Below are 130,571 nucleotides of genomic sequence, written 5' to 3'. Positions count from 1 at the left end.
GCATGTCGGTGCTCAAAAAGGTTTAGATTTTAGGATTGGGTACTCAACCTGTACTTGCTTCTTTTATATATAAACGATAAGAATTTTGTGAGCAGTAGGAGACCTGAGACTTGAGCTGGCTCTGGAAGGGTGACTTTGATTCACATACAGAGAAGAGTTGGGTTCACAGGAAAAGGCAAGGATGAGTGTGCCAAGAGGTGAGGAGAGTTGTTTTGCAACAATATCTAGGGAATTATTTGAGACTGTGATGTGTATGCCATTGTTTCCTGCCTACTGTGAAGAAAACTTTACTGCCATGATTCAAAGGGATGAACACTGGCTCTTATGGAAAGAACCAAGCTAGCCAAGGGGTCACAGGTATTACAAAGTTTAATCAGGGAAGAGGTAAAGAAGTAGTTGTCATCATGAAAACAAATATGAGTCATCCTGAAGGCAGCTAGCAAACAGGAAACACACAGCAAGAGACACGGCAATAGTTGTAATTATCTGTCACTGCAGGTGTTTCTGCCACCTCAAAATTGTTAGAGCAGCACTGTTCTGCCACCCGGGTTTACTTCAAAAGGAGTTGTACAAAATCAGCATGTAAAGTTTCAGGTTTTTAGAAGGGATTCTGAAAACAAATGTCTCCTAGGTACTCACTGAACAATTAAGTATAAAGACTATAGCAGCTGCTGAGGAGATACCTACAGGGTTTCCACATGTACACGGAAATAGACACTAAGGTTTCGAAACTCTGCTATTATGAAAGAGATTGAAGATTTCAAGTGGCTCCTAAAGTCCAGGCATTTAGAGAAAGCATGACTAAAAGGAACAATTTAAACCCAAAGGAAGTTGGGAGGTGGGGGGAACTGGGGCCATATAGCTACATCATAAGATTCAAATGGAGGGGCCCAGAGAGCCTTACTCTATTATCCTAGCAGCAGAATGTCAAATTGGTGATTATTTCATTAGGAAAATATTTGCTACACCTATAATCTGGAAGTGATAAACAACATACCAGAGCAGAACATTAGTATCCAGGATTAAATACCAAACAGAATAACAAAGGGTTGAGCCAGCTACTGGGTATTAAGATGAAGCCTTGTCCAGTTACCACATCAAAGACCCTTTAAGCAAGCCATAGGCAGAAAAAGGAAGAATAAATTAGGACACTGGTTTGGAGAGGCTTTATATGACCAAGAGAACAAAAATGCAAATGGATTAAACTCAAGCTGGCTGATTCCTTTATTTGGTTCATTTAGTTTTTCTGTGATTTGCCCATCACTTGGTTAATCAAAAGATGTTCAGCAAATTAAAGTGGCACCTACCTTGGGCTATGTCAGTTTCAACACCTAATAAAAACTGGGCCCAGTTCAAGGAAGATGATGATGGGGAATGTCCGGGTCACTAAATGCATTTTCCAATTAGCTGGCTGATTACTTTGTGAATCACTGACATAATGAACACATAAGCTAGGTAGCTCAGAATGTGATCTGAGTAGGTGGGGGAAAGTGAAAAGAGGAAATGAAATGATGTCATGTGGATGTACACAGATTTTTAGTCTACCAAGGTAGAGAAAACGCAAAATCTGTCTTGACAATATGAAGTGTGAGCTGTGCTAGTGTTAAAAAAAGTGTGCTACCCCCTGGGATGGAAAGCAGAATGCAAACATGGCACACACACACACACACACACACACACACACACACACACACAGATGAAATCGTACTTTTGCACAATCATAAGTCATGGGAGACAAGGTTAGGAATGCATTTATTTGGAGAATTTAAATGAAAGTACTCTCTTAATGAACATGTTTTTGGAGCTAATCTCTGTACTAGGTTACCTGTATCTTCTTTTCTCAGGCTGTTGGGAAATATGTGTTTTCTGTTCGTGGTTTTCGTTTGATAGACTTTATTTTTGAGAGTTTTGAATTCACAGCAAAATTTTGCAGAAAGTACAAGATTTCCCATATATTCTCTCCCACTATCAACATCCTGCCCTAGAGTGGTGCATTTGTTACACTTGAATCTACACTGACACATCATCATTACCCAAAGCCCATCGTTTACATTAGGTTTCACTCTTGGTGTGGTACATTCTATGGGTTTGGACAAATGTATGATGACACGTGTCCACCATTACAGTCTCATACAGAGTAGTTTCACTGCCCTAAAAATCCTCTGTTGGGGTTTTATTTTTTAACTTAAAATTTTTATTATGGAAAATTTTAAAGATTTCTAAAAGTCAAGAGAATAGTAAAATAAACTCCTTCTATGTATCCATTACCTGGCCTTCAGAAATGACTAACCATGGCCAATCATGATGAGACGACTTTTGTTAAGGCTATGGGAATTATAGCTATTGACAGACTGGTATTACTTTGTGGAAAAGGGGTCTCTTCTCAGTCATTTTTAAATGAGTGATTGAATTGTTTTGGGGTGGCAAGATATTAGTTAGTATTAAGCACTAACTATGCTAGGCACTTTGCAAATGTTATTTAGACCCTTGGTGTTCCAAGTGTGGACTGTGGCCCAGCAGCAAGGGCGTCCACCTGGGAGATTACCGGCAATGGAGAGCCTCAGGCTCCACCCCAGACCAAGTGAATCAGGGTCTGCAGTTTAACAAGATCCCCAGATTGTATTAAAAGTTAAGAAGTACTGACTGCCTGGAATAGGGTAGACACTGACTAGCCTCCTAACAATCTTGCAACAATACTACAGGGCAGGTTGCACCATGCCCACTTTATAGATAACTGCAGCAGAGACATATTATTTGGCTTTTCAAATATTCCACAGCTAATAAACTTAGGTCTGTCTGGCTTCAGTCTATGATTTATAGCATGCTTCCTTCCGGTTAGGGAGTTAACTTTTGGGGCAACTCAGTAAAAAAAAGAAACTAACATTGTATGTGCATACACAACACCAAAACAACCAGTCATCTCAGCAACAACAGCAGAAAACCAAATTGTTTGCTACCATGCAAGCAATCAATTGCTTCACTTAAAGGCCTTTTCACTTTTCAACCAGTTATTATGGCATCATGTGGACAGCTAAATATTTCAGAGCAATCAGCAAAAAAAATTGAGCAATTATCAAAGTTACTCCCTCTTGACAGTAACTGTTGACCCAAATATGAACCAAATTGCAAACCACAAGCTCTCCCTGAACAAAGAGAAGATTTGCTATAGACCGAAATAACTGGTAAATGCATTTAAAGAAATCAGTTAGACCAGTTTGACATCATATAGGCAGGAAGGCAGGTAGATGACTGCTATTTCACTTTCCAACCTAGTGGTAAGCCTTAGTCTGTAGCTCTGCATGAGTACTGAATTGCTTACACCAAGAAGGGAGCCTTAAATGCTTGAGCACTGCTGGGCAATATAATAGGCCCTTTTGTTTTCTGGGTAGCTTTTTGAAAGGAATATTACTGGAAAAGGTAGAAAAAGCATAATTCCTGGAGCACACCCCCCAGTTTAGCAGGAACTCATTAGATCTCAGGAACTTCTCCCCTCTAATCCTGGGAGGGGATTAGACCATTTCCTTCTCTTTTGCTGCCCTAATGACTCTGGGGACCTGCATTAATGGATCAGCATGGCTACTTGGTTTAGCAATGAGCTGATTTGATGATTAATTAGCCTCTAGCAGGAATCTGATGAAGTTCTCAGCTCAAAGCCCCAGGGATCCAGTTCAGGGCAATCTGCCCTCTCAGAAAAAGACCAAGTGAAGAGTTTCGCAAACTGGCCTGGTGATAGGCCACCACAGGGGTTATGACTGATTTTCTACTTTATGACCAAATGACCAGACACAACTTGCTGTTGTGAAATAGTAATCCTACTAAAAAGTAATAAACCTACTGGCTCAACAAAGCTAATTGTCTTTATGCATGAAATAAAATTCTTAGTGTATTATCTGGATCACTTTATCCCACATTCTAATGTATTTAATAATATATATATATATACACACAGAGTCTCACTCTGTTGCCTGGGCTAGAGTGCCGTGGCATCAGCCTAGCCCACAGCAACCTCAAACTCCTGGGCTCAAGCAATCCTCCTGCCTCAGCCTCCCGAGTAGCTGGGACTACAGGCATGCACTACCATGCTTGGCTAATTTTTTCTATATATTTTTAGTTGTCCAGCTAATTTCTATTTTTAGTAGAGACAGGGTCTTGCTCTTGCTCAGGCTCGTTTCGAATTCCTGACATTGAATGATCCACTCATCTCGGCCTCCCAGAGTGGTAGGATTACAGGCGTGAGCCACCTCGCACGGCCTATTTAATAATATTTTATGGCCAACCTTGCCCTCGTACTGAAAAGTGTAATGAACAATACTAGGAATTGAGTTAAAATAAGCAAAAAACAAAAACAAAAAAAAATCTAAGGTAAAATATTATAGATAAGGCTTTAAGAGTTATTTTAAGAATGTTTTACTTTCTTTTGTTCCCCTCCGCTCCCCAAGAATGTTTTTCTAAACATGGAAGAACAATTTAAAACAGAGTACTTTTAGTAGGTTTTTCTGGGTTTTTTTGTTTGTTTGTTTGTTTGTTTTTTTGAGACAGAGTCTCACTCTGTTGCCGGGGCTAGAGTGTGGTGGCATCAGCCTAGCTCACAGCAACCTCAAACTCCTGGGCTCAAGCAATCCTGCTGCCTCAGCCTCCCAAGTAGCTGGGACTACAGGCATGCACCACCATGCCTGGCTAATTTTTTTAATATAAATATATTTTTTAGTTGTCCAGCTAATTTCTTTCTAGTTTTTTAGTAGAGACGGGGTCTTGCTTTTGCTCAGGCTGGTCTCGAACTCCTGAGCTCAAATGATCCTCCCGCCTCAGCCTCCCAGAGTGCTAGGATTACAGGTGTGAGCCACCACGCCTGGCCCTAGTAGTCTTTTAATAATGTATTCATTACTGTATTTTCCCTACAAAGACTTTTCTAAGCCTTCTTTTTATCTCAATGACCAGCACTGTGAGATCAGAAGGGCAGTTATTGTTTATCCCTCTTTTCCAGCTGAGGAAGCTGAGGCTCTGAAAGATGAAGTCACTGGCCCTCTCCAAGAAGGCCTCCCAGCGAGTCAGAGGAGAGTCAACAGCAGCATTCAGACCACGCACTAGCCCTGTGTTCTTTCCACTTCACATAGGTTGAAAAAAGTGGTCACAAAAATGAGCCCTTAAAAAAACCCAAAGCAGCTGAGTACAAGATTATCAAGATTATTAAATTAGTTGGAAGTATCTTTCACTTTGGATATTACACTGGAAGTTACACTGATGGGTTGTTTGGTGAGGAGGAAAACCTTGAGGCACAAGAAGTTGCATTCATCATGCATATTGAGGGCCTTTGGTTGTAGGCTGTGAAGTGGACTCAGAGCAATGGCACTTGGGGGGCACAGAGCCAGCTGCATTCTCTCCTCCTTCCTTCCCTCACTGTTCCTATTCTCCTCTCCTCATGGAAAGCAGGGGTCCCTATTCAGAAAGCAGGGAACTGTGGCCCTATTTCCCAGACTGCAGTGTCTCCTGGCTCAGAGGCAGATGCCTGATCCCACCTCTACCTATGGGGTGGCTGTGGAGGGAGCCATTATTTTGAAGTCACTTCTTCTAAAGGGCAACATCCTAATAGGTCTGAGCCTGGTTTTGTAAATGTGCTCCTGTCCAGCTGAGGGAGAGCACGGTGCTCTTTGTGAAATGAAGAGCAAGTGAAGCTCGTGGAAAGTGGAAAGATGTCAAGAGTCCAGGGGAGAGAGAACGGGGGATCCAAATTGACTGTAGCCATGACATGCCCATGGCTTCACTTCTGCTAGCCCCTCCCAGTCTTAGCATGACTGTGAGTCATTACTTTTTGATGGTATGACATGGGCTACAGAGTGCCCAGGAAAGCTCTCCTATCCACAAAGGAGTCCTGGGGAGTTGGGCTCCAATTTGGATGATCTCATGGAATGAGCCTTGTAGACATCACATAGATAACCCATTCATAATCAACCCAGAAACTAAATTCCACACATGAACCACTTTCATTTGAAAGGCCCCAATTGCTAGAGGATAGACTATGAATCTGTAGTTATGAAGGGATTTCTGGAATTTTCTGTGAGCCTTCCAGACACATGCATTGTACCTATGTCAAATTTTCTGGCCTTTATATTGTACTATAATTATGTGAGATGTAATCATTGGGGAGACTGGGTGAAGGGCAACTTCCTGTGAATCTATAACTATATGAAAATAAAAAGTTTAAAAAAAACCCTCAAGCATTATCCTGCATTTCTTTTAAGGGCCCTACAAAACCCTTTGTTTATCTGATTTTTCTTTCCAGAGAAGCCTATCCCACTCCTACCCCATACACCATATCTCCTTGACTCATGAGAACTAGAACAACAGACTTAGGAACAAACTCTTCCTTATCTTAACTTCTCCACTGGGGGGAAAAACTCAAAGAATACAAGAATGCAAGTGCGTTTCTTTTATTTTATCTATGGGATCCGATGTTTCAGATGGAGCGAGTCCGTTGGTAGTGGCTTGAGCAGACTGAGAAGCTTCTATATCTGACTAAGCCAGCTCTTCTCCCTGCCACAGAAGAAAAGCAGAAACATGTTAAATTCTTTTCACCCCTTTGATGTGAATAGAAGCATAAAGATAGGAAGTGGGGAGGGGCAGGCCAGGAGGGTGTGGGGTCCTATAGTTCTGAAATGAGAGGCACTTCTCAGTTCAGAGGGAGAGGTGCTTTGGGGGTTGAGACAGATGGAGAAATTGGCCCAGGAGGTCAGACACTCTAAAGAATAACAGGTCAGCTAGTCTCAGAGAGGGTGCAGTTTGAGTTGAATGTAGAAATCTGAACCAGTTTCCCCTCCTCCCCTCCCCATGTACACCAGAAGAAGTTGTAGACAAAGCCTGAGCCCTTCACTGGGAACAGGTGGTTGTGACGGTCAGGTTATAAAGGGATTTGGGATTGGGAGCACTGGTGCAGGCTGTCAGATTCCTGATACATCCTGTCTCCCAGAGGCCACATCTTGGCCTTCATACTTTCCATGCATCTCCCTAAAACGTCTTCAGTATGTCTCATCTGGCCCATGTAACCTAGCACTTGACTATCAGTTGTCTTAACAGTATTCTCTTATTTTGAGTTATAGGGGCCTGGGTTTGAATCCCAGTTCTACTACTTACTAGATACATGATCTTGGACAAGTTTTCTAAACCTCTCTGCCCCTCAGCTTGCTCATCTGCTAAACTGGGGGGTAAAACCTGCCTTACAAGGTTTGTAAAGTGTCTGGCACCTAACAGATGCTTAGCAGATATTATCCTTCTCCTTGCTCTGCTCACTGTTTGCCATGTCGATGGCACATCACTCACTAGACTGGAAGCTCCTTGAGAGATCTTTTCTCTTCTTTCTCCCCCTCTAGTACCTAGCCTAGGTCTGGGCACACAGTAGCATGTTAATGAGTCTTTGTTGGCTAGGCTAAACGGAGCTTCTCTGGCTGCCTCAGTGATGCTGATAGGGACCCAAAATGGGCATAAGGGAATTTCATCATTTCATTTTAAAGATATGAAAGTAACATGCCAAATTCTTTACTTCCTTGATACATTGTTATAGCAAAGTTCTTCCTGTGATAACACCTGCCTTTAGTGCAGACATAATTTTAGACAAATGTTATGCAGCTCAAGTAAAATTAGAAGCCAGTGGTTTAAGTATCTTGACAAAATAGCTGCTTTTTTTTTTTTTTTTTTGAGACAGTCTCACTCTGTTGCCCCGGCTAGAGTGCTGTGGCGTCAGCCTAGCTCACAGCAACCTGAAACTCCTGGGATCAAGCAATCCTACTGCCTCAGCCTCCTGAGTACCGTGTTTCCCCCAAAATAAGACTTACCCATAAAATAAGCCCTAGCAGGATTTCTAAGCATTTGCGCAATATAAGGCCTACCCCGAAAATAAGACCTAGTGATGGGTATGGCTACGCAGCGTATCTGCACAACCCATGCATTTCGTCGCGGATTGGTAAAGAAGACGAGCAGCCCTTCTCATCTGCCCTATGAGAGCTCTATTGCTCGACATGAGAGATTGGAGCCAATGGTTCTAAAGGAAATAGAGTTGCAAGAAATATAGGATGGAATTTGGGGTTTGGAGAATTATGATGATGTTCCAGAAGAAGATGACTTAAATAACACATCCCCTGAAAATAAGCCCTAGAGTGTCTTCTTGAGGAAAAATAAATATAAGACCCTGTCTTATTTTCGGTGAAACATGATAGTAAAGATGGGGTCTCCCTCTTGCTCAGGCTGGTCTCGAACTCCTTAGCTGAAAGGATCTGCCCACTTGGGCCTTCCAGAATGCTAGATTACAGGCGTGAACCACTGCGCCCAGCCTAAAATAGCTTCTTGATCAGTTTATCAGGTGTGGAGCAGGAACAAGAAGCAATTACAGACAGACATGCCTATTGCCACAGAATTCAGAAGGTCTATAACCCAATCATTGTCTTGGGACCACACCTCAGTCTACAGTTATTTGTGAGGTACAGTGAAAAGAGTAATGAAGACCAGAGCTGTAGTCCCAGATTTAGTCATTCATTCACTTATTCAGCCAACAAATAATTAGAGTGCCTATCATAGGGCTAAGGCTCTATGTATCACAGACATGATCCTGCCTTGCATGGAATGTACTAAGTTAGTAGCTGTGTGACATGTGGAAGTAACTTTGCCTCTCTTGGTCTCATGCTTCCCATCTGTCGAATGCTGAAAAATATATTTATATCATAAAGCAATTATTAGAATTACATGAGGGAATGCAGGAACCAGAGCTCTCTACACTGTGGTTCCTCTTTATTATTGTCCTCTATGTAATGGTTACATGAATAGCTTGTGATCACTAGAAAATTATGTCCTAAGTCTATTTCAAGAGGGCTGAGCATGTTTTGCCTATCTTATTTTCCTTCCTTACATGTTGGCAAGCCAACGAAAACCAAAGTGAGCAGGAGAGATCGAGAGCTCTGCTATAATGAGCTAAGCATTATACAGAATAGCATTCCACTTTGTGTTCTCAAGTGAGTTGGATTTCAGATATGGTCCCTGTTATGGATTGAATCATGTCCCTCTAAAAGATATGTTGAAGTCCTAACCTCTGGAATCTGTGAATGTGACCTCGTTTCCAAATAGGGTCTTTGCAGATGTAATCAAGTTAAGATAAGGTCATTAGGGTGGGCCCTAACCCAATATGACTTGTGTCCTTATAAGAAGAGGTTAAGTTTGAACAAAGACACACACACACAGAGGAAAATGCCATGCAAAGACACAGACAGACACAGAGGGAAGAGGGCCATGTGAAGATGGGGGCAGATATTGGAGTTGTGCAGCCACAAGTCAAGGAATGCCTGGAGCTACCAGAAGCTGGAAGAGACGAGGAATGATCCACTCCCACCCCCCACAAGCTCTGGTGGGAGTACAGCCCTGCTAACACCTTGATTTCAAACTCCTAGCTTCTGGAACTGTGAGAAAATAGATTTCTGTTGTTGTAAGCTACCCAGTTTGTGGTATTGTGTTAGGGCAGCCCCAGGAAACTAATACAGTCCCTAAACAGAAATAGCCCTGCTGTGCATTTCACTCTGCTCTCCAGGAAGTCATCGTGCCCTTTCCTTTTCTGTACATGAATCCACATGAAAATGATGCCTTGATCCAAGTGCCTCAAAATGTGGGTCTCCAGAGTGGCAGAAGAGCTTGTGTGAAATTCCAAATTATATTTCATATTTTCAAATAAGTCAAAATGAAAGGCAAGAGTGCTCCCTTGACTCTCCCTGCTCTCAAGTTTGATGGAAAATAGCAGGGGCAGGCAGGCATGGGACCCACAGGGACTCACAGGCTGCTGTTAGCCCTCAGCATGGAGACTATCTTAGGAAAGCCATGGAGTCCATCTGGGCCCTGATAAAGGCAGGGTGACTTGCAGGAGACCCAGCCTCATCTAAGGTTTCTAAGAGCTATAAAATATCATGTGCTTCAGAGCCAGGTTGCCAGCTTATCTTTACCTAGAGACTATTCCACCCCTTGAGCCAACCAGAGGCTACTGTCCTTGCAAAGGAGGCAACCCTTCTGTAGCACAGATAGGTGATTCATTTAATCAGTGCATAAGTATTACTTTTTTTCCCAATAAGCCTTTTAAAAGCATGACATATGTATTGCTTAGAAAAGTACATATGGGCCGGGCACGGTGGCTCACGCCTGTAATCCTAGCTCTCTGGGAGGCCGAGGCGGGCGGATTGCTCGAGGTCGGGAGTTCGAAACCAGCCTGAGCAAGAGCGAGACCCCGTCTCTACTATAAATAGAAAGAAACTAATTGGCCAACTAATATATATATATAGAAAAAATTAGCCGGGCATGGTGGCTCATGCCTGTAGTCCCAGCTACTTGGGAGGCTGAGACAGAAGGACCGCTTGAGCCCAGGAGTTTGAGGTTGCTGTGAGCTAGGCTGACGCCACGGCACTCACTCTAGCCTAGGCAACAAAGCAAGACTCTGTCTCAAAAAAAAAAAAAAAAAAAAAAAAGAAAAGTACATATGAAAATTGTATTTTAGAAATTACTATTACTATTACTTAGAAAAATTACTATTTGGCAATGTCCAAAGTAATAACCGATTCAGGAAAGAGTCAATGGATCCTAAAACTAGCAAGTGAAATTTTTATGAGAATATAATCTTTACATAGTCTCAAAGTACCTCCCCATATGTTAGTAATTAAATACAAAAAGAAAATAGTATCTTTACAGTGGAAAAACCTAGCAGACATCGCCTTGACCAAGTAATCAACATTAACATCACCAACAACCATCATGTGACCTTGATGTTTCACTCCTGCCAAAAACGTGTATTGCAACTTTCATCATGAGGACATATCAAGCAAACCCAAATTTATGGATATTCTACAAAATACTTGGTCTGTATTCTTCTAAAATGTCGATGTCATGAAAGACAAAGAAAGGTTGAAGACTGTTCCAGATTTAAGGAGACTCAAGAGAATTAAGAGACATGACAACCAAATACAATGTGTGATTCTAGACTGGATCATGGATTTTAAAAAAAAAGCTATGCAAGACATTATTGGGACAATTAAAATTTGAATATGAACAGTAGATTATACAATAGTGTACTATATTAATGTTATTTTTTTCTGAATTCAATAACTCTACTCTGTTTATATAACAGAATGTTTTTGTTCTTAGGAGACACACTTTAAAGTATTCAAGGGCCAAGAAACATGGTGTCTGCAACTTTTTCTCAAGTATTTCAGGAAAAAAATGTGTGTGTGTTTGCATGTATGTGTATGTGTAGAGAGAGAATGACAAAGCAATCGTACGTAACAAGATATTCAAAAAAGATGAATCTTGATAAAGGGCATGTGAAAATTCTTTTTACTATTTTTGCATACAATTTTCTGTAAGTTGAAAGTATTTTAAATTAAAATTTAAAAAATATATTATTTTTCCTTCACGCACAAAAGTAGAAAAAAAAAGAAAAGAAAGAAAAAATATATTATTTTGAACATTTCACTGTGTGTCCAATGCTGTGCTGGGTGTGAGGTATTCAAGGGAGGATAGGACATGGTCTCTATCTTTAGCACACCTTCGAGGGCAAGGGACAAATAGTCAAGTTCGATTCCAGGTGACAAAGCATGCTGTGAGCGCACAGAGGAGGTATGCTAAACCCAGACTTCCTGGGGAAGGGGGTCGGAGGGGCTCTCTACAGAGGAGGGAAAGAGGGGGCTTACAGTTGGGAAAACTTATTCAGTTTGGCGTGCCAGTGAGACACGCAAGCAGAGGTGGCTGACAGACTGCGGGACACAGTGAGGAAGCCTGGGCCTGTAAGCAGCAAGAGGAAGCCACCTGCCTCCTGAGGACAGACAACAAGGCACGGATTAGCAGGTGTCGTGGGACAGGCTGAGGTTGCTATAGCCTCTGAGGTAACATAAGAAGGACAGACATGAGCAAAACAGCTTGAGGCTGAAAGGTTGAACACAAGTGTGCTTACCGATGACCTTTGCGGTGATGTATACTGAATGTCCGAGAGACATCAGCCCCCAGATGGATGAATACAAGTAACCTGGATAAGGGCATGGCCCCACATTAGTTAGGATAGCTAATAATAGACTGCAGGGCAGGAAGAGAATGTCAAGTGATCATAAGAAACTCAAGAAGTGATTTTTTGAGAACAGGATGAGCTTTACCAACAATAGGGATAAGGTAGTAGCCAATTAACACACAACAGGACAGGGAGAGATCGTCGTTAATAGGAAAAATCCCAAGAACAGTACTGGGTCCCATAATAAAGGGAAGTCGGCAAGGTAGCACTGCTGTTTCAGAAGTCGATGTGAGAATGGGAATTTCCACTCAATTATGAGATACAATAGCCAGGATGAGAAAGTACACCAATGTTCTTTGCAAAGGCCTAGTGGGAGTTTTTTTTGTGTGTGTGTCTTTCTAAACTTTTGTGTTATGAAAAATTTACAAAAGTAGTGAGAACAGCATTAGTTTAAACCACATGAAATTGCTGAAATTTGACCATTTTTGATCTATAAAAATGGCAATTTCATGTTTTAAATGAAAATGAACCTCCATATACACTCATCACCCAGCTTCAGTGATTATTGGCATATGACTGATTTCATTTCATCCAAATCCCCACCCATTACCCCAGCAAGCTGACTGGTATGAAGTAAATCTCCAGTGGAGATTTTTGTTGCACTTTTGTTTTAGTGATATAATATCCATAAAAGAGATTCAAATTATATATATTATGTTTTTAGTTAATTATTTTCTCAGTAAGTAGTATATACACATGTCTCACAATTCAAAAGGTACCAAAAGAATGACAAATTAAAAGTCTCCTTCCAACTCCTGCTCACTTGCCAACAGCTCTCCCTCCTTGGAGGAAACCAATATGAACAGTTTTTTGCCTGGGCACGGTGGCTCACACCTGTAATCGTAGCACTCTGGGAGGCCGAGGCAGGTGGATTGCTCAAGGTCAGGAGTTCGAAACCAGCCTGAGCAAGAGTGAGACCCATCTCTGCTATAAATAGAAAGAAATTAATTGGCCAACTAATATATATAGAAAAAATGAGCCTGGCATGGTGGCGCATGCCTGTAGTCCCAGCTACTCAGGAGGCTGAGGCAGCAGGATTGCTTGAGCCCAGGAGTTTGAGGTTGCTGTGAGCTAGGCTGATGCCACAGTACTCTAGCCCAGGCAACAGAGTGAGACTCTGTCTCAAAAAAAAAAAAAAAAAAAAAAAAAAAAAAAGAAAGAAAGAAAGGCAATGTGCATTTGTAATTATGATAGATATTGCCAAGTGGCCCTCCATCAGGTAAGAGTTATTTGAATGCTATCTACATCCTTATTTGAATGCTATCTACATCCTTTTATTATGCAGTTTCGTTGCTGCTCCTTCCCACTTACTCCAGGGTCCCATGCGGGACTACTTCAACATCTCAAACTCAGAAACAGCACTCCCACCTCAGCCTCCTCAGTCCCCCTCTGCCACTGTTAGGGCCCCAGAGCTACCAGCCTGTCCCTCCTCTCCTCTCCTTTCCCACAGACCATCAGTAGCCTCCTGGCTTCCCTTTCTCCTTCTAAGTCGGCCCGCCATCAGCCATTTTAGCTCTGCTAGCATTGATTGCCTGGACCTATTCTCCTCGTGACCTTCGGCAGCACCTGCTCTGCCAATCCCCAGCCCTGTGAGAACCCCACCATGCATTCTCTCTGTCGCCCGCTCCGGAGCTGCTACCTTTTGCTAGGGAAGGTCATGAATTTGGCACTGCTACAAAGCCAAGCCAGCCAGCCTCAGCTGGGCCCCAGGGGCTGCAAGGCAGGCCTTTTATATATCTGTATCAAATTTCTCTTAGCGATTATTCCAAATTCTCTCCCTTTCCTTACATCCTCCCTACTCTTGCCCCAGACCCCCTCAGTAGAGAATTTGGCTTTGGATTTTAAGGACAGGATCTAGGTGATCAAGCAAGAACTCCCTCAATCTTCCCCTCTCTCCCTCACCTTCCCCATGTCTCTGCATAAGAGCCCATGCCTGGCCATCCTCAGGACAAGGACATACATCCTCCCCCAGGATCCTCCTCCCACTTGTGGCCTTAGCAATAGTTTCTCTTGCCTTCTCCTGTACTTGGCCCCAGGGGCCATCTTCTTGCCCTTTGGGCAAGCTTTCCCTCCCCACTAGTTTTTTTCTCTCAGCCTAAAAACACTTCCCTCATATCTGTGTCATCATTCCACATTACCACTAGACTTTGTTTTCTTTTGAGACAAGAGTCTCACTTTGTTGCGGGGGCTAGAGTGCCGTGGCGTCAGCCTAGCTCACAGCAACCTCAAACTCCTGGGCTCAAGCAATCCTGCTGCCTCAGCTTCCCAGGTAGCAGGGACTCATCTTTTTTGTTTTTTACAAAATTGGATAACAGTATACATACTGTTTTGTTATAATATGTTTCGGATATCTTAGCTTTGCTACGTATTTATTGTCAGACCCTGATTAAGTAAATTAATTTCTTTGAGTAAGTCCATTTCCTCTTCCGTAAAATATTATAGCAACTAGCTCAAGGGTTGTTAGAGGATTAAATGAGATAAAAATATATAAAAACACTTATCACAGCACCTGACACATAGCAAGCTGAATTAATGTTAGCTATTATGGTCATCCCACGTCAATAAATATAGCTCTACATAATAATTTAATGAGTTCTGTCACTGCAGTGTCTAATAGGAGTGACTAAAGCACTGCAGTGACTCACCAACACACATTTGTTTGGCAAATGAACAAGTATCTCTGTGGGATAAACTCCCAAAAGCAGAGTTTCTGGATCAAAGGCTATGTGGATTTATAATTTTGATATAAATAGCAAAACTTCCCTCCATCAAGTGCAAGTTGCCATGATTTCTTTAACTTGTAAAATATCGATGGATATTGAGGCTGTTTCACATTTTTACTGATACAAACCCAGATTGTGAAGAACATTCTTATAACTAGATCTTTGCATAGATCCATGATTATTTATCCAGGTCAGAGGAAAGAGTATGAGTAAAAGGCACAGAGATGGGGGCTCAAATGGTGTGCATGACAGACTGCTAGTATGGTTGACACGGAGGAGAGAATGGCGAGAGGTGAGGCTGGGAAACAGAATGGGACCAGATGATGAAAGACTGTGAATGCTACAGTCATTCATTCAGTTGGTCACCAAATATTTATTGACCACCTTCTGCAGACCAGGTACTGATTTATTTATTTATTTATTTGAGACAGAGTCTCACTCTGTTGTCCAGACTACAGTGCCATGGCGTCAGCCTAGCTCACAGCAACCTCAAACTCCTGGGCTTAAGCAATCCTTCTGCCTCAGCCTCCTGAGTAGCTGGGACTACAGGCATGCGCCACCATGCCCGGCTAATTTTTTCTATATATATTTTTTAGTTGTCCAGATAATTTCTTTCTATTTTTAGTAGAGACTGGGTCTCACCCTTGCTCAGGCTGGTCTCAAACTCCTGACCTTGAGTGATCCTCTTGCCTCAGCCTCCCAGAGGCTAGGATTACAGGCGTGAGCCACCACACCCGGCCTAGGCACTGTTTTATTAATAGATACTTTATTCACTTACTGAACAATAACAAAAGAAGATTCCTGTCCTGGGGAAGTTTATATTTTAGGAAAGAGAGGCAAACAATAAAAATAACAACTATATGGTATGTTAGAAGGTGCTAAGTCCTATAGAAAAAAAACAAAAAATAGAACAGGTCACAGGGGGTCAGGAGTGCTGGGAGTAGGGAAAGGCAGGTGTAATAGGACATAGAGTGGACACCCTAGGTATGGGCTTTGAACTTATTGTACAATAAGGCATCACTTACATTTATCACGACTTTGCCATATCCACATACTACCTCATACCTGATACCTAATGATTTTATTTATATCAACTTACCTTCCCTACTTAAATGTATTTTAAAGGAAAGTCCATAACACTAGCATTAATGGAAACCCAGTATTGCATGCCATAAAGGTCTAGAAAGGAAAACCAAGGATACCTAGCACCGGTCCCTTCCCTTCCTTTTGGAGATCGGTTTGTAACTACAAACAACAAGAAGCACTTTCTAAATTGTGTACTTATTATTTTCCAGGCAGCTTAGTGTTTTATGTCTAGCAGATAATTTCATCCTCACAATAACCCTATGAGGTAGGTACCATTATTGACTCCACTGGTTTAGGAGGAAACTTGGGTAAAGTGATTAACCTTTCCAAACTTCAGTTTCCTTCTAAATATATGGGGAAAATAATGGGTATATAGGAGAGAAGGGCCCACTGGCTTCTACCCACTCCATGTCATGCTTGAGGGAGACTTACAGAGGGGACAGAAGCTCCCAGCTACAGCATTTCCTGACCCCCTTCAATGCCAACGATTAATATTAAAACTAAATTACTGCTTTAAAATACAAACACCTCTCCCCAGAGTTAAATTTATTGGTTACTTTAATTTCCTATGAGAACTTTAATCAGAATGTTCAAATTGATTTCAGACTTGCCAGGAAGGGGGTTTTGATTAGAAGAGGGGAAGATGATGTGCTTTGGGAGCACAGGCCCCTTTTGGAAGAGAGCAGACCAGGTAGATACCAATGGGGGGGGGTGGCGCACTCGAGGGAAAGACCCAGCAGAAAGCAAGGTGGAGAGAAACTAAAGATAAACCCTATGAACTTCAGTTGTTCCTAATTCAAGTCCTTTTGTGAAAGAAGCAGAATAAACCTAACAATAAATAATACATCAGTAGAGAGACAATGCCTAATCCTGTTAACCTGCTTAGACTCTCAAGGCTATCCAACTTCCTGAGAAGTCAGCTTTGTATCTAAAACAAAACCCCCAAAGCCATTTTCATTCCTAGGAAATAATGCTGGACTCTTCCCTTCTCAGTCAAAGACTTTAAACCAAGATATGTCTTTCCCTGGTTTCAGTTATCATTGAATACTGAAAATTCCACAAAGTCACACAGATGAACCCAAGTACTCTGAAAGGTTTACAACCAAGAAAAATTCAATATAATGTAGTCATCCTGAATGTGAGCATCAGGGCAGTCCTTCAATATTTGGTTTATAAAGGGAAGATGAACCCTTGTGTAGAGTAAATATTTTTAATGGCCTAGAGGAAATTGGAGACCAATGAAAAGTTTCTCATGGTAACAAAAAAGCTAAGAGCAAAAGGGGTTAATTAGACCTCTGGTGCAGAACAGACATTGCCTAATGACACCAGATAGCCCACAGATGGGATGTGATATGTGGGTCCTATGCCACAAAGAAAAACAATGTTGTATCTGTTTGGTTCTCACCATATATGATGGGATGGCAAGCACAATATGCCTGATTTCTCAGTGTAGGAAAGAAGATACCAAATTCCTTTAGCTGATAGACTGGTGAATGTGGGGCTACATTATCTCATACACAAATGGCTTCCTTCTCTTGCCCACATTTGGGGAGTCCCAGACAAAACTCAGACAACCCTGATACTTATGCTGGAGTTCCGATCTGCTAAAGCGGCCTTAGCAAAAATGCTTGTTGCTTGCTTGCTAAAATGGGCCCTTATAAACCCTTAGATTTTTTTTTTTTAGACAGAGTCCCACTCTGTTGCCCCGGCTAGAGTGCCATGGCGTCAACCTAGCTCACAGCAACCTCAAACTCCTGGGCTCAAGCAATCCTCCTGCCTCAGCTCCCGAGTAGCTGGGACTAGAGGCATGCACCACCATGCCCGGCTAATTTTTTCTATATATTTTTAGTTGTCCAATTAATTTATTTCTATTTTTAGTAGAGACGGGGTCTCGCTTTTGCTCAGTTTGGTCTTGAACTCCTGACCTTGAGCGATCCTCCTGCCTTGGCTTTCCAGAGTGCTAGGATTACAGGCGTGAGCCACCACGCCCGAATGGTAAAATAGACCAAGTACATCTACTATTCTATTTCACTTTGTTTTTTTTTATTCCATTCTTGTCACCAAGATCCAAAAGGTGATACTATGCTTTATAGCTTTCCAGATACCCATAGACCCTAACCAACAGGATACTGGCAAGTATCTGTGAAGTCAGATTCTTCTCCTGCCAGTAAGTGAGGGAGTTAAGGAGGCCACATACATGTCTAGTATGTCACTGGGACACAGGCAAGTCATAGCTTCTCTTTAACTGAATATGATTTATCTTAAATTTCTAAGTTAACCAAAAGAAGTGGGAAGTCATATGGAGCTATTCCTAAGAATTTCAGGAGCCTCTAGAGGAAGTCAGGTCATTTTCTAAATTAAATTGGATTTTCTATTGAAGGAAGTATGCCCTTTAGTTGATCCTTTAAAACAGTGATGAATAATTGCATTTGGGCAAATACCAAAACCCAAGATATATGAGTTAAGTTCTTCGAAAACATAATAATCTGATCAACATTTCTGATAAAACAAATATATTTAAACATATTCCCTCACCCTCATTGATGGCTTTCTTTTCTCAAAAAACACTTAACACAACAAATGCTTTTGAAAAGTAGGATCTCAAAATCAAAACATTGTTTAAATGAGCTATATATATGAACTACATAAATGAGCATGCACTACTGGTAGGAACATAAAATAGTAAAAACACTTTGGAAAACAGGCTGGCAATTTCTTATAAAGTTAAACATGCATTCATCATATAATATTGCAATTCTACTAGGTATTTATTCGAGAGAAATTGAAATATACATTCACACAAAGGCTTAAACATAAATGTTGATAGCATCTTTATTAGTAATAGCCCTCAAATGGGAACAACCTAAACCATGTCCATCAATACATGAAAGGATAAACAAACTGTACCATACACATACAATGAAATATGATTCAGAAATAAAAAGTAATGAGCTGCTGATAAAGGAAGCAACACAGATGGATTTCAAAGACATTATTTCAAGCGAAAATAACCAGACACAAAAGAGGGCATACTGTATGATTACTTGTATATGAAATTCTATAAAAAGAAAATCTAATCTACAATAGTGAAAAGGAGAGCAGAACCAGTGGTGGGAGGGGGGGGGGAAGTGGACATTTTCTGTGATCATAGAAATGGCCTATATCTTTTTTTTTTTTTTTTTAAGATAGAGTCTCACTTTGTTGCCCAGGCTAGAGTGAGTGCCGTGGCATCGGCCTAGCTCACAGCAACCTCAATCTCCTGGGCTCAAGTGATCCTTCTGCCTGAGCCTCCTGAGTAGCTGGGACTACAGGCATGTGCCACTATGCTTGGCTAATTTTTTGTATATATATTTTAAGTTGGTCGATTAATTTCTTTCTATTTTTAGTAGAGACGGGGTCTCGCTCAGACTGGTTTCGAACTCCTGACCTCAAGCAATCCACCCGCCTCAGCCTACCAGAGTGCTAGGATTACAGGCGTGAGCCACTGTGCCTGGCTAATGGCCTATATCTTGACTGTAAGCTTAAATTTGGTATAATTTGTAAAATGTAAATCATGTCTCAATAAAATTGATTTTGAAAGCTGAATAAATGGAAAACTCCCCAGAAGTTGAAGATTTAAAGTTATTTCTCCTTAGCAAGTATTAAATATTAAGCATCCTGTATAAACTGTATACCCAGATGCAGTACCTACCTACTATTAAGCAATTACTCTTTTAAACAAACTATGCACACAGGCACATATGCATGGCAGAAATCACTGGGGTCAGTGTTATTTGGAGCTGGTATATATAGTTTATCAGGCTCTATTAAAAAGTGACTTTTAAGGCATCTGTTGCAGGAAAAAAAACAATAAAAGTACCTACTATGTGGGAGGAATGACAAAAATAGTCAAAAGCAAAGGACTCATTAGGCTGGAAAGAAGAACAATGTGTACCATGGATTGGGCAAGAGAGCTGGGAGCTGATCAAGGACAAGAAATGATATTCTACACATCACCATGAACCCTGGCCTGTCACCTTGTGGAGTTCCTCTCAATTGAGAGGCCAATCAAGCTGCATGTGGCTTGACCTTATCTAACTCAGCTCTGATACTGATCAACAGTTAGAAAAGCTGGCACCAATGACTGGGACAAAGAGTCGAAAATGGTATAGGACAAGAGGTTCTCCAAATTTGTCGGCCTAGGCTGCACGACCTCCTTGCCCTCCCCATTGGTATGGAAACTCTCTCACTTTCCTTTCAGTATTTGGTGAAAAAGTTCTACTAACATTTTTTAAAATGCAGGAGACTGGATGAGGAATCGATCTGGAATGTTTTATCCATCTATATAGCCTTAGAAATTAAAACATGGGGGAAATAGATAATTGAATGTCTCTCTTATAATCTTAGGATAGGATTCAGAGCACAGTCATACTGAACTGGGAAGTATTCTGAAATTACTTTTTTAATCAGGGGACTCTAGTAATACCACAATTTCATAGGAACTGATAATGAGATGTGAAAAAAAGTGTGGAGCGTTATGGTCATTTCTGGGAGCCACACTTTAAGAATATTGATAAACTACAAAATGTTCAGAAGCCAACAGCCAGGATGGTAACAAGTTCTGGAAACCATCTCAGAGAAAAAAGACTAGAATGGAAACTCTAGAAGAGAAAAAATTTGTGGGGACATGGTAGCCATTGCGAAATATTTTAAAGTCCATCTATGGGAGAGAAGATAGGTTTTGTTTATTTTATGGCATTCCCTGATTTTAGTTCAATATCAGGAAGAATTTTTAAATAAGTAGAACTTTCCAACAGTTGAAAGGCTCTCCTTCAATAAAAGTTCAAATAGAGGTAAAGGAGTCCTCATCTTCTCTCTCCCACCCTCACATAATTAATAACTGCATATGAATTTCTAAAATGTATTTATTTTAACTTCTATTATTTCTTGATGACACAAGTGATAGATAGTCCATGTGGAAAAATCTGAAAATACAGACAAGCTAAGAGAAAAGCAAATCAAAATAAAAATCATCTGTCTTCCCCTCTCCCAGTAACTTAAACATTTTGGCATATAACCCACAGACTTTTTTCTGTTATATATCCATATAAAATATATACATATACTTTTTAAAGACAAAAATGAGATCCCATTAATCACACTGCTTTTTAACTTTATAATATAGTGTAAACATCTTTCCACATCAAGTGATATATGACCATGTCATCATTCTTAATGGGTGCCAAGATTTCCATGGAAAGAATGTACTGCAATTTGTTTAACCCAATGTTTCCCAAAGGGTATTCTACATCACATCAATCCCACAAGATGTCCCTCACAAGAGAATGTAGTTATGTAGGTTAAACAGTTTGAAAATACTTCATATCATATCCCCTGTCTTGGGCTTTCAGAATGTTAAAGAAATGAGTCTGAGTTTCCCAAACTTACTTAACCACAGACTCTCCCTTCTTTAATTCTTCAGGACACATACTGATTCACATTTTATAAAACACCCTGAGAAATACTGGCTTAATTGATCTTAGTCTAATCAGACATTAGGTTTTTATTGTTGTTGTTTACATAAAACTTACCATTTTAAGCATTTTTTTTTTTTTTATTTTTTTCATGTGATCTAAAACATTTGTATATTTTAAGCATTTTTAAGTATACAATTCAGTGGCATTCATTACTCTCACAACATTGTGCAATTATCACTACTGTCTAGTTTCAAAACTTTTTTTTTATCACCTCAAACAGAAACTTTGTACCTATTAAGAATAACTCCCCACTCCTCCCTCCCCCCAGCCCTGGTAACCAGTCTTTCTGTCTTTATGAATTTGTCTATTCTACACATTTCATATAAGTGAGATAATATTTGTCCTTTTAGTGTCTGGCTTCTTTCACTTAGCATAATGTTTCATGATTCATCCATGCTGTGTCAGGACTTCATTTCTTTTTTTGGCCCAACTTCATTATTTTGCATGTGGCTATTCAGTTGCCCCAGCACCATTTGTTGAAGACAGTAGGTTTTTCATAATTAATTTTTTCACATTTACAAATAACGCTATAATAAATATCTTTCAACCTGTCCCATATTTTTCCCTAAGAAAAATTCCCATAAGAATTGCTGTCCCAAAAGAGGTGCAACTCTTAAGGCTTTTGATATACATTATCTAACTTCCTCTTGAAAGGACATTAGTAATCCACCACAGCACATTCAAATATCCATTTCCCCATACTCTTGACAGCCTTGTATATTATAAAATTTTTTTAAATCTTTACTAATCAATGTGGCATGGGAATGTATTCCAAATCAAGTTGAAGGGAGTTTCAGCTGAACTTCCCTTGACAGCCCTGACATTCTGGCTTCAGTACCTTCACCACTCTTATGGAAAGATCATCCAAGAATAATAGGACTTGCTGTAAACCCCTGTAGAGTTTCATATAAGTCTAGTTAAGGAAGCAAACTAAATCCTTTCTTTCAGAAGAACAAGGCTAGAAATGGAAAGTATAATTAGGTTCTTCTGCTGGATAATATAATTTTAAAGTATTTCCTTTCTCAGCACAAAGTCACAAGCCAGATGCTTGTGACTTTTTAAGAGTGTCCTTTTTCATTTGTGTTCAATGGAGAGTTACCAAACACAAAAGCTATGCCAAGAAATAAACTAAATTGACATTGGAGGAATTTTCTTATATCCATATAATAATTATCAAGGAAAAAATAAAAGCTCTTTTGCTGGTAGTCTGCTTTTTAGTTTAAGTTGAGCACTTTCAAATTTGAATTGGGGCAGTGTTTTCACAGTTCATGTAGCTTTTGGCCATGTCTCCCTTGCTCCTCTGAAACAAACATACCAAGTATATCTTTATTTTGTTTTGTCTCAAGCTGTTGTTATGGTATAAAGAAAATTTTATGGTGAATGTTTTGTCAGTGGGAACTTGTTATTAATACAGAAATCCTGAGAAGATCATTTATTCACACAAAACAAAAAACCAGGGGGAAATTAGCTTTCCACATTTCATCATAAATCATGCATAATTCAGAGAAGAGAGGAAACTATTGATGAGGCTGAACAAAATGAGTTTCTTGCTGCCAGAAAGAATAAAAATATTAGGTATAATGCTCTCTAATTTCCTAAATATTTTCTCAAAATGTTCTGAAGTTTAATGCCACTATGACTTTCACTGTCATGCAATGTTTTCACAGAATCAATAACATTTAAAGAGGCAGAAGGAACCTTATAAATGTCTGATCCAACTCTATTTTACAGATTGGGCACCTGAAGCCCAGAGAGGTGAAGTGACCTGCTCAAAGCTACATAGAGCTAGTGGCAGAGCTAGAGCTACAAGTCATGTCTCCTCATACCTTTACTTGCTAAGAATGTAGTCTGTTCACTTCCCCAAAGGGTTGACATGAGCAATTATGTGATCAATTTACTTTGCTGTCAGTAAAGCCACAGAGATCTCCAACTGCATATAAGTAGCTATTGGTCAGTTTATAGGATTCAGTTAATAAATGCATTCACTTAATGCATTTCTTCTGAGAGACTGTGGTCACTAAGTCTCCCACATTTAAGGGGGTTGAGCGAGTTTCCAAGATTCCTATATAACGTATGATTATCCCTACCTATACATTGCAGACACTTTGAAAATCAATCCTCTTTACCTTGGGTTAGGAACCACATTGTAAGAAATCTGTGAGATATTATGGAATTTCAGGGAAACAAAGCTACCTGTTTGCCAGAGAACTTATGGTTCCCTAGCCTTTTCTAAAAGCACAATTTCAACTATCTGACAGTGAAGTCTACCTATATGACAGATTTTTCAAGCTCAACTTTTAAGATCTAAAATATTTAAAAACACTTTAGGCAAATTGTAATTAGTTTTCCCCATAGATATCCAAAGTACCATACATGCATTTTCACCATGGATATTTATATATAGTTGCTTCTAGGTAAATTTTAAAAATTCATTTAGGAGATGAGATTAAATATATCCTGTAGTGGGAGTACTAATAATTGACGGAGCAGGGACAAAGATTAATGCAGAATTAGAATCTTAACTCATGTGCTTTTAATAGCTTGTCTGATTTGCCTCAACTCTAAAGAGCCAATGAAACAGACCATCTAAATACAAACTGTATACCCATCCCCCCTTTTTCATGTAAGAGATTTCTAATTGTGAGAGTTGTCCAACAATAGAACGAACTGTCTTGCAAAGAAGTGAGTTCATTCCCATAAGATTTCAAAGGCTAAAAAAATAATCTGTCTGGAATTCTTAAAAGGGTTCCTACATTGAGAGGTAGGTTAAGACTTCTAAAATCCTTTAATTCTAGGATTCTATGATTCCAATACTATCTTTCTATCCTGCTTTTAAAGTACAGGGGCCCTTTCATATGTGTATCTATAGTCATTATCATAGACTGCCTTTTATCATTATTATTTTTGTACTTATGTTATCCTGCTTGAAGATACATATGGTAACTCACTCATCCTTGTATATCCTACAATTTTTAGTGTAGTTTCCTGTACACAGATAGTATTCATTAGATATTTATTGAATATACTTGAAATGACAAGTTTTATCAGTTGACTCAGAAAATTTTAAAAACCATATCTTTTTTTCCTGATCTGAAAACCCAACTCATTACTATAGTGACTTTTCATGTTGAATCTCAGTGAATCATTAGGGTAAATTTGGAGCACTGCTCTTTTATAAGGTTGTAAGTAAAATAGGAATACTTGATTGAATGCAGATTTAAGGCTTAAGATGATGCTTTATAGTCACCTCTTGTGCTTATATTTTTAAGATGAGATATAGAATAGATAATTTTAAAAACTAATTTAAGAAAAATGAAACAAGCAAAATCAAAATTCCCAAATTATATTGTTGTGGGTTGAATTGTGTCCCCCAAAATACATGTTGAACTTCTAGCCCCTAGGACCTGTAAATTTGACCTTATCTGAAAATAAGGTCTTTGCAGATATAATCAAGTTAAGATGAGGTCATACTGGATTGAGGTGGACCTTAAAGCCAATGACTGGCATCTTTATAAGAAGGTCATATGAAGACACAGGAACACAGACTCCTATATGATGACAGAGACAGAAATTGAAGCAATGCATTTGCAAGCCAAGGATTGCCAGCAACCACCAGAAGCTAGGAGAGAGGTATGGAACAGATTATCCCTCAGAATCCTCCAAGAGGAACCAACCCTACCAATACCTGGATCTTGGACTTCTAGCTTCCAGGACTGGGAGAGAATAAATTTCCATTGTTTTAGGCCACCCGGTTTATGGTACTTTGTCATGGCAGCACTAGGAAACTAACATATGTCCTTCACTATGAAAAACTGATATGACAATTCCTTACATGTTTAGGAGGACAAAATACAGCCTTGCCACAATTGTTTAAAATCAACCACAAAACATCATGTAAAAGTTACAAATGCTTTGGTATGAAAATCAATAAATGGAAAATCATTTAAGAAATGGATCCTCCCAATACACAAGCTCAAAAGGCAACAGAATGGAGAACCACCTACAGAATCCTTGATTCTGAGATTACAATGAGTTGCAGACTCTTAGGGTACAGCTGAAATAATAAAAACTAGCTGAATAGAGTGAAAGGTATTGTCTGAGTTAAGAAAAGCATATTGCGATAGTTAAGATTACCAAGACTTCCCGATAAAAGTTCCTTATAGGCCGGGCGCTGTGGCTCACGCCTGTAATCCTAGCTCTCTGGGAGGCCGAGGCGGGCGGATTGCTCAAGGTCAGGAGTTCAAAACCAGCCTGAGCAAGAGCGAGACCCCGTCTCTACTATAAATAGAAAGAAATTAATTGGCCAACTGATATATATATAAAAAAAATTAGCCGGGCATGGTGGCGCATGCCTGTAGTCCCAGCTACCCGGGAGGCTGAGGCAGAAGGATCACTCGAGCCCAGGAGTTTGAGGTTGCTGTGAGCTAGGCTGACGCCACGGCACTCACTCTAGCCTGGGCAACAAAGCGAGACTCTGTCTCAAAAAAAAAAAAAAAAAAAAAAAAAAGTTCCTTATACAACTGAGTAGTAGTCTCACCTCTATTGTTTACTTTCTTCATCCTCATTCTTTGTATTTGAACATCCTGCAAAACTTTTTGTCTGTCAATGATCTATAATCTCATCAAGAAACATCACTGCAAGCGTACCTCATTCCATGAGGGCCCCCTTATATGTTCACGATTGGCCTACTAAAGGTCTAACAAGTAAAGAAGCTGAGTAACAAGGCAATACTTATAGTTCACTTGTTCTTAGCCAATTTACAGAATCCTGTCCTAGTTTCAGGAGACCTTCATGATCCTAGTCATCTTATAAATATTCAGTTTCATCTATTCATAACTGAATAGACTGTTTGCCCATATATATACCCATTCTGATCAATTCCATCAGGGCCACTGTCAAAAAATTCTTATTGTCACAGTCTTTTTCCCATGTGGGAGCATACCTATATTAGATTTCCATCATTCTGATTATTTCCAACAACAAGAAAAAAACATTTTATAAATATTTTAGATAACTGTTCCTGTTTCATTAGCTGAGGCAATTTAAACCATTCTCAACTTCATTTCATGAGGATACATTTCTATTTTTCACAATGCTAATACTACCCCCAATTACTTAAAGCACTTTATTTAAATTTAAAATTTTAATACATGATTTTTCCTATTAAAAAAAAACCCTTAAGACTTTTGAATAGAAAATTGGGGTTTAAATAAACATTTATAGACCTGAGGGAACAATTGGAAGCACATGATTCTTGCAGAAAAGCCCTAATGTATTAAGCCTGTATTTAATCAAATCAGTAGTCATGATAATGAATAAAAGATAATTCATAAAAATGTAAAAGACCACAATTTATCAACATTGTCTTTTTTCCACACTTAATTAGAATACAGAATTGATCAGGGTTAATCAGGTTGAGTACAAACTGAGTGAAGCCCCAATTACACATTATTTTCTTTCTATTCAATTATCTTTTATTGGTCTTGCTCTTTCCCTACCTACTCCTTTCCAATAAATTAAACGTCCAAGGATTCATGTGCAAAATAGGCAATCCTTGGATCAGAATGGTATAACTAGCTCAGTGTTAAAAACTACTTTTGATAGGTGACTTTTCTTTACCAAGTGGAAACTTGCAATTGCTGAACATATTGTTAAAAGCTAGCATGACATTAAATACATAATTTTTTAAAAATCATTTTACCTTGTTGGTTAATTGAACAATTATAGTTCATCAGAATTATTTTCATCCTATTATTTTAAAAAGTGAAAATGCAGCATTTTCTAGACATTAGCAGTTTAGAGATATACAATTGTATCTTCCGCATAGCTCTTATTTGGACAACATCTTTGAAAATATTACTACATTGAATTTAAGGGCATATACAAGAATTAGACATACAAGTTCTATAGATAAACAGAATTTTAGGAAATTGAAGAAAAAAAGATAAATGGGAAATAGATCTAAATTATACCGCACAATTCTTTTATTGTTCTAACTTGGTTTGTTTTTGGGTGTGCATGTGTGTTTTTCTGTTGGTGAAAAAATCTTGGGATGGGTAAATCATTTAGTTGAAAGCTCATCTACTATTATAAATGGAGAACCAGTATCAGAAGGTGACACAGGAGAGTTTGTGACAGTGCTGATTTAATCTGGTAAATCATCAGACGATCCAGCACCGCTATTGTTTCTGTGAAGAGTGTCTGAGGATAGACTAGAAGAGAATGCCACTCATTGATAACAGAATTCAAGAGATCTGTCTGTACACTCTGCTTTGTGTACATATGAAAGCAAAACACATGACGCAAACAACTGACCCTAGTCACAAAAGCGGTTTCACAAGAGCTATACAACAAAACCAACAGCAACAATAAATAGAAATCCATTCCTATTTCCCATTTTTATTATTAACACTAGTATGCTTTCTTAGGCATACTTTTCAATAATACTCTCAACCTGACAAAATAGACAAAAATCCAAGGTAGAAAAGTTGGGTAGAAGATAACTTTTTCCAGGGATGCATTTTTAGGTATTCCTCTAATACTTCTTAATCTAATACCAAAACCTCACAAAATGTGTCCACCATATATTGTCATGCACATGTTAGAGAAAAGAACTAAACTTGATAGTATCCATTTGGGACATTAGTTTTATAACTTCTAAAGATATTTAATGATGTACCATACTTCTGAATATATACACTAGCCAAAGTAGACTTAAAAACCAAGTGAAAATGGCCAGTAAATGTCTAAAACCTCATGTTAATACTCACCACATATTTTTTTCTGACAATTGGAAAGTATCAGAAGAAAGCATGTTGGTTGTGCCTTGGAAAAACCTCTTTGGCTGATATTCAAGTGCCATTTCACCTATGACAAAATAGCAGAGTCAAGGTAGATATGTTTTATTTAACATGTTTATTAGGCTTTTAATTACAAAAGTAATACTTATTCTTTGCAATGAATTTATAAAATATGGACAAACAAAGAAAAATATTTTAAGTCACTGTTATCCAGAGATAACCATTGTTTAGTAATTCACATGTGTGTGTATATACATAATTGTTTTTTAAACAAAATTGGGTTTGTACTGGATATAATGATATTTAATCTATTTTTTGTTTTTAATGATTATCATTTTCTTAAATTATTAACTAAATTCTACAACATGATTTTACATAGCTATATAGTGCAGCTGTTTAATGACTTTAATCTCATTTCTTATTTAAAACCTGTAGGTTGTTACTATCTTATTTTGCTAACCATACACAATGAACTAAATAGATAAATTCTTTTATAGTACACAATGAACAAAATAAATCTATTTTAGAGATTAAGGAGAAATATCTCTCAAAAAACTGCATTCCTATAATTTTTGCCTTGAAGTGAATGTTAAAATCTCTACAATGTTTCACATTCATGTGATAACTATATCTGGACGTGAGAAAAACTGATGTTCAAGCCCATAACTTCTAGGGTAGAATATTTTTTTAATAATAAAATGCTAAGGTCACCATTACAAAGTATCCCTAAAGATAGATATTCCATAGATCTTCCTTAGGAATGTAATCACGGCTCATAAAGCTCAAAAGCAGTCTAGTAGTCTGTCCCTTGCCAGATCATACTTATGACACTATGGAAAAACTACCCATCTCTCCTTTTTGGTTTAAATTGAAAACATGACAAATCAAAACAAATTCCTCATAAAAGAAAATTAAGTTTGTCTGTGCTAAAACCAGCATTACTTGTAAAATGATGTTTACAGCTGCCCAATGTCTCCAGATTTCTTAGAATTCCCACGTGAAGTCTCATTTGCTCTTGCTTATTCCTAATGGAAGTAACTGTTCCTTATCACTATAAAATATGCCTTCATACACTGGGGACTGTAAGCTTGATCTCATAATCTCCTCCACTTTACTGAGTCCTCATTCTCTTTAGCTTTTCCGCCCTCAAGATCTCTATTTTATTATTATACCATCTTTCCCCTACATTTCATTTGTATTAATGGAATCCAAATAGACTATAGTTTGTTGTTCCCCAAATATGAATATTCATATTTCAAAATATTTAAATAAAATTAGGTTTCTGTTTATCTGTTATTACATTTGGCTAGATGAACGTTCACCAAATTTGTATAGGGTATGCTTGGAAGGGTATGACTTAAAATATAGACTATGTGGTATACACAGAATTCACTTTGGAATTCCCTCAGGCACGCCTCAAAGAAATAAGGTGGTTGTCCTCCAGAGCAGCTGAAAACCAGGTACAAGAGGCTTGTGTGAGACATGACACATCTACTAAGATATGGGGCAGAAACCATGTCTATTATGTCAAAATTGAACTGTAAAAACAATTTTTTAAATCATAAATTCTAAGAAAAATCTAGATGCTTTCAATATAATAAAATATTTTATATATAAATATCTTAAAAGGAAAACTATTTTAATTTGGTAAAACACTATCTTCAATTTAAGCACACTTTATTTTAAATGACTCCAACTTCTCAACAGCTGATAGAGTTAAATATTTTCTCAACACTAGCCTAAACTTCACAGCACAGGCAAAACACCCTTAAGCTTAGTCACTGATGCGTTTTCATAAAACAATGTGCTCAGTTTGGAAAAGAGTAGGCCTGGCATGGTGGCTCACGCCTGTAATCCTAGCACTCTGGGAGGCCAAAGCAGGCGGATGGCTCAAGGTCAGGAGTTCGAAACCAGCCTGAGCAAGAGCAAGATCCTGTCTCTACTAAAATAGAAAGGAATTAATTGGAACAACTAAAAATATATAGAAAAAACTAGTTGGGCTTGGTGGTGCATGCTTGTAGTCCCAGCTACTTGGGAGGCTGAGGCAGAAGGCTTGCTTGAGCCCAGGAGTTTGAGGTTGCTGTGAGCTAGGCTGATACCACGGCACTCTAGCCCGGACAACAGAATGAGACTCTGTCTCCAAAAAAAAAGTAAAAGAAAAAGAGTGTTTTCCAGAATTTATCTAGTCTTAGTCTTAGAATACAAAAGGTACATGCTAAGTTAGGTATGTTGTTAGGAAGATGCCATTAATCAATTCAAAATACATAGAACATTGAAGTATATTTCAGTTTTTTTCCCTATAGTTTTGCTCTTCTTCTTCCTCTTCCCCTCCATGTTAATGGATTTTCACAAGCATACATTTTTAAGTTCAATCTCCTTTCCTATTTACCCATCCCTCTCTCCTCACTGCAGCTAAACTTTGTACTAAATATGTAATTCAATAGTGGTCTTTCAAAAGGAAGAAGAGAATAGCTTAATAAGGTAGCATTGAGAAATGGGATGCAGAACTGTAGGGATTAAAAAAAAAAAAACACTTCTCTTCTTTCCACTGCTGTTTTATTACTGAAAAATACCACTTCTGTTCTTTCCACTGCAATTTATTACTGAGTAGGTTGGTCACTTTCCATTTATTCAACCAAAAATAACCTCCATAAAGAAGCTAAACAAAGAACATACACCTTCGTATATATTTTTAGTGTTATAGGCAGATCTAATTTGTATCAACCTATTCACCTGGTATCTGCGTGTGTGTGTGTGTGTGTGTGTGTGTTTCAGGTGGTGGGGCAGAGGTTGAAATTCAGCAAAATACTTGATGACTAACTCTATTTATTTGTTCATTCATTCATTTCCTATCTTGTTTCAGAAAGTATTTAAGATAGCTTGGTAAACTATATAATGAAAATCATAATAGCCAACTAACTGGAATTAAATTTCTCAATTCACATTTATATAGCACTTTATGGTTTTAAAATATCTTCATACATATTTCCATATGGGTAAAATGAAAGGTCTCTAGTAACTTATCAAATATATTTTAAATAAATAAATCCTTTAAAATGACTTTTTGTATAACACTTGATTTTAGATATTATATAAAGGTAATTTAAAGTTATATTTATTTCTGCTGATAGATAAAAGTACCTTTTCTTTTTCCAAGGATACTTGGTCTAAGACTGTTGGTAGGGCTTTGACTTCTTCTAAAATAAAATCATCATGATCATTATAAGAAGAAATTTTCAAAAAAAATCAGTAATAATTCCTTATAACAGATCTAAGGACATATACAAAAAGAAGACTCTGTAAAGGACACAATATCACATTGTTTTACTGCTTTTCTCTATATACGGGTAAAAACAGGAATACCTCAGGAACAAACTGTTTTCTAATTCATAAGGATTCAGGATTTTGAATCCTATAGTCTAGAAGGACCCACATTCCTGGCTGGGACTTGCCTTGAATCAAGATGACTGTCATGGATGAAGCTGTTTTAAGTTCTAGAGACAGCTCTGATCCTTACCAACAAACTTGGTCAAAGGAAGATTATGTTCAAGTAGGGTTAAGGAATTACTGAATTCTTCATATGTTCTCACAAGTTCTTATTTACTTGGTTTTATAAATATACAAAATGATAAACCCAAACAATGAAATTTTAATTTCACCAAAAATAAATCACTTCTTTGGTTGTCACAGAACCTGCAGCTATAATTTCTTTTTAAGTTTCTAAAATCCTTATTTTATCAGCAATTTGGTATTTTCATACAACATAAACTTACATTGTAAATTGTCGTGAAGGACTGGGAATAGGACTTGGAGGCAAACCGGTGCAACTCACACAAGTTTGTAAAGATGGAGAAAAACATTGCTAAAACCAAATTGGAACAGACGTTTTAAAACTGCAACTTCTTTCAGAAAGCAGATCATTGCTTTCCTAGGGTGGGGCAGGAGTAGTGGGGAGAGAGATCGAGGTGCAAAAGATCACAAGAAAATTGTTTAGAGTATGGGTACTGTTCTATAGCTTGATTAGGATTGTACACAATTACCAAAATTATTAATAATCTAACTGTATACTTCAAAGTTGGTGAATTTTGTTAAATGTAAATATTTTAAGAAATGAAAAAGGGGGAAAACTATCACTTAGAATCAGATACGCTATTGCAAAATATATCCCCCAAAAGATTTGGGTGGGTGACCACTAATGTTTTCTAAATATTTCAAGGGACGTAGACTTTTAGGCACTCCTTTCTTACCTTCCCAGTCCCTCTGGTGGGAGAAGCCGCTGGGGATACCGGAATTGAATCAACGCACTCTAGGGAGGATGATCCCTCTAGATCATTGTCATTCTGTGTAAGCAGAAAGCAGTGTACAATTGTGGCAGCAATTGCTTACTAATCAAGTACTTAGGGAGATAGCTGTTGCATGGGGAAGAGAGTCCTTAGTGCTGAATCACTGGCCATACCTTGGCGAGGCCCTCTCACTATCCCAAATCAAGAAGGGAACCCAAGATTCACTTCAATAAGGAAAGGAACAATTTGTGTTTTGGGGAAGAGAGCTATATGGAAATTGAGGGGCTTCCCAGGACCCCAGAAAGATCCAGAATGTGAGAACTCAATATTGAGCAATACATACGATATATACAAACCCTAAATATGGACTTTTAAATTGGCTCTTTTCTTCTCCAAAACACAAGCTAAGTTAAACTTGTATGTTACATGTTCCTCTCCTCCTCCTAACAACTCACAGATTCTCTTACTGACTAATATCAACAGCTACAGTAATTAGAATTGGGCCAGTTAAGAGACTCCAACAGCATCTGTTAATTGTATTAGCACCAAAACATGAAAAGTGACAGGCTCCAGAGGTTATCTACTCATTCTTTAGGACCTACTCCAAAATCAGGGATAGCTGCCCATCTAAAGGCACTGAAGACTCAAAGGAAAATAAAATGTCATTGTTTCTACTAATGACCCATTTCCTTATCTAATAACTCCCAAATCTGGAAATTGACATTAACCAGGATCTCTCCTACTCAAATTTCAGCTCAATTCTTGTTTTTTCATCATTATCTGAGATGTCCATGGAACAGAACACCAAACATAATTCAACTACCACAACTAAGTAACCACAATGTATACAGACATTAAAAAATATTAACAAGAGATGTAACTAAATTCTAAATATGTTTAAATTAAAGTTTGTATATTAAAATGTTAGTGGGGATATATATGTTACAGGAATAAAAATGCATTATTTTTCCAGTAAACCCTTGTCTGTGGTTTAAAACTCTAATATATAGTTAATAAATTATGTAGAAGGGTATGAAATCATTTATTGTTGTCATCTAAGCATTTTAACCAGCACAGCTGAACTTTTTTTAGGCCTACTAGGACAGACAGTAAGCTGGTCCACAACAGCCGTGGTTTTGTATCAGACAACTATTTACTTTGAATCTTACTTTCAAACAATGATAGTTATTTTTATGAGTAAATCATAAACTATTTAAGAGCAATAAAAAATTATTTATGCATCAGATACAATTTTAGTTTCTAATAGAGCTTAGATTTACAGAAATGACAACAAAACTAGGTATGGCAACACTAAAAGTCAGTAAAAATTTTAAATTTTCTATAAAATTGAAGTGTTAATACCATACCAGGTTCAAACTTTCGTCCCAAGATTGACTTATCTGTAGTGCAGCTTGTACCTCCCTATGAAAGAAAGGAAATCAGTCCCGCAGTTTGCTATTTGAAAGAAAAGATATAACTGAATATACAAATTGTCAGAATAGTAATTCAAAGTACAGTACTCACCGTTCATGCATTGTTTCTCTATTTATCAAATCCATGCCTTCTTCCTGTAAAGGTGGGAAAATGAGAATAAACTAAAAACCCAGTTCCTATAGTTTTGTAACGTTTGATTTAATTTGTATGTATCATTATTTTTATTCATTGTGCTATAAAAGAGTAAAGAATAAACAAATCTTTAAACAAGTGTCTGGCTCTCTACCCTTTATTGCTGTACAAATTACCACACCAAAGATCTATCACTTATGCATTCCAGTACATTAGATATGCAGGAACTGATTAGATGAAAAACTTTGTACCTTTCTTCATTCAAAAGAAGAAAACATCAGCCATTTAAAATTATATGATTTCCCTACCATTAATACCATGATATTAATAAATATTATAGTCTACAACAAATTATCAGTATGAGTTTGCTTAAGTAAATGATGAAACAAATATAACTTAAATCTAGTCACTGACATCAAAAAACATGGATTACATATTAAGTGGAAGAAAAACAGATCCCATTTATATAAAATTGTAATAGAGGTATTCAGAAGGATGTTTACCAAAAAATTAACAGTGGCTATCAAGGAATAGTAAGATTTGGAGCAAATTGTTCTTTCTTTCTTTGTACTTTACTATATTATTTGACTTTTTATAATATTCAAGTATCACTTTCACATAAGTAGTTATTTTTAAAAATAACCCACATATGGAAAGACATCCTAAATGTTATATTAAGATGATAATTCTACCCAAAGTGATCTACAGATACAATGCAACCCCTACCAAAAACTCCAGGGGCACTGTTTTGCAGAGATAGAAGAATTTTAGGATGGTCTAAAATTCATATGGAATATCAAGGGACCCTGAGTAGCCAAAACAATCTTGAAAAAGAAGAACAAAGTTGGAGGACTCACACTTCCTAATTTCAAAACTTCTTATAAAGCTATAGTAATCAAAACAGTGTGGTGCTGGCATAAGAACAGACATATAGACCAATGAAGTAGAATAGAGAGCTCAGATATAAACCCTCACATATATGGTCAAATGATTTGCAACAAGAATGCCAAGAGCCCAAGACCATACAATGGGGAAAGAACAGTTTTTCAACAAATAATATTGAGAAAACTGGACGTTTACAGATATTAAGAATGAAGTTGAACCCTTTCCTTATTTCATATGCAAAAATTAACTCAATATGGATAAAAGATTTTAACTTAAAAGGTAAAACTATAAAACTCTTAGAAGAAAACATAGGATTAAACATTCATGACATTGGATTTGACAATGATTTCTTGGATATGATACCAAAAGCACAGGCAACAAGATAAAAATAGATAAACTGGTTTTCATCAAAATTAAAGAACTTTTGTGCATCAAAAGACACTATCAAAAGAGTGAAATGACAACCTGAGAATTGGAGAAGAAATGTGTAAATCATGCATCTGGTAAGGGATTAATATCCAGAATAAAGAACTCCTACAACTCAACAACAACAACAAACCAAACAAACTGGTTAAAGTATGAGCAATGGGCTTAAATAAACGTTTCTCCTAAGATGACATACAAATGGCCAAAAAGCACATGAAAAATGCTCAACATCATTAGTCATTAGGGAAATACAAACCCAAACCACCATAAGACACCACTTCACATCTATTACAATAGCGATTATTTTTAAATGATGGAAAATAACAAAGGTTGGTGAGAATGGGGAGAAATTGGAACCCTTAGATATTAGTAGGAATAAAAAATGGTGTAGACTCTGTGGAAAATAGTTTGGCAGTTCCTCAAAAAGTTAAACATAGGATTACCAAAGGATCCAGCAATTTTATTTCTAGGTATACACTAAAAAGAACTGAAAGCAAGGATTTCAAACAGATTCTTGTACACTAATGTTCATAGCAGCATTATTCACAATAGCTAATGGCTATTACATTATTTGCAATAGCCATTATTCGCAATAGCTAAACCCAAGTGTCCATCAACAGATTAATGGATTAAAAATGTGGTATAAATTAGGCATAGTGACGCATGCTTATAGTCCCAGCTACTTGGGAGGCTGAGGCAGGTGGATCAATTGAGCCCAGGAGTTTGAAACCAGCATGGACAACAGAGCAAGACCCCATGTTAAAAAAATTGTGGTACATCCCTATGATGAAATATTGTTTAGCCATAAAAAGAAATGATGTTCTGACACATGTTACAACATGGATGAATCTTTAAAATATGTTAAGTAAAATAAGCCAGACTCAAAAGAACAAATATTGTACAATTCTACTCATATGAGGTACCAAGAATGATCAAATCTGTAGAGATAGAAAGTAGAATAGAGGTTATGGGGGGTAGTAGTAAGAATGGGGAGTTACTATTTAACGAGTACAAAGTTTCTGTTTGGGATGATGAAAATGTTCTGGAAATACAGAGTGGTAATGGTTGCCCAACATTGTAAATGTACTAATATCACTAATTGTACTTTTAAAAATGGTTAAAATGCAAAGAAATTAAAGTACCTAGGAATATACTTAACCAAGGACGTAAAAGACCTCTACGGGGAGAGCTATGAAACACTGAGGAAGGAAATAGCAGAGGATGTAAACAGATGGAAATCCATACCATGCTCATGGGTCGGCAGACTCAACATCATTAAAATATCTATACTACCCAAACTGATCTACAGATTCAATGCAATACCTATTAAAATCCCATCAGCATTCTTCACAGATATAGAAAAAATAATTTTACGCTTCGTATGGAACCAAAGAAGACCCCGAATATCAAAAGCAATTCTTGGCAACGAAAACCAAATGGGAGGTATTAATATGCCAGATATCAAACTATACTACAAAGCTGTAGTAATTAAAACAATCTGGTATTGGCACAAAAATAGGAATATTGACCAGTGGAACAGATCTGAGAATCCTGATATAAAACCATTCTCATATAGCCATCTAATCTTTGACAAAGCAGACAAAAACATACACTGGGGAAAAGAATCCCTTTTCAATAAATAGTGCTGGGAAAACTGGATAGCCATTTGTAGAAGGCTAAAGCAGGACCCACACCTTTCACCTCTCACAAAAATCAACTCACGCTGGATAACAGACTTAAACCTAAGGTATGAAACTATTAGAATTCTAGAGGAAAATGTTGGAAACACTCTCCTAGACATCAGCCTAGGCAAAGAGTTTATGAAGAAAGTCCCCAAAGGCAATCATAGCAACAACAACAATAAATAAATGGGACATGATGAAACTAAAAAGCTTCTGCACAGCCAAAGAAACAGTCATGAAAATAAACAGATAACCTACAGAATGGGAGAAAATGTTTGCATCCTACGCATCTGATAAGGGGCTGATAACTAGAATATACTTAGAACTCACGAAAATCAGAAGAAAAAATCAAATAACCCTATTAAAAAGTGGGCAAAGGACTTGAACAGAAACTTTTCTAAAGAAGACAGAAGAATGGCCAACAAACATATGAAAAAATGCTCAACATCTCTAATCATCAGGGAAATGCAAATCAAAACCACAATGAGATATCACTTAACTCCAGTGAGAATGGCCTTTATCAAAGAGACTCCAAACAATAAATCTTGGCATGTATGCGGAGAGAAAGGAACACTCTTACACTGCTGGTGGGACTGCAAACTAGTTCAACCTCTGTGGAAAGCAATATGGAGATACCTTAAAGGGATACAAGTGGATCTACCATTTGATCCAGCAATCCCATTACTGGGCATCTACCCAAAAGATCCAATGACACTCTACAAAAAGACACCTGCACTCGAGTGTTTATAGCAGCACAATTCATAATTGCAAGGCTGTGGAAACAGCCCAAGTGCCCATCAAGCTAAGAATGGATTAACAAAATGTGGTATATGTATACCATGGAGTACTATTCAGCTCTAAGAAACAATGGTGATATAGCACATCTTATATTTTCCTGGTTAGAGCTGGAACTCATACTACTAAGTGAAGTATCCCAAAAATGGAAAAACAAGCACCACATATACTCACCAGCAAACTGGTATTAACTGAGCAGCACCTAAGTGGACACATAGATACTACAGTAATAGGGTATAGGGCAGGTGGGAGGGGGTGGGTATATACATACATAATGAGTGAGATGTGCACCATCTGGGGGATGGTCATGCTGGAAACTTAGACTTGTGGGGGGAGGGGGAAAAGGGCATTTATTGAAACCTTAAAATTTGTACCCCCATAATATGTCGAAATAAAAAAATATAAATAAAAAATAAATAAATAAAAATGGTTAAAATGATAAAAAAATCAAATCAAAAAGAATAACCACAGTCCACATTCATTCTGGCATTCTTAAGAATATATTCCATACATAATAAAGTATGTAGGGTAGTATATGGCAAATATGGTGTTAAATATTGTGGGAAACATGAAATAAGCAGATGAGTCTTCCCTAAAGAGGCCTAGAATCATACTTGAAAGCCATACTTTATATACCATGAAGTCAGTGCTCTCCAAAGTATGCATGAACATAGCCTAGGGGGTACACACACGATGATCCACTGAGAAACAGAAAGGAAAAATAGAAACACACATATTCTCTCTCTCTCTATAAACACACACACACACATATATGTGTCTAAGACAGTAAGAAATGAAGACTTACTGATATTAGATATACAGATTGACACAGGTGCCCTCACTTGGCCCATAGGTTCCAAAGATCTTGTAAGGGAAGAACATTTGGTCAGGGGACGCTTGATCTGATTACAACTAATAGCAGTTTACCCGTACCAAGTTAGGTAGATTTACGGATATATTATCTAGTTTTAACTAAAACAATCTCCACAAAATGGACAAGTGCCTTAACAAGATTCCTACAAGGAAACCTGAGACAGAAGATGCTAGTAATGCAAGTTGAAGCAAATATCAGGAAAAAGGCAAAGGTGAAACTTGTGCTACTCCTAGCACAGCTCATCATCTGCCACTTTACTGCGAAAACACAATTCTGAGCTACTCTGACCTCTCAAGGAGCTAACTAAAATAATTTTAAATCTTCAAGACTATTGGAAATATGAATTCATATTCACTCTCAATAATGATCTATAGTTAGTAAAATGTTAAATTTTATAGAAACACCATTTCATCTTTATCTCATCCTGTGTATATTTCTATTTTATATATATTCTGATTCATATAATAGCACAGTGGGATCTATCCAAAATGTATAAATAAATAAAGTATATGTATATTGGAGGCATGTGTTCAAACATTTTTTTACTGATATGTAATAAAAAGCATTTAAAGATTGTAGTTTATAATATAAACAATAAATGTTTGGGGTAGTACATAACAGAAGAGTGGTGTGAGTTATGTGAAAGAATTAAAATTTGACCTAGGCCTTCAAAGATGTTTAGAATCTGGACAAGCAGTGGGTGGAGGGAAGGGTATTTCAAGCAGAAGAAACCATATGAACAAAATTAGCCTAAATTTAGCCAAACAGAACTGAGTCAAATCCCATCTCTATAACTTACTACCTGTGCAACCTTAGGCAAGTGACATAACCTGAGCCTCAGTTTCTTCATCTCTGTGAAGATTATAATAATAATGATAATGAGGGGGTTATACAGTTCTCATCATAGTGCCTGGCACATAGTAAGTGCTCAACACATAGCAGCTATTCTTCTTATTACTCAATAGGTAATGGGAAGCCATCATAATGTTTTGTGCAGGAGAGAAAAAGGTGAAAATAATGTTTCAGAAAAGTTACATTGGTGTTGACTGTAGAAGTTAGATTAAATTGAGAGAAAGAGGAAATCTATTAGGATACTATTTCAGTAATCTGGACCGCGGGACAGAAGAAAGAAGTGGCAGTAACCAAGAAGATGTTGTCAAGGAAGAATTTTTATTTTATTTTATTTTTTTGAGACAGAGTCTCACTTTGTTGCCCAGGCTAGTGTGAGTGCCATGGCGTCAGCCTAGCTCACAGCAACCTCAAACTCCTGGGCTCAAGCAATCCCTGACTCAGCCTCCCAAGTAGCTGGGACTACAGGCATGTGCCACCATGCCCAGCTAATTTTTTCTATATATATTAGTTGGCCAATTAATTTCTTTCAATTTATAGTAGAGACAGGGCCTCGCTCTTGCTCAGGCTGGTTTTGAACTCCTGAACTTGAGCAATCCGCCCGCCTCGGCCTCCCAGAGAGCTAGGATTACAGGCATGAGCCACTGTGCCCAGCCTTCAAGGAAGAATTAATAGGATTGGAAGCCTAATTGGATACAGTAGAAAAAAATAGGAGGAACTGAAGATGAACCTAGAGCTTTGAGTCTTAAAAATTGTGTGACAATGGCTATTTTGATACCATTACAGAAAATAAGGGAAATTGAGAAAGGTAATTTAAGAAGATAATCAGTCTTTTAAAACAATAGAATAACAGTTGATCTTTCAGCAAAATGTAATTGTTAATATAGTTCTTCCATTTAGTATTTATGTAGCTGTTTCCCTCTAGTGAGAAGTTTGAAATATTTTGTAATTCATTCAATCAACAAGAACAAATTTTCCTGGAAATAACACAGAATTTTGCTTACTATTTCTCCAATCGAATTGGGAGAAATATTAAGCCTCAATAGCCAACATCAGCTATTGAGGGTTGTTAGTAAAAAGGTATTGACTGTTTTTCATTTATGTCTCACCTATTTCCAAAATGAATTTGAGATAACTTATAACAAAATAAGATTGCTAAAATAAAGATAAAAGATCAAGAGCCTTGTAAGTGCCAGGAGCAAAGAGTATCACATACTAGAAACCTAAAGAGAGTTACTGCACTTGAACATTAAAGTTAGCTTTCACTTTTATAGTATGCAGGTAGAAATGGATACAGTAAGTTATCAGCTTTTGTTCTCTGAAAGAGACTATGCCTGAAAGATTTGAGTTGCCAAGAGAGGACCTGCACAGTACTCAATAAATGCTTTTTGAAAGAATGAAAACATTTTGTACACTAAGATCAAATTAAATTTCTTTTATAACAAGGTAGTTTTTTCCCTTAAAGAACTTGTCTTCATAAAAGAGACTAGGTACTTATTAGGTTCCAAAGAAAATTCAAAAACATATCACAAAAATCTAATTTCAGGGATGTACTAGACTAGAAAATGGGGATAAAGTCTGTACAATAGTCTGTGAAACCTGGCCAGCAGAAGAAAAAAGCTCATAGACACAGATGATATTTAAATTGTACCTATCATGAGCATGACCTGTACTCCAGCTGGTGTAATCTGTTTTAAATGGTTCCATGTCATAAAGTTCCCTTACATTTGTATCTAATCTCAATTTAATTTGTACAAACTAGGTAAGATAAAATGAAACCTGTAATGCGTGTTGCTACAGTTTACGTTTGTATGGCTGGACGCTGTGGCTCACGCCTATAATCCTAGCACTCTGGGAGGCCGAGGCTGGAGGATTGCTCAAGGTCAGGAGTTCCAAACCAGCCTGAGCAAGAGTGAGACCCCGTCTCTACTAAAAATAGAAAGAAATTAATTGGCCCCAGCTACTCAGGAGGCTGAGGCAGAAGGATTGCTTGAGCCCAGGAGTTTGAGGTTGCTCTGAGCTAGGCTGATGCCACGACACTCTAACCTGGGTGACAGAGCGAGACTCTGTCTAAAAAAAAAAAAAAAAAAAAAAAATGAAGTTTACATTTGTAAAAATACAAATACAAGGAATGCTAGAAATGCAGAGGTAGTACATAAGAAGAGAAACTTTTAATTGATTTTACTTAAGATACTTATTGGGTACCAATGATTTTATACCCTGTTTAGCAAATCAGGAAATAAATGTAAAGTTATGTAACAAAATATGTGAGCAAACTGTTATGGGTTGAGTTGTGTCCCTGAAAATTCATATGTTGCAGTCCTAACCCCCAGTGATCTCTCAGAATGTGACTTTATTTGGAGATAGGGTCTTTGCAGAGGTAATCACATTAGGTTGAGGTAATTAGAGTGCACCCTAATCCAACTTATAAAAAAGGGAGATTTGGAAACAGACACTACGCGGGGAAAACACCACATGCATGTGAAGACGGCCATGAACAAACTAAGGGGAGAGGCCTGGAACACATCCTTCCCTCACAGCCCTCAGAAGGACCAATGCTGCTGACACCTTGATCTCAGACTTCTAGTCCCCAGAGCTCTGAGACAATATATTTCTGTTGTTTAAGCCACCCTGTTTGTGATACTTTGTTACAGCAGCCGGAGAAAACTGTACAGACTATTCTGTAGGGCACTTATTTTTGTTTAGAGCTTTGGGGAGATCGGGAACTATAGACTGAATGCTTTCAAATCTCTTGAAATACAAGCTCAATTGTTATTAGGAAAGGAAAATTACACAAAAAGAATACTTCCTGAATATTTAGGAAGAATTACTATGCATTTAGAAAATTAACTTCCACCTTGATGTTCTCAAGCTCTGTAATACCTACAAAATAGCTAACAACCACAGTTGAGAAGAAATTTTCCATTAACTGCTTAATAGGAAAGGTACAAAATGAGCCACATACTGACTTAAATGTTGACCCAGAACTTAACATTGACTTAGGGCTGTGGTGCTTCTTTAAAAATAAAAGCAAATTTCATCAAATTAGTGTACAAGAAATACAGAGAATAAAAGAACATATTAACACCACATGGAAGCAAAATCAGAATGTGGGGACAAATGGCCCGGTTTCTTCAATAAATAAATGGAATGGAACAAAAACGGCAAGAGAAGGCTGTTTTAAATGAAAGAGCTCTAAGAGATATATCAACCAAATATCATGTCTGTATCATGTTTGAATCAGTTAAAAAGGCATTTTTGAGAATTTGGAAAAATTTAACATGACTTAAATGACATTAAGCATTGTGATTATGTTTAGAAAAAAGTCCTTCTCATGCCCATAAACTCAGGTGAAAAGATATGTCAGGGATTTACTTTAAAGCACCCTCCCTTCACTTCCCACTAGAAAAAGATAGATGAAAAATGATGTACACAATGTGGATAATTGTTAAAGGTGGATATTTGGTACATGAAGGTCCTATTTTGTATATGTTTTAAATTTTTCTTTTAAAAAGATTTTTAGGCCGGGCTTGGTGGCTCACGCCTGTAATCCTAGCTCTCTGGGAGGCCGAGGCGGGCGGATTGCTCGAGGTCAGGAGTTCGAAACCAGCCTGAACAAGAGCGAGACCCCGTCTCTACTATAAATAGAAAGAAACTAATTGGCCAACTAATATATATAGAAAAAATTAGCCAGGCATGGTGGCACATGCCTGTAGTCCCAGCTACTTGGGAGGCTGAGACAGAAGGATCGCTTGAGCCCAGGAGTTTGAGGTTGCTGTGAGCTAGGCTGACGCCACGGCACTCACTCTAGCCTGGGCAACAAAGCGAGACTCTGTCTCAAAAAAAAAAAAAAAAAAAGATTTTTAATGGAGTGTGCCAAGCACTATGCATATATTACAGTCATCCCTTGGTATATATGGGGAATTGGTTCTAGGCCCGCCTACGTATACTGAAATCTGTACATACTGAAGCCCCAAAGTCAAGGACATAAAAAGTTGACCCTTGGGATAGGAGGGTTTCACATTCTAGGATACTATATTTTTGATTCACATTATCCACATATAAATGGACCAGTGCAGTTCAATCCATGTTGTTCAAGGGTCAACTGTAATTCCCTTCATCCTTACAATAATCCTATGAGATAGCCACTATTATTTCTCCAATTTTAATGAAATTAATGCCCTTATTAATACTGTTAAAGTGAAAGCAAAATGTAATGGGGAGAGAATCAGACATTTCTGTTTTGCACTTAAAAGGTTAAGTTCAATAGCAAAAAAAGAAGTCATGGTTTAAGAATGCATAGAAAGTAATATGCAACTTAAGATATATATTCAGACCATTAAACTGCTGAAAATAAGTCTTAATTTTCCATTCAATCAGTACTCAGATTGAAAGTTCATGTTATTTCTATTTTCCCATTACATTCATTTCCTACTTGTGGGTTTTTGTTTTGTTTTGTTTTTTGAGACAAGGGTCTTGCTCTGTTACCCAGGCTAGAGTACAGTGATGCCATCATAGTTCACTGCAACTTCAAACTCCTGGGCTCAAGCGATCCTCTTGCCTCAGCCTCTCAAGTAGCTGGGACTACCAATGCGCACCACCACACCTGGCTATTTTTTATTTTTATTTTTATTTTTTGTAGAGAAGAGGTCTCCAAGCAAGAGTTGGAGGACTAACAACTAAGATTACGGGACACTATTATAGGCTTTGTGCTGGTCTCAGACTCCTGGCCTCAAGTGACCCTCCCACCTCCATTTCCCAAAGTGCTAGGATTACAGGCCTGAGCTACCACGCCTGGCCTGTGTTTCATCTTAAATGTTTAAAATATATGTTCTATCACTATGGAAATAAGCCACTTTCCAACTTATATTACTAACCATTAAATTAGTCTTTATTTTAAGCTTCATGATCAAATAGCAATGTGTAACCAATTTTCAAATATTTGGTTTAATTTAGGGGAAACAATGAAACAAATTGCACAGATAAACCAGTGGTCACTTTAACTACTGGTTTGAAGTTCTTTCATTCTTTAAGAATTTCTAAAGTAGCTACATATTCACAAAGTTAAGCAGTAAAAGAAAGTTTTATCTACTAAAAAGTAAAAGAATGTTTTGAACATGCTTTTGTGCTAGTTGATAAGCTGACCTTAGAGAAGGCTGGTGTGGGGATGAAAAGGAGAGAGGGAAAGGAAGCAAGAGGTGGAAGACTCATAACTAGGGTTACAAAACACTATTATGGGATTTGCGCCACTAAAACAGGGAAAGGGGAACTGGAAAAGAATCCAGTAATTTGGAGCTAAATCTAGGCTCTGACATTCACTAACTCTGGACATTGGGTAAATTGCTAAATTTCTCCCCTCTTTAGTTTCTGACCGTCTCAAATTGTTGCGAGATTAAATGAGACCACAGATGTAAATGACCTATTACAGTGCTAAGTGAATAAGTGCTACCTAACAGTTAAGCCTCCCTTGAAAAAAATGTTTGCTTGTAGCTGCATCAAAAAAATCCTACCACCTGTGGTACTGTGGTAATTTGATCTTTTGAGTTCTGCGGCTAATCCTTGGATAATTAAAAGGTTTAATTCTGTATTGGGCTTGTGCTATTAAGCATGTTGCATACGCACGCACACACACATGCGCACATGCACAAATCATAAACCAGTGACGGAGGTACAATGTGTTCCTGAACTCAGATAACTAAGGAGCGAACACAAAACAATAGCAAAAAAGGTCATTTTATCTGTCAAAAAAATTCTTCATCTGAGGGTAAAAAAAAATCATAACTATGGTTATTATGAACCTGAAAATTAATTTTTACATATAGCATTCTTCTTTGAGATCCCTGGAAGAAAGAAGATAGATTCAAGGTATAATAGTATGCAGTATTTCTAGAAACAATCAATTTATTAAAATAGTTAATAACCCAAATAGAAAAAGAGAGGGCTCCTTAGTTATTGTTTTTAAGAAACCATCCCTGGAATTAAATTTTCAATTATATGTGACCTTGCTTATAATTACTGAAATATAGGTATTTTTTTAAAAAATAAAATTTACTTTTTTTAATGAACATCTGTCAGCTTTGAAATTCTTCTTACCTGTTTGATTTGATGAAGGCGGCTGATGGAAGTACGAATGGGAGAAGGTGGCAATAACTGAAATTTAAAATATACAAATCAAGCTTGCTTTAATTCTGATTATTTTTAAACATTAAGTCAATGTTGAATTGTCTAAAATATTTACTGAGTGTCTAATGCATACTAGCAACAGTATCAGTTAAGTTCAAAGCTAAAAAAAATCCAGTTGAATCTTGACTAAAAATTATACTAATCAAGCCTATACATTTCAAAACAGAACAAAATAACTGTTAACATAAGAAATATGGGACAGAACATCAATAGAAAATTTTATCTCTACCTTTCCTCTCCTATGGCACTAGATCTTAAAATCACCTCATTTTCCTTGCCAGTTTTAACCCAACATTAAAGCTTAGCAAGAGGCATTACCCAGAGCAAAAAGCTGAAACAGTCATTAAATCAGCAGCTAACTTGCCAAGCATACAAAAGAAATACAAACTTAACAACACCATCAAGTATCTTGGAATCTAGCTGGGGAAACCAGACTTTCATAATATGGAATGACTTTAAGGCATTCACTTTCAAGTATTCTAGTACATTTTACTCTCCGTTGCTAAGATACTTGTCTAGGTCCATTCTCTTTTTCAGAACACTTTCTCTTTTTCAATTTTTTCTCAAAGCTTATGGAGATCCACACAAGAGAGGAATGAAAAAGAATGGAGGGATTTAAAGCTAAGTGTGAAAATAAGGCTTGAAAATTATGTTCAGAATTCATTTATCCACTTTGTCTATATGCTGGTTATTTCTCAAAATGCCAGATAATGAATTTAGTGTATCTTACTTTCACATTATATCTTAAGAGCACACTAAGTTGTATGTTCAAAAATATTGAATGAGCACCTACTGTGTGCTAACGCACTGAACTAGGCCCTAGGGATCCAAAGATAAATAAGACATTTTCCTGTCCTTGAGGAAGTCAAAGCCAGTTAGGGGAAACTAGGCTTCAGTTAAGTGCCAAATAGTTATGATTTGTGGGAACTGATAGAGAACTCGGCCTGGGGTCTTGGAGAAGGCTTCATTGGCAGAGGTAGCAATTAATTAGATGGAAGAGAGGAAGGAGGGCATTTCAAGGAGTGGTAAGAAATACTCAGGCAGAGACATATGTTTAGGAAACAGAGGTTCAGGGTGGTTGAAACTTGGTACCTGACAGGGAGTGGCAGGAAACAAATTTGGGGAAATGTGGCTGAGATCTGATTACAGGTTTTGGACTTTAGCCTTTGAGCACAATAGGAAACCAGAAGCATAGGATCCTCTGAGTTCTTAAACCCCAAAGGTCTTTTAAACAAGAAGATCCTATCTGCTTTAGAAAGGTAACCCCAGCAGCATTATGAAGAACACACTGAGGGTGGAAGGAAGAGGGACTAGAAGGAAAGTCACCGGCCAGATTGAAAAGGGTGAGGGTCTGAATGAAAAAGCGAAGGGTGAAGAGGAGGAGGCCGATTGCAGAAATGCTCAGAAAGAGGGAAAAGAGTTAGATTGCCTTAGGTTCCTAGGGGGATGGTGGCCAGAAAAGGAAGAAGAGTGCGTTCATGAGTGGGGAGATTACGTGTGCTCAAAAAGTGTGTATTGGATAAATAAATGTTTTTATGAAGCAGATAGTCTGAATTTTTGTTGGGTTTTAAAATGTATCATATTGGGCCAGGCGAGGTGGCTCACACCTGTAATCCTAGCACTCTGGGAGGCCAAGGAGGGCGGATTGCTCAAGGTCAGGAGTTTGAAACCAGCATGAGCAAGAGCAAGAGCGAGACCCGTCTCTACTAAAAATAGAAATAAATTGGCCAACTAAAAATATATAGAAAAAAAATTAGCTGGGCATGTTGGCGCATGCCTGTAGTCCCAGCTACTCGGGAGGCTGAGGCAGGAGGATTGCTTGAGCCCAGGAGTCTGAGGTTGCTATGAGCAAGGCTGACACCATGGCACTGTAGTCCGGGCAACAGAGTGAGACTCTATCTCAAAAAAATATATAAATAAATAAAATGTATCATGACTTTTAAAGGAACATATTACCTCACTAACTATATTTTGTGTAAAGTATTAAAATCAGTTTGTCAGCCGGGCACAGTGGCTCACACCTGTAATCCTAGCACTCTGGGAGGCCGAGGCGGGAGGATCACTCAAGATCAAGAGTTCGAAACCAGCCTGAGCGAGACCCCGTCTCTACTAAAAATACAAAGAAATTAATTGATCAACTAAAAATATATATACAAAAAATTAGCCGGGCATGGTGGCGCATGCCTGTAGTCCCAGCTACTTCGGAGGCTGAGGCAGTAAGATCGCTTGAGCCCAGGAGTTTGAGGTTGCTGTGAGCTAGGCTGATGCCATGGCACTCACTCTAGCCTGAGCAACAAAGTGAGACTCTGTCTCAAAAACAAATAAATAAATAAATAAAATCAGTTTGTTTTGTCCAATCATTTGCTAGAAAGTAGAAGAAACAGCCAAGTTTATAAAAATAACAATAGAAAATATCTACGGAGGTAACTGAAAATTCACGACATATATATTTGACAATTAACAACAACTATTTCACCATAATAATTCCCCATTATAAAAATATGGCTAACTCTTTAAGCATTTCAATATTTTTTGAGTCCCTATTATCTTGAAGGGTCTATTTTTCTGCTCAGAGAGGAAGGAGAGTTTTAAAAAACAAAATCAACTAATAAGCCATAGTTATTGCCCTCAGAGACCTTACAGTCCACTGAGGAAACCAGTCATGGAAGCAAATATTACATGAGACAAGGAAATGAGTGTTAAATGGAGGCAAAGTGGGGTAGGAATGAAAAGCAAAGATTAAGTAGATGTGCATAGGTGGTGGGAGACAGATAAGAATTGGGCCTTGTAGGATGAGGAGTTTGACAACATAAGCAACAGAAAAGTGAAAGGGCTTGGCATGTTTTAGGAAAGGTTATTGGCCCTGTGTGAGTGGAATTCCAGAAGTCCATGGAGAGAGAAAGAGGGCTCTGAGACCAAAGGGTGAAGACGCTGGGAAGCTTTAAATGCCACACTCAAAAAGACTGAACTGTGGGAAAACTATCTACTCTGGTATATATAGGAGAAGAGCAGGTTATATCTAATAGCACCATCTGTTTAACTTTGGAATGGACACAGTCAGATATTCGTCAGTCCTGAGCTAGTTCAGTTGCTATCCAGAGGGTGGGTATAAAGAAGGAGGTGTCTGACAGCTGTGAACTATTCACTGGTCAGTAACTCAGAATGGCCCACAGTTATCATGTTCCAGGGCTAATATTGCAAGGAAATTTCTAATTCAAATCAATAATGCCACCATCTGACCCTTCTAGAAAGTCAGAAAATGTTTCTGGATAAATCTTACATACAAAGGGATTCCTTGGATACATGATTTATTGCTATAGAAAACAGTGTTATGACAATGTACCAGAGCTTCCCTTTCAAGTATCCACTCATATAAAAATGTGATAATGGGGAAAATACATGTAATATGCTTAGCACAGCACCTGGTTTCAAACTCCTGACCTCGAGCAATCCGCCCACCTCAGCCTCCCAGAGTGCTAGGATTACATGCGTGAGCCACCGTGCCCAGCATCACCTGGTACATAGTATGTGCGCAATAAATGATTATTGATTATTATTACTACCACCATTATCACCACCATCATTGAACACTCTAGATTCATCATTTAATTATCTATAAATAATAACTTGGATTATATGCAGTAGATTTATAAAACTAGGCTAGAGTCAAGTTACAGCTAATGTCTCCTGCTACCCAGCATTCTTCCATCTTTTTCCTATTTGATCTTTTATTTCTTTTTACTTTTAATAGACTTTATTTTTTTAGAACAGTTTTAGATTCACAGCGGAATTGTAGAAGGTACAGAGAGTTCCCATGCACCTGCTGCCCCCACGTACACACAGCCTTCTCCACTATCAACATCCTCCACCAGAGTGATACATTTGTTGTAGTCGATGAACCTACACTGAAATATCATTATCACTCAAAATCTGTTTGCCCTAAGGTTCATTCACTCCTGTACATTCTATGGCTTTGGACAAATGTATGACATGTATCCACAGAGTAGTTTCACCATCCTAAAATTCCTCTGTGCTCTGACTGTTCATCCTGATCTTTTTTTTTAAACATAAATTGACTCACTTTTTTTCTCATTATAAAGCAATACATGTTTGGTATAAAACATAATTAATGGGGAAAAAACCAGCATCACTCACTATCCAGAGATAACCATGGTAAATATTTCAATGTTTATTTTTCTAGACCTGGATCTTATCACACATACCATTTTATAGTTTGAGTTTTTAGAAAATTATATGTGTGTGTGTGTGTATAACTTAATACATTCTGAGATCCTTCCATGTTAAAATTAATCTGCAACACCATTTTAAAGGCTGAATATTATACTATATGGATGTATCATAATAATAAGCAGCACTTATTATGATCCAAATATGTTTTATCTCACTCAATTCTCACTTGATGATGTAAGCATTATCATTGTTCCCATTTTAAAGATTAGAAAACTGAGGGCCAGGGAGATTAAGCAATTTGCCCAAGGGATCATACAGTCATTGCTAGAACTGGAATTCAAAGAGAGGTACTGAAGGCTCTTTCATGTAACCTATTCCTTATTGTAGGACAGTCAGAATGTTGCCACATTTTTTGCTAGCTCTTATAAGTAATGCTGTGATAATATCCTTTAAACTTTCCCTTTCCCTTCTTAAATTTTTTTTCTTTTTTACTAACCACTATATGATCATGGCAGCACATACCCTTAATTAATTCTTTAAGATACATTCATAAAGTTAGAATTTCTGGGTTGCAAGGTTGTTGATACACAATGCCAAATTGCCCTCCAGAAAGCTTACACAAATTTACTTCCCAGCAGGGTATTATAATATCAGTTTCCTTGTACCCTTCCAATATTACATATTGCTAATTTAGGAAAAAGTTTATATGCCCATTCTTAAGGCATACTATAAAAAAACGAAGTAGGCAAAAAATATTGTGGTTTACACACAGTTTTGGATATTCTTCCCTAATGTTCCCCTTTAGTTAGCACTAAATTTAGTAGCACATCATTGAAAAGTTATGCAGTGGCATGAACCAAATGTGAAAAATTTAGGTTTCCCTGAAAACAAAATCTCCTATCTATATCTATCTATCTATATATATGGATACATACATTTGAATAAACAGCATTTTAATAAGTTTAATTCATGCTACTGATGTTCATATCTTCATCATTCAAATGCCCCCAAAATTCACAATATATAATGTGAAAAACTGGTTTATAAGGTTTATAATCCAATTGAAAAGACATGCCAACCTAGAGAACTTAAATATATACATATACTATATATTAATAGAAATTATGATTTTAGTTGTATTAAAATTTCACGTTATTTTAAAAAAGAGAGAATTGCATGTTGTGGCAAACTATTCTAAACTAATTATGAAAGACTTCCTGGAAGACATTATTTTTAATTGCTACCTAAGGGATGGGAAGGAATCAGTTTGGGTTTAGGCAAAGGCTTAGAATTTCCTAATGGAAAACTTTACCCAAGAAATTATTAGTACCTGCTGATTTTCTTCAGGAAAAAAAAAAAAAAAAAAAAAGAAATTATTAGAAGATTGCCTGACTGAAATTGATGACATCAGCAGGGATATAGTGTGAGATGTCTGGGGTAGGTAGGATTTGAACTTGAACTACAGAATCATAAGCCACAGGAAGGTTTTTTAATTGGATAAAATATGGGTCAAGTATTGTATTGGCTGATTCTTTGAGTAACAATGTGGGAAATTAATTGGACAAAACAAGGCTTCTGGAAGAGAATTCTCCCCAAATTAAGTACTACAGGTGGTTTCTGCAAGGGAATTACCTTAGATAATTTTTCTACATGAAACAAAGTATTAAAATAGAAATAATGAGTTTCCTGAGATGTCAATAAACCTCACTGGTGTCTTTTGTGTAAATTTCCCACTGAGCCTTTCTCTCTCACACTCTAGGAAAAAAAAAGTCCTTGGGGGTAAGAAAGAGAACCAGCACAAAGGAATGATGTCATGGTGTGTGCAGGGGGGAAGGGCGAAATGGGGGAGTGCTGGGTGAAGCTGATTCCCAAGACTTATCTCCAGTGAAGGAACTAAGGTGAAGCTTAGTTCCATTTAAAAGAGAGACCACAGAAAGCTAATAATATAAAGACATTAAGGCTGGGCATGGTGGCTCACATCTGTAATCCTAGCACTCTGGGAGGCCTAGGCTGGTGGATCGCTCAAGGTCAGGAGTTCAAAATCAGCCTGAGCAAGAGTGAGACCCTGTCTCTACTAAAAAAAAAATAGAAAGAAATTAATTAGCCAACTAAAAATATATAGAAAAAAATTAGCTAGGCATGGTGGTGCATGCCTGTAGTCCCAGCTACTCGGGAGGCTGAGGCAGAAGGATTGCTTAAGCCCAGGAGTTTGAGGTTGCTGTGAGGTAGGCTGATGCCAGGGCACTCTAGCCCGGGCAACAGAGTGAGACTCTGTCTCAAAAAAAAAAAACGAAGTGATGCTTTGACACAATAAAAACATATTTATAGTGGTGTTACAGCAAGCTAAACCAATAAGCCGTGAAATTCCCATCATTCAATAAGTTAAAATTGTTAGGTTCGCCTGTGTGGTGGATGGTCCCTGGTCCCCCCAGTTCCTGGTGTCAAGAATGAGTACTGGTACTGAATCGAGCTGATAACAGAGTGATCATAAACACAGAGAAATTTTATGCAAACAGTTTATCACATAAAAGAAAGAAGGAAGCTACTCAAAGTGAAAATATGTTCCAGAGAGAATGGAACGGGTCGACCTCCACTAGTGGAGAAAGACCTCAAAGTCTGAGCACATGCTGCCTTTCATAAGCTCGATAGTTTGTCCTGCTTTTTCCCTGGCAAGATTGGTTGCTGTTTCCTGCCTTTGGGGGTGATTGACAGGTTGTAGTTATATAACAGATCAGAAGGCAGGTTACATAACAGGGTAGGTTATGTAACAGTTTCCCTTTTTGTGCATACACCTTACCCAGAATCCTTCTTGAAGCTCCACCCATGTTATGCTAATTAGATGGTAATGAGCTCTAGGTCAGTTAAAGGTTACTACTGCTAGGAACTTTTTACTATGTATGTTCCCACCAGGGAACAGTTCCTAGCTACAATTTGTTCCAGCACTCCACCCTTAGCTGCTTCCTTGCCACCTGTTTACCCTCCATCAGACCTAACAAAATGACTTCAATTCTGGCAACCCCAATCTGTTATATAAGACGGCTCATTTTAAATACGCATTATATTAAACCGAACCTTATGCAAATTAAGAGCCTAGAATTCCTAAGGAATATTAGGCATTAAAAAAATGCCAGGTACATGGCTGCTGCCTACATGTACTATTACTAATAAAAACATCTAATATTTATTGAGCATTTAGTATGTGCCAGAGCTGTGCTGAGTGCTTTACAATGATTAATGTAATCGCAACAAACCTATAATGCATATACTATTACATTCTCATTTCACAGATCAGGAAATTAAGGCATAGAAAGGGCAACTTGCCCCCAAATAAGTGAGCTTGGATGTGCAGTGCCATAGGTCTTCAGCTCTCAGTCATTCTTCAACCCAGTTCAGTCTAGCTTCATCTCATCCATCCTTCTCTCAACTGAAATTGCTTACAAATATAAGAAATTCATGAATAACTTGTTTCAGTAACTCAAAGGATACTTTTCAATCTATCTGTTTAACTGCTTGACAGCATATGACTTGTCACTTTCCCTTGGTTATTCATAGTACTACTCTCTTCTGAGACACTTCCCACCTCTCTGACCATTCTGTCTTAGTCTTTGGACTCTTCTGACTGATGTTTAAGTGCTGGTGATCCTTAAAGCTTTGTCCTACAGCCTCTTCTCTACTCCTTCTATACTCTCTCCATGGGACACACCATTCACTCCCACGGCTTTAAATAATGATCTACTGATGATTCCTAAATAGGTATTTTTAGCCCAGATCTCATTCCTGAGCTTCAAACTAGTATATCCAACATCTCCACTTGAAGATCCCAGAGAACCTCAAATGTAACATGTCCAAAGCTAAACTCATCTTCCTTTCTAAATCTACTCTTCTTCTTCCAATGGTCCCTTCTTATTCTGTGGCACCACCATGCCATCAGTTTCCCAAGCCAGAGACCTAGGAGTCATTTTTGCCTCCAGTGTTTCCCACTCTTCATTGTATCTATCATCATTGATTTCACCTTTGAAATTTCTCATGAATCTATCACTTTCCTCCATTCCTTCTCACTATCATCACAGTAGTCCAAGCTACCATCTGCTCTTAGCCAGGGTTATTGCAGTAGCTTCCTATCTGATTTTCTTGCATCTGCTTTTGCCCTGTTCCAATCCACCTTCCACTCTGTAGCCAGAGCGATCTTTTAAAAACGCAAATCTGATCATGTCAGTAATTGACTTAGAACTCTTCAATGGCTTCTATTAACCTTTGGATAAAGTACAAAATCTTTAGCATAACTTCAAGGCCCTACACGATCTTGCAATAGTCTGCTTCTACAACCACATCTCTTACTTTGTCTTTACTTCCACTCTAGCTATAATGCACTTCTTTCAAACCTCCTTTCTGTACACACTCTACACACCATACTACCTTTCACTTCCATGCCTTCATGCATGCTGCTTTCTACTGGGAATATTGTTTGCCCTTGCCACCAATATCCTAAACTGGGTAACTCCTACACATCAGTAAGATCTCAATTAAGATGTTATCTCCCCCCTAAAGTACCCAAACTAGGTTAGATCTCCCTGGCAACTAGATCAGGGCCTAAGACATAGTAAATCCTAAAAATATTTGTTGACTTAGCTGAGTAGAAAAGAAGACTGGATAGGTATGGAAGGCTTTGATAGGCAAGCAGATGCTCAATAAATATTGTTGAATGAATGAGTAAATGAGTGGAAAGAAGAAAGACTTGTTTAATGAATGATTCTAATTTTTCCTATCATAACATTGATGCATTTTTAAAAATCATTGAGTATCATTCTAGGAAGAGTAAAATGTCCAGTTTTAAGATTAGGAGGCAATATTTTAAAATTGGTTCCAAGCTATAATATTTCACTAAAATATGTTCTATAAATTTTATAATATTTTAAAATATTATATTACAAGAGAAGTCCATGAAGAATTATATGCCAACAAATTAGAAAATCTCAGTGAAATGGACAAATTCCTAGAAACATACAAATTACCAAACTGATTCAAGAAGAAATAGAAAATCTTGACAGACAAGAGAGAATCTATAATCAAAAACCTCCCAACAAAGAAATGTCCAGGACAAGGTGGCTTCATTGGTGAACTCTATCAAACATTTAAACAAGAATCAACATAATCCTACTCAAACTATTCCAAAAATAGAAGAGGAGGGAGCACTTCCTAATACATTCTATGAGGCCAGCATTACCCTGATACCAAAGCCAGCAAAGATACCACAAGAAAACTATAGATTAAGGTCTATAGATGCAAAAAGATTTATCTCAGGAATACAAGGGTGGTTCAACGTAAGAAAATCAATGTAATACATCATATTAATACAACAAAGGAGAAAAACACATGATCATCCCAAGAGATGCAGAAAAAGCACTGAAACAATTCAATGCCCTTTCATGATAAAAAAAATACTTAGCAAGTAGTAGTAGAAGAGAACTTCGTAAACATGATAAGGGAACAAGACAAGGTTGTACACTTTTTGAGACTATAATGTTGTGGTTGAACAACATTGTGAATACACTAAATGCCACTAAATTACACCTTAAAATAGTTAATTGAATGCTATGTGAATTTCACAATAGAAAATCATATAATCATTTATTCACTTTGGCTTACTGCTCTGCAAATATATTCCCTATGTTTACAGGATAATTAGTAGGAAAGAATTATCATTTAGAAATTGTATTATAAAACCATGAAAAGCAAATTTTATTTACAATTCAAGATAAATGTGAGATAAAAATCTAACTAAAAGCCTGAAAAGCACTTTTAGGAGAGTCCGCAAATTTTCCTCTCAAAATTAGAATGTTCTTTTAAAAATTGGAAGCCAGATGGTCTTATACATAAAATCTCAATGTTAACTCCATATGGGATTTCAAAATTAATTCTGTTGCAGCTGCAGCAAAGCAATCATAACTGTAGTCAATGTGTTTATTTTTCCTTCAGTAATGTTTAGAGTAGTGTTTCTCAAAGTGGGAACTTGTTAGAAATGCAAATTTTCAAGCTTTACCCCAGATCTACTGAATCAGAAACTCTGAGAGTGAGACCCAGTCAGCCATCTGTGTTTTAATAAGCCCTCCATGTGCGCGCCGAAGTTTGAGAACCACCTGGTTAAGACCAATAAGCACAAGTCTTAGACAGAGAGGCTGCTATAAGCATTTTCTTACCAGACACTGTTGACTTATAAATGTTGTACTGTTTCTTCTAATTCTTAATGTGTCAGTTTGGAACACCTGTGAGTTGTCACTAAGAAGAAAAAGAAAACACTTATTATATGAAATCCATTACAAAATTTAAAGAAATAAGATTTCAAATACTTAACGCCACTAATGTAAATAGTTTTTCGGTGAAGACAGCTGTACAGATGTAGAAATTCCAACACACACATACAGAGCCCTAATCAGCTGAGCATAAACTTCCACGTAAGGCAAGGAATTCATAAGCATGCCACTTTACCTCTAATCATGCTACTGAGAGTAAGTATAATCTACTGTGACCTTGGAAATACATCATGTTCAGTGTAAACCTGTAACTGGTTTAAATTTATGGTTGAAGCTACAATATATAAGCACTAATTCCCTCTCAACTTCCAAACTTTCACATGAATAAGAGGGATAACTAACATCAGGGGTCGATAGAACTGAGATTTTTCACAGATGTTTTGTTTGGCTTACACGGTGTGAAAAATGTTTTTGAATTCGTTGTGCACACTGAGATTTCACATAAAAATCCAGATTCCAGACTTCTGGCCTCTATTGAAAATTTGCAACATTTTGCAACACTAGGCCACATTCCCACATAGCAATGAGGGAATGAAGCTGTGTTGCTACCGCCCGCTGAAGACGATATCTGTGTCCTTTGACAGTTGCCCACCCAGGTGGCCTCAGTCCTTTTGAGCTTGTAACCCTGAAGAAGTCTCCTTTTCCTTTTTTGCTGATCTTTTTTTCGTGACCAGGTCTTGCTATGTTGCCAAGGATGGATGTGCAGTTGCTATTCACGGGCGCAATCATAGCATGCTGCAACCTTGAACTCCTGGCTCAAGTAATCCTCCCGCCTCAGTCTCCTGAGTAGCTGGGACTACAAGCATACACCAACATACCTGGTATCTTTTCCTTTTTATGTTTCCTTTTTATTATAACTTCTCGTTTTGAAATAGTTTAAGGCAAGAAATTGCAAAAAGAATATAGATGGTTCCTATGTACTCTTCATCCAGGTTCCTCCTATGATAAGAAATCATCTTTAACACTTTCTTTTTTTTGCTGCCTATATATGCAGTCAGGTGCCAGCCTTTTAGGTTTCACTTCTATACTCCCTCTTGTATCTGCCTTATTCTTTTTAGGCTCCTTGCCCAAAACCAACTCAAAACCTTTTTTCCTTTTCCATGGACACTGCAATAGTCTAATCGTACTTCTCGCCTCCCTTCTTTCCCTTTCACAAGCTCTCTAACAGACTACCAAGGGGCACCTTCCTAAAGAACAGCTTGCTCTCCTGCTCACAATTCTCAGTGACCCTCTTCATTGCCTGCCAAATTCAGTTACATTCTTTACTATGACATTCAAAACTCTCTACAATTTGGCTCCAGACTTATGGACTTCATGGACATGTAAAATTTCAAAAAAAAAAAAATCTAGGAACAAATATACCATTGCTATCTTTTTCTTATGCCAAGTAAAGTCATTTTTTAAAAATCCCACCATTGAAAAACATCATTTCATTTGTAAAAGGATATTTTGCTATTAAAAACAAAAGGTACAGGACTAAAAATTTCAGGGTACAGTACAGTCCTGCCCAGCAAGGACAATTAACAACTATGTAGCAATCTATTTAAGTATGCTGTACTTAACTTTTTTAAAAAAGCAGGGGTTGGTGAAAACTTTACCTGGGATCAGCACTCACCAGGAGATGAACATTAGGAAGCCAGTGGTTCAGGTAAAGTTGACCATTCAGCTCTCTGGAATACACCTATGCTTTTCTGCCTCCCAGCCTGTTCTATATACTTGGCAATGCTGTCCCAGCCATCAGGCCCCTTACCTTCCAGTGTGTATACTATCAATCCACTAAGGCCCATCTCAAATGCCACCTTCTCCATGAACCTTTTCCTTAACCCTTACCAATCCCGCTGTAATTTCTCTCTCTTTTCTTTGAATTCCCCTAGCACTTTCTTTACCTCTCTAAGCACTTTTAAGATAACATTTAAGTCCTTTGAATATTTATCTTCCCTATTCAATTAAAAACTTAGTGAGCCTTGAGATACATCTTTGCAGCATGCTAATTTGCATGTAATAGGCAGTAACTCAATATTTTATCAATGAGAGGATATATAGATGACCTAATTTTTACTTCCTTTCCTAGTCCTTTTCCCTGTGAGAACAGGAGTATGTTCTGGCAGTGACTTACCAGGAAATTGGAGGGACACTAATAGGTTACATATTTCCACTATCTTTTGTGTATTCTTCTGTAACTTTTTGTCTATTTTAATAAGACTGTAACTGAAAGAAATTGAGGTAGCATATACCTTAACTGATATCACTCATTCAACATGAATTTATAAAACCCTAGGTGATATCTAGAACTGTCACTTCTAACTTGGAAAAAGTGAAGGTCATATAACCGGATGGATGTTCAATGCCCCACATAAAATGATCAGTAAGCAGCTCTGTCTACACTACAATAGATTTGCGTCAGTTATATTCCCAAAGATATATTTTTTCATGGCCACAATTATTCAGGTTTGTAAGAATTCAACAACCAGATGGAGTGGAAACTTTTTATGCAAAGGGGCCAGATAGTGTATACTTTAGGCTTGATCTTCTGTTGCAGCTACTCAGTACTGCCATTGTAGTGAGAAAGTAGTCATGGATGATAAGTAAACAAATGGGCATGGTTATAGTCCAGTAAAATTTTATTTACAAAACCAAGTGACAAAAAAAAAAAAGTGGCAGGCTGGACTTGGCCCTCAGGCCATAGTTTGCCTTTCAAATAGAATTGAGGCAATAATAGTTAAAATGCAGGGTCAGGCTAGAGGATTTTAAAGGTGGGAGGCACTGGCAGGAATCCAAGAACCTAATCTCTAATTCTTTTAATAAGGGTCAGAGAAAGAGAAGAAAAAAACTACTACCTTTAAATATAGTTATTAACACCAGTAATAAAGTCAGACAACTATAGGGATAAAGGGGATAAAGAACCAAGAAGTTCAAAATGTTTTGACATTGGTACTTTTATTTATACAAGATCTATACAAAACAGTTCAGGAACTTCTTTAAAACAATAATATTGTATTCAAGAGTTAACATTTAAGGAATAAGTTTAAGGAATTTAATTCTGCAAATGCTGGTGCAAGAGGGGGATCTTTATATACAAGAAACATCAAGTAAAATTAGAAAATTACTTGAAAGAGGTGCAACAATATTTAGCAAGCTGTCAATAGAATGCTTTGCTGCAAGGTATAGTTTAGAAAGAGGCAGGACAAGAAGTATTTTAGGCCCAAGGAAGTAAAAGCGAGAAAAATGAGCTATGTATATATGCGCAGGTGAAAATGAATTCGACTAAGGCTCAGTGTAATTCTACTCTAAATTTGTCTTGCTTGAGAATAACTTCTCTAACTACATCCTAAACTCGCTATGACAGCACAAAATATGCCCTTGGATCATTTGGGCAAGTTCCCTGACCTCAGGCATGTCAAATATCACTCCTATGTTACTTCTTTTTGATGGACTAGAGTCCCCAGACTTGGTCCACTTTATAGTTTCTATATCTTTAACTCCTACTAGATAAATATGTTAGTAACACCTTTCTGTACAAATTTTACTTCATGTATCAGGATCTTAAGCTGTGGAATTCAACACTATAACTATGTTCTAATATGATTAAGAACAAAACAAAACAAAAACAAAACCTCAAATCTTTTGCAGAATAAAGCAAGGTATGAAGGGATAACTGAGATCTCTTTGCTTCTAGGACTTGGGGGATTAAGGAAGGGGGCCTGGTCCATCCCCTTGTATTTTCAACCTGTTTCTTCTTTTTATAATGCCTTCCAATAAAACCAACATTCTCCTCACCTCTCTCTTCTACCAAAAGAGTAGGTCCCATAACAGTTCCTTTATTCTCACAAGAGGATTACAGCAAAATCCCGAGTTTATAAAATGTTCTTTTTCTCAGCACAGCATGCAGGGTCCCCCACCTTTATCTTTCTACCTGCCTAGTTTGAAAAGGTAATGTATTTTTTTTTTTTTGGTTAATTTGCTTTTCACTTTGTGACAATATATTCTCTCCTATCTCAAATGATCCAAAGGCTGCATTTGTTTAAGAATTTAGCAGCTTAGATATTGATTAGGGGTGGACAGAATATTAGTTTAGGATAATCAAGAGACACAGGGTCCTAGTGCTGGCTCTGCCACTAATCATGTCATTTTGAAGATTTATGGGCCTCAGTTTCCTCATATGTTAAACAAGGAAGGTAGATCTGGTCTCTGGCTTCCTTTCTAACATTCTATGATGTGAATTACATGATGCCACAAAAGGTGAGGAGCAAAGTTAACATATATAGTGAATGAATTTTTCAGACATTTTTACAATATCTAGAAAACCTTATGATATAGATCTAAGATCTCCTATTAAAATTCTAACTTAAGATATAATAAGGCCTTGGATACCCGAATTACCCTGATTTAATTCACATTGTATGCCTGTATCAACACATCACATGTACCCTATAAAGATATGCAACTATTATGTACTCATAACTTAAAATACATTTAAAAAAGAAATAATAAGATTTAGTAATGCCAGACTTTCAGATAGGTGCAGGAAATACAGTTAGTATTTTAGTGCAATGTTTCTAAATCCTTTTTCTGTTATTGGTTCTCTATGGAGCCTTTTTTAGACATTTTCCTCCTAATTGCTGCCCCTTCACAAAATTTTAACACCACAGATATAATGTATATCTGTTTATGTGTACCGTATGTATATCTGTGCTTTATACATAAAAAGAGTTAAACATTTTTCACACCTCCCCCAAGAACCAATTTTCTCCTCCCTCCACCTTGGGGAAAATATCACCCACTGAGAATGTATAATTTAGGAGATCAAGCTTCAGTGGTACCTAAACTTTCTGCTTAAATAAAAACTAGGTGTAAAACCAGCTCAAACTTATTTGCTTGACAACCACGTATGTCTTGAGTGTGCTGGAGGTAAAGGTCAGAGGTGACAAAAGAGTTGAGAGAATAGACAAAAATTAAAGTCACGGCAGAAGATCTGGAGGCAAGAGGGGGAGGATGCTCAGTTTCTTCAAAGGAATGGGTAAGAGATGGAGTAAAGTTAGAAAAAGGTTGTGCTCCACACCAACTGGTTGCTGCTTTCAGGTCCTGGTGGACTGTCAGGAGAGGACGTTCAGGCGTTCAAGTTCAGATGTGTGTCAACCTCAGGGTGGGTGTTTGCTCTCCCTCAGGTCAGCCCGTCCCACTCCCGCCCAGGCTGAGGGTGGGATCTCTGGACATCAGGAACAAGGGAGATTCCTGCAGAACCTCGACAAATAAAAGGATGGGAGTGCTATCGGAAGTCACTTTCTCCCACACCTCCGCACCCCCACGCCCACCTTCATGCCTCCTCCATTATATCAACCTTGCTCACCTAAGTCCATTGATCAAAGGGGCGCTGTTGGATCGTCTCAGGATGTTGCAGTCTGTGGTGGTGGAACTTGGAAGCAGCTCCAAACCTAGTTCCATTTTCTCCTGTGCCATGTCCGTGTCGAGGAAGAAGCTACTGCTTAGTTCGAAGTTCTCAAGGCTTTTTGACTCCCGTTCACATAAGGACAAGTCAACTTGGTGGGCAGATGATGTAAGGAGAGAGTTAAAGGGGAAAAAGAGAAGAGAAGAGAAGAGAAGGCATTTAGAAAAGTGGAGGTGCTCACCTTTGCACCCCAAGCAGTCCTAACACCAGTAAACACAAAGTTTGGCAGGATGGGTCCCGAACCTACTATTCCCCATCCTCGAGCCCCTCTAAACACTGAGAAGGTTCCCCACCTCCAACCCTATAATGCAAACAGGGAATTCATCCACCGTCGCGAATCCTGCTCCTTCATCTCTCTCAGCCATGGCAACCGCGAGTAAACTTTTCCAGCCAAAACAAAAACTACAAAAACCGCCTTTGAGGATTAGTTGGGTCCCGCCCCTGTTCGCATGCGCCCTGCGTCCGTCCGGCTTGACGCAAGCTTTTACGCAAGCCATTAGCGTAATTTCAGGCGCCTTTGTCAGCCCTGTCAGCGGCGCATGAGCAGTCAAGGAGGTGCCTTTTCCCCTTTACCATGCCCTCCCTTCTGTGTTCCTGGTGCAGACTCCCTGTGGTTGTTTCTCTACTCCTTTGTTAACCCTGGCATGGTTTCCTTAACTGTTATTTAGGGGGAGAAAAAGTTGGGAGGAGTGAGGTGTATGGGAGTGCCATCCTTTCTGCCCTGTGTCGAATATTCAGTTTTCTCAGTTTTGGCTGGCCCATCATCACCTTATGACAGGCCAAGAAGCTTGTTACCTCCCATGACAAATTTTTCCACACTGTAACAGCAGACACAGTACACCTTCGTAATTTTTAAAAAGCTAAAGTCTGAGAAGAAGAAGAAGAAGAAAAAAACACTCCTAAGTGCTCAGAGGCCACTTACTCCCAAAGAGTCTTGGTAAGGCGCTAACCTAATTGAACCAAATTTCCTAGACCAGTCATTTTCAATGTGGTTTCATTTCTTACCGTAATCGTCCAGTGTGTATTTTTACATTGTATAAAATCTGGCTCCTCACAGCTATTCATCTAAGAAACACACTGCTCTGCTAAGTTTCAAAGATTTGAGTTAAAGCAGTGAGGCTTATTTTCTTAAATATTTCAGAATTTAGCATTCATCTAAATCAGTGTTTTCATTTCAGGTAGTATTAGAGGGTATACACATTCTAACAGTTCTGTCATGGCTCATAACATTTTAAGAACTGCTCTTTTAATTAGCTGGGCGTGGTGGCACGCTCCTGCAGGAGGCTGAGGTAGGAGGATCGCTTGAGTCCAGGAGTTTGAGGTTGCAGTGAGCTATGATGACACCACTGCACTCTAGCCCGGGTCAAAAGAGCAAAACCCTGTCTCAAAAAACAAAAAGAAAACCAACCAAACAAAAAACCCAAAAAACAAGATCACAAAAAACACCCCAAAACTGCTCTTTTAAAATTTTTCACCACCAGTTAATAAGCCACATTGAGTACTGAAATCTTAACTCCACATCAATAATTTTGTAAAACCACATTTTAGGAACCATATAGAGAACTGGCAGAGAAGACAAATAAACCTATTGAAATGAGAGCTATTGATTAAAATAGTCATAACATTGATATAGCACTTTACAGTTTACAAAATGTTTTCACATACTTATCTTAATTGGTTCAATCATCAACCCTGCTCAGCTTATCAGTGAACTTAAAATAATGGGATTGTCTTGAGATAGTTCATGGCAAGTTATGACATGTAAGATCACAATCACTTATTCATTAATTATGGGAATAGAATAAGGAAAACTTGATTATGTTAGGCAGAATTAGATTACCTAAATCCCAGACATCAGGATGATTTGGAGTCTCCATTCCTGATGTAAAACACGTTAATAATAGCTACCATTCATTGGGCACTTATTATGTGCCTGGTACTGACCTAATCATTTTAAATATGTGATCACATTTAATGCTAACAATAATTCTGTGAGGTAGGCAACATCACAATGCCCATATTTCAAAGAAGGAAACCAAAGCCCAGAGGGGTTAGTCAAATTACAACTACAAAGTGGCAAAGCCAAGATTCCTCTGCCTTTCTGGTTTTGTTTTGTTTTGTTTTTGTTTTTGTTTTTTTGAGACAGGGTCTCATTTTGTTGCTGAGGCTAGAGTGCAGTGGCATCATCATAGCTCACTGCAACCTCCAACTCCTGGGCTCAAGCATCCTCCTGCCTCAGCCTCCTGGGTAGCTGGGACTATATTCCCATGCTGTCATGCCCAGAGGGCTAATTTTCTTTTCTTTTCTTCCTTTTTTTTTATTTTATAGAGACAGAGTCTGGCTATGTTGCTCAGGCTGATCTCAAACTCCTGGCCTCAAGCCCAGGCCTCCCAAAGTGCCAGGATTATAGCCATGAGCCATCTCCCCCAGCCTCCTCTACCTTTCTATTTAAGTAAAAAGATGGAATTATCTCTGAATATTTTTCTGGACACTTTCTGTACTCATAAGCACTCAATTAATACTCAATTAATACCTATTAAGTCATTTTATGAATAAATGTAGGTTTAAATAACCTGTCTTTAAATAACCTATCTTGTAAATTAGTTAAATCATTTCTTATTTTACAGCTGATAAAATTCTAAAAAGATTAATGGCCCATAGTTAGGTAGCCACAGAATCCAGGCTAGTACCAAGAATTACTGAATGCCACTGTTAAAATATCCAGGGTACCTGGAAAGTTTACAAAAGATGATGGTTAATGCTGAGTAAAATCAGGGTGAACAGAAAAGGCAGTTGTTAAAGACAGAACAGAAAGTCAAAATCAAACCATCTGAAATAGCAGAAAAATACGGAGTACACCAGTCAACAAGTGGATCTTACTTCTACCATGAATTTTACCTTTCAGAGTTTAATATTCTTGGCAGGTAATAAGGTTTAATGAATACATTTGGAATGAATAGACAAAATCTCATCCTTCCTAAGCATCACAGATATTTTTTAAAAATCAAAATACAATAACACTAAGAAAATAGGTATCACAAAATGACAAGGAAAACGTAATTAAGGAACTATGTTTATAAGAAAAGGGGCAGTAATATGAAATGACTAAATGTATGAGATGGTAATAAGTTTAAGCTATTACCAAAGAGGAGGAACTCTCAACTAGAGAACAGCTACATGTCAGGAACCCAAAACCTGTAAAGATATAGACAGGATTCATAGTACATACACAGGTTGGAATATCAAAAGGAACAAGGACTACAAAAACAGAATTCTGCACGCTACAATGGCAAATATAACACTAACAGAAATTATTTTTACTTTTCCCCATTTCTACCTACACATTATTATACCCACCTAGCTGTGTTTCGCGATCAGCTCTTTCGGTTCCACCGCAATATGCCATGATCTTGAGGAACTGGTTTGTTTAAATCCACACCTTGACTCTTATGCTACTCCTCGCCTCATACGTCCCAGTCTGCTACCATCTGTCCCAGGCCTCTTATCTATAAAAGATATCCCACAAATATGTCATAATCAGCTCTTTATTTTACCAGTTGCCATGGCAACCTTTAAGCTACATTTTAACTTTCATTTAGCACAAGAGCAAGTCAAATACAACTTGAACTCAAGCCCCAAAACCAAAAACACCTAAACACCTCCCAAAAGACTTACGTGAAAGGTAAAAAGAAACTAGATAGACAAGAACTATGTGAATAGATTCCCCTGGAAATGGCTGCCAAGGTAGCGCCTTTCTCACATATCCTTGAGCTTCTCCTAAATTGTTAATCTCCTGAAAGTTAGGGATTTTAATAAATTGTTTGACTCCTCAGAATTAGGGCCAGCGCATGTGGTTAACAAATGATTATTTAGTAGCTATTCTGAACAAAAGAGTGTATTATAATTTTTTGAGCAGGGAGGAGAAGGGTGGGTGTTGGAAGTTGCAGAGACCTTGAGATCTCATAAATGAGAAATGTATCTCATTTATGAGATACATAAATGGCTCAAAAACAGAGGTTGTTGTTTCCAATCTAGCTGGCAGAAAAATACAGGCAGTTTAAAGGAGACTATCCAAAAGTATTTTAAAACCCCTCATATCACAAGCAGAAAGCATAAACACTGAGGAATAAAAATGACAGTTGGGCTTGGCAAGTTTAATATGGGACAATTGAATTGAAGAGGCAGGCAAAATTATTTTTTTTGCTAAATTTTGAAACCAATTTCATAACTATTGCAGTTCAGTGCAATGGCCTTCTTTTCCCCAGGGGCCATTCAAATGGTGAAGATTTAATGAGTTAATATTTCTAAAATTCTTAGAACAGTGCCTAACACATAATAACTTTCTTGCTATGTAGGTGTTTGTTAAATAATTAAATAATTCAAAGTCTCTCACACACACTGAGTCATGATTGTTAGGGACTCCGTAAATCCCAAAAAGAAAAAAAAAATGGTTCTACTACCTGTTTTTCAAGACTTTTCCTAATATTGTTGAAGCTAACGGTGCTTGCAAAATGGAGATGTTTCTCCCTAGCTATATGAACACTCATGAGATTCGCTTTATTTTTACTTCATTGCTTTTGATTTTTCCCCTTTTCCTTTGTCTAGTGCATCCAAATGAATGATCTTAAAAGGAAATCAGCCCTTCTAGACAAAGACCAATAAGATCGAGGGATTTAAGAAATGAGCGGGGATCACAGATGTCAGAACGTACAAATTGGGAATGAAGTCATGTGGAAACTCCATGTTTTTCTCTATTTCTCACGAATATTGGCCCAAACTCCTGCTGAAAGCTGATGCTCCAGCATCTCCAAACTATTGGTTCTTTTCGAAATCAGGCGCCAGAGTACTCGGGCCAATGCCTTAGAGGAAGGCGCCAGGCGCCCTGGAAACGCCACGCCCCTTTGGGGGTGTGGCGAAGGGCGGGGCTCCCACGCATGCTCCATGCTCGCTGGCCCATTGGAGCGACCGCCGGGCGCGTGCGCAGGACCCGATGGGCCCCCGGACGCGGAAGAATTGGCCCGGCAGAGGCTCCAGCTTTTGAAGCGTGGGAGGCGCAAGAGGTGGCAGGTTGTAGATTTTGGTCTTGCCCCGAACGGGTTACCCCGGACCATTAGAACCCAAGAGAGGAAGAGGAGGCACCGCGGCGGCGGCTAAGAAGCCGAACTCCCCCACCTGTCCTCGAGGCGAGAGGAGAGCAGGGAGGGGAGAAGCACTGATCCCGGGGCTGAGGAGCCTCCGGGACCGGGTCCCGGAGCATGGGGGACCGAACCGGGTCCCTGAGCATGGCGAGCTGGAGCCGCCCAGGCAGCCCGGCTGGGTCCTGCCCCACTGTCATTTCTTCGGTGCTAGCACTGCCCGGGCAGCCACTGCATCTGTAGCCGAGTCCCGCTTGTGGTCCTCGGCGGGAAAGATAGCAGCATGAGTTCCGCCGCTGTCTAGTTTCCTCTCCCTCCTCTTCTCCCTCGGTTCTCCTCCTCTCCTCTTCTCTATACCTTTTACTTCTTCTTTCCTGCCCCTGTACTCCTCTTTCCCCTGCCCCTGACCTCCTCCACCCCTCAGTCCTCCTTTGCTTCGTCTTTCTCTATATAGCCCTTGTGCCATCCTCTTCTTATCCTTTCTGTCCTCCTGCTTTGCCATTTATCCTTTTCCCTCCTTTGTCCTCGTTTCCCTCCTCTCTCCATCCCTCCATCCCTCTTTTTTATCCATCCTCTTCCTTCATTCTGTCACCCTCCACCACAATCTCTCCATCCTCCTCTCTTTGCTCACCACTGTCCTCCTTTCCTCATCAGCAGCATCCTCCTTCCCTCCTCCTCCTCTCCTTTTCTCCGCCCCCAGCCCCCAAGCCTCCGCCCCTTAGCCCCCGCCCCCAGCTGCCTGCCAGTTCCCAGCAGCTCAGTCCTGCAGTGAGAGTCTTGGGAGTCCATAGCTAAGCACCAGGAGCTGAGCACTGCCCGCTGTGCCTGCCCACAAGTCTCAACATGGCTCAGGAGAAAATGGATCTGGACTTTGAGCCTGACACATCTGATGGGGGAACCCTGAGGAGATCTAACAGCGCTCCCCTGATCCATGGGCTCAGGTGAGCAGGGTTGGGGAGGATGGAGTACCGGGTTCAGGGGTTCCTTGACCCCGTGCAAGCAGTCTCCCTTCCCTGAAGTGGGAGTTGGAGCTTATTTGGGCTCTCCAAACTGAGGGAGTAGGGATTTGTTTGCTTGACAGTGACTTTGAGTCCCAAGGTGGAATGAAAGTTTGACCCCAAACTCTGGGCAGTGTGGGGGAAACAGGGCCCCCCTCTACCTGGGGCCGTGTTGTCCCACTCTAAAAGGAACTGCAGAGATCTGCTGGCTCTTCTGACAGGTTGCTGATCTGCCTAATTTACAGCACGGAATGTCAGACCAAAGCCCCTGGAACTAGACTTGCAACGTGATACCTGTCTCTTAGAGCAGCTATTTCCAAGCTTAGTTTAGGAACCCTGGCATTAACAGGTTTACTTTAATAAATCACAATTTATCTAATAACTTGCAATTAAATGGTATGTTCACATCATAGTAAGTGATTTGGATTTGTCCTAATGTTTTCAGATCCTAAAGCTGCCTGAAATGCATTTCAGTGAATAAAAAAAGAAGAGTGGCTTACAGCTTAGGTCAGTGAAAACACAAGTTTTAGAAAACAATGGAGAGGAGAGAATTGATCCTTGAATTTTAGTGGTGGAGTCTTGTGTTTTCATGTGAATAAGTCCCCAGGGGGCCTGTTTTAAGGTAGAATCTTATGATTCTACCTTAGAAGGTTAGGTCTGCTCACTTCCTGAGCCTATTACATTTCACTGTTATAAGTAGACAATTCATCTTAGGTGGAGAGCCAATTTGTGAGACCCTGTAGAAATGGCATTAGTCCAAAAGGGGGATGGAACTGGAATTAGCTAACAACATATTAATCAAGCACAGTGAAGGCAAAGAAAGAGGTAATCCTTGTCTTGTCGAATTGATGGTAACATTTGTGTTTTGAAGCAGGTTTACTTTTTTCTTTAATTTTGAAACTGAGGGAATGATGAAGTGACTTTTTGCTTTCCTGTTGCTGCCTTTGGCCCTGCATTTATTTTTGATACTATAAGAATAAACTGATCTTTTTCTGGTTGTCCTTTTAAATCTGGTAAGCAAGGAATTGCTAGGGACTTGGGCAATCCTAGTGACCTGCATTGTGACTGTTGTAGAAAAAACAAACTGGTTTTTGAGTCATAATTGAAATAATTACTAGAAAGGTAGCATGATGTGACAGAAGAAGGTGAGGAGACCAGGCCTGATCCCTATTTTAACTAACGAGCTATGATCATGAATGAATCATTTAACCTTTCTGAATCTCTGTTTTCTTGTTTAAAAAGTAGGAGAACTGAATTAGGTGATCTCAGTGATCCCTGGAAGCCTGATCCAGTTCAGGTCTGAAAATCCTTCTTGAGCTCTTATTGGAGGCATGGCACTCTGCTAGGCACTGCAGGGATATTATACAAAGATGAATAAAACACCTCTGTACCAAGGGGTTTAAGACACATGCATACTTTAGTGAGAGGTGAAGTAGGTGTCTCAGGAAGCATTTCATCTCGCAGTGTGCTCTCTGGGGTTAAAAGAGGGAATGATTGCATTAGGTTTGTGGAAAGAAGAGAGGTTTGTGCCGTGCCTTCATGGAGGGCATGGTATTTGTGATGGGTGTGGAAAGACAGGAAGGATGTTGACAGATGGTGGTAGGAGAGAGGATATTTGAGGCAGAAGAGGCAACCTGAGCACAACCTCATGTTGCCCCTTTATTCAGTTGAACAATGGCATTTAAAGGTAGGACACATGTTTAGGGCAATAGTGGGAGATGTGCTGATTGGGCTCATGTATTAGAACAGGGTTCCCAGCCCTTTTCACATCATGACACACACATTACAAAGAACAGTAATACCCGTAGGTCCTCTGGGGCAAAAAGATGAGGCTTCTCATATCTGGTGGTAACCAGTTTGGGGATGTAGCTCTGACCAGAAACAGCTAGAAGCAACCAGTCTGGAGCTCCGCCCTACACCTCTCAGAGCTGCCTCCCAACCACCAAGGAGATCATATCTTGGCAAACCTGTAATCCACAGCACACCAGTTGGGAAGCTCTGCAGAGAGGACGGTGAGGAGTTCATTCTTTGTATGAAATAAGGAGCCATCGAAGATTTCATTGTTAACTAGAGAACTTATGCTAATCTATTTGAAAGAGATCTTCAATTAGAAGACATTAATAATTTTCTTTTTATTTTCCAGTGACCATTCACAGGTTTTTCAACCATACACATTTAAAACTCGGAGGAATAGCACAACAATTATGAGCCGTCACAGTTTGGTAAGTATCAAAGTAAGTATCTGAAGTGATTTAGATTGGGGAAGACACTTGCAAATGTAGTTCTTTCTTAAAATTATGTGCTATGCACAATTGTTTAAAAAAGAAAAGATTTATTATTTTACCTATCTTGTTTACTGCTTATGCCATGGCCATTCAGTTTTTGGTACAAAAAAGAGATCTGGTTAAAAATTTTTTCTTTGCCATGAGACTTAATGTTATTTTTAAAAATTGTTAATTGGTATTTGTCACTACTCGCATCATGGTTGCGAGGTAAGTCAGGGTTAACTTCTAATTATAGCTAAGAACAGTGGTCTTTATTTGTCCCAGAATACAAAAATCGCTTAAACAGCAACGGAGTATTTGTTTCTGACACTTGTCTATTAGACAATGCTAGTTTTCCAAAGTAAAGACTCCTTTAAAATGCTTATATTTATATTCCTCAGAGGACTTGCTGATTGTGACTATTCTCTATAGCCAGAGCTGTTGGGGATCGCTTTATTAGTTGGCCGCATTGGGAGAAATTATGACGAGGTTTTTATATAATAGCAGTTCACCTACGGAGCTCACTTATCCGACAGCTTCAATTATCTGGAAGACATCTGAGATGTAAGCAAACAGACCTCTTAATGGCTGAAGTAGATTTCCATAGTCTATGCACCAAAGTTCATCAGTTTATTTATAGGAGAGCCTCTCTGACCTCTGAATCATCTAAAATTTATGCACAATTATAAGCTTCTAGCCCAACAATGTGTGAGAAGAAGCAAACAGTAGAGGTACATTTGGGTGAAAGGTGTACTAATAGCTGCTAGTGAGGGAGGAGAGGGAAAAACTGAAAAGCAGACAGAGGTTTTTAAAAAATTAGTTTGTGGCTTAGTATAAGGGCTTAGTATAAGAGCCTGTTAACATTAACCCAAGGATGTCACCGGCATAGAACCATATAATAATTTCTGTTCTTAAGGATACCAGGGTCATTAACTTTGTCTTAAATTCTAGTAATACCCTACACTTGTATTTTATATGTTACAAAGTACCTTCACACATTTAATTCTCATAACAACCCCTATGAAGTAGGCAGGGCAAAAGATATTTTTCCCAATTAAAAGAAGCAGCAGTTGAGACCCAGATGATATAAGTGACTTGCTCAGAATCACACAATTAGTAAGTGGCAGAGCTGGTATTAGAATAGAGATCTTCTAAATTATTCTATTTGGTATAATCTATTTAAGAAAGGGAAATATAACACATTTTAGAAAGATTTCCAGCTGTAGTGGCTAAAAGTACTTAAAGGGGAAAATGTTAGTTGTATGTAGGATTGATTCACTTCACCTCCTTCCCTAAGGATACTGAAAAATATTTATTTTTGCTGAATATATAAAAAATGTTTATAGGTGTTAGACAGCTATGCTTCTGATGACAGCACAGCCAAGAAGGGAAAATGAATTTGCCTCTTTACACTTCACTTACCTCTTTTGTAAAATGTGAAGATTCTTACCAACTCTGGCCTAGGCTCATCTCTCTCTGCTCCCTGACAAATACCCCTTTGCTCTGGCTGCACTGAAATACCTCATTTCTGAAGGGGCCATAGTTATTCACTGTTCTTTGTTGATCCCTGTACTAGCCTTCATCCCCTCCCCCTCTCCCTTCTAGCTCTCAGGTCCTTCAAAACTCAGTTTAATCCTTATATCTCCTCTGGGCAGGCTCCCACAACTATCATAATATTAATTACACTGTACATTATATCACGGTATGCTTTATAAATCTTAGTACATTTATCTGAGTCTCAGGGTAACCTGCAAAGAGGAAGTTGTCAGCAAATGAAATGGAAAGGAGGATTCTAGGAAGGAGGCATGCAGAGGTAGAATCTTCGTGGTCGCCAGCTGATTAGATATAAGGGTTGGAAGAAGGAAGACTCCAAGTGACTGAAATTTTGTTTTTTGGTGACCAGGTGAATGGTGCTGCCTTGATTAGGAGAACAGAAATGGAGAGGATTGGTAGTTTGAAGGGAAAGATGATGAATTCTTTTGGGGAATGTTGGGTTCAAGGTGCCCCTGGCCCCATGCTGTTCTCTAAAGCAATATTCTAAATGTTTTTGATTTTTAGTCTCTGCCAGCTTCCTGTGCCACCACTTTTCACTTTGAACACATGACCCTTCTCGCCTCACAGAGAAGACAGACACCTATCTTGTATAAACATCAGCTTTCTTTGCCTTGAAGTGTCTTTACATTCACATATGGCATTTCTCCCTAATGGTTCATAAAAGCTTTTGACTTTGTTGTTGCTTTGCTTGGTCTATTGTCTCCTCTCTGTCTCATGTCTTTGCTCTCTTCCTCATAGGCTCTTTTCCTTGCACCTTCTCCCAACTCACACATCCGATATGAGAAAAACAAACTGTTTTCTTTTTCATAGGTCTCTTGTCCCCCTCTCCAAGCTTTTTCAAACCATAACCTGCACTCCACTGCCTCTAATTCCTGTTCTCCTCATTTCTGGCTGTTTTGTAATCACACTGCTTCTACCACAACTCTGTTATTAAAAAACTGTTCTTGCAAAATTCATCAATACCCACATAATTGCCAGTGTCAGGTGCTTCATTTCTTTTCCCCCTTGAGCTCTTTGCTTTACTTAACCCCTTTAGCCAACATCTCCTTGGAGTGCTTGCCTTTTTTTCCATCTAATACATTACTCTCTTATTTCTAGTGCTAGACACAGCTTTGCTGCTCTCTGTCCCGCTTTCTGTTCTACTTTCCAGTTTTGTCTAAAATTGTCAATTTGTATATTATGTACATGTTGAATCTAAATTTCTGATTTTCTCCCCAGTCAGTTTTTGGCCATCCTAATGTTGGCTTTTCTGATAATTTCACTGCCTCCTGGGTCTCTAGTTCTCTGACTGACATATCCAGGCTGTCTTCCACATTATTCTATTAGAGAGTGTTCCTGCTGTATTTGCTTTCCTCGTAGCTTAGTGTTTTTCAAATGACTTATGCAGCATTCACCAGTAAACACATATTACTTTCATAATGGAAAAACAGATACTTTTTAAATGGATTTTTCTGGTAAATTTTTTCTATTTTTGAAGCCTGGGAGAGGAAAAAGTAGAAGAAAGGGGTGTATAAAGAAGGGATATCTTTTGAGGTAAAATCATATTTCAGCGGATAACTTGTAAAAATTTTACCTGATTTAGCCTTTGCCTAAAAAAACTTAGAGCATTTTATCACTATTTTATACTGTTCACTACATTACTATTCACAGATATCTTCATAGCATAGGGCCACTTAAACAGGATAATTGTCCTATTTAGTTTTATAGTGTTACAAGTTTATTTGCATTTCATTAGGGAATAAATAGTAGTTGTTTATATTATAGCTATTAGACCTCTTGAAGGTCTGTTGATATGAATTGTATCTTACAGTTTGTGACCAGATTGTGGTTATTATGAAGGAATATAATTTGGCCCCCAAATCATTTGTACTTTGTGTTATTTAAAAAAATGATGATTTAATATTTTGAAATTTTAAAAAATTATGATCCAAGGGAAAGTATCAGTTGTTTTAAAGATACACCTTGTCGTTCCACATCGATTTTTCTTCAGCTAGTAAGACTTGTGGTGATAGCATTAGTGATCAAATTTTAGGATTGATTTAGATCATGTAAGCAAAATATCTATTGCAATTTTAAAGTGCTTTTTATAGACGTTAATCATAGACAAAATATTATACTAAGCTTATTAGCCTGTCTTCCTCCGCTGGTGCATTGGTAATAAAAATTAATAACATTGGTGTTTTTTTTCTTTCCCTTCTCATATAGTCCCTTATTTTAGATAAGTGGGATAATGGATATTTCCAAGGCCCAGAGTCTTTTTTTCCCTAAATTTACGCAGCTTTGCATTCATTTGGGAAAAGTGCTAAAGTCAGTGTCTGTCTAGCGACAGATGGTGCTTTGAGGTTGGACACCTGGTGTACTTTCTAAAGACTGAATGTACTGCCTCTAGTGCATTAATGTTCAGTGATTTAAAGAGCTAAATTTCTAAGAAGAATATGAAAAATTATCTTGGAAGAGGTTGTACACCAGTACTGACAGCAGACTGCTGCTTTGTGATTCAGAAAATAGTAAATGTTTACTTTTTCTTTCCAGTTGCTGTCATCCTCACCTAATCGTATTCCTAGTAGCAGACTGCAACAAATCAAAAGGGTAAATTTTACTTACTAGCTCAGATTGGAAATTTTTTCTGGATTTCAAATTTTTATTTTTATTTTCATTTTGAAGATTTAGATATTAAAAATGAGTTAGGATGCAACTCTGGTTAGTTGGAGACAGACTACAGTTCTTCTGAGTGTACGGATAAAATATAGATATGGCATGGGTGATAACTGTAGAATGTTCTGCTTTAGTTTGATTATATCAGATGAGGTAGAAAAGTCTTTTTGTTTTATTTGAAATTGAAAACTCTATGGCTAAAAATTATGTCTTTATTGCTAAGTTCTGGGTAAATTTTAAATAAATAAAAAAGTCAAAATTACTTTTGTTTTTGCAGGAAGAAGGCCTGGATATAATGAACAGAGAAACTGCACATGAAAGGTTAGTGTTTCATAAGAGCAGGGCCTAGCCTAAGACGTGTCTTATTTGTGAACACTGACAACCTTTCATTTTGTTTGTTTTAGGGAAGTGCAAACGGCAATGCAGATAAGCCAATCATGGGATGAGAGCTTGAGCCTGGTAAAGTTTGCCCATGTCTGCTTGGTTTTTATTTTCCAGAAACCTATATGTCGTTGACTGGCTTCAAGAACTTTTTCACACACTTCTGTCCCTTCTGCTTCCAAAGTGATGCTTGTTTTTTGTTTGTTTGGGTTTTTTTAATCTCTCTTTTCCTAGCAGAATATTAAAGTCTCTATATTTCTACTCAAAAAATGTAGGTGTGTTATAGTAGTAAATGAGAGCTATGATGTGCTGAATTTGTTATAAGGAGATGACACTTTATCTTTACAGAGTGATGGTGATTTTGACAAGGGGGAGAAATTATATTCTCCTAAGAAAATTGACTTCACTCCGGTTTCTCCAGCCCCTTCACCCACCAGAGGATTTGGAAAGGTAGGATGATTGACAAGATATTAACTCTCACACACTGAGCTCTTTACTCTCTAAAACAAATCACCTCACTTTTAAAGGATCTAGTCTCTTGAAGGGAAATTAGTGAAAATCTATAATTTGAAAAAAAAAATATATATATATAAGACACATAGCTAAGCAATTCTAAGGATGTTGCTTCTGTCATTACAAATAAAGCCTTTTGAAAACTGGAGTGCTAGAACTATTTTAATATTAAGTATGTTTTTTCTAGCAATGCTTTTCACCATCCTTACAAATGTTTGTGAGTAGCAGTGGGTTGCCACCAAGTCCAGTTCCTAATCCAAGACGATTTTCGAGGTAAGCAAACTTGAATTTTAAAAAAGGTTGAAGGGCCACTCATTATATTTGTCTCTCAGATTAACTTTTTCTCCAGTATTTCACTATGAAAAATTTTAAACATACAGCAAAATTGAAAGAATTTCATAGTGAACACCTATATACCCATCACCTATATTCTACCATTAACATTTTCCCAGATTCTAATTTTTTAGACTTAGTGTTGATTTATATTCAGAAAGGACACACAGAGGCATGCATACATGATAATATATCCTTTTTAAGGATAATGAAAAAATATTTTAATATCATAGACTGGTCAAAATCCAAATAACTTTTTAATAAGGTATGTTTTTCTTTAAAGTCTTGTGGGTATTTTGTCTTATAGAATGATTTTTTTAAATGGCTTAAAATGCTATGTTATTCCAGATTGCCATATGTGCCAGGTCAAATCATGTATTGGCATTTCAGTTAGTCAGTTACATAAGAATTCTCCATTTTACCCTATGTGACTGTGAATTTTGTTTATTTGTTGTGCTGTAATGCTATTTATCTTGCATCTTGGAAGTATTTCATGTTATCCTGTTTGTTTGTTTGTTTATTCATCAAAGCAGGAGGAGTCAGAGTCCAGTCAAGTGCATTAGGCCCAGTGTTCTTGGTCCTCTTAAAAGAAAAGGTATGTAGCAGCATGGTGACTGCAGGTAATGATACGGGGTCATATACTTGATGTTTGCTAAAAAGGTAGATCTTAAAGTTCTCACCACACGTACACACAAAAGGTAACTAGGTGAGCTGGGTAGATGTGTTAATTAACTTAATTGTGGTCATCATTTTGTAGTATGTACATATATCAAATCATCACACTATACACCTTAAATATATAAAATTTTATTTGTCAACTGTACCTCAGTAAATCTGGAAAAAAGAAAAGATGTATCACACTTCTAGTTTTAAACCTAGCCAAGCATGAATTAAAAACTAGAATTCCTGTCTGAAATGAGTGTATGGTATTGCTTTCCTTTTTCCTAAAGAAATGCAAAGTATTCTTCCCAATGTATGCATCGCTGATTCTCAATTTTGTAGATTAGTTATTTGATATGTATATATTTTCTTACACTTCCTAACTGAATCTTATTCATATATTCATATTTTCATTATATATTCTGAAAATATTGCCTCTCAGTGATCTGAATATAAAAGAGATGCGTAGTTGATAAGTTGTAGAAAGATATGGTAATGTCTTAGCAAATATATCCATAAACATGAGGTTCACCCCCCCCAGCATCAAATTATGCCTCAGCAAAGCAAGAATTGCCTTATATTTAAGCCTAGAGTTTTTGATATAACGAGGTTCTCTCTTAATTACCTTATTTTGAAGCACAAAGCACTAAACCAAAATGGTCTCAATCAATGCCAGCTTTTAAAAAGGGGAAGAAATTTTAACACAGGTTTAGCATTATTTCTGGGCATATAACCACATCATTGCAAGTGTTGGGTATCATTTTAAACAAGAGTTTTAACAATAACTTTAAAAAAGCAATGTGCTTGTGGCTTTGGTGAAAACTTTCCTGTCATAGAATCATACACAGATTCAAAAAGTGCTTTATTTTAGACAACTTAAAATTAAAAATGGTGTGCTCCAGAAAATAGATCCAGATATGGTAACAATATTTATATTTAGTGTATAAGTTTTATTTTATAAACAGTCTTTTTCCTTAATATTGTAAGCAGTCATTTACAATCCTAGGAACATTCTCAGGGGGTATTAAGTGATTAAGTGAAAATAACACTTGGAAATAAAGTTATTATTATTAACATAAAATTTATTGCAGGAAGTTGTTGGAATTAGTATGGTTAGTTTCATAGCTATTCCAAAATATACCAGCAGATGGAGGGATTCTTTGCTAAAAAGGACTAAAGTCTTTTGCTAGTGAGACGGAGTTGAAAGCCCAGCAATGGCTTTTAAACGCTGCATATTAAAGCATAGGAAAACAAAAGTATAACTTTTCCTGAATTTCAGTAATTTTCAGAATAGCTCCAGAGGAAAGATAATATGAATTAATAATATAGAATAACATGAATGTTGCATTTATTCTTCCTTGATTTTTTTTCCATCAGAAGAATCTTGTACAGTTTTAAGTTTAAAGTTACTAATTTCCTACTGGAGTATAGATAGTCTCATGAATCAAATTATCTTTCACAATCCATTTTCAAGCCCAGATAAAGAACTTTAAAACTAAGGAATGTGCGTGTTTTAAATCATAGCTTATTTTATTTTTATTTGTTTATTTTTTAAAAAATAAGACATGGTCTCGCTGTGTTTCCCAAGGTGGTCTCAAACTCCTGGGCTCAAATGATCCTCTAGCTTTGGCTTCCCAAAGTCCTGAGATTACAGGCATGAGCCATTGCACTCAGCCCATAGCTTATTTTGAAAGGGCCTTTTTCTGTCTGATTTAGGGTTGTTAGTCTTTGTATTCCTGGTGACAAAATGTTAAGATTTATTCTTATTGGTGCAAAGATTTTCTCTTATCAGTTCTGAGAAAATTCTGTAGGATTGATATGGTCAGTACAATACCAATTTTGTGAATTGAATAATAATTGCTTTCAATTACAGATGGGCTTTGAAACATATTTTTTATTCTTCATTTTCACTAAATAGTCGAAAGCAACATTTTACTTACACACTATCGGACTACACATTTTTTAACCCATTGGACATCATCTCAGGAAATGTTCAGATATTAAAATATATAAAATCAATAGTCTTTGCTAACCATCTAGCATAAAATATTATTCACTGTGAGCTTCAGCTATTTGGGAATACTTCATTTCTGCTGTGGTTAGCCTTGATTCATCTTGCCTGATGCAGTCAGTGTTCTATTCTTCTGTTAAAGCACATGAATATATCCATAGCATGCTACATGTAATGAATAAGAAGTTTTTTTCAGGGCTGCTGACTTTTTGGTTGAGTTTTGTGTTAAAGCACACGGGAAAATAGCTTTTAAGTAATGGCTTGAGGAAGTATTCTGAGCTTTGGTTAAACAAAGATCGCCCCATTTTAGCACCAAGCCTATATTTGTAAATTGTTTTACAGTAGCATCATCTCTTTCTGTTTTAGGTGAAATGGAGACAGAAAGCCAGCCCAAGAGACTCTTCCAAGGCACTACCAATATGCTATCTGCAGATGCTACACAGTTGTCTGATCTCAGTTCATGGTAAACAATGAAATAAAATCAAAAGGATGTTAGGGTATAATCTATTTAAAAAGAGCCACATCGAAAGTATTTGGGGATAATTTAACATATTTTCAACTTTTTATCCATGCTCCCATAGAGAACTGTCCATAGAGGTATAGATAATGTGAAAAGACAGATTATTTGGAAGTCATGAGTACTTCCTTTGGAAGTATGTATATCTTTTTGGTACCTTCATTTTCATTCCTAGCTCCTGGTAGGTCAGCATCTGTCGATTGGTGCTAATGGTGTGGTAGAGTGTCAATAGCTGGACAGTGTGAGAGTCTCTGGGTTGCTGTGGGTAACATGAATTGATTGTAGCTGCTCTGCCTGCATTTTGCATTAAATCCTTTAGACTTAGCAGCGGATATCAGCATTCTCTTAAGCATGAATAGCATAATGAATAGCATTATCTGTTATTATAAAATCTTTGAAAATTTTGGGATATTCCATCACAATGCTAACTAAGGTTTCATTTTTATAGTGACACTTCCTAATTCTTATGGTCTAGTGACACAATTTTTTTTTAAAGTCTTACTCATCCTAGTTTAGATCTCTAACTTAAGGACCTTCAGCATTTTTGCGAGAAAGTTAATTTCTTTTCCTGTATGTGAAGTTGAGTACTTGGATGCTGGCATACATGTTGGAGGGAAGAGGAAGGGATAATAGCAGTACCCAGGTAATATTTGAAAATCTTTCAGTATGTTCTAATCAACTCATTACTGAGTACCCATGTACTAATTTGTGTAGTGCTTTTCAGAATTTTTTGGTTCCCTGAGTTTTATAGGTGAGGGTCTTTTTTAAAAGCCCATGAGGATACTTACTTTACAAATAGCAGGATCACCAGACACAGTGATATGCACTTACAGTTCCAGCTATTCTATTCAGGAGGCTGAAGCAGGAGGATCACTTGAGCCCAGGAGTTCAAGGCTGCAGTGCATTATGATCAGGCCAGTGAACAGCCACTGTATTCCAGCCTGGACAACATGGTGAGACCCTGTCTCAAAAAATAAAAAACAGAGGGATCATATCTTCTAAATGGAAGAAGTGTATAAACTCCTTACAAGGTATAAGGATTGATAATTCCTTCTTCCCAAATCACTTATTCATTGTTTTATGTAAGACAACCTGTACTTCTAGTCACAGATTACTCTAGTTTATTAGACACATCTATTGCACTGTTCTAACCTTGGAACAGATGGCTTTTAGATTGTTGTAGCTGTTTTCAGCTCCACAGTCTCTTTTCCCTTTCTGTCTGTCCTTTGTAGTTTAGCATGCTAATTTTGGTGCAGAGTGCCTTTCCAGGTATGTAGATGATTGCAAAGAGAAAACTTCTGAAGCTTGTCAAGAGGACTAGTGGATGAAACTCTATACTTAGTGGAAACTGCATATCACTTTTATGGTAAAGTATGTTTTAATATAGGCATATGACTATAAATAGTTTGCTTACCCAGTTACTAACCAAGCGACCAAATTAAGTAAAATATATGACAGTATTTTGCCACGCTAAAATCATACAGGGTGAGGTGATTTATTTTTATATTGTCTTAGGGTGACTGTGCAAGATGCCTTAAAACAGGTTCACACAAATAAGAAAGGAAAGGGAAGATATACGAAGATCCTCCGTCCTTGTCCAGACGCTTATTCCTCTGAGCAGTACAGCCTAAGCAGTCTATGATGGCAGCTATTATGAGATTTCGACTTCTGTTGCCACTACTCCCCTACTCTGTAGACTTGTCACTGGCTAGGAGAGCCCTGGGAATATCGACACTGGTGATGAAGGAAACTTTTGATCCTTAAACGTAAAAAGCTGTTGCCTCACACAGCTAACAAGCCCACGTATAGCTCACGTAATCTGAAAAAGATATCTATTACTCAAAAGTCACAAACCTAGGTGTCAAAGATAGTGAAGTAATTAAACATTCCAATAATGTTTTTAGTCAGTTTATAGCATCTGTTCTTCTGAGGTTATTAAAGTTTAAAATTGCACTAAGACTTTGGGGCTACCTTATATGTTAATGATGCTGGCATTTATATTTACAATTAAGAGATTTTAAATATGAGCTATTCCTTTTATGTGAAAATTGGATCCTGCTTTTGCAGAAACTTTTCTTCTATGTCTTTTTTGGCGAAGTACAGGGGGTGGAACAGGGTCTTACTCTGTTGCCCAGGCTAGAGTGCAGTGGTGTCATCATAGCTTACAGCAACCTCAAACTCCTGGGTTCAAGTGATCTTCCTGCTTCAACCTCCCGAGTAGCTGGGATTACAGGCATGTGCTACCATGCCTGGCTAATTTTTTCTTTCTTTCTTTTTCTTTTTTTTTTTTTTTTGTAGAGACAGGGTCTCACTATGTTGCTCAGGCTGGTCTCGAACTCCTAGCCTTAAGTAATTCTCCTGCCTTGCCCTCGAAAAGTGTTAGAATTATAGGCATGAGCCACCATGGCTGGCCCTCTTCTCTGTCTTTAATGTAGTTTCATTATCAGAATGAGACATCCATATTCTAGGAAATGGGTACAGAGCTGTATTCTGGTTTCTATTGCCAAGAATGGCAATCTACTTGATAACTAAGGAAATAATTTTTATGTTACCTTTTAGGGAGTGGAAAATGGATCAGATCATTAGTAGATGTTATTTTATCATTTAAATCTTTATAGTTTGTTCCCTGCCCCACCCAACAAAAGAAAGGAAAATATGAGTTTTATAACCTTTCAATTAAAGTTTATATATTAGATAAAAATCTTTAAAATAAGACATCTTTGAGGTATAATTTAAATTTGAAATGTTAGTCTGGATCCATTTGAAGTTTGTGTCTAGATGGGCATACTTTTTATTTCATTTTTTTCTTTACTAGATGAACATTCTTAAATCTTTGCCAACCAAATCTGGGGCATATCATCAACTACAAGGCAGAAATTATGTCATTCTGCATTTAGTCATTATGGACATCAAGAGTTTCAGCATAACTCAGAAATATACCTTTGTGTGGTACTTTGATTGGTTTTGCATGTTGGGAACTCATGTTCTGCTCCTAATTCTGTTGGGAGTAAGACTACATGTATTTGCAGCATGCTATATCAAATAGAGCAGTTTTCAGGGCTCCTGGCCATACAGTGAAGGTTAAGTGGTAGTCTATTTCTTCTACATAAAAAGAAAAATTCTCCCATGAATTTTACACAGTACATCAGTGTTAATATGATAGGTTTAACATTTTTCATTAGATTTATCTTAGTGGTTCAAACATTTTTAACATTATATGTGTTGACCGGTACAAAAATAAGTTTTAGTAAAAAGCGAAAGATTTGTTCTGAAGAAAAACCAGAGCATTAAAAAAATCATGATTCATTTAATAAATAATAAGAATATGTACATATACCTTAGAGATGTTTGTATGAGCAGCTTAGACATCTGTACTAAAACTTTAAAATTCCTATCTCCAACAAAACCATGGAAATGATCATATTTAAATATGTGATCTTAAAAACTTAAAGATTATTCAAAAAGATAATGCTGGGCGCTCCTTAGGCAAGATAGTAGATACCAGAGAATATAATATACCATATGTATCAGTTTAGCCCACAACAAGGGGTGTGAAGATATCCTGTAGTCATACCTTATACTAAAATCTAGGTATCTGCTAAGACTTGATAGGGCTGTGGCTAATTTCTAGGGCACTTACATGCCTGCCATCAATCTGATAGAACCCAGCTTATTGACTGGACAAGGTACAAAGTAGCTCAGCCAGGTGGGGTGATAGCATGAGTCACAGTAGACATCCTAGTTTTGTTGTTACTTTATCATTGGAATATTTTAATGATTCGCTTATACTTTCACCCTTAGTTTTTCTAGACAGGGGGTGCTACTTTAAGTCATGAGTACTTTTGGTTGTGTAGTTCAAATATAGCCTGAATATGTATATTCAGTGCCTGGAATAAATTAGCTCAGTTTTGATTCAGGTACTCCTGTGTTCAATTTGAATTGCCTAGGTCCTTTGCTTTTTAACTCTTGTCTGGCTTTCAGCCGTCAGTCTAAGTAAGGCTCATTAGAACCTGCATCAGAGCTTAAGCGAGGAAAGGAAGAAAAGAGAAACTCAAATTGGACCAGGCTTTGGTGCTTTTAGAAGCTCCGGTACAAGATTTAATAGTGGACATTGTGAAAATTACTTTTGTACAGTTGATCTCTCTGTGGATTAAAAAATCACGTAAGTCTTGCTTAATATGGATATAATAACAATGGATGATTTGTGACTTGTAGTCCCCGTTTCCATGACCATGTGTAGTCATGCCAGATTAATTCAAACAGAAACTAGATTTTAGTTTAGTGAAAATGTCTGGTTAAAGGTTTACCAAATTCTGAATCTAAATTGCAGTGAAGACTAGATGTGAGTATGCTACTTTTCTGAAAAAAATTGTAAACATTTGTATTTTATTAATAGAGAAATTCTGAAATGAAATGTTCAAGTTTATTTTTTTTCTAATTTTCTTGGTAACTTTTCCATTAGTTTATTAAGGTAATTAACAGTGTTAGAAGACCAGTTTCACTGCACGAATCATGTTTGGTGTTTTTGAATGAACACAGGATTCACCCAAGCAAGCAAGTCTTATTACAAATGGAATCTTTTAACTCAGAGCTCAGCCTAAGTCTGGTGGTTGGAATAAAGAATTTTTTATTTATATTCAGATTATCTGATTGGTGGCCAAATTTTAATCTAACCCTGTTTCTTCCTGCCAAGTAGCACAGAGCATGGCCTTCAGCTGCCCAGCCAATATGTGCTTTAGGAAAGTAAATTCATTTTAATATTAGTCTAGGCAAAAAGCTACAGGAGGAAAAATCGCATATGTTCCAAAGGCAAACAGAAAGGTCTTTTGATTTTCCAATTTCTTGGATTATCTGTGCAACTTTCTTTCAGTAGTTTGAATAATTCATATTTTAGACCCATTTTGCCTTTTGGTTGAAAAAACATCAGAGCCAGCTAAATTTTCCAAACTTCTTACTTAAAAGTGGTATTATTAATGATGCATTTGACAGCAGTGAGCATAGAGTACGAGTAGTGTGGAATACACTGTTTCCATTTTTATTTTTACTTTTCCGAAGCCTATTTCTAGGTTGTCTCCACCTAAATACAATCCACAGGCAATAGAGCAAGATGACATTTTGAAGAAAAATGTAAGAACAGAGAAGTAGGGTTGGGGGATGGGGACATATTTCATTGAGGGTGGTATAGGCCCCATAAATTTCCAAATGTACCATAAATTACTTAACATTGATAATATATTCACTTGGAAATTCATAAAAATGATAATATTAAAGGTGCATAACATTTTGACTTGGAGCATATTAGACCAGAATGAGCTTTTGCAAAGGAGCTAGTAACCAAACTTAATGTAGAACCCATATTTCCTGATTCATAGTTCTCCAATCCTCTGCTTTTTTCCTTTTCACAAATAAGAAGTATATATGTGTAAATTCTAAAACTACCTGACTACCTCTTCAGCTTTTCTCTTGCTGTATTCTCTTTATTCTTTGTATCACAGCCACACTAGCCTGCTTTTGGTTCCTAGAACTACCCTTGCTTCCTCCCAAACTTTACCTAGTTGGTGCCTACTCATCCTTCAGATTGCAGCACAGATATCACTCTGGGAAGCCTTTCCCTTTTCCTCCAAAAGATCAGGTTACCCAGATTATATACTCTCATATCCCCTTGTATCTTTCCTTTATTATGACATTATGATTATACTTTTGTTAACATCATTATTTAAATGTCTATATCTTGCACAATACTATAAATTCAACGAGGACAGGGACCAGGGACCATGTCTGTCTTAAACACCGTTATATTTCTAATATCTAGCCTACTTCCTGCACTTAGCAGATACGGAGTAAATATTAGAATGAGTGAATGAGTGAATTCAGAGCAAATATCAGGATAGAATTTTATATATTGGATTGATGGGAATCAAAGCCAGAAAGGCAGCTTGATGCAAAATCGCAAAGACTCTCAATTCCATGCTGAAGTGTGAGGCCGAGTTTATGAGGCAGGCCAGATTAATTTTTGGGAGCAGTGAGCATCTGGGCTGGATGAGGAAGGTATGCCTGGGCTGGGTATAGAGGCTTTTGTTTTTTTTTGAGACAGCATCTCATTCTGTTGCCCAGGCTAGAGTGCTGTGGCATCAGCCTAGCTCACAGCAACCTCAAACTCCTGGGCTCAAGCAAGCCTTCTGCCTCAGCCTCCCGAGTAGCTCCCAAGTAGCTACAGGCAAGTGCCACCATGCCCGGCTAATTTTTTCTATATATTTTTAGTTGGCCAATTAATTTCTTTATATGTTTTAGTAGAGGTGGGGTCTTGCTCTTACTGGTTTTGAACTCCTGACCTTGAGCAATCCGCCTACCTTGGCCTCCCAGAGTGCTAGGATTACAGGTGTGAGCCAGGTATAGAGGCTCTTGATGCCCAGAGGAGGAGTTTTAGTGAAAGGATGGAAGCAGGAGCCAGTTGTCAGGGGTAAGGAGGCAGCGGACTAAGAGGATATTAAGACCATGGATTAAGAGTATTCATTTTAGAAGCTTAACTGGAGAATAACTGAAAGAAGAAAAGAAAAGGAGTCCTTTAGCAATAGTAGAGAGACCTTTGGGTTTCGAAAGCGAGAGGAAAGGAAACAGTGTAAAGATTTTATAAAATGAGAAGAATATAAAAGCCATGTAATTAGAGAGGGAAATCATTAAAAATACGTTTGAATTGAAGGTCCTTTGGGAGTGGGGAAGTGATCAACTCTAGGGCAGTTGAAAGACTGTTTTAGAGTAGAGGAACTATCAAGCAGTATACTCGATTGAACGCTTCAGACAGTCCAAGGATGGTTATCTCAATGAGCAACCATTCTTACTCCAAGCCTGATAGGAAGGTAAGAAGAGAAATAGAAAGATAGAAATCTCTTGAGCTGGAGGTGAGGGAACTCCCTCACAGAAACTATGGAACATCAAGAGGAATCCTTGTATGTTGGACAGTCTGGTGCCTCCAGGGGGGCACTCAAATGATACAAGACCATGAAAATCTTACTCTGGATTTCTGTAACTTTATAATTTCACAGATATCTAAATATAGTATGTTATGTAGTTCATTGCTGTCGCTTTTATGCTTTTTATTATTTATAAGTGCTCTACTGATTTGTGAGTTCTTGAAACTATGTCATTGCATGTTATGTTTACCCTGATAGATGCATTTGCTTATAATTCTTTTTGCTTTGTCCTCAGTTCAGATATTTTGGATGGCAGTAGTAGCAGCAGTGGCTTATCCTCAGACTCACTGGCTAAAGGCAGCGCTACCGCAGAGTCTTCAGTAGCATGCTCCAATTCATGCTCTCCGCTCATCTTGATGGATGATCTCTCACCCAATTGACTTAACCATTTCTGATTCAGCGTTTTAACTGCTGTTTCCTACGTAAAATGTTTAGTGAGGCACGCAAAGAACTTTGATCCATAATGAGGATTAAAGTTTTGCAGATTTCAACTATACTGATGCTGTTATTTTTTTGGCATCTCTCTTCTCTAAAGTTCAATTCTATGATTGTAGTGACCTTACTAACTTCTATATTTGCTGATCTCATTTTAGATTTAGTGACTATATCTCAAATACTTATTTTTGATTGCTTAGAGGATATTTGTTTTTCTTAGTGCCTCAAAGAGCACCTATTTTCAAGTCTATATGTTTAAAGGCACTGACGTGTATTCTCTATAATGGTTCTTTTCTCCAGCAGTGATATGACAAGAGTTGATCAGAAATTCTCTTGCTTGAGAGATTTTTTTTTTGTTCTCAGTTGACTACATAGTTTCACATCTCTTTATTTCATGATAATATATAAATTGCTTTGGATTATATTAAATTTTTATTTTTCTGCATCAGCTTAAAGTACATTATTTTGTTTCCCTTTCCTGTTTGAGCCGCTTATGCCATTTCTCACAGAGGGGAAAAAACACGCAGTTGCTTTCGTTACTACCCTTATTGCTTCTTTGCTGTTAGAGTGTATGAGGTGAGGATTGATTTTTGTGCTGAGAATGTAAATGGTCTTATAGGATGCCCAGATTAGTCACCACAGGTTCTTATGACTTTGCTACCACAGTTGATATTTTTCTCCCCAAACCTGTTGCCCTAAGGAATATATAAAATATTATTGATATTTCTAGGTGGTGTTATCAAGGAGAAGAAATTCCTGCCTTGACCAGATGTGTGGAGCATCTACAAATGAATGAATAATGTTATTAACATACAAACCACTGTGTACAAAAGCATCATGGAGCTGTCAGTGTCTCGGGTGGTATTATGAGGCCTTGGGTACCTTGGGGTACATTGTCATGCTGTAAGGGATGTATATCATAAGGTAGGGTGAAAGAGGGGGCTTTATGTATGTGATTGTCACATACTGTTTTGGTTGCTTCTTTTTTCTGATTCCTTTTTGTCGTTGCATTTGTTCTGTCGTGTGGTGATTGGTGTTTTGGTGATTGCGTTGCCACCAGAATTGGAATCCAGTTCTTGTTCATACTGCCTAATAGTAAGGGCAGTTTAATATCTACAAGGAAGCTTTTAGGAACTGAAAAAGTCAATGTTACTGTGCATTCTGCTTTTAAGAAGCTGTTTGAGCTATGAATAGTGTCCATGCTAGCAAGTGTGAGGTACTATAAGTTACTTAATTTTTCAAAGAGAAAATTCCTGACTGAGCTTTTTAAGAAATATGAGTGTAGTGTCTTGTTGTGTTATTTATTATTTGTAGCTGTGTGAAATGTCTGTCGTGATAGTTTTTTTTTAATGTTCAGACATTGTGGTTGGATTGTCTGTGTTTAATATGCAAATTTGCCTGCTTAGGATCATAATCCATTCTTAAATGAATGTAAGAAATGAAAACTACTGCATTTGTGTCTTTTGAAGGTAAAGATCCTTGGATTTTAAAGGAAGATGATGTGCTTTGAAGGTATTCACAGACTAGTAATAGTGTATGGCTTGAAGGGAAACCCATTCTCTTTCAATTACAAGAGAGCATCACTTAGCTTGCAGTAGTGCTGTTACAGCATCAGATGTGTTCTTTATTTTAAATAGTAATCATAACAGCCATTAAAGGCTTTATTTCTTGTATTGCTCTTTCCTGTGCAAAGCCCATAATCCTTCAAACCTAACATAAATATATCTATTATGAAGCTTGTCCCCTAGTATGCCATTATAAAGAAAAAATTATTTTATGGTCTTTGGTGTCTCTCTTCTGTTTGGAAAAGATCTGTGTCCAAATGTTTCTGCCTCTACAATGATAATAGATGGTTTTGTCTTACAGGAGATTTATCCACCTTCACTCTACTGTCGTCTTTGCCTTAAAGGGACACTTTTGGCCATCAGTTTTGGGCTCTGATTTAGGACTATTAAGAAATTACTTTGAAATATTATGATATTTAAATTAGTTTTTGAAATTCAGTGGAGGGGTAGAACTGGGACAGGAAACTGAAATTGTTCTAATGGTATGAGAACTAGGAGGCAAGATGATTCACTTTATTATTTAAATCAAGGTTTGTTTTTAGTTTTTATTGTTTATATGGACTAGAAAGTTAAGTTTGTACAGGGGTTGTTTTAAAATAAGTAAAAGAGATATGCTTAACCCACAGGTGAGCTTTGTGGACAATACCCTTTATTTTTATATAAAGTCTAATATTTGAAAAGTGATCATTGTTATAAAAGTAAAATTCTTTCTTCCTATTCTAATATTATAGCATATATTTGAGGCTTCTATTTGAAAATAAGTACAAGAGGTGATACAGTAAGAAAATCCTGTAGATAATGTTTTTGCTTGATCAACTTATATAATCATTGTGTTTCATGATAACTGCTTTTGGAATAATAATAAGTTTTGTGAAATGCTGGCCTTGTGTATATCTTAGAATGCAAATTTAATAAAGTGTGTATACATGCATAAAATTTATAAATGTTTTAAAAGTCTTTTATTCTTATTGGTAATTATTTTCTGTCTCATACCCAATAGTTCATTCTCTGTGTCTAATTGCAGGTAAAGTTTTGAAGAAAGGCTATCAGGAACACATAAGAACTAATAGCTGTATTGAAGTTTGGGCTGTTTCCAAAAACAAAGAGAAACCTCTCCATATAATCTGTCAAATTTTCAAGAATATTTTGTAGAATTTGACAATTTAGAGGATTCCTTTCCATAAATCCAGCACTTGAAGGTTAAAAAAAAATAGAAAGTTCTTGCCAGCGTCACACATGTTTCTTGGTTGTTCTCAAATTATTTTATCTTGTTATATTTTTACATATTTATAAGCCTCTATAAATTATTTTTAGAACAAGATGGGTGGTGGGTAAATAGGCAAAAATCCTTTTATACATAATTCATATTATCAATTTTATTTTCAGTTTTTAAAAAATATATTAATTACTTTAAGACTTCGCATTTGGAAATAATTTCAAACCTAGAAAAACATTGTAAGAATAGCCCAAAGAACTCGCACATATCCTTCACCCAGGTTTCCCAATTGTTAACATTTAACCATGTTTGCTTTGCTATTCTCCCTCTCTCTCCTTCCCTCCCCCCACATACATACACATTTTTTTCTGAACCATCTGAGAATGAGTTACAGATAAGATACCACTTTGCCCTTACATGCTTCAGTATAAATTTCCTAATGACAAGGAAATTCTACATAACCACATTACAACTATCAAAATCAGGAAATTAACTTTGATACAAAATTGCCATCTAATATACAGACCTATTCAAATTCCGCCTGTGGTTCCAATAATGCTCTTTTTAGCAAAAGGGAAAATCTGCAGGAGTTGCGGCTACCTGGATGGAGCATGCTGTTCTCGGGCTGGAGAATAACGGAGAAGGAGGAAGCCAGCCACATCCACAATCACACCTAAAGCTTCTGCTCAGAAAGGGCAAAGGGAATATCTATCCACAGCCATTGGCATAAGCATGTCACCTGGTCCATGCCAATGTCAGTGGTGTGGGTCAGTGTGGCAAAGGTGGGCAGGAATAAACTATAAAATAAAATAAAAATATTTTTTTCCTGCTAGTCCAGGATTCAATCCAGGCATTATGTGTTTTAAGGCTCACTCAATTTGGAAGTCCCTCAGTCTACCCTTGTCTTTCATGATCTTCATAATTTTGAAAAGTACTAGCTAGTTATTTTGAAAAATGTCTCTCAATTTGGGTTTGACTGTTGTTTCCTTGTGATTAAATTCAAGTTATGCATTTTGGACAGAAATACCACAGAAGTGATGCTACATTCTCAGTGTATCATTTCAGGAGGCACATGGGGTCACTTTGTCCTGTTATTAGTAATGATAACCTTGATCCCTTGGTTAAGGTGGTATCTACCATGTTTCTCCACTGTAACTGTATAGTTAGTCTTTTGCCATTGAAATTAAAGTATTTTTTATGGAGATACTTCAAGACTATAAATATTCCATCTTCTCATCAGACTTTTCATCTACTACTTTTAGTATTTATTGATCTTTCTAGCTTGATGGTATAATGATAGTTACCTATTGGTGACTAATTCCATCATTCATTTTACATTTATTAGCATTCTGTAAAGAACTTTCTTTTCTCTATTTACATCAGTGTGGATTCATGGACTCCTGTTCATTTTAATCCATTACCATAATTATTTTGATGAAATCAAGTTATCTCATATTTGGACAGTAAGGGCCACTCCAAGCTCACCTCTGTGTCCATTTGACAAATCCCTATCATTTTTTGAGCAGTTTTTTTTTTTTTTTTTTTTTTTTTTTTTGAGACAGAGTCTCACTTTTGTTGCGCAGGTTAGAGTGAGTGCCGTGGCGTCAGCCTAGCTCACAGCAACCTCAAACTCCTGGGCTCAAGCGATCCTCCTGCCTCAGCCTCCCAAGTAGCTGGGACTACAGGCATGTGCCACCATGCCCGGCTAATTTTTTGTATATATATTTTTAGTTGGTCAATTAATTTCTTTCTATTTTTAGTAGAGACGGGGTCTCGCTCAGGATGGTTTCGAACTCCCAACCTCGAGCAATCCGCCCGCCTCGGCCTCCCAGAGTGCTAGGATTACAGGCGTGAGCCACCGCGCCCGGCCTTTTGAGCAGTTTTTTACTTTCTGGCACAAGGTATCCCAGATTATAGTTTCCTTGCCCCAGCCCCTGGGGCAAGGAGCCCTGATTCTTTTAAATAGAGAACATTTAAAAACCAAGGTGTGTGTATATATGCACCTATCTATATCTGTTTATTAAAATCATGAGTTCAAACTATACCTCTGATTCCAGTTCAACACCATGGAGTTCATTGCACTGTCCACACTATCCATATTTGTAACTATTTTCTCCCATCTGAGTGCTAACCAGGCCTGACCCTGCTTTGTAACTCCATTTTCTGAGAAACCTGGCTCCCTTTATCTCAATATAATTACAGCTTTCTCCTGTGTATCACCAATCTCCTGCCCTGCCAGCCACCACCCTAGCTGCCCCCCCCCAACCCCAGCCCTAGCCATCTCCTTGGCTCTGACCCTGGTGCCCCACCAGCTCTGGCTGTCTATGTGGAAGGAAGGAAAGAATATCTAAGTACTCATGTTTGAAATTCCCCTGGTTCATACCCAGCCCAACCACCACCTACCAGCTCCTTTTCTTCTGTGTTTATTCATAGCTCAGGAATTTTCTTTTTTTGTTTTTCTTTTTGAAATAAGAGCCTCGCTCTTGCCCAGGCTGGAGTGCAGTGGCGTCATCGTAGCTCACTGCAACCTCCAACTCCAGGGCTCAAGCAATCCTCCTGCCTCAGCCTCCCCAGTAGCTGGGACTACAGGCATGCGCCACCACACCCAGCTATTTTTTTCTAATTTTTGTAGAGACAGGGTCTCGCTCTTGCTCAGGCTTGTCTCCAACTCCTGACCTCAAGCAATCCTCCTGCCTCAGCCTCCCAGAGTGCTTGGATTACAGGCGTGAGCCACAGCACCCAGCCTCAGGAATTTCTTGTGTTTATTAATTTAACAAGTATTGAGCCCTGTGCTGAGAACTTTAAATATAGATTAAGTTCATGTCTTCAAGGAAACCAACAGAGTGTAATAAACAGAAGTTTACTGAGCATTAGAAGCACTGATTAGAATGTGCTGGGGAGCACAAAGGGAGAGCACCCAACATAGCTTGGGTTGTGGTTCTGGAATGCTTCCTACAAGAGGTAACACTGAAGCTGAATCTTGAAGAACAAACTTGGGGTGGAAGTAGGGGTCAGGTAGAGGGAAATAAGATACAGGCAAGAAGAGATCAAGACATCATTACAGAAATACTAGCTAGAACATTGCTAATATAGGAAATGACTCTGGAGAGGAAAATAGAGGACTCCTCTGGTCTTTTGGGATTTGAGAGTCTTTAGCTTATGTAGGTGGAAGCTGTGGGTACAGATGAAAACAGAAATCGTCTGGAGAAAGTGGTTAGGGACAAAATCTTAAAAAGTATCAACATTTAAGAGGCAGGCTGAAGAAGAGGTGTGGTGGCCAAGAAAAAAGCAGCTAATAATACCAGTGAAGCTAAGGAAGGAGCAATCCACCAGGGTCAATTAAAATGACTGAAAATTTTCCATCGGGTCTGAAAATGCAGAGGTCCCTAAAGACTTTCGTTAGTGTACTTTTAGTGAAGTGAAGGGGGCAAAAGTTGAATTGCAGTGGCTTGAACAAACAGGAGCTTAGGAAATGGAGGCAAGGAATATAGACCATAGTCCACGTCCAACATTTTCCAACTTCCTCCTTCCCTTTCTTTCCCAATGCTTGCTCAATCACAAAAGCAAACTCTTTTTGGTTTTTCCCTTCTGTGTCCTCAGCAGCTACCCACTGTATGTGAAATGGAACAGTCCGTTCAGTTTTGTGGAACAATTCACCCCACACTCTAACCTATAGAGGGAGCTGAAAGAAAGTCATTCTAACCTATAGGGGGAGCCGAAAAAAATCACAGGGGAGCATTAACCTATAGGAGAAGCTGAAAAGCAATCTCCGGGGAAAATCTCCACACACTCTCACCTCTAGGAGGAGCATCTAGCTTTTTCTCTTCCAGACCTTCCTGAGGAGAACTTGCATGAGGACTCTTCGTCAAGGAGTACCATCCTTGGTAATCTTTACTAATATGTACCTTCTATTTGTGGCATGGGATACTGATTTTTTTATGATAGTGATAGGAAGTTTTCTGTTGAAATAAATTTGGCAAATGGTATTTTTAAATGCATATATTTAAAAAATAAATATAGCAAAGAAAAAGTGAGCTAATTTAAAGAAACATCTTAAGTAAACAATATTCTGAGTGAAAGATAGCTAGATAGGGACAAAAATCTTTAAAAAAAAAACATAAGAACTTCAATCCAGGAAAGTATTAGGTCACAGTAGTGTATGGTTCTGTCAGTAGGAAGAAGTTAAAAGCTGTCGATTCTGTGTGGAATGCTCTTTGGGGGTTCCTCTTTGGATTCTCTCTTTTGGGGATTCTGGACTTTCTTCTGTGAAGCGTGGTAAGAGAGGTCTGGTACCTTTCTTTTGGCTTCTGAGAAGACACTTCCTCTCATCTTGAAGGTCAAGGGGAACTTGGCTGGAGCTGAGGGAAAAGGGACCTAAAAAGCACTTCAGACCTGGATTGCTTACCTATCTCTTCTCAGTAAAGGAGTGGTTAGAACTCCAGAGCTAAGGTCAGAATGCAGCCCTCAGAGAAAGAAGCTTCTAGTCTGGGTCACTGAGGCATGCCCACTTTGGGCAAAAGGAATTTTTAGTCTAATTTCTCTGGTGACTACAGTAAAGTCTGGGGTGAAAGCCCTAGCTAGTGAAGTGTTTCTTAGTCTGAATCTGTCCTCCCTCGTCTCCCTCTGGGATCTAGGGGTTGGGGGGGGGAGGAAGGGAGGTTGTAGCTGTTGTAGGTGGTGGGTCAAGTATTCTAGAATCTGTAAATCTGACAGTGTATATTTCTTCCTCAGAGACAAAATTAACATCCCATTGCAGTGGTTTAAAATTATTTTCTTTTTTATTAAGTCTTTTTCTTTTTCATTTATTTTAAATTATGAAGGAGAAAAGCTCATTGTAAAAAGTTCAAGCCTCATAGAAGTATGCAAAGTAAAAACAAAAACTGCCCCCAGCCCTTTCATCCATAATGTAGTAGTTTGATTTGTGTACGTAATTATGTTTTTCTGTATATATGCAAACACATTTGTAATAAGTGCACATGCATATTTTAAAACTTTTTATTGGAGTGTAACATATATAGAAAAAAGTATACAGCTTGATAAATTATCACAAAGTGGATGTTCTACAGAATGGTCTATGTGACCTGGGTAATGATAAAATGGGTTTATTTAGTTTGTGGTAATTCCTAAAGAGTAAATAGCAGTAGGCATGGGGGGAGGGTGCTTCAAGAGTTCTGGAATGTTCTTTGTGGACCTGGGTGATGGTTACATGGATTGATTCCGTTTGTGATAATTCATAGAGTGAATGACTGGAAGTGGGCATTAGATAGTGCTTCAAGAGTTCTGGAATGGTCTATGTTGAGCTAGGTGATGGTTTATGGGTTCATTTATTATTATTTTTTCTTTCATCTATTTTCTGTGAGATATGGATTCATTTTTAGCAACTGTATAGTATTCCCTTGCATGGACATTCCATAATTTAATCCTAAATCAATGATCATTTAGGTTCTTTATAATTTATTAGTATACTCAAGTAAACATTCTTATACGTTTGTTTGCTTCTCTAAGTATTTCTTCAGGAGAGATCCTTAGAAGTGATAAATTGCTGGATCAAAAGGTATGTGCATTTTATTATTTTCCTTTTGGGAAGGTTACACAAGTTCAGTGTAAAAAGGACATATGGGGAAAAGTCAATCTTTCTCCTACCTTCAACCCCCACTCCTGCCAGATCCTTTCTCAGAAGCAAACAGTATTATATCAGCTTTGGGCAGGTTCTCACAGAGATAGTCTGTGCATTGCACATGTATTTACATACTTTTATAGGCATCCCTTAAAGCCACACCTCCACCCTACTAACATTGTACCAATTTATAATCTCACCTCCTAGAGATGATTCAAGGGTTCTGGAAAGATTTGAGTAAAAAGAAACATTTTTTCATTTCATTGTAAACATATTCATGTGTTTCAAAATTCAAAAGGTAACAAGTTCTCCCTTCCCACCTTCATCCTCCAGCACCGTAGCTCCTCTCCCCAAAGCAATTGGGTTTTCAATTTCTTGTGCATCCTCACAGAGAAAGTTTGTATATGCAAACAAATACCTTTATATAGTCTTTTTTTCCAAAATTTTACACAAATGGCAGCATATTTTTATGAGCTGTTACTGGATGACCTCCCCCTCCTTTTCCCCTCAAAAACCTGAGTGACTTAAAACAATTGTTCTTTTTTTCTCATGAGTCTTTGGGTAAGCTGGACACATCTGCTGTTCAGGGCCAGGTAAACTGGTCTAGGCTGGTTTAGAATGACTTCAGCTGAGATTGCTTAGCTCTACTCCATAGGATCTCTCTCCCTCCAGCATTGTGGTGTGAGGATTCCACAAGAACAGAAGCACGCAAGGCTCCTGGAGGCCTAGACTTGGCCCTGGAACAACATAATTTCTGTTCTATTCTGTTGACCAAAGCAAGCCACAAGGCTAGCTAGCCTAGATTCAAGGTATGTGAGGAACTGCAAAGTCATATTGCAAGGTGTGTGGGTTTAGGGAGGGCAAGAACCGGGGCCACTTATTCTGTCGAACAGAATACTGTAGGTATTGTTCTGTACCTTACCTTTTTTACTTGATACTATATCTTGGAAATTATTTCATATTAGTCCACAAAGACCTTTTTGATTTTTTTTTTTTTTTTGAGACAGAGTCTCGCTTTGTTGCACAGGCTAGAGTGAGGGCCATGGCATCAACCTAGCTCACAGCAACCTCAAACTCCTGGGCTCAAGCAATCCTCCTGCCTCAGCCTCCCCAGTAGCTGGGACTACAGTCATGTGACACCATGCCCGGCTAAATTTTTTCTATAGATATTAGTTGGCCAATTAATTTCTTTCTATTTATAGTAGAGACGGGGTCTTGCTCTTGCTCAGGCTGGTTTCGAACTCCTGACCTTGAGCAATCTGCCCACCTCAGCCTCCCAGAGTGTTAGGATTTACAGGCATGAGCCACCACGCCCAGCCTTTTTTTGATTTTTTATTCCATTTCATTTTGCTAGTACCCTGTTGAAGGAAATTGATATTGTTCCCAATCTTTTGCTATATCTAACAGTGCTACAATGAATAACATTGAACATATGTCATATAAATTCCTAGAAGTGGAATTACTAGGTCAAAGAATATGTGTATTTATAATTTTGATATAATGTCAATTAAATATAAATTTGATTACATTAAATATAAATTTGATTAAGTTTGATTTCCAAATTTAATTCATTTTTTCAAGAACTTTTTATTGTGAAAAATGTCAAATATAAACCAGGTGTGGTGGCTCATGCCTGTAATCCCAGCACTTTGGGAAGCCGAGACGTGAGGATAACTTGAGGCCAGGAATTAGAGACCAGCCTGGGCAACATAGCAAGACCCTGTCTCTATGAAAAAATTCAAAAATTATCTGGGCTTGGTGGTGCACACCTATGGCCCTAGATACTCAGGAGGCTGAGGTGGGAGGATTGCTTGAGCCCAGGAGTTTGAGACTTCAGTGAGCTATGATCACATCACTGCACTCCAGCCTGAGCAACAAAGCAAGACCCTGTCTCTAAAACAAAAAAAGTCAGGCCGGGCGTGGTGGCTCACGCCTGTAATCCTAGCTCTCTGGGAGGCCGAGGCGGGCGGATTGCTCAAGGTCAGGAGTTCAAAACCAGCCTGAGCAAGAGCGAGACCCCGTCTCTACTATAAATAGAAAGAAATTAATTGGCCAACTGATATATATATAAAAAATTAGCCGGGCATGGTGGTGCATGCCTGTAGTCCCAGCTACTCGGGAGGCTGAAGCAGAAGGATCGCTTGAGCCCAGGAGTTTGAGGTTGCTGTGAGCTAGGCTGACGCCATGGCACTCACTCTAGCCTGGACAACAAAGCGAGACTCTGTCTCAAAAAAAAAAAAAAAAAAAAACAAAAAAAGTCAAACCTACACAAAAGTTGAAAGAATAGTAGAATGAACACCCATGTATCTTTCACCAAGATTAAACACTTGTTAACATTTTGTCACATTTGTTCTCTGTCTCCCTACTTTTGTATTTATATATTTAAACATAATATATATAATGAACATATAAATATACATATTTTATGAACCATTTGAAATTAAGGTGGAGACATCAAAATACTTTTTCAGTCTATATTGCCTAAAAACAAGGATGTTTGCTTACATAATCAAAATTTTGTTAGTATGCCAACAAAATAATATTATTTAATTCACATTCCATATTCAAATTGCACCAAAAATTTCCTTTAGAGTTTCTTTATTCAATCTAGGATCCAAAATTCAGGATCAAATGTCATGCAGATTTGTTTATTTGTCATGTCTCTAGTATTCTTTCATATAGAATAGTCTCTCGCTTTTTTTTCATCTTTCATGAAATATTCATTTTGAAGAATTCAGGCTAGTTGTCTTGTATAATGTCCTATAATTTGGATTTGTCAGATCTTTTCTTCATGATTATATTTAGGTTAAACATTTTGGGCAAGAATACCACACAGGTGGTTTCCATTGCATCACATCAGGAGGTACACAATGTCAGTTTGTCTTATTGATGGTGCCAGTTGGATCACTTGGTCAAGGTACTGTTCTCCAGATTTTTCCATTGTAAAGGTACCTTTCCCCCTTTGTAATTAATATTAAATTAATATTAGAAAAGTGTGACCATGTAAATGTCCTGTTCTTCAACAACTTTAAACTGATAGTTTTAGCATCCATTATGATCCCTACTGAATCTCAGTTTTTAAGATAGTGGCTTCAAATTTATGTTTTCCTGGCCGGGCGCTGTGGCTCACGCCTGTAATCCTAGCTCTCTGGGAGGCCGAGGCGGGCGGATTGCTCAAGGTCAGGAGTTCAAAACCAGCCTGAGCAAGAGCGAGACCCCGTCTCTACTATAAATAGAAAGAAATTAATTGGCCAACTGATATATATATATAAAAAAAAAAATTAGCCGGGCATGGTGGCGCATGCCTGTAGTCCCAGCTACCCGGGAGGCTGAGGCAGAAGGATCACTCGAGCCCAGGAGTTTGAGGTTGCTGTGAGCTAGGCTGACGCCACGGCACTCACTCTAGCCTGGGCAACAAAGCGAGACTCTGTCTCAAATAAATAAAAAAAAAAAAAAAAAAAAAATTTATGTTTTCCTAATTGTCATTCCTTCCATATTTATTGGCTAACATTCTTCTATAAAGAAATCTGACCCCCTTCTTTTGCATATCACTTCAAATTCTTTTTAAAAAGTTATTCGATGTATTATATAACCTGTTACCATTATTGTAATGCATGAATAGGCAGATCAACAGAACAACCCAGAAAGTCCAGAAATAGATCCAGTATAAATGAAAATTTAATGTATAATAAACATGGTATACCCAAATCACTGGGGCAAAGATGGACTTTTTAATAAATGCCATTGGGATAACTTGATAGCCATTTGGATAGAAAGATAGCTTGGTCCCACACTTCACATCATACCCTATAATATACTCTAAAAGGATCCAAATGTATAAAATAAAACCATACAAGTACTAGAAGAATATGTGGATTAATTTCTTTATAATCTGGGCATGGAGAAAGACTTTTACGCATTATTCCAAATCCAATTTGGAGTAATTGGAATTATACACATTACTCCAAAATACCCAAAGATGGGTGTTTTCAACTACATAAAAGTTAAAACTCTTTTGAATGGAAAAAAAACAAAAAAGCAAAGTCAAAAGAAAGATGCCAAAACTGGAAGAAAATACTTATAATGTTATCTTAAATAAAGGGCTAATATCCCAAATATATACAGAACTCTTAAACATAGAGAAAAAAGGCTAAAAAATCTCGAGGAAAATGGGCAAAAACATGAAGAAATTGTATACTTATATTTCTTCACAGAAGAAAATACACAAATGACCCTTAAATGTATGAAAAGATATTCAACTTCACATATAGTAAGAGAGATGCAAATATGTTTAAAATAGTCAACTTGACCGTCTGGATCACTTGGGGAGGAGGGGCAAAGCCAGATTATGTTAGGTTCTCCCATAAGGCACTCCTGCATCTCCCTGGGCTTCCCCTTTTATGACACTTATCTTACTTGTAATTATAGTATGTGTTTAATGTCTGTCTTTCATACTAGATTACCAGGTGAGGATAGTGAGCAACATTATTTTGTTCACACTAGTATTCCTAGCTCTATGCACAAAGTAAATGCTCAATTAACATTTGTTGAATGAATGAACAAACTGTAGATTCCTTATACTACCAACGATGCCTGCCACTTAATTGTTGAATGAATGAATAAAGTAGAGGCAAGAAGTAGCATCTAAATCCATGTTTTCTTTAGTTCTCTCTCCTCTCTTCTCTTTCAATTCTTGTCCAGTTTCCATGGCAAAATCTCTCTCCTATTTTTTTCCTCCCTAATTTCCATCTTGTTTCTATTTGTTAGCTAAAGTAAAACTTTCAGCATGGCCCATGCCCATAAAATTCATGCCTAGATCAAAAATAAGAAAATTTGCAAATTTTCAAAAGAAATTAGATGTTAGCATCTAAAGTATTAATACTTGGAAATGTCCTGCTTTCTTATCTTTCTAAGATTCTTTTCTCATGCACTAAAATAATAAAACTGAGATATAATTTATCATTAAAGTCATTCCAGCATTTATCTTATTGCTAAAACTTCTTCCTATGATTTCATTGCAAACCTACAGTATTTCAGCTTTACTTTTGTGAATTAACTTGGAACTTTAACCACCATAACTTTGTCTTTTTAAGAAAATGCATTCTAGGCCGGGCGCGGTGGCTCACGCCTGTAATCCTAGCACTCTGGGAGGCTGAGGCAGGAGGATCGCTCAAGGCTAGGAGTTCAAAACTAGCCTGAGCAAGAGCGAGACCCTGTCTCTACCAAAAATAGAAATAAATTAATTGGCCAACTAAAAACATATAGAAAAAATTAGCCGGGCATGGTGGCACATGCCTGTAGTCCCAGCTACTTGGGAGGCTGAGGCAGGAGGATCACCTGAGCCCAGGAGTTTGAGGTTGCTGTGAGCTAGGCTGACACCCTGGCACTCTAGCCCAGGCAACAAAGTGAGACTCTGTCTCAAAAAAAAGAAAAAAGAAAAAAAAAAAGAAAATGCATTCTAGGCACCAAATCAATCAATCAATATATCAATAAATATTTAAAATGTAATGCACTTGTAAATTGGTAGACTGCATGGTGTGCCTGTTGATTAAATTTGTTAATGAGCCCTTAAGCAATTGTCCTTTTTTCCCCCTACCACTAGAAATCCTTGATATATTTTTGTATCACATCTAATTTTCAACACGGAGAATAAAGCCTTCCTTATATGTTGATTTTTACCTTAGAAGTTGAATGAGTCACTTGATTTTTACAAGCTCAGAAAAACATGCTTTCCCCAAGACAGTCATTGTAAAGGAGCCCCTTGGAAGTAGATCCTGTTTTCTCTAATACTGCAATTATAGATTGATCTAATAAATGTTATTTGAAATTTTGCTCAGTTGAAAGGCACTAAAGAAAAATCATATGTATTAGACTACAGCAACTTGAATCTCCTATAACTCTGTTTTATCCCTATCTTTGTGCATATTGAGATGTTTTGATAGCTTGAGCAGTACTATCCAGTGGAATATATAGCAGTAGTTTATCACAGAAAAGCACCGTTTATAGGTTTAAAAAAAATGCTTTGATGAATATGAAAACAAATTGAATTGGGACAACAAAAGATTTGGGGTTAAAATTTAGCTAAGCAACCTTTCAATAACTTATTGTAAAAGTATTTTATGCCCATTGGAGAATATATAAAAAGTAATGGAAAATAAAAAATAGAAAAAGTTTAAAGTGAAAATAAAAATCACCATAATTACACCAGGCAGAGATAGCTATGTGTTTGTAGGGTTTTCTGCATAATTGAGCTCATTTTCTATATACAATATTTTAGTCTATGAAAGTACTTAAACATTGAGAGTATTTTTTTTAAATAAGTACTTTGTCATCCAGGGTATTTAAGTTTGATGGTTTAACACACTATTGTGATGAACGGTTTAAGAATCCTGAGTGTAGACATCAATTTATAGAAGTCCTGCTTCAATTACCTGCAGATGTCAGTGTGGATCTGAGTGTGACTCAACAGTTTGTTACAGGATGTGGTGGGGACAGTTGAAGTTCAGTTGTGAACCATTTGCTTATTAAACAAACACCAGTTTCATTTGGATGAGAAATATGAGCTGTTAGGACCATAAGTCTCTGAAATTTCTTTTTATAAAATTTAAATAAGCATGAATATATTCTCTAGTTACACAGTTCACAGAAGATTATACTGTCTTGTTTCCACCCTTGATTGTTTGACCAGCCTTTCTTAGATTAGTAATAGTGCTGGAGAAGTAGGAGTTGAAGTCGTTGAGCTTATTAAATTTGACTACAACACAGATGGCAAGTCTGAGGATATGTTACAAGCTGCACTGGTTTACTTTCTGCTGTTATCTTGTATTTAAACACAAAGTTTAAAACTGATGATTCCTACTCTAAAAGAACATCGTCTTTGTCATTGCTTCTGACTCTCCTGTTCTGTTCTTTTCCTTTCCTTTCCTTTCCTTTTCTTTTCTTTTCTTTTCTTTTCTTTTCTTTTCTTTTCTTTTCTTTTCTTTTCTTTTCTTTTCTTTTCTTTTCTTTCCTTTCCTTTCCTTTCCTTTCCTTTCCTTTCCTTTCCTTTCCTTTCCTTTCCTTTCCTTTCCTATTCTTTTCTTTTCTTTTCTGGTTACAGTGTCAGAATCTCCCTTTCTTTTCTACATGATTCCCTTTCTTCCAACTTCATAACAGAAAAAAAATAAGAGTGTTTATTAGGCTAGGGAGCTGTCAGAGAGACTTGCAATGGCTCATTATGTCAAAACACCATTCTTTCTTGGGCCACAACACAAATCTACCATCTGTTTCATAAACTTGCAAGCTTCCTCTCAACTATAATTTGCTATATATATGTATATATTAGTGTATATATTAGAGATATATATATATATATATATATATTGGTACATAAATTGTTGGTAGCTTATGTTTACCTAGCAACAGAATCTGTTTGGGAAAGGAAGCTTTGTAGAAGAGGATTTTCTTTTTCTTTCTTTCTTTTTTAAAGAAAGCAGTTTCTTCATCTACAAATTTTCTTTACGTGCAAAAAAGGCAGATGCGCTGGGGCTTAAACAATCTGCTTTTAAACCAGTTTAAACCAAATTGCCTAGGAAATGCTCATTTGGGGGTTATTTATGCTACTTTGATTATCTTGTATATAACTGGATGTCCTCTTTTAAATTTGTTTTTCTTTTATAAACAAACTCCATACAAATTGCTATAGAAAAACTGCTTTGACCTTGTAGCTGTAAAAGATTGCTGAGTTTTGGGACTGCCCACATCTGTCCAGTGTAAATTTCTCCTGTTTTCTCAGTGCTCTTAGTGTCACTTCTGGGTTTTGAATGTTGAATTTACATTTAAAGAACATAAGTCAGAATCTGGTAGTCTTTAAGTTAAATATAACTGAATCAAGCATCCTGCACGGTGTTGTCTGCATTACTTTAATTTTCATTTAGCAGAATGAACTGTATATTTCAACCTACTCAGTTTCTTAGCTTTCTAATCAGCAGAGCAATGTGTCTGCTGGAAAAAAAAAAAGCCAAAAGGAAAAAACGTTCTGACTTCCCTATACTTTAGTTATAGGCATCATAAGCTGGTAAAGATTAGAGTGTTTTTTTATGCATTCATTTTGAGAAAGGAAGGAGAGTGTTGTCCTGTCAACTTTCCTCATGTAACACCAAGGTGTAATTTGCTGCAGGCTTATTGCATGATATTACCTTTGTGAAAGTGACTCATTTGCCATCCTGATCTACAGCAATTGTGTATTTCTTGATGAAGAGTCAATGCAGAGGTTACTAACCCACTCTCCCCTCCAAAAAAAAAAAAAATGAAAAAGGCCAGGTGCGGTGGCTCACGCCTGTAATCCTAGCACTTTGGGAGGCCAAGGCGGGCGGATCAAGGTCAGGAGTTCGAAACCAGCCTGAGCGAGACCCCGTCTCTACCAAAAATAGAAAGAAATTAATTGTCCAACTAAAAATATATATACAAAAAATTAGCCGGGTGTGGTGGCGCATGCCTGTAGTTCCAGCTCCTCGGGAGGCTGAGGCAGTAGGATCTCTGAGCCCAGGAAATTGAGGTTGCTGTGAGCCAGGCTGATGCCATGGCACTCACTCTAGCCTGGGCAACAAAGTGAGACTCTGTCTCAAAAAAAATATATATATATATATTTTTAAAAAATGAAAAGGAAAAATAACTTCTGTATCATCCTGAGACTTTGAAGCTAGTCATAAGAAAAGACTCTGGCAGAATTATTATATAGACAAAGTTTCTTTTCCTAGAGCCATCCCATGTCTTTCATTTGTTGTCCGTTTCTGCCCCCTTAAGTCCCCAACTCTTCATATGCCCAGAGCTGTCCTCATATTGCAGCCTTTGAGGAAAGAATTGATTACTTCTTCCAGAGTCAGATTGCTCCAACAGTGGTGCAAGGGACATAGGAATTAACTGGGATGAGGAGACAAGTTTTTCTGCATCACTGGGGACAGACATTGATAACACGAACATTTACTCTCCCAGTAATGCCAGTCATTGAGTTGAGAAATTAGTACTTTGAGTGTGAGATTGAGACCTGTTTTCATAGAGCAGATTGCTAAAGGCCAGTGAGAGAAGATGAACTCACAAGAAAAAGGCTGGCAGAAGAGGAGCAGAGGACTGAGCTTTCAGAACAGGAGGGAGATACAGAATGAAGGGTTCTGGAAGAGTTAATGATCAAGGAATGACACTTATCATCTCATTTAACCAACATTTCTTGAGCAATGGGGATGTGTCAGGGATAAGAGGTGGGAGGAACAAGTTAGAGGAGAGAAATTTTAGGAGGCTGATGACTAAAAAAAAAAAAAAAAAAAAAAAAAATTGGTGGAGGATACCCCAGAAGACTTTGGTGGCTTTGTTTCTGTCAAGAAGGTACAGAAGTCAGATTGTAGATGACCAAAAAAGAATGCAACATTCATTCCAAAAATTTGACAGCACTCTAGAGACTGGTAGATAGAAGGATAGGAGGGTAGGAGTAGTTGTTGACGTTGCTGTTGTTGATGCTGATATAGTTGTCTGCCTGAAATTGACGGGACCATGGGGATAGGAAAGAAATCAGAGGACCCTACTGAGAAGTGCTGTCCCATAGAACTTTCTGCCATGATGGGAATGTTGTACATTTGTGCTGTCCTGTATAGTAGTACATATGGCTATTGAGTAGTTGAAATGTGGCTAGTGCAATGGAGAAACTGACTTTTTAGTTTTAATTATAATTCATTTATATTTAAGTAGCCACACATGGCTAGTGGCTACCATCTAGTACAGTACAGGTTTAGAGGGAGAGGATAAATATGGGAGTATGAAAGTGGGAAGGGATGAATTCTAGAGCAGTGTGGGAGGGAATAACTTACAGAGTATTCGGAGGAAACCTTCATCTGATGAGAGATGCTTTCACATCTCCAATAGTTAAGGGAGTTCAGACTCATAGCTTCAATTTTTTTCTGTAACCTAATTGTCAAGCTCATCTACTAAGAATGGGAGAGTTAGAAGGAAGACAATTTGGGGGCCTGAGAAAAAAGATTTGAATATTCACAGTATACGGTGTATAAGGAAGGACTGGGCAGCGATGGGGGCCCAGCTGCAGTTGACAGCATATATTTGTGGTGGGCCAAGTCTAAGGGGCTCAACAAGGGCCACATTTGTACTGGGTCAAATGCATGCAATTCCATATAAGGTTCTTTCTGAAATAAGAAACAAACTAAAAGAATCTGGAAAAGGTTATTTTATGTAGTTTAAGCTTAGAAAGTTATGTTGAAGAGTATCCCAACAGCTCTGCTACTGTACCTTAAACATTTCCTGGTAAATTCCATTTTTTTTTTCTGGTGAATTTAAGCCTTGATAGTATAAAATATATTTGAAGGAATCTCACTAGACAGGTTGGGCCCCTTCTGCCTGGGTGGTGTTTGGTTAGGGTTATCTGCAAGATTCCATTGCTTGCTCTCCTCTTGTTTCTCAAAGCCAAGGAGTTTGTGGCAGCTCACCCCCTATCTCTGGTGGTGAGGGTGGGAGTGTTTAGGGGGCCTCCTTATAGCTACAAAAATTACAGCACTGTGTAAACCCATTGCTATTTAATTAGTACCCTTTCCAGATGTTCCTGGGGGGAGCAGAGGCAGGAGATACTTATTGCAATATAGATCCTATTTGTGGCAAAGAAGAAAAATGAAAGGAATGAGCAGATAGGAATGGAAACTGATCAGATAGGATTTTTCTGTGTGTTAACATCAAAAGAATTATGAACTACAGAGTTTGGTTTTTTTTAAGTCTAGGTATTAGATAGCAGTTTAAAATCTTGATTTTTTAAAAATAGAAATATCTCACCAGGCCCAAAATTTTAACTTCAGAAAAAAGTGCACACCCAGCCTAGGCAACATAGTGAGACCCCGTCTCTATAAAATAAGTAAGTAGGCTGGGCATGGTGGCTCATGCCTGTAATCCTAGCACTCTGGGAGGCCGAGGCGGGCGGATTGCTCGAGGTCAGGAGTTCGAAACCAGCCTGAGCAAGAGTGAGACCCATCTCTACTATAAAGAGAAAGAAATTAATTGGCCAACTAATATATATAGAAAAAAAAAATTAGCCGGGCATGGTGGCACATGCCTGTAGTCCCAGCTACTTGGGAGGCTGAGGCAGCAGGATCGCTTGAGTCCAGGAGTTTGAGGTTGCTGTGAGCTAGGCTGACGCTAGGGCACTCACTCTAGCCTGGGCAACAAATCGAGACTCTGTCTCAAAATAAATAAATAAATAAATAAGTAAGTAAGTAAATAAAATTAGCCAGGTGTGATGGTGCATGCCTGTGTTCTCAGCTACTCAGGGGGCTGAGGCAGGAGGATAGGATTGCTTGAGCCCAGGAGTCTGATGTTACAGTGAGCTATGATGACACCACTGCACTCTAGCCTGGGCGAGGGAGAGAGAGAGAGAGACACCCTGTCTCTTAAAAAAAAAAAAAGAAATAATAAAAAAAAAGTGTACACTTTGACTAAGTAGTCAATCCTGTGGATATTTCCATGTAAGTCTTTGATTCTTATTTTCATTGCAGCCTAACACTTTTAGAAGAGGGTGATTTGTGTCAAAAGCCCATGAGGATGAGTAACCCTGATTAGAACTCTTCCCTTAACATTAAAATTTAAATTGAGCATAATGTGTCTCATTTAATATTAATATTCCAGTGGCCATAAAGGGGCAACACAACTTCTCCATTCTCTATACTTGGATCTAGGGATTTAAAGAGAAATAAAACAGATGTTGGATCCTCAAGTTGCCAATATCAGTCCTACGTAATTGCCTTGCCAGTCATTTCATCATCTGCTATAAGATATCGAGACACTCTTCCCCCCCGCCTGCCAATTTAAGCCTTGATACCAGAGTAATTCAACCTGCCTGAGTAACCACAGTAGCTATGACCAAAGTAAGTTGCCAAAGATGAGGATAAAACCACTGAAAGTAGAACCTGATTGTAAAAGCCATAAGGAGAAACTCAAATTTTAGAATTTCAATCTGTTCATCTCAGCATTTGTTAAATATCTTCCAAGAACCTTTAACACTGGTGGTGAGGTGGGGAGAGGACAGGAGATTCAAAAGCAATATGAGATATGAATGTGGCCCTCAAAGATTTGTACTCTAGCTGGGGTAACGGATCTGAAGCTTCTAAAGCAATCAGAGAACAATTAGATGCTAACAATTAGAAGGGTGATTAGAACCGATTCTCTTTAATGATAAAATAGATGTGTGATAGCATGGAAAGAACTCGGAACTAGTGTATCTAAGGCCAGTTTTGTCACTAATTCACTGGATCATCTTGGCCTTAAACACTCTAAGTCCTCGGTTTGTTTTCCTATAAAATGAAGATGGTGCTACCAGCCAAGCTAGCTTTTCCAGAGGGCTTCTTGCCTGGGGTGGGAAGCCATACTGGATAATTTCTAAAGTCCTTTCCCACTCTTAAGATTCTATGATTTTATGATAGTAAGTGAGGAAGTCCTTTGAAAAATGTTAAGTGGTGTAAAATGTAACATTTGTGTCATTATCATCATTATAAATGCCTCTTTTGGGTTCCCAGAGGCCAATGTTCTCTCTACATCTGCTAATGGGCCCACCCCACAGCAAGTTTCGTGACTTCCAGGCCACGGTTCTCTTCCTGACCCCATAATGTCTCTTTTAAAAATTAATAAGCTGAGTGACCAGCAGAGAATTTCCCAAGGAGGTCCCTGCTATTTCCCCACTCCCACAGACATTTATTTTCTCTTACTTGGCAGAGTACAAACTTCACTACAGGCCACTGAACAAAATAATGTCGTTTTTTAAAATCATTAAGCTGAGTGACCAGGCAACTTGAAATATAGCAGGGTGTTTCCCAGGGAGGTCAGGTCACCACTATCCCCACCCCCCTCCACGCTACCTCCCCTTCCCCATCAGAATGCAAACTGCCATATAAACCACTGGGCATGTGCTCTTTTGGCCTCCTGGATAGGCCAATGTTAGCCACAGGAAGCAAGCACTAAACAGGCCGATCTTGGTGCAGATTGGCCATGGGTTAATGAGAGGTTTCATTTAACTCTAGATGGTCGGTGGTGTTCCACCCCACCTCTCCCAGAGTATGTCATTGTCCTGAATGAAAAGGCCCAAGGGCAATGCTTAGAAATGAGTTTAAGCTGTTATACATCAACTAGGGATAATGTCCTCTGTACTTCTGTATTCCATACCATTCCTATTTAGTTAGCATATACTGCCTTGGGTTGTTTATATTTTTTCCAAAGCATATGGCATGTATCCCTTACTGAAACCCTTATAGCCCCTTGACCCTTGAGCACAATGTTCTGTACACAATATGCACATGATTTGCAAAACAAATTCCAAGTAATGTAGAAAATACGATCTTTTGAAGTATTTACAGTCCGAAAGAAATTATACTGATACTAATCCAAGAAACTTGGAAGTTTCTTCACTTCCACCCTTTCACCTCAAATAATGCAGATTGGTTTAACAGCCCACCATGTCTCCCGAACATTAATGTATAGTTTCTTCTGGCAGTCTCGATGCTGGGATCTATGAGTGGAGTTTGGGCACTAGTTAGCTTTGCCAATGACTGTGATATATCATCTATAATATATGATACGTGATATAGCCAGTGGAGCCAAACAAGTCACTTGGAAAGTGAGTTATTGGCTTTCTGGACAGAAAAGGTGTTGGGTCAAGTCCAAAAACAGCATTGAATTTTCCTACTCTGTAAGCGGCAAGAAAAATGAGGGCCAAGGTGACCACAATCCTATCTAGCCTCTACATCTGCATTGACCAAGATGTTTTTAAAGTCCTTGATGTTAACTCCAGAAAGGCAGTAAAAATGGACCAAAACCAGAGAGATGTAAAGGGTGCCTTCCTGTCTCTCAGGACAATTAGGCAGCCAGCCAACCTGGCCAGCTGAGTGAGAACAAGGCAACCTGCCCAGGGAGACAAAGCAGAGGTCAGGCAAGGAACTGAAACTATTCTGCAAGAGGGGTGGGAGTTTTGAAAAATTAAAAACAGGTCAAGGAGGAAGCCAATGATGGGAACTGAAGCCTAAGCCATAGCCCTTTGATTGTACACCCTCCAGAACAGGGTGTCACACTGAGCTCTGCGAGTGGTCGGGCTTTGCCTGTGTTGATGTGTGTTGTCCTCAACCTTGGCTTGGATGAATCTTGGATTCTCAGACTGATTCACTTTAAATTCAACAAAAACAGTAGAGGAGTGGGGAGAGGAACAGATTGTAGGGCCTCCTTACCTCCCTCTGAAACTGAATCTAGTGTTTTTTTAACCCAGTACCTTCAAACAAAGGGAGAGCACGTTAGCTTCCTTCTGGGAAAGGAAGGACCCAGGCTCACTGTGGTTTGGGTCATGCTTGCTACTGAGGCATTAATCAGGGTCCTGACAAAGCTGGAGAGGGCTGGTTTCCTCTTCATGTATAGAATCATAACGGGGACCAAATATTCAAACAAAAGGTCAAGGAAACCTCTCCCAAAGATCCTATCAACTGCAGTTATGGACCAAAGAGTCTGGCCAGAAAGGCATGCCCATTTTAGAAAAGGACCCTGTTTTTCCAGGCAGTGACATTCTTGTTACTCCGGATATAACTATAGTTCCAAAGAGGTCACTGGGGTAGACCTTAACTTCAACTGATTTTCAGGGAGTGGCCAATTATTTGTGGTAGAGTTATTTTTCATTATCTCTAACATTAAGGAGTACAGATATCCTACACTTAAGATGGTGGTCATTGCGGCTTGGTATCCCACCCTCCATTTGACCTCTTTCACATTGTTTAGCAAAAGTAGAGTTTTGGGGATTGCTTCCAGCTCCAGGGCGTGGAGCATGATTAGTCTGAGCCAATCTTGGTCATGCCACGTCCCTGGATGTTTCAGATAGGCCTACAAAGATTGGTTTGGGAATAGGCATGTAACCCAGTCCATATCAATGACAGATGAAGGAAAGTTTGCTGTGGGCTTCTGAGGAAAGTTTCCTCATTATTAAGAAAGAGATCTCTATCCCTCCATATGTTTTCACATATGTATGTGAGGTCTGAAACTGTTGCAGACATCTCACTGAAGCTCAAAGATAAAGTCAACTTAGGGAGGTCAGGACTATGATCTCCTCCCTGGGAAAAGGAGCTGGGGCTACAGTATTATGTCAGCCCTGAAGCCACCTGCCTCTGGACTTCCAGTTTTGTGAGTAAAAAGTTTTCTTATTTTAGGGGGTAGATGGTGACAAGAGAGCCTGGCTGGTCACTGAGACAGGAACTTTCAGATCATCCAGCAGGGACTCTGGGGGACTGATACACACAAACTAGACTCAGAAGAGATGATATTCCAGAACACCAGTTTATTCATTGACAAAGAACATATGTCTTTCCAGGGCCTGAAATTCTTGTATCTTCTAACTTCCAATCCCAATATCAAGGTATCTAAGAGAACCCACGTTGGTGATGGTAATAGCAACAACAATATAATATAATATTATTATTATAAATAATATAATAATTATTATAAATAATAATCATAAACAGCCTGGTTTGCTTAAATTCATATAGCTAATAAATAGCAGAGCACAGAGAGTCTATAGATAGACTCTGATCGATCTGAGTCCAAAGCCCAAACTCTTAACTAGCAATTTATCTAGCCTTTAGTGGCAATCAGGGGGTCATTATGATTAACAAAAACAATAGCAGACTTTGACTGAGCTCCTGCTATGTGGCTGACCCTGTGCTAAGCACTCCATATGTATTACTTAATTGAATCCTCACTATAATCCAGTGGGGATAAATATTATTATAATTCCCATTTTACAGCAGTGGCAACTGAGGCTTGGAGAAGTAAAGTTAGTCAGTCCCCAAGGCTACATGGACAATAAGTGGTGGGGTCACTCAGTATGATTCTTGGGTATCCCACTATTCTTTATGGAATGATAGCCAAGGAAGGGAGAGAAGAATAGTACCTGGGTTGTTTCCTCTGTTCCCATCTGAAATACACCTTTCTGATGGCCCAAAGAACTTTGGTCTGCTTCCTTAAACAATGTCGTACACTTACCATCAACTTCTTATAATCCCGATGTCTTTATTCAGTTTTCATGCTCAGTTACCAAAAACTGTGTCACGATCATATCAAGATAACTGATTCTATATTGGTTAGGCTTTTAAATTGATCCCTGCTGGTTGAGATTTTAGAAACCATTTTCAATCTTTTGCCGATTTTGCAATAGTACCCTAGTCTTCATAGCACCAACAGTTAAGAGTTTTTCTTGTTAACATCAGTTTCAGAGAATGACATTGGCCTGTTTTGTCCCTACATCCCAGGAGTCTACCTTTTTTGTGTCCTGTAGACCTCTCCTTAATGTTTTCAGAATTTTTGTGGTGTTGAATTGCCCATTCCTGCCTGAATCAGACATTGTTGCAGTACATTATATTTCTTTTGCTTCTTTACTACGTCTTTATATTCTAATTATAATAAATCTTTTTAATTGTTTTATGTTTGGAGGTCTTCTCTCCCCCAACAAAATGCCAAGCTTCTTGCAGGCATTGACTTTGTTTTCTGCTTCCTACACATTCCCCACAGCACCAAACAGAATGTTGAACACATAGTAAGCAGTCAGTGAATGCTGATGGAATTGAATTATGAACTATTGTCTCATGTTCAGTCTTTCCCCAAGGGCTTTCGGTTAGAACATTTGGCCGGAATGTCATACAGACAAAACTGAATTAGGAAAAAAACATGCAATATATGTTAGAGTCAAGGTTTTGGGCTCAGAATTTTTTATTACCTAATGTTTTGACTTCTTTTCAAGTCAGTTAGTTATTATCTGGCCCCACAAACATTGCCTTTCTTCTTATATCTTCTAGGAAGGAATATTCTTCTCTTTGTCCCCTAATTTCATGTTTTTCGCTCTCAAACAAATCTTTGAGCATGGTTTTTCTTCTTGCTGAAGAAGACACTGTTGTGACCATTCCAGAGTGACCTACTTTAGAACATGTCTCATTTCAATTCTGTCTTCACTTTTCTTTTCTTTCTTTTTTTACATTAACAGCTGCATGTAGATGACAACAGCTCAAAGGTGACAGCAGAGACAGGAGGCCCAGTCCTTGCTGTAGCTTATACTCTAAAAGGGGAAAGACAGGGCATCCATACAGAACAAAACACACACATTTAGGATTCCAGGGCAGGAAAGGACTTGGAGGAGTCATCAATTTGAACCTAATTTAGCTCCTTAAGGAAGCCAGCACCCAGACTATTGCCAAAACTTTGCCGATTTCTACTTTGGACTTCAAAACTCCTCTCAGAGTTGAAAGGAAAAGACCAGTGTTGTCTTCTGTACTTTACACCCCATGGCCCAGACAGTGTGGCCACGATCCTGTGTTCTCAGTGCCTGGGCAGGGTTGATGAGGAAGGTTCGACTCCATCGTGGAGGGACAAGTGGGTCTGTCTGCCCATCTTCAGTGATGGCGTCTCATTGAATTATAAATTCAATACCTGGGTTTAGGCAACAGTGGCCCCCTTTAAATAGACATACATGAGAGCTGACTGCATGAGAGTGGAAAAAGGCCCTTCCCCACTACCCCGTCCCCCACCCCAGCCTCTGTGCACCTGTGACTGTTTGAAATCCCCACCCTGCCAGCTTTGTTCCTCCATAATCCCTGCTGAGGGAATTTGGGCCTGCTCTCCACAGCCACTTCCATCTGCACTTGGCTTTCGTCTTGAGTCCACAGTTCTGGCAACTGCTGACATCTTCCAAGCCAGCAAGGGGAGAGTGCATGTTCAAAATCATCTGCCTGGGGTTGGAGGGAGTGGAAAATGGAAAACATGCTCAGTTTGGAGGCATCTCATTCTTTTGGAAAAATCTGAAACCTCCACTGGTTTATTTTTTGTAGGCTTCCAAGTGTGTTCTTTATTTTTTTTTTCCAAGACAGAGGAAACCATCTTTGAATCTCATTCTTAATAACAAATGAACTGTATGCTTTGTTTCTTCCACCCATTGCAAAATCGCCAGATTTTATTTTATTGTTGCTGTTTATCACAAAGGGGTTACAACTGATCCACTTTGAGCAAAAATAGGGTGTTGGTTATGCTGTCAGTCTTCTGTGATTGAGTGTGTCTATTCATTACCCAAAACTTCCAGACAGTTCATGTCCTGGAGATTTGTTACCCCTTGACCACTCTGCTACCTATTTCAACAAAAAGGGAAATTTGAAAATTGATGTTTTCTTGTTGTTTCTGACATTTTTTCTTCCAACGTTCTCCTGATCGTACTATAATAGAGAGAAAGACCATGAGTATACATTTGGTAGGGGTATACTTTTTTGATTTGGTAAAAAGGCTTTCCTGTTGAAGCATGACTTAAACAGAAACAATAAAACCTCATAAAGCCAGCCTCTGTTTACTCAAAATGGTGGATAATAGGAAACTAGATTATAGAATCATCAATTTTTTAGAATAATTTTTATTGAAGTATAACATACATGTAAAAAAAGTACACAAATAATTAGTGTACAGCTCGATGAATTTTTACAAACTGAACATACCCATTTAACCAACACCCAGACCAAGAAACAGAACACATTCCCTGTGTTAGTTTCCTGTGGCTGCCATAACAAATCGCCACAAATTTAGTGGCGTAAAACAACAGAAATTTATTTCCTCCAAGTCCTGGAGGCCAGAAGTCCAAAGTCAAGATGTCAGCAGTGCCGTGCTTCAGCTAGGGGCACTAGGGGTGAAATCTTCCTTTCTTTTTCCAGCACTGGTGGCTTCAGGCATTCCTCGGCTTGTGACTGCATAACTCCAGAAATATCTGCCTCTATCTTCACGTGGCCTTCTCCTTCTTCCTCTTCTGGGTTTTCTCCTTTTCCATCTCTTATAACAGGGGTCCTCAAACTTTTAACAGGGGGCCAGTTCACTGTCCCTCAGACCGTTGGAGGGCCGAACTATAGTTTAAAAAAAAGCATGAACAAATTCCTATGCACACTACACATATCTTATTTTGAAGTAAAAAAACAAAGGGGTAAAAACACCCGCATGTGGCCCGCAGGCGGTAGTTTGAGGACGCCTGTCTTATAAGGACAGTTGTCATTGGATTTAGGGCCCACCTAGATAATTCAGGATGATCTTATCTTGAGATCCTTAACTACGTCTGCAAAGACCTTTCTCCAAATAAGGTCACATTCACAGCTTCTGGGACATGAACATATATTTATAGGGCCACCATTCAACCTACTACGCCCCTCATCTCCCCTCTCAGCCATTTCCCTGTCAAAAGATAACCACTGTCTTGACCTCTAACACCATAGATTAGTTTTACCTACATTTGAACTTTCTATAAATGGAATCATACAGGATGTGCTCTATTGTGTCTGGTTTCTTTTACTTAATATGCTCGTAAAAGTTATGTATATGGTTGCTTATAGCTGTTGACCATTCACTCTCATTGCTGTATAGTATTCCATTCAATGGCTTTATCACAATTATCAATGGTTTTCTTTAAGAACCTGTGGGTTATTTTCAGTATTGGCCATTATGAATAATGCTATTCTGAATATATCTGCATTTATGTCCTGAAGCACATATGCATACATTTCTGTTTGGTATGCCCAGGAGTGGAATTGTTGGGTTCTAGGATGTATGTTCATCTTCAGTAGATAATGTCAAAGAATTATAGATTTTTAAAGTTGTAATGAATCTTTGAGATCAATACTGGATGCCTTACTTAAGTAAAACTCAAGTAATCTCAAATCCACTAATTTCAAAGATAACTATTCCCTCAGATAGCCCCAGACTTTCTGAATCTGACAGATCTTATCATACATTATCACTCTAGCTTGAGTAGCCCGTCAAGGTGCTTGGTCAAAATCATGCTGCATTTTCTTTGTCAAATCACACAAGTGAAAGACAGCTTGGTGGCATTGGCCATGGGAAGAGTTAAGAAACAAGCCATGTGGCCAATGTGTTAGGTGGAGTAAATTGGCTTCCTACCTGCATTGAGGCCTCCTGTTTGCTCCAGGAGTCAGCTGGCTCAGGATTAAGTGTCTCTCTCAGGCAGGCTCTCTTATCCTCACCCGTGTGTGGGCAAAGGAGTGAGGTGTGCCTAGGAAAGAACATTATGCACGTAGTTTGCATTTAAAGAAGTGTCTGTTTCAAAAACGAGTCCCTACTTTTGGACCCTGAGCTGTGAAAAGCCAAAGACAGCTCAAAGTTAAACAAAAAACAACTTAAGACAGCCCCCTCCCACACTCACCCTGCTGTGTTATTTTTTTAAAAAAACCATCTAGTATCATTAAGCCATTGCCTCCTAAAGTTATTTCACCAGGAACTTTAGTTTCCCCAGGAAGAGATGAAAATAAACTGAATGTTTCATGTCACTGTTCCCACGATTCTTAAAAAATCATGTTTGTCTTTAACAGCACGATATGAAACATCTCTTGTCGATAAGGAGTTGCTGTACTCCAGGATAACAAGGCGACAGAATGTACAGTGACAAACTTTACCCACATTTTAAACCAGAATTCTTCATATAGATTACCAGGCATGTTTGACTCCAACTCGATTTTCCCACATAATTATTTCTTTTAAATCTCCTAATTATTCCATTCTGTTGAATACCATCTGTCCTGCTGAGGGACAATTGTGTCTAAACAAATCAACAGGTTTTGCGTCATTGTCTAAATATGAGGGAGAAATGGCCCCAAAACTATAGTTTGGCACTTTGGTGGAAATGAAGAGTGCTAAATCCCACATTGGGAATGCCTCATCTCTAGCTCCCCTGGAAGCTAACTTTCATAACTTGTGGAGCCCAAAACAAAGCCAAATGAATTTTGGAAAGGTCAGTGGGAAAGGGATTGGGGTGGGACTTTCCCAGAGAATGTTTGAGCCTTTCCTCCACGAGCTGTCTGGTCACCCGGACAGTTTGTACTTCTCAGAGGGGCGGGGGAGAAGTGAGCTGAAGCAATTCTCTCTTGGTACCTGGGTCCAGGGGGGCTGGAGATATGAGATTTGCTCAGTTGGCTTGCGGGCAGCCATCTCACCCTGGAAACGAGTCTGCTTGAACCCCATGAACAGTGTAGTTAAGTTGGGAACCTTGGAGAATGAGCACAACATCTGTGGGAAGAAAATAGCCAAGAATTGTCTGCCTTATATCTTGTTTTTGAGAGAACTGCTGATGTGTTTCAAATAATCGAATACTGCGCGCTGGGAAAGCGTTTCTCTCTGAAGCTAATTCCAAGCACCCCAGAGCTCCAGTGCTTGTGCTAAGGGCCTGCAAACATTGCTGTTAGCATGCCACCTTCCAACAATAATTGACCTTTCTCCTTTTTTATTTTCTTTTTTCTCACTATCTCTGTCTTGCTCTCACTATCCACCTTCTCTCCCCCACCTTAGTTTTCTCTTTATGTGTTTACTTCTTCCCTCAAAGGTATGGCCAAAAAGCCCTGATGGATCTCAGAGTTATAAAGGTGGTCAGATCTGCTGGTCTGAGGATAACCAGCAGTTCTGAGAAATCAGTAAGTCCCCGAAGATTCTTTTCCTCCCACTCCAATTGTATTAGCCTCACTTTCCCCTACTTGTCTGTGTTATCCATCCTCTTTTTATCCATGCTCACTTCTAAGTTAGTTCATTCGAAGACCGCAAACGTCTGCCTTCAGCTAAATAACTCCAATTTGGTTCGAAGCCCAATCACAAGGAACCAGAATGAATGAGTAGAGTAGACTCTCCTTTCAGCCCCGCACCTGATTTCCCAAGAGCCAACTGGCTTCTTCACAGGCCTTGACGTGGTTAGAGTTTGCACATCTCCTCCCCCACAGCCCCATGCGATATCAGAGAGAAGGATAAAGCAGCCCGAACATCGAACATCGGGGGTGCTCCCAATCAGGGCCAGACACATTAGCACGTATACAGTTCCTGGCTTCTCCCCTGGCCCCTGGCCAGAACCCTAGCAAGCTAATCACAAGGAAAATGTGTGTGTGTGTGAGTGTCAGGAGTAAACAGGCAGGTGACTTGCTTCAGAATTAGCCTGCAGCATCTCTTTTTCTAGCTGCCATCCAGTGTTGGACATGGTAACCACACCAGTTAACACCCTAGATCGGTTTGGGATTATGAATGGAAGGAAGGGAGATCCCCATGCAAGCAAGCAGCTGTCCCTTTGGTTAATTATTGGGATCCAAAAGCCCATCCCCATTGCCAGGGCTTCAGTGTTGAGATGATGAAATAGGTGATTAAGGGACTTGGAGGCCAGTCCACACTGCAGCTTTGTCAGGAGTGTTCCAACGACAAGTGTTATTAGTCCACTAATCATAACATTGCCTGCAGTGGAATTTCCTTGGGAAGGAATGGGGCAGCGCCTCCATGCCAAAGGGCTACGCAGCATGAAAATGCTAACACATCACAATTGGCTGTTCTGTGGGAAGTCGATTCCAACATGCAATTCAGGAAATAGGTCACCAGGCTGCTAGATACACTGATATTTTGATTTACTTCCTTAGTCTTTTGCAGTCTTTATATTCTTATCTCTGGGTAGAATCAAACTCCTATGAGTTACTGGCTTCTGGAATGCCACACAGAGAAAGATGCGAGCAAGTTCTGAAAAGAGAGGCATGGACTTTCTGTGGTCAGTCTTGCTGAGTCCACTTGCTTCTAAGAATCAGACATGATGTCCTTCAAGATACTCCTCACCTTCACCTCTTTGGTAGGGTCTCCCAGAGGTCTGGGACCATGGTTTTTAGGAGCCTGCAGCTGTGCCTGCCAAACAACAGATGTTTAGTGAGAGGATGAAGAGATACAAATGGGTTGGAGGGCGCCAGAGCCTTCTCGGTAATGAGCATAGCGAAGCTTCGATTTCCAAGGATCTTGGGAGGACAAGATGTACTCATTTGGAGTTATCGCACTGCCAGGGCTGTTAGTACCAGCTGTCAAATTCAGAGACCACCCTGTTGGTGGGGTTAGGAGCTCCCTCTGACATGTCCCCAGCCAACTCTTTCTTTTATTCTATACCTCTGGTCACTTGGGCCTTAAGAAGCAGGAGTCAGGAGGGCTCTGGGGCTCTGTCACCAAGCAGCTGCCTCTTCTTTCCTGGATCAGTCTAGAGTTCCCCCTGATTTTTCCTAAACCCAAGCAGTTGTCTGCTGCCTTGGAGTGCCAGAAAAGGGTATTTGTGAGTCCACTGGTATTTGCAGATTTCACATCAGGCAAAAGCCTATATTTCCAGTTGCTTTTTTTTTTTTTTTTTTTTTTTTGATAGACAGATGATCTGACAATGGGGGCTCTGAACTTACCTCCTTCCCTCTTTTGGTTTTTAACCATTCAACTGCTGAGTAATTCTGCATTCATAATCCCTTTCTTGGTGCCTGGGGACATACTATATTTTGTTGGGTCACAAATTTTGGGTTTTAGCTCACCTGCCCAGAGATGTCATCCCAAGGCAGTCTTTTAGGAGACGAGGAGTTATGCCAATGGTGCATTGGATCACTGAGATACTATGGGAGGGTTTAAAGAGGTCTCTTGGTGAGCAAGACTAGAGGGTTTGCTCAGGTGCTTGCACTCTCCCGCGCTCTCTCTCTCTCTTCCCCTGTGTATCATGATCTATCTAGGCAAATAGGAAAGAGGAGTCTTTGTGATAGACTCCCCTGGCAAATCTATTTCTTTGAGCTCTGGGCTTGAGAAGAGTTTTACTGCCTTTTAAAATTCTAATTCTTTTTTTTTTTTTTTTTTGAGACAGAATCTCACTCTGTTGCCCAGGCTAGAGTGCCATGGCGTCAGCCTAGCTCACAGCAACCTCAAACTCCTGGGCTCAAGCAATCCTCCTGCCTTAGCCTCCCGAGTAGCTGGGACTACAGGCATGCACCACCATGCCCGGCTAAATTTTTCTATATGTTGGCTAATTAATTTCTTTCTATTTTTAGTAGAGACGGGGTCTACTCTTGCTCAGGCTGATTTCGAACTCCTGACCTTGAGCAATCCTCCTGCCTTGGGCTCCCAGAGTGCTAGGATTACAGGCATGAGCCACCTCGCCTGGCCATTAAAATTCTAAGTGGTCTGTTAACACTATTTCCACCCTCCAGTTTTTGTTTCGTTGTTTAAAAATCTTTACAGCAGTTGTCACACTTAAGTAACTGGAGTCAAATTTAGAGTCACTGCAGAACTACCACATGGTTATTGCATATATTATAGAGACAAGTAAAAGATATGACTCAAAAATCACGAGAGCAAGGATCTCAGAGTTATCCAGCAGCCAGTAAGGCATCATGGTTACAGAGGCTCTGATGTAAGCAGATTTGATTCCCAGCTGTGCTGCTTACTAGCTGTGGTGTTTAGGCAAGTTCCTGAGCCCCTGTTTCCCACCCTTCAGATGAAAACAAGAGTTCTTAGTGCAAAAGGGTTGGGAAGGTTAAACGAGAAAATATAGGTAATATACTCTCTTACTCTAGTCCTAGAAATGAGCAAAGTGGTCACTAAATATTGACTTTTTTCATTATAAAAATCACCTCCTTGGCTTTGTAGTCCCACTTCCTGTTTAATGGCAACTGAAGGAGCCACAGGAACCACCCCCATCTGAGTCTGGCTATTTTCGAGGCTCCATTTGGAAGGGGATGGCCCCAGCAGTCCAGGGGGTGGGAGGCAGTGGGGAGGGAGGCATTATTCTCTGGGTTGCAGCTGTGGCAGCCAGTACAGTATCCCCCACATGCCAGATGAATCAAGCTGAGGGCCAGATCTGGGCTGTGGGCCAGAGGTTCCCCACCCTGATTTATGGTGTGGACAGAGATGTGGGTGTTTTGTGAATATATTCTTATGATGATAAAAAAGAGGGGGGAACACCATTCCTTAAAAATGTGCTGAGGGAGGGAGGTTCAGGCCTATCTGCGAGATTAGAGCAGCCTGACTGTTAGCAGTAGCAAGTCGTTAGAAAGAGGCCCATGGAAGAGCAGCCTGTGAGAGGCATGCCCCTTGAAACACAGTGAATTGTGAATGAGGCCCCTGTATGCCAGCCATTGGGGGCAGATTAGGCTTGCTGTCCCCTCTGCAGGTGTGGAGTGGGGGGACTAAGCCTGCATTTTAACTCCTACAGGCCCCAAGAGCAGAGAAAAGGAGAACGGGGCTTGCTGGGCTCTGGAGAGACGCAGGCCCCATGCGTTTCCAATGCTGACAGTTCTCCAGAGATCAGCCAGGCTTTGCCTTTGAGATCAGGCCTAGGTCATTGCCAATGGGCTGACGATAATAGGCTAAGTGTGGGAAGGCTGCCCTGGATGGAGTTTGAAGAAAACCCACATGGAGGATTTATTTTCAACCTTCAACCCAACACATTTGAGAGAGCTCCCGACTCTGGGGCTGAGGGAGCTGAGTGGAAGCAGGGAGGCTGAGCAGGGGCTGAAAGTGGGGGCTCCCTCTGGAATGTTCCCCTCCCAGACAAAGCAGAGCCAGGCACAGCCTTCCTTGCTTTACTCATGATATGTCAGGCACAGCTGTCCTGGCTTACTGTATTTCATCCAGGAAAGAACCTCAACCAGGTTTCCTAGGACCTATACGGATCTTTGAAGACAAGAGATTTATTCCCCAAAGGTGAGGCCACTAGACAGACATCGTGCTGGAGTACACAGCACAAAAATCACATCAGTCTGCAAACATTTTTTTCCAAGGGAAGGGCAGTGCCAATAACCTGTAGTATCTGACAAGTACAATCTGTTTTTTTTTCCTCCTTACCTCTTGCTGCTCCCAGCCTCAGGGTGTCTGTTCAAACCAGGCCTCATGCTTGTCGCCAGCACCCCTGCCATCCCACCATGCCAGTGTTTGCCTTTAAGTTTTTGTTCCATCTGGAATCCTCTTGCTCTTTGATGATCCAAAGCCTTTCTGTCCTTTCATATGGCCATGTCTCTGTGGAAACAGCCCCAGGTGTCCCTTAGCCCTCATTACTGCCTAGCCAAGGGCTTTGGGGCACAGACCGCCTGCATGTACATACTCATGAACTCCAAATCTCCCTACTAGTTCAGAGGGTAAAGAAAACTTAACTGACAATGAAGTCTGAAGGAGAAAGGCAAGTCTCTCTTTCTGCTTCCAGACCCAACACAAGTGGGGTTTTGGAGCTTTTCCTGTGATGTGTATGTGTGTTTGTGTGTGTGTGCCTGCGCATATACTCACTTCTTTTATGTGTTCATTTCACTGGAACACAAATCCACCACACCCACGAGGCCAACTCTGGGTTACTTTTTGAGCCTGCAGCAGTTTCCCTGCCTTGGGCCCCGGAAGTTCTCTGCTTTATGTCTAGGATGAGAACTAAGACCCCATGAGAGGGGCTCTGGTCTATATCACTCAGGGCTGGTTCCTTCAAGGAGTGGTGAGGAGCTCCCTGAAATGAAATAAAATGGCCTCTCAGGCTCTTCTTTTTGAATTTCCCATTTCCTGCCTCAGAGCTCAACAAAGGACTTGTGTATGGAGGCGGTGTGTGAGTGCGTGTGCCATGGCAGAAGAATGCACACAGGATCCTTGTTCATTGACTTTTCTTGGGAGGAAACAGAAGTGGGTGTCTATTCCCAGCAGTATTAGGGAGCAGTGGTGGGGGTCCTTCACCATCTCTCCTTCCAGCTTGCTCAGAATGTCTTTTACCCGTAGTTTGGTTAAGTAACCACAAAGTTGCATCTTCAGCTTCTGCCTACCTCCCACTCTCCACTTGATGCCCACAAAAATAGTGTGTTCAGTTGATGTTTGGGAAAATTGTACATATCCTTAGCAGATAAGAAAGGCTGGTGCCATTCCTTATTCAGGGTGCTGGTGTTTCATTCTAACAAAGGTCAGGGTTTCTCCTCTCCCACAGTCCTGCTTTTTGATAATCTGGCAACAGTTAAATCTCAGTCACTGCTTTGGATGGCCCTATCACAGCATTTGAGAGCATCTGCCAGGGGTTTGGGTTTGGCTTTCTCAAGATTGGGGTTTCTTTGAGATCCTGTTTAAAATGGAGTAAGCATTGTGGGTACATGCTCATTACAACCCTGGGAACAAATTGTTGGCTAGAAGTGTAGTAGAGCCCATTTACAGACCAAATGTGCTGATTATAAATGGTTCTTATCTTGTCGTTAAAGCAGATCTGGCTGGCCTGGGACTTGGCAGCCCCTGGTTAGCTATTAGTTCCATGCTACTGTACCGGCTGGGCAGTCATAAAACTGTATCTCTTTGAAAAATGGTCCATGATGTAGACCAGCCTCCTCTGCACCCATTAGCCCCAATTGGTATGACTTGATGGTCCAATCTTGGACTGCTCAGATGCTGGATTTCATTTCTGTCTGGAGCTTTAGGCAGACTGGAGGGAGGGACACAAGGGCTGCATGCAGTGAGGTAGGGTCAGAGGATCTACCCTTCCCCAAGCCTCCCACCTCCATCGGCACCAGTCCCCTTCCTGCTGAAAGGCATCCCTCTATTTCATGTCCCCATCGTGTGCCCCACTCTGCCAAGCCCTGCTAAGGAATGAATTGCAAAGGGAGTTCATTGGTACGATCTTGGGACGTGACCTGCAGGCATACTTGTATATTAATAGAAGTCTCAAGGAAGCAAAAAGTCCCCAGAATGGAGGCCAGAATACTGGAATGAGAACTCATAGGATAAATATTTTTGGATTGAGTCTCCTTAGAAGACACTGTGGGAATTTCAGGTATCAGGAGGTAGTGATTGGCAAAACATAGACAGAAATCCCACCAAATAGACCACACTGAGTCTCTGGCAGATGGTGCCAATCTCTCCACTCCATCCTGGCAGTGTAGTAGACTTATGGTCTTCCTAGAGAGCCTTTATTAATATAAAGCACCAAGTGGCACAAGTAACCTTTCCACGTTTAGAGGCAGACCCCATAGGGTAGCTTTTTTTTTTTTTTTTGTAAAGATGGCGTCTTGCTCTGTCACCCTCAGGGTAGAGTGAAGTGATCTGATCACAGATCACTGCAGCCTCAAACTCCTGGGCTCCAGCAATCATCCTGCCTCAGCCTCCTGAATAGCTGGGACAACAGGCATGCACCACCACGCCTAGTTAATCAATTCTTTCTTTCTTTCTTTCTTTCTTTCTTTCTTTCTTTCTTTCTTTCTTTCTTTCTTTCTTTCTTTCTTTCTTTCTTTCTTTCTTTCTTTTCTTTTCTTTTCTTTCTTTTTTGTAGAGACAGGATCTCGCTATGTTGCCAGGCTGGTCTTAAACTCCAGGCCTCAAGCAATCCTCCCACCTTGGCCTCCTAAAGCGTTGGGATTATAGGTGTGAGCCACTATGCCCAGCCACTAGGGTAGCCTATAGTCTAGATGGGAAGGCTGAAGTCTTTACCCAGTGTTTCTAAAGCTTGAATTGGCTTTCATTTGACTTAAATGTCCCAAAAAGGGAGAAAGGACACAATTTTCTATTGACACAAAAGCATGAATTTGGGAATCACATCCAACCATCATTCATTTTTTTACTTTTAAAAGTTGAGAATTTTATATTGAGCATTAAATATGTGCCAGGCACAGTACTAAGCACTAATGTGGCAGGTAGGTACAATTATATCCCCATTTTATGCATAAGCAAACTGAGGCTCAGACACATTAATCTGGGTCACACAGCTCTGAAGTAGCAATGCTGGAATTAAAACATTATAGCATAGAGCATAGGTTCCGAAGTCAGGTGGCGGGAATATTCATTGTCTTATAGACAAAAGTGTATAATTAAGGGATGTTTCTTTTTGTAAGTGTTCTCTGGAGGGGACCTCAGCCCTGCCTGAGACAATAGCTCTGTCACTCAGAGGGGAGGTTAAGGAGAAGGATACAGGCATGAGAGCAGTCAGCATATAGAAGGCAAGTGAAGCTGGGGGAGACGAGAAGGACAGCTGGAAAGATTTGCTACAGGTCATGCAGACATCAAGGGCAGAGCCAAGCCCACGCAAGAGCAAGAGCATTTCTGTTCCCTTCCAGCTCTCAGCTGCAACCTCCACACCAGGAGGATTCTTCCTCCTTTCCTCCCCGCCTTTCTCTCGCTTTACAGTGAGACAAGTGTTGTTTCCCAGGTAGCAATAACAGCATTGACAATCAGAGGAATTCATGCTGAGTAAGAGTTCATAGCTGTTGAATGTGAATGAATTCTGGAATAAACAGACAACTCTGGGGGTTTCAGTACCCACTCCTCCTGGGGAACCAAGGTTCCTAAAGACTCCTACATAAAAGACTTTCCTTCTCAGAAACTCAATGCTGGCTGTGAGGATGACAAAGGCTGGCCCACTCCAAAACAGTTTCATTTGTCTGTTGCAGCTCACCAGCTCATTCCTTTCTTTCCTATGCACTGATGCTTTCCTCCCCTCTCCAGATAGGAGTGCATCTTACAGGGACTGTCTACATGTGCTCGAGAAAACCATCTCTCTGAAAAGAATATCATAATGACTTATATGCTCCTTCCTAGACCTTCATTTCAGGGGGCAGGAATCTCAAGCCAAAGGAACAAATCTCTAACAGTGAAATTACAGGTATCAGGTGGGTTAATAAGGAGAAATTGAGGGAAGGCACCTTTCTGGCACTCCTGAAATAATATTACTGGCTCTGAGTGTCAGTCTCCCACTTGGGAACTATTATCTATAACATGAAAAGTCTCAGCCACTTCCTGAATGGTCAAGTGGGAAGATCATGGACTCTGAAGCCAGACTGTCTGGGGTCAGGTTTTATCTCTGCCACTTAGTAGCTGTGGGACCTTGCATAATTTGCTAAATGGTTGGTGCCTCAGTTGCCTCGTTGTATAAAACAGGATAGTTATAGTATCTAATTCATAGAGTTCTTAGGTGGGTGAATTTAGATAGCATGGATACATATAAATAGTAAGCAGAGTGCCTGTGTGCCTGTGGCACTGTGAGGAATACAGCAGAAATCTATGAAGGAGGAACTGTTTTCAAAGAGCTTCTTTGGTGGGATATTTTGAACTTCCTTTCAGGAGCCCCATCTGGCAGCCACATGGAGCAGCCCAGGGCTCTTCCTTACACAGCATAGCAAGGGGTTTAAACTCATGGGCTCTATAATCAGGCAAGCATATGTTCAAATCTTGTCTCTGCCTCTTGACTGATGTGTGACTTAGACAAGGCACACTACCTCCCCATGCCTCAGTTTCCTCATCTGGAAAATGTGCATCATAATTACATTGTTATACATTGTATGCCCATCAACATATATTTATAATTATTGATTTATGCAGTTGTCTTTTCAAACAGATAGGGAAAAAAGGAGTTATAAAAATACATTAAAATCTTTAACATTTACCTTTAAATATTATATTTACCAGTATTCTTTTCTTTTTTCTTTTTCTTTTTTTTTTTTTTTTTTTTTTGAGACAGAGTCTCACTCTCTTGCCTGGGCTAGAGTGCCATGGCATCAGCCTAGCTCACAGCAACCTCAAACTCCTGGGCTCAAGTAATCCTTCTGCCTCAGCCTTCCAAGTAGCTGGGACTACAGGCAGGTGTCACCATGCCTGCCTAATTTTTTCCATGTATTTTTAGTTGGCCAATTAATTTCTTTCTATTTTTAGTAGAGATGGGGGTCTCACTCTTGCTCAGGCTGGTTTCGAACTCCTGACCTTGAGCGATCCTCCTGCCTCAGCCTCCCAGTGTGCTAGAATTACAGGCATGAGCCACCGCACCTGGCCACAGTATTCTTTTCTTTATTTCTTCATATGGATGCAAATTACTGTCTAGCATCCTTTCATTTTAGCCTGAGGGTCTTCCTTTACCATTTTAGCCTGCTAGGTCTCCTAGCAACAAACACTCTCACTTTTTGTATATCTGGGAATGTCTTCATTTCTCCTTCACTTTAAAGAACAGTTTTGCCAGGGATAGAATTCTTAGTTGACAGTTTTTGCTTTATGGCACTTTGAATATGTCATCCCACTGCTTTCTGGCCTCCATGGTTTCTGATGAGAAATCAACTCTTAATCTTATTGAGGATCTGTTGTATATGATGAGTCACTTCTCTCTTGCTATTTACAATATTCTCTTCGCCTCTGGCTTTTGACAGTTTGATTATATGTCTAGGTGTGGATCTTTTTTAGTTTATCCTCCATAGAATTGGTTGAGCTTCTTGGATATGTAAGTTAATGTTTTTCATCAGATTTGGAAAGTTTCTAGCTATTATTTCTTCAAATATTCTTTGTGTTCCTTTCTTCCTCTCCTTTCTTTCTGAGACTCCCACTAAATGTATGTTGGTATGCTGGATGGTGTCTCATAGGTCTCTGAAGCTCTAAACACTTTTCTTCATTCTTTTTTCTTTCTGTTTCTCACACTGTATATTATCAGTATCTTCAAGTTTGCTGATTCTTTCTTCTGCTTGTTCAAACCTGCCGTTGAACATCTCTAGCGAATTTTTCACTTCGGTTGTTGTATTTTCAACTCAAGAATTTCTATTTGGTTCCTTTTTTATAATTTCTATTTATAGTCTCTTTATTGAGACATCATTCTCATACTTTCCTTTAGTTCTTTAGACATAGTTTCCTTTAGCTCTTTGATCATATTCAAAATAGTTTATTTAAATCTTTGTCTAAAAAGTCCAACATCTGGGCTTCCTTGGGGAAAGTTTCTATTGATTGTTTTCCTTTCCTGTGTATGGGCTATTTCTTTTTAGATCTCATAACTTTTTTTGTTGAAAACTGAACATTTTGAATATTATAATGTGACAATCCTGTAAATCAGATTCTCCCTCCTCCCCAGGGTCTGTTGTTGTTGCTTGTTGTAGAAGTTGTTTGTTTGTGTAGTGGCTTATTCTATTTGAACTTCTATGAGAGTTGGCCAGCCCTATCTCATAGCTACAGTTTACAAAGTATAACTCCCCCTGCTATTTGCTTTGGCTGCCCCACAACTCTTTTGATGAAACTTGAAGCTAGTCCTTGAGAGAAATAAGTTATAAATATCAAGCTTGTCTCAATGCTTCTTAGATCTTAGCTGAGCAACCTCTATTCAAATGATTCATAAATCATTAGACCAATCAGCATTCATTACTGCCTTTATGTTAGAAAGAGGATAAAAATAATGAGAGATTTATGTGGCATGAGAGAAGATCCCATTCTACTATTCTAAGAGGCCTGAAAAGGCTCCCTTCGTGAGAATAAGCCATAATCCAGAAGGAGAATTGAAATCCACATCATCCAGGAGAGATGCCCCAAGTCTTTACTTTCATTCCCAAACTTCCCTACTTTTGAGGGAGGGGGAACACACCCCTACAAAATGGAGTTGTCTAGGTCCTGTGGTGTTACCAGAGACAGGGTACCCATGTGAGTATCTCTCTCCACCATGAAGGGGACAGCCTTAATGGCAATCTGGAGGTAATATGAGACTGGAGCAGATGAACTAGAAAGGTAGCTTGAGGAGCATGGGCAGAGTGTCTCCAGCACTGGATTAGGGTAGAGGGGCAAGAGAGAAAGGGGGAAAGGGAGACAGGCAATGAGACAAAGAATGGTCAATACATTCTGTGCCACTGGGACAGGCTTAGAGCAAGAGGCAGTTTTCTTTTCCTGATTCCATATTTTCACCAAGCAGTTTTTAATATTGTTATTTGGGTTTTTGAAATGTTTCTCAACCATCAACCTTATACATTCACTTAACAAATATTTACCAAGTGTCAAGCACTTGGAATACTGAGATGAATAAAACAGGTATTGGTTATAGGGGAAACTAATGTATAGAAAATACAGTATGGCAAGAACAGGGCTGTGACTGAGGGAAGGCCAGGGAACTGGATCTGTAAGGAGGCCCCTCACTCCAGCTTGGAGTGGGGTAGGAAGTAGGATTCTGTAAGGCCTCTGGCAGGAGGTAATGCTTGAGCTGAATCTCTAATCTTAAAGCACAATAAATTTGTCAAGTGTTGTTGGCAGGAGGACTGTGTAAGGGTATAAGCATTCTAGAGAGAAGGAAGAGGAAATGTAGACAGAAGCCAGAGAGTGCTTCCAGTATATTCTGGTACATTATGAAATGGAAAAATAGCTTTAGAAGATGGACATAGGGTATATGGAGGATTCCAGGTGATGAGATTAGAAAGCTAAATAAGGCCAGAGCATGAAACACCTTGGGTATTTTAAGGAGGTATCTGTGCTTTATCATGAAGGTTATGAGGTAGTCAACAAAGGATTTCACAGGGGGATGACTTAGGTAGTGTAGTAAGATGAATAAGAATGCAGAATCCATATACTAGTGATGTTCAGAGTGTGGTCCATGTACCACCAGCAACAGTGTCACTGGGAACTTGTTAAAATGCAAATTCTTGGGCCCCATCTCAGACCTACTAAATCAGAAACTAGAGATGGGACCCAGTCATCTGTGTTTTAATAAGCTCTCCAAGTGATTCTGATGCATGCTCAAATTGGAGAACCACTTCTATAGACAGACTACGTAGGTTGGAATCCTAGCTTTCCCACTATATGACCTTGGGTGAGTTCTGAATCTTTCTGAGCCCCAGTTTCCTCAGCTATAAAATGGAGATTATAAAGTTGTTGTGAGGATTAAGTGCATTGATATATGTAAAGTGCTTAGAATAATACCTGGTCCGTAGTAATCACTCAATAAATGTAACCTATTATCATGAATGTCACTGTCACCCAAATTCCTTCTGGATGAACAAATATTTTTATGTGTCCTGCAGACCTTAGTTTGGGGTCATGGCTCTTCCCTCCCCTCCCTTCTCTTTCTATCCCTTCTCCTTCCCTCCCTTCCCCTTCCCTCCATTTCCTTTCCCTTGGGTTTAGGATGGTCAAGAGCTATTTGAAGGTGTTATGGAAAGTGACATGCTGGCTCTCTTTCCAAGCAAATAAATGGATTACATTAAAGATCTCCCCATTTAGTGATATTCAAAGTGGGGTGTACACATTAAAATGCAGAAAGAAAATATTAGAACTTCTATTTTGATTGCCTGTTTATTCCATCGCTTTTAAATTTATCTTTTCTGTATATACCTTATAATGTAAAATCTGCACACTAAGGAGATGTAGGAGTAACTTTTATAATTTACAAGTCATAAATACACACATAATTTATAAATAATTTTTTTATTTTTGTATATGGTATATACTGTTCTTTTGAAAATTCATTTTAGTACTATTTATTTATTCATTTATTTGGATACAGAGTCTTGCTCTGTTGCCCCAGCTAGAGTACAGTGGGATCATCATAGCTCACTGCAACCTCAAACTCCTGGGCTCAAGCCATCCTCCTGCCTCAGCCTCCCAAATAGCTGGGACTCAGGCACACACCACCACACCCAGCTAATTTTTCTAGTTTTTGTAGAGATGGAGTCTTGTTCTTACTCAGGCTGATCTCAAACTTCTGGCTTCAAGCAATCCTCCTGTCTCAGCCTCCCAGAGTGCTAGGATTACAAATGTGAACCACCATACCCACCTATTTTTAAACATTTTATTTTTTAGAGACAGGGTCTTACTCTGTCACCCAGGCTGGAGAAGTGCAGTGGTACAATCATAGCTAACTGCAGCTTGAACTCTTGGGCTCAAGCGATCTTTTCACTTCAGCCTCCTGAAGTGCTGGGATTACAGGCGTAAGTGACTGTGCCCAGCCTATACTATCTTTAATTATCATATTAGTATGTGGTAAATTAATATGATTTGTAAACTAGAAATACATATGCATAAATATATGCATAAATAAAATGTATAAATTAATATATTAAATGATATGTACATATATTTGAGGATCTACTTGAAAACTTTTTTTTTCTTTTGACAGAGTCTCACTCTGTTGCCTAGGCTAGAGTGCCATGGTGTTAGCCTAGCTCACAGCAACCTCAAACTCCTGAGCTCAAGTGATCCTTCTGCCTCAGCCTCCCAAGTAGCTGGGACTACAGGCATGCGCCACCATGCCCAGCTAATTTTTTCTCTATATTTTTAGTTGGCCAATTAATTTATTTCTATTTTTAGTAGAGATGGGGTCTCGCTCTTACTCAGGCTGGTTTCGAACTCCTGAGCTCAAACGATCCTCCCACATCGGCCTCCCAGAATGCTAGGATTACAGGCGTGAGCCCCCACACCTGGCCCAAAATTTTTTTCTAAATAGGGGTGCGAGATGGACACCCAACCATCCGTCATGCACTAGGGAAGAGCAATATTATGAGTCTGCTTATGTTTTGGTAAAGCAGAAACCTGATACTTTGGCATTTAATAGCCACAAATGTGTTTTGGTCCATCTGGCCTGCTTTAAGGGCCTACCCCACGTGCAGAAGCTCTGGTGGAGACAAAGTCCCTGCCCTTGTAGGGTTAACAAACTAGTGAAAACATCAAGCACATGATTCAGTAAAAGGGGTCAGTAACATCAATTTTGGTCTACCCACACAAAGGAATATTATCTCATGATCTCATGATTTAAATGATGTCGGAGAAAAATATGGAATGATGTGGAGAGTGATTTAATATTGTAATTGTAAAGAAAAGCAGTTTGCAGTCAAAATGGGAAGATTAGTCTTTTTATTAAAAGAAAAACATCCCGACAGATCATGTATATATGCATAGAAAAAGACTAAGAGGAAATAGCCCAACATACTCATTGTGGTGGTAGAATTGAAGACATTTTTATTCTCTTTTTCGTAGTTATCTTTTGTTCCGAAATTTTTATAAGAAGTTTATATTGCTTTGGTAATCAGGGAAAGCACTCTTTTTAAAACATGAATTGAGCACATGCATTTGAGAAAGATGTCAGCATCCTCTAAGTGCATAGCACAGACCCACAGAAAAAAAGTGTGTCCCACTTGTAGCTATATCCTGCAGGAGGATGCCGGGAGCCTTACCGCGTTGGCATTCAGTGAGGGCACTGGTGGAGGAGTTTCTCTCAGGTCTCAGAACCAGGATGAGTTGTACTGGTTTGCTTTTTTATCTTATGGTCACTGGGACTCGTGTAACTCAATGATCTTTAAACTTTTTATTTTTTTCTTGCCTGAGAATCCCCTGAAATTCTTTTTAATTTTTTTCTTTTGAAGTAATTTTATTTTTTTTTATTTATTTTTTTATTTTTTTGAGACAGAGTCTCGCTTTGTCGCCCAGGCTAGAGTGAGTGCCGTGGCATCAACCTAGCTCACAGCAACCTCAAACTCCTGGGCTCAAGCAATCCTCCTGCCT

At 38.7% G+C, this 130,571-nt stretch overlaps 2 protein-coding genes and 1 pseudogene across 9 annotated transcripts; 2 read left to right on the top strand and 1 right to left on the bottom strand.

Annotated features, from left to right (window-relative positions):
• Positions 1-27,462: 27,462 nt before the first annotated feature.
• Positions 27,463-65,196, bottom strand: PABIR3 (PABIR family member 3). The gene is given in 12 exon segments (XM_075999295.1): positions 27,463-27,613; positions 28,172-28,268; positions 30,734-30,739; positions 31,343-31,398; positions 31,975-32,063; positions 32,449-32,541; positions 33,852-33,906; positions 34,009-34,052; positions 45,655-45,711; positions 56,133-56,211; positions 61,594-61,783; positions 65,050-65,196. Coding segments are annotated over 12 exon segments (966 nt in total). The 5' UTR covers positions 65,099-65,196.
• A 1,452-nt stretch (positions 65,197-66,648) lies between these two features.
• On the top strand, positions 66,649-87,248 carry PABIR2 (PABIR family member 2). 8 transcript variants are annotated; one of them, XM_012764794.3, is made up of 10 exons: positions 66,649-67,768; positions 69,969-70,047; positions 74,176-74,232; positions 74,576-74,619; positions 74,703-74,757; positions 75,028-75,129; positions 75,380-75,465; positions 76,059-76,120; positions 78,563-78,659; positions 86,850-87,248. In XM_012764794.3, exons 1-10 carry the CDS (start codon positions 67,671-67,673, stop codon positions 86,917-86,919), a joined length of 750 nt encoding a protein of 249 aa, XP_012620248.1. In that variant the 5' UTR covers positions 66,649-67,670; the 3' UTR covers positions 86,920-87,248. The 8 variants fall into 8 exon arrangements, with proteins under 8 accessions (XP_012620248.1, XP_012620243.1, XP_012620247.1 ...); XM_012764789.3 differs by having other exon boundaries at positions 85,920-87,248; XM_012764793.3 differs by having other exon boundaries at positions 76,056-76,120.
• LOC142866159 (uncharacterized) lies at positions 81,678-81,823 on the top strand (annotated as a pseudogene).
• Positions 87,249-130,571: the final 43,323 nt, after the last annotated feature.

Source organism: Microcebus murinus, chromosome X, assembly GCF_040939455.1.
Source record: "Microcebus murinus isolate Inina chromosome X, M.murinus_Inina_mat1.0, whole genome shotgun sequence".
Taxonomy (NCBI): Eukaryota; Metazoa; Chordata; class Mammalia; order Primates; family Cheirogaleidae; genus Microcebus; species Microcebus murinus.
Note: the sequence above shows the minus strand (reverse complement) of the source record. Positions and strands in the feature narration are given on the sequence as shown.

Excerpts from the sequence above, each read along its gene's own strand:
- PABIR2 (XM_012764788.3), top strand. The coding sequence starts at position 67,671 with ATGGCTCAGGAGAAAATGGATCTGGACTTTGAGCCTGACACATCTGAT. Across the intron at positions 70,048-74,175 it reads TTATGAGCCGTCACAGTTTG|TTGCTGTCATCCTCACCTAA; the intron begins GTAAGTATCAAA and ends TTTTCTTTCCAG. Across the intron at positions 74,620-74,702 it reads AGAGAAACTGCACATGAAAG|GGAAGTGCAAACGGCAATGC; the intron begins GTTAGTGTTTCA and ends TGTTTGTTTTAG.